The sequence below is a fragment of the Gorilla gorilla genome, chromosome 12 (assembly GCF_029281585.2).
Source record: "Gorilla gorilla gorilla isolate KB3781 chromosome 12, NHGRI_mGorGor1-v2.1_pri, whole genome shotgun sequence".
Classification (NCBI taxonomy): domain Eukaryota; kingdom Metazoa; phylum Chordata; class Mammalia; order Primates; family Hominidae; genus Gorilla; species Gorilla gorilla.
This window is the reverse complement of record NC_073236.2, coordinates 34198177-34342355: the sequence shown is the minus strand read 5'-3', so window position 1 is coordinate 34342355 and position 144179 is coordinate 34198177. Positions and strand designations below refer to the sequence as shown.

The window sequence follows — 144179 nt, the reverse complement described above, 5'->3', positions numbered from 1 at the left end:
TGCTTTCTGTTTGTTAGTTTTTCTTCTAACAGTAAGGCCCCTCTTCTGCAGGTCTGCTGCAGTTTGCTGGAGATCCACTCCAGACCCTATTTGCCTGGTATCACCAGTGGAGGCTGCAGAACAGCAAAGATTGCTGCCTGCTTTTTCCTCTGGAAGCTTCATCCCAGAGGGACACTGGCCTGATGCCATCTGGAGCTCTGCAGTATGAGGTGTCTGACAACCCCTGTTGGGAGGTCTCTCCCAGTCAGGAGGCATGGGTATCAGGGGCCCACTTGAGAAGGCAGTCTGTCCCTTAGCAGAACTTGAGCACTGTGCTGGGAGAGCCCACCTTGTCAGGATCTGCTACTCTCTTCAGAGCAAGAAGGCAGGAATGTTTAAGTCTGCCAAAGCTGCACCCACTGCCACCCCTTCCCCCAGGTGTTCTGTCCCAGTGAGATGGGAGTTTTATCTATAAGCCCCTGACTGGCACTGCTGCCTTTCTTTCAGAGACGCTCTGTCCAGTGAAGAGGAATCTAGAGAGGCAACCTGGCCACAGCTGCTTTGCTGCACTGGGTTGAGTTCCGCCCAATCTGAACTCCAGGCCTCCTTAGTGCTGACAGGGGAAAACCGCCTACTCAAGCCTCTGTAATGGCAGATGCCCCTCCCCCCACCAAGCTCAACGGTCCCAGGTTGAGTTCAGACTGCTGGGCTGGCAGTGAGAATTTCAAGCCAGTGGTTCTTAGCTTGCTGGGCTCCATGGGAGGGGGACCTGCTGAGTGAGACCACTTGGCTCCCTGGCTTCAGCCCCTTTTCCAGGGGATTGAACAGTTCTGTCTTGCTGGGGTTACAGGTGCCACTGGGTTTGAAAGAAAAAACTCCTGCAACTAGCTCGGTGTCTGCTGAACAGCTGCCCAGTTTTTGTGCTTGAAACCAAGGGCCCTGGTGGTGCAGGCACAAGGGGGAATCTCCTGGTCTGTGGATTGCAAAAGTGTAGTATCTAGGCTGGATAGCACAGTCCCTCACGGCTTCCCTTGGCTGGGAAAGGGAAACCCCTGGCTCTTTGCACTTCCTGGGTGAGGCGAAGCCCCACCCTGCTTCAGCTCACCCTTCATGGGCTGCACCCACTGCCTATCCAATCCCAATGACATGAACACAGTACCTCAGTTGGAAATGCAGAAATCACCCACCTTCTGCGATGGTCTCGCTGGGAGCTGCAGACCAGCGCTGTTCTTATTTGGCCATCTTGCCAGGTCCCCCAAAATACATGTCTTAAGTAAACTTCATTCAGGCATGATTTATAGTATTGTTGGCTATTGAGTTCAATGTTAGTACATCAACAATACATAGTAAATAAGGTGTGTTTCAACAGAAATGCACATAAAACAAGATTTTGTGTTGATAAGTTGACAAAAATGTGACCAGAGGCTTGCAGGAACCTACCTCTGAATTTTTCCTAGGAGTGATGGCTCTGTATTTGTTAATTCAGTGGTTGAGGTGATTTTATAAAACTGAACTATGGCTAGTAATGAGGCATGACTGTAATTTATTGGTACAAAACACCTTCTGCTAGTATCTCCTTCAGAGGCTGTAAAGCATTGTATTAGCCTCAAGCCTGGGCAGGACTGTCCTGTCCCAGGGGAACTGGTGCCTCCCATTTTCATTACCTCCAAGCTCCCCAGGTGGCAGAGGCTGTCAGTGGCAGAGGTGGGAGTGCTGCTGAGCAGTGTGCTGGGACCACTGGATCACCAAGACTGCCATTTTGCAGAGAGGCAAGCCCCCGAATCATCATGTCATGAGGGATAGAGACGGGAAATAAATATTCCTACCAAATCTACTATTCTGTATTGTCCTCACTGTCCTAGAGGGTTTCCAGTCTACCTCCTTGTGGTCGCCACCTCTCATCTCTCCCACATGCAGGACTTTTCTGGGAACATGGGCTCGCAGTGAGGTAGACTCAGAGGCCAGAGTCCCATATCCACCAGTGGAGTCCCTAGAAGTTTGGTGTTGGTCTGATCTCAGCATCCACTGTGATAACAATAATAAACATTCATCAGTCACCTACTGTGTGACAGGAACTGTGCTAAGCACTTCATAAAGATAAACTCAATCCTTTCAACAAGCCCCACTCACAGAAGAGTCTGCTGAGGTGCAGGAAGAAGCAGTAACTTGCCCGCCCAGGTTACTATTTACCTAGCTGGCAGTCACACAGTTATTCAGCCCTGCTCCTAATGTTTGTGGGGCCCAGGCCCACACACCCTAGGTCTAAGCATTGAAGTGTTCTATCTAGCTAACAAGTTATTGAAATATGTTCCTGTCCTACCACCTTGACAAATATGCCATCATCTGGCCTGGAAGGCCAAGTCAAATCTTGGAATTCTTGGACTCCTTGGATTTCCTTGCAGGAACCTAGTGGGGTGGGACAAGCTGGCTCCAGCCCTCAGCCATGGCCTACACCAGTCTACACCATGTCCTATACCACAAAGGGCCTCACAAGCAAATGTCTGACCACCCCAGCCCATTCATCAACACAGCAGACACCCTGCAAAAAGTGGCCCCAGGCGCAGGGACATGTCCACCCACAGCACAGTCACTGTCGGAGGACGGATGCTGAGTAGAGGTCTACAAGTGCCTAGAAGTGGTGGCAGGGGTGTCTGAGCATGAGCTTTCAGCGTTGGGGGGAGTATTAGTTTGTTTTCATACTATTATAAGCATCTGCCAGAGACTGGGTAATTTACAAAGGAAAGAGGTTTAATTGACTTACAGATCTGCATGGCTGGGGAGGCCTCAGGAAACTTACAATTGCAGCGGAAGGCACCTCTTTACAGGGCGGCAGGAGAGAGAATGAGAACCAAGCAAAAGGGGGAAGACCCTTATAAAACCATCAGATCTCAGAAGCCCCTTATAAAACTCACTCACTATCACGGGAACAGTATGGGAGAAACTGCCCCCATAATTCTGCTATCTCCACCCGGTCCCTCCCACAACATGTGGGGATTATGGGAACTACATACAATTCAAGATGAGATTTGGATGAGGACACAGCCAAACCACATCAGGAAGGCCAGCCCACAACCCCCACCCTCAGACGTGTCTCCTTGTCCCCGCAAAGTGGCTAACAGACGGGGCCTCTGAAGCTTGGGTGAGTGGTCTGAGGTGGTGATGCTGCTCCTGCACGGACTGAGTGCCCTTCCAGGCCACTGGGCTCCAAGCACATGTGCTCCCAACCCATTAATAGTTTGGGCTAATGAGTAATTGTTAATGGGTAATTGACATTAACAATCTCGGATCTGTTAACGGGTAATGGACAGGTCATGCCACAGCTGCTGGTGAAGTCAAGACAGATCCTAGAGGAGTTTGAAGAGCGAGAAGTGTAGGCCACTGGGTAAGTGGGAACTATGCCATGGCATTTTTCTTTCTTTCCACTGGGTCCCCTCCCTGCCCTGCCCTTACTCCAGGGTCAAGCTCCTTGCATATCTGGCACTGCTCAGCAACCTCCTCCTAGAACACGACAGCCCACGGCCAGAGTCCTAGCAATTAATGACTCCTACCAGAGGCTTAAGGAAGCCTATGCTCTCTATGATCCAATTTCATTCCAATCCCTTCAGCATACGCTTCTTTAGTGCCTACTGGGTGCACAGCGTGGTGGCCAGAGAAGCACACGGTGTCCACTCTCAGGCTATGCTGTCACAGCGTGGTGGCCAGAGAAGCACACGATGCCCACTGTCAGGCTATGCTGTCACAGCGTGGTGGCCAGAGAAGCACACGGTGCCCACTCTCAGGCTATGCTGTCACAGCATGGTGTCCAGAGAAGCACACCGTGTCCACTCTAAGGCTATGCTGTCACAGCGTGGTGTCCAGAGAAGCGCATGGTGCCCACTCTCAGGCTATGCTGTCACAGCATGGTGTTCAGAGAAGCGCATGGTGCCCACTCTCAGGCTGTGCTGTCACAGCATGGTGTCCAGAGAAGCGCATGGTGCCCACTGTCAGGCTATGCTGTCACAGCGTGGTGGTCAGAGAAGCACACAGTGTCCACTCTCAGGCTATGCTGTCACAGCATGGTTTTCAGAGAAGCGCACGGTGCCCGCTCTCAGGCTATGCTGTCACAGCGTGGTGTCCAGAGAAGCGCATGGTGCCCACTCTCAGGCTATGCTGTCACAGCCTGGTGTCCAGAGAAGCACATGGTGCCCACTCTCAGGCTATGCTGTCAAGTGCTCTGGCTGCAGAGGTCGGGGCCCTCAGGGAGGTGGGGTCTCAGGGAAGTGGGTGTCTCAGAGTGCATGAGGGTTGAACTGTCCTCAGTGGTGGGAGGGCTTGACTTCTCTGTACACATGTTCCCAATTACTCATTCAATGAAGCTGTTATTAAGGCTACCATGGCATGCTGGGAGCTGGACGGCAAGGATGCCTGAGACTGGAACTCTGCCGGAGGGAGGTTAAGCAGGGAACAGATACAAAGAGGTGGAAGCCCTGGGAGGCAGCTTTTCCAGAAGGTGAGGCCAAGGTTGTCAGGCCCAGGAGCAGTGGACTGAGGTGATGGGGAGTAGCACACGCTGGGCTCTGGGCTGAGGCTGGGAGGGTGAGCTCTTAGGAGCATGAGGGTGAGGAGGGAGTGAAAGGGTGCAAACCGAAGGTGATCTTTAGAGCCCGGTGGAAGGTGCCCAGAGAAAAATGACCTTCCCAGGCTGCAAGTCTCAGTAGGACTCCTTGACACAGATAGTCCAAAAGTCCCCTGCTCTAACAGTCTACCTAATGGACTTGATCTTGCAGCCACATGCAGTAATGATATAACTAGTATTTACTGAGCACCAACTATGAGTTAAGCACTGAATTAACCTTGTCCTCACAACCCTATGACATGCACACCTTGTTGCAGCTAAGGGCACATAGCTAGGAAATGGCAGATCTGGGGTTGCTAGCCGTGTAACCTCCATCATGTTACTTAGCCCCTCTGAGGCTCAGTGTTCTCAGTGGAAAATAAATACATAACAGTACCTGCATCTTGAGGATATTGTGAGAGTTCATGAGTGATATAGTTTGGATATTTGTCCCTGCAGCTCTCATGTTGAAATGTGATCTCCAATGCTGGAGGTGGGGCCTGGTGGGAGATGTTGGGTCATGGGGGCGGATCCCTCAAGAATGGCTTGGTGCCATCCTCTTGGTGATGAGTAGGTTCTCTATTAGTTCACGTGAGGGCTGATGGTTTAAGGGAGCTTAGCACCTCCTTTCTCTTTTTTGCTCTCTCTCTTGCCATGTGACACTCCTGCTCACCTTCACTTTCCACTATGAGTAAAAGCTTCCTGAAGCCACACCAGAAGCCAAGCAGATGCTGATGCCATGCTTGTACAGCCTGCAGAACCATCTGCCAAATAAACCTCTTTTCTTTACAAATCACCAAGTCTCAGGCATTCCTTTATAGCAACACAAAACAGACTAAAACAATGAGCTAATACATGTGAACATTCTAAGACCAGGCATAGAATCAAGCCAAACTAGTGGTAGCTGTGGCTGGCTACTCAGTAGATTCATTTCTGAGTTTGGAACACTGACATCACTGAGACCTTGAAATTGAACTTCAAGGGGGCAGTGGCTGGAGAGTAAGCAGAAGGAAGCCCTCTTGGAGGCAGTGTTTTCCAGCACAGGGGGCCTCCATGACCGATAGGACTACTCATTTGTACTTGGAATCATTTTCTAGCAAATTTAGTTGGCTTGGTTAACATCAACCAGTGGAGACTTATGCTTCCAAAATGGAATAACAGGGACTAGATTACCCTCCCTCCAGAAACAATGTAAACAAACAAACAAACAAACAAAAAACAGACAAAATATTCAAAATATTGCAGAACTGAACGGGCTCCATTTGCTCATTTGCAATGGAAAGCCCAGTACCAAAGCATCAGATTTTTTAGAGAGAAAGGTTTGTTGGAAGGCAGCTGAGCAAGGAGATAGTAGATGGGCTCAAGTTGGTCTCCCCAGTTTGTGGTTTGGGGCAGCTTCCATGGACTAGGGAGGACAGGTTGGTATGCAGAAGCACTGGCAGGGCAGGTTTTGACTGGAAAGACTTCAAACAAGACTATTTATGGGAAGGCGTGAGGAGAGGTCTCATCACCAGACATTCCTGGGCTCTGATGGACCTCTCGCTTTTCAAAGCTTTCCATGTTGGGGTTCCAGCTATGTCCTGATCTATGGTTTCCGGGGAGTGTGGCCAGGCTTTAGTTCTGGGCGTTGAGGTTGAAGTCTCCTTTTCTGCCTGCACTCTGGCTGCATGATGTGCACTTTCTTGACTCTGTGCTTGTAAAGTAACTTGACATCCTGTTATCAACATAATAGGGCTAGCTAGAAATGTCCCTGCAGTTGGGAGGCCACATAGGGCATTAGAACTGGTCCTGTGGTTACAAAAATACAGATAACAAAGGCTTGGAAGATGTTGGACATCAGACAACAAAGACGGTCATCCCTGAAAGATAAAAAATAAAAGATATGAGCCCTGTGATTGACCTGCTAACTGCCCGGAGTTTCCAGGCCTCATGCAGGAAGGAGGAAGCCAGATAGGATCCAAGGCTCCTAGAATTGAGAGGACTGAGCTGGGAATCTGAGCAGATTGGAATCACAGGACAGAGTAGGAAGGGAGAAAGACATAGAGCTCTGGAGGTCTGAGCACTGGTCAGTGCGTGCATGTAAGAAATTTACATGTGTAATTGTAATTTCATGTGTAGCTTTCTTCCCTCCAAAAGTGTTAGAAAGAACCACCAGAAAGGATTACAGGAAACAGTCCTGGGATAATATAGTCAGAAAGAGTTTCAGTTCCCACCAGCAAGAATATAAAACTTCATAATTCATGAGGGATTGGGTAAATTATTCAGAAGGTCTTTAACTGAGTGGGGCAAAATTAGACCTAGACTAAAAGCTGCTGGCCACACCTAATCAAGCATAAAAGGAAAAAAATAACTGTTGCCATGTTACTTGTGTGCATCCCAAAACACAATGGGAGAATATTTAAAGGAATGTGTTATAATATAGGGCTAGAGATTTTATTTTATTTATTTATTATTTTTTGAGATGGAGTCTGGCTGCATGCCCAGGCTGGAGTGCAGTGGTGCAGTCTCAGCTCACCGCAACCTCAGTCTCCCTGGTTCAAGTGATTCTTCTGCCTCAGCCTCCCAAGGAGCTGGGACCACAGGCGTGCGCCACCACACCCAGCTAACTTTTGTATTTTTAGTAGAGACAGGGTTTCACCATTTTGGCCAGCATGGTTTCAATCTCTTGACCTCGTGATCTGCCCACCTCGGCCTCCCAAAGTGCTGGGATTACAGGCATGAGCCACCACGCTCAACCAGGGCTAGAGATTTTAAAACATAACAATTTAAAAATAAAATAAAGGAATATGAACAAATCCAGCCACTAGCAACGTGAGATTCAAAATGTCTATCATCCAATCACAATTTATCAGGCACGAAAAGAAACAATAAAAATATGACTTCTGTCGATCTTAAATAATGAGATTCACAGAATCTAATTAAGTGCAGAGTTTATTCAAGAGCAAAGCTTGAGGATATCCACCCAGGAAAGCACCAACTCCACACAAAAGGAGTCAGTGTTTCCAAAGTGGAAGAGTTACGGTTTTGCTTAAGTGGACCGAGACAGAAAATCTCCAGCAGGATTACAGTTTCCATACGAGACCAGGTACAGATGCCACAGTGATTTGATTGGTGCAGATTGCTACATTCCAAGGAAGATTCTTCATTACTCCATGACGGGGAGGAGTGATGTGACGGGGTCTGATTTCTGGTGCCGTTTGGTCTTAATTACTTACAGAGGGAAAAAAAGGCAGGAGTTGCAGCTGCATACTGCCTCACTGAGGCTGCATAGCCAAAGGCCTGCAAGGCTCAGGATAATTTAAAGTTCCAATAGCTTTAAGTTTGAATTATTTTAAGCTTGAGTTACTTAATGTTATACTCCTAATCAACAGAAAAATTGCTCAATCAAAACTAATCAAGAAATGACACAGATGATGCAACTAGTAGAAAGCAACGTTAAAAACTATAATTATCACTGTATTCCACAGGTACAAAAAGGAAGAGGGAAGACTGATCCTGTTAAGTGGAAATATGGAAGGCACAGAAAGGATGTAAACTGTACATCTATAGATGAAAATTACAAGGTCTGATATAAAAAATACACTATGTATGATTTTTTTCTTTTTGAGAGGGAGTCTCGCTGTGTCACCCAGGCTGGAGTGCAGTGGTGAGATCTCGGCTCACTGCAACCTCCACCTCCCGGGTTCAAGTGATTCTCCTGTCTCAGCCTCCTGAGTAGCTGGGATTACAGGCATGCACCACCACACATGGCGAAGTTTTGTATTTTTAGTAGAGATGGGGTTTCACTATGTTCGTCAGGCTGGTCTCGAACTCCTGACTTCATGATCCGCTCTCCTTGGCCTCCCAAAGTGCTACAATTACAGGCATGACAGGCATGAGCCACCAAGCCCAGCTGAGCTTTTTTTGTTGTTTTTTTTTTTTTGCTTTTTTAGACAGAGTCTCATTCTGTCACTCAGGTTAGAGTGCAGTGGTGCAATCTTGGCTCACTGCAACCTGTGCCTCCCAGGTTCAAGTTATCATCCTGCCTCAGCCTCCTGAGTAGCTGGAGTTACAGATACGTGCCACCACATTCAGTTAATTTTTGTAGTTTTAGTACAGAAGGGATTTCGCCATGTTAGCCAAGCTGTTCTCAAACTCTTGACTCCTGCAATTGGAGTCTTCAAAGTGGAGGACAGAAAAAATATTTTTAAAAAATTATAATGAAAAAATTCCAAATTTGATGAAAACTCTAAGCCTACAGGTCCAATAAACAAAATTAATATCAAGTCAAAAACATAAAGAAAACTACTCCAAGGCACATCATAAACCAATTTTTTTTATTAGTATACTTTAAATTCTAGGGTACATGTGCACATTGTGCAGGTTTCTTACATATGTATACATGTGCCATGTTGGTGTGGTGCACCCATTAACTCGTCATTTACATTAGGTATGTCTCCTAATGCTATCCCTCCTCCCTTCCCCCACCCCACAACAGGCCCTGGTGTGTGATGTTCCCCACCCTGTGTCCAAGTGTTCTCATTGTTCAATTCCCACCTATGAGTGAGAACATGCGGTGTTTGGTTTTCTGTCAGTGCAATAGTTTGCTCAGAATGATGGTTTCCAGCTTCATCTGTGTCCCTACAAAGGACATGAACTCATCCTTTTTTATGGCTGCATAGTATTTCACAGTGTATATGTGCCACATTTTCTTTTTCTTTTTTTTCTTTTTTATTATTTTTTATTATTATACTTTAAGTTTTAGCGTACATATGCACAATGTGCAGGTCAGTTACATATGTATACGTGTGCCATGCTGGTGCGCTGCACCCACTAACTCATCATCTAGCATTAGGTATATCTCCCAGTGCTATCCCTCCCCGCTCCCCCCACCCCACAACAGGCCCCAGAGTGTGATGTTCCCCTTCCTGTGTCCATGTGTTCTCATTGTTCAATTCCCACCTATGAGTGAGAATATGCGGTGTTTGATTTTTTGTTCTTGCAATAGTTTACTGAGAATGATGATTTCCAATTTCATCCATGTCCCTACAAAGGACATGAACTCATCATTTTTTATGGCTGCATAGTATTCCATGGTGTATATGTGCCACATTTTCTTAATCCAGTCTATCGTTGTTGGACATTTGGGTTGGTTCCAAGTCTTTGCTATTGTGAATAATGCCGCAATAAACATACGTGTGCATGTGTCTTTATAGCAGCATGATTTATAGTCCTTTGGGTATATACCCAGTAATGGGATGGCTGGGTCAAATGGTATTTCTAGTTCTAGATCCCTGAGGAATTGCCACACTGACTTCCACAATGGTTGAACTAGTTTACAGTCCCACCAACAGTGTAAAAGTGTTCCTATTTCTCCACATCCTCTCCAGCACCTGTTGTTTCCTGACTTTTTAATGATTGCCATCCTAACTGGTGTGAGATGGTATCTCATTGTGGTTTTGATTTGCATTTCTCTGATGGCCAGTGATGGTGAGCATTTTTTCATGTGTTTTTTGGCTGCATAAATGTCTTCTTTTGAGAAGTGTCTGTTCATGTCCTTCGCCCACTTTTTGATGGGGTTGTTTGTTTTTTTCTTGTAAATTCGTTTGAGTTCATTGTAGATTCTGGATATTAGCCCTTTGTCAGATGAGTAGGTTGTGAAAATTTTCTCCCCTTTTGTAGGTTGCCTATTCACTCTGATGGTAGTTTCTTTTGCTGTGTAGAACTCTTTAATTTAATTAGATCCCATTTGTCAATTTTGGCTTTTGTTGCCATTGCTTTTGGTGTTTTAGACATGAAGTCCTTGCCCATGCCTATGTCCTGAATGGCAAAGCCTAGGTTTTCTTCTAGGGTTTTTATGGTTTTAGGTCTAACATTTAAGTCTTTCATCCATCTTGAATTAATTTTTGTATAAGGTGTAAGGAAGGGATCCAGTTTCAGCTTTCTACCTATGGCTAGCCAGTTTTCCCAGCACCATTTATTAAATAGGGAATCCTTTCCCCATTGCTTGTTTTTCTCAGGTTTGTCAAAGATGAGATAGTTGTAGATATGCGGCGTTATTTCTGAGGGCTCTGTTCTGTTCCATTGATCTATATCTTTGTTTTGGTACCAGTACCATGCTGTTTTGGTTACTGTAGCCTTGTAGTATAGTTTGAAGTCAGGTAGTGTGATGCCTCCAGCTTTGTTCTTTTGGCTTAGGATTGACTTGGCGATGCGGGCTCTTTTTTGGTTCCATATGAACTTTAAAGTAGTTTTTTCCAATTCTGTGAAGAAAGTCATTGGTAGCTTGATGGGGATGGCATCAAATGTGTAAATTACCTTGGGCAGTATGGCCATTTTCACGATATTGATTCTTCCTATCCATGAGCATGGAATGTTCTTCCATTTGTTTGTATCCTCTTTTATTTCCTTGAGCAGTGGTTTGTAGTTCTCCTTGACAAGGTCCTTCACATCCCTTGTAAGTTGGATTCCTAGGTATTTTATTCTCTTTGAAGCAATTGTGAATGGGAATTCACTCACGATTTGGCTCTCTGTTTGTCTGTTGTTGGTGTATAAGAATGCTTGTGATTTTTGTACATTGATTTTGTATCCTGAGACTGCTGAAGTTGCTGATCAGCTTAAGGAGATTTTGGGCTGAGACAATGGGGTTTTCTAGATATACAATCATGTCATCTGCAAACAGGGACAATTTTACTTCCTCTTTTCCTAATTGAACACCCTTTATTTCCTTCTCCTGCCTAATTGCCCTGGCCAGAACTTCCAACACTATGTTGAATAGGAGTGGTGAGAGAGGGCATCCCTGTCTTGTGCCAGTTTTCAAAGGGAATGCTTCCAGTTTTTGCCCATTCAGTATGATATTGGCTGTGGGTTTGTCATAGATAGCTCTTATAATTTTGAAATACGTCCCATCAATACCTAATTTATTGAGAGTTTTTAGCATGAAGGGTTGTTGAATTTTGTCAAAGGCCTTTTCTGCATCTATTGAGATAATCATGTGGTTTTTGTCTTTGGTTCTGTTTATATGCTGGATTACATTTATTGATTTGCATATATTGAACCCACCTTGCATCCCAGGGATGAAGCCCACTTGATCATGGTGGATAAGCTTTTTGATGTGCTGCTGGATTTGGTTTGCTGGTATTTTATTGAGGATTTTTGCATCAATATTCATCAAGGATATTGGTCTAAAAGTCTCTTTTTTGGTTGTGTCTCTGCCCGGCTTTGGTATCAGAATGATGCTGGCCTCACAAAATGAGTTAGGGAGGATTCCCTCTTTTTCTATTGATTGGAATAGTTTCAGAAGGAATGGTACCAGTTCCTCCTTGTACCTCTGGTAGAATTCGGCTGTGAATCCATCTGGTCCTGGACTCTTTTTGGTTGGTAAGCTATTGATTATTGCCACAATTTCAGAGCCTGTTATTGGTCTATTCAGAGATTCAACTTCTTCCTGGTTTAGTCTTGGGAGGGTGTATGTGTTGAGGAATTTATCCATTTCTTCTAGATTTTCTAGTTTATTTGCATAGAGGTGTTTGTAGTATTCTCTGATGGTAGTTTGTATTTCTGTGGGATCGGTGGTGATATCCCCTTTATCATTTTTTATTGTGTGTATTTGATTCTTCTCTCTTTTCTTCTTTATTAGTCTTGCTAGCGGTCTATCAATTTTGTTGATCCTTTCAAAAAACCAGCTCCTGGATTCATTAATTTTTTGAAGGGTTTTTTGTGTCTCTATTTCCTTCAGTTCTGCTCTGATTTTAGTTATTTCTTGCCTTCTGCTAGCTTTTGAATGTGTTTGCTCTTGCTTTTCTAGTTCTTTTAATTGTGATGTTAGGGTGTCAATTTTGGATCTTTCCTGCTTTCTCTTGTGGACATTTAGTGCTATAAATTTCCCTCTACACACTGCTTTGAATGTGTCCCAGAGATTCTGGTATGTTGTGTCTTTGTTCTCGTTGGTTTCAAAGAACATCTTTATTTCTGCCTTCATTTCATTACGTACCCAGTAGTCATTCAGGAGCAGGTTGGTTCAGTTTCCATGTAATTGAGCAGTTTTGAGTGAGTTTCTTAATCCTGAGTTCTAGTTTGATTGCGCTGTGGTCTGACAGAGAGTTTGTTATAATTTCTGTTCTCTTATATTTGCTGAGGAGAGCTTTACTTCCAAGTATGTGGTCAATTTTGGAATAGGTGTGGTGTGGTGCTGAAAAAAATGTATATTCTGTTGATTTGGGGTGGAGAGTTCTGTAGATGTCTATTAGGTCCACTTGGTGCAGAGCTGAGTTCAATTCCTGGGTATCCTTGTTGACTTTCTGTCTCGTTGATCTGTCTAATGTTGACAGTGGGGTGTTGAAGTCTCCCATTATTAATGTGTTGGAGTCTAAGTCTCTTTGTAGGTCACTCAGGACTTGCTTTATGAATCTGGATGCTCCTGTATTGGGTGCATATATATTTAGGATAGTTAGCTCTTCTTGTTGAATTGATCCCTTTACCATTATGTAATGGCCTTCTTTGTCTCTTTTGATCTTTGTTGGTTTAAAGTCTGTTTTATCAGAGACTAGGATTGCAACCCCTGCCTTTTTTTGTTTTCCATTTGCTTGGTGGATCTTCCTCCATCCTTTTATTTTGAGCCTATGTGTGTCGCTGCACCTGAGATGGGTTTCCTGAATACAGCACACTGGTGGGTCTTGACTCTATCCAATTTGCCAGTCTGTATCTTTTAATTGGAGCATTTAGTCCATTTACATTTAAAGTTAATATTGTTATGTGTGAATTTGATCCTGGCATTATGATGTTAGCTGGTTATTTTGCTCATTAGTTGATGCAGTTTCTTCCTAGTCTCGATGGTCTTTACATTTTGGCATGATTTTGCAGCGGCTGGTACCGGTTGTTCCTTTCCATGTTTAGCGCTTCCTTCAGGAGCTCTTTTAGGGCAGGCCTGGTGGTGACAAAATCTCTCATCATTTGCTTGTCTGTAAAGTATTTTATTTCTCCTTCACTTATGAAGCTTAGTTTGGCAGGATATGAAATTCTGGGCTGAAAATTCTTTTCTTTAAGAGTGTTGAATATTGGCCCCCACTCTTTCTGGCTTGTAGAGTTTCTGCCGAGAGATCCGCTGTTAGTCTAATGGGCTTCCCTTTGAGGGTAACCTGACCTTTCTCTCTGGCTGCTCTTAACATTTTTTCCTTCATTTCAACTTTGGTGAATCTGACAATTATGTGTCTTGGAGTTGCTCTTCTCGAGGAGTATCTTTGTGGCGTTCTCTGTATTTCCTGAATCTGAATGTTGGCCTGCCTTGCTAGATTGGGGAAGTTCTCCTGGATAATATCCTGCAGTGTTTTCCAACTTGGTTCCATTCTCCCCGTCACTTTCAGGTACACCAATCAGACGTAGATTTGGTCTTTTCACATAGTCCCATATTTCTTGGAGGCTTTGCTCATTTCTTTTTATTCTTTTTTCTCTAAACTTCCCTTCTTGCTTCATTTCATTCATTTCATCTTCCATCGCTGATACCCTTTCTTCCAGTTGATCGCATTGGCTCCTGAGGCTTCTGCATTCTTCACATAGTTCTCGAGCCTTGGTTTTCAGCTCCATCAGGTCCTTTAAGCACTTCTCTGTATTGGTTATTCTAGTTATACATTCTTCTAAATTTTTTTCAAAGTTTTCAACTTCTTTGCCTTTGGTTTGAATGTCCTCCCGTAGCTCGGAGTAATTTGATCGTCTGAAGCCTTCTTCTCTCAACTCGTCAAAGTCATTCTCCGTCCAGCTTTGTTCCGTTGCTGGTGAGGAACTGCATTCCTTTGGAGGAGGAGAGGCACTCTGCTTTTTAGAGTTTCCAGTTTTTCTGCTGTTTTTTCCCCATCTTTGTGTTTTTGTCTACTTTTGGTCTTTGATGATGGTGATGTACAGATGGCTTTTTGGTGTGGATGTCCTTTCTGTTTGTTAGTTTTCCTTCTAACAGACAGGACCCTCAGCTGCAGGTCTGTTGGAGTACCCGGCCGTGTGAGGTGTCAGTCTGCCCCTGCTGGGAGGTGCCTCCCAGTTAGGCTGCTCCGGGGTCAGGGGTCAGGGACCCACTTGAGGAGGCAGTCTGCCCGTTCTCAGATCTCCAGCTGTGTGCTGGGAGAACCACTGCTCTCTTCAAAGCTTAGATGGAAATGCAGAAATCGGCTGTCTTTTCTGCGTCACTCACGCTGGGAGCTGTAAACCGGAGCTGTTCCTATTTGGCCATCTTGGCTCCTCCCCACCGTGTCACATTTTCTTAATCCAGTCTATCATTGATGGACATTTGGGTTGGTTCCAAGTCTTTGCTATTGTGAATAGTGCCGCAATAAACATACGTGTGCATGTGTCTTTATAGCAGCATGATTTATAATCCTTTGTGTATATACCCAGTAATGGGATGGCTGGGTCAAATGGTATTTCTAGTTCGAGATTCAAGGATCAGAATTTTTGAGTATAATTTGGTGGGAAGAGGGGGGTGGGGCAGTGAGTTGGGAGTGCTGATTGGTTGGGTCAGAAATGAAATCATAGGAAATTGAAGCTGTCTTCTTGCGCCGAGTCAGTTCGTGGTTGGGGGCCACAAGATCAGATGAGCCAGTTTATTGATGTGGGTGTTTCCAGCTGATCCAGCGAATGCAGGGTCTGCAAATTATCTCAAGCACTGATCTTAGGTTTTACAATAATGATGTTATCACCACGAGCAATTTGGGGAGGGTCAGAATCTTGTAGCCTCCAGCTGCATGACACCTAAACCATAATTTCTAATGTTGTGGCTAATTTGTTGGTCCTACAAAGGCAGTCTAGTCCCCAGGCAAGAAGGAGGTTTGTTTTAGGAAAAAGCTATTATCTACTTTGTTTTAAACTATGAACTATAAACTAAGTTCTTCCCAAAGTTAGTTCAGCCTATGCCCAGGAATGAACATGGACAACTTGGAGGTTAGAAGGAAGATGGAATTGGTTGGGTCAGATCTCTTTTGCTGTCTCAGTTATAATTTTGCAATGGTGGTTTCAAAAACATGTATGTATAAAAACAAGCAATTCAAAATCAAAGATATTGGAACTTTAAATTATTCTGAGCTTTAAAGGAATGTGATTTGGGGACCTGGGCCACGTAACAGACAGCTGTAACATGGGCTGTTGTAACCTAGGCAGCTGTAATCTTTGTTCCTCTGATTATAAACTTTTCTCTACCTACATTATTCTGTAAAATGTTGTTAAAGACTAAAGGATACCAGAGAAGCCTGCCTTCCCTCTTCACTGTCTGTATTGGTCTGTTTTCACAGTGCTATAAAGAAATATCCAAGACTGGGTAATTTATAAAGGAAAGTGGCTTAATTGACTCACTGTTCTGCATAGCCAGGGAGGCCTCAGGAAACTTATAATCATGGCAGAAGGGGAAGCAGGCACCTTCTTCACAGGGTGGCAGAAGAGAGTGTGAGTGTGTGAAGGAGGAACAGTCAAACACTCATAAAACCATCAGATCTAGTGAGAGCTCACTCACTATCATGAGAACAGCATGGGGGAAACCGTCCCCATGATCCAGTCATCTCCCTCCCTTGACACATGGGGATTACAGGTCCCTCCTTTCACACGTGGGGATTACAATTCTAGATGAGTTGGGGGGGTGGGGATACAGAGCCCAAATTATATCATTCTACACCTGGCCCCTCCCAAATATCATGTCTTTTCACAGTTCAAAACCAATCATGCTTTTCCAACACTCCCCCACCGTATTAACTCATTCCAGAATTAACCCAAAAGTCTACATCCAAAGTCTCATCTGTGACAAGGCAAGTCCCTTCTGCCCAGGAGCCTTTAAAATCAAAAGACAGTTAGTTACTTCCAAGATACAATGGTGGTACAGGCATTGGATAAATGCCTCCATTCCAAATGGGAGAAATTGGCCAAAACAAAGAGGCTACAGGACCCATGCAAGTCCAAAATCTAGCAGGGCAGTCATTAAATCTTTAAGCTCCAAAATTATTTCCTTTGATTCCCTGTCTCACATCCAGGTCATGTTGATGCAAGAGATGGGATCCCATGGTCTTGGGCAGCTCCACCCTTGTGGCTTTGCAGGGTACAGCCTCCCTCCCAGCTGCTTTCACAGGCTGGTATTGAGTGTCTGTGGCTTTTCCATGGGCATGGTTCAAGCTTTCAGTGGATCTACCATTCTTGGTTCTGGAGGAAGGTGGCCCTCTTCTCACAGCTCCACTAGTCAGTACTCCACTGGGGACTCTGTGAGGGGGCTCCAACCCCACATTTCCCTTCTACACTGCCCTAGCAGAGGCTCTCCATGAGGGCTCCACCTGTGCAGCATAATTCTATCTGGACACCCAGGCATTTTCATACATCCTCCAAAATCTAGGCAGAGGTTCCCAAACCTCAATTCTTGACTTCTGTGCACCTGTAGGCCCCAAAACACTTGGAAGCTGCTGAAGTTTGGGGCTTGTGCCATCTGAAGCAACACCCTGAGCTGTACCTTGGCCCCTATTTGCCACAACTGAAGCTGCAGTGGCTGGGATGCAAGGCATCATGTCCCAAGGTGGCACAGAGCAGTGGGAGTCCTGGGCCTAGCCCATGAAACCATTTTTCCTCCTAGGCCTCCAGACCTGTGATGGGAGGGGCTGCCATAAAGACCCCTGACATGCCCTGGAGACATTTTCCCCATTGTTTTGGTGATTAACATTTGGCTCCTTGTTACTCATGGAAGTGGTGTGGATTCTTAGTGTGTTCTGATAGCCATGTGTCACTCTGCACTTGTTCTTTGTGTCTTCTCATCATATCCTATTGCATTTTAAAGCATTTTCATAGTATGTGGTTTTGCCTAATAAAGCATTCTCATAGTTTAAAAAAGTTTCAATTTCTGCAGCTGACTTGAATTTCTCCCCAGAAAATGAATTTTTCTTTTCTATTGCATCGTGAGGCTGCAAATTTTCCAAACTTTTATGCTCTGCTTCCCTTTTAAGCCTAAGTTCCAATTTCAAACCATCTCTTTGAGAATGCATAATACTGAATGCTTTCAGAATAATCCAGGTGATATCTTGAATGCTCTGCTGCTTAGAAATTTCTTCCACCAGATACCCTAAATCATCTCTCTCAAGTTCAAATTTCCACAGATCTCTAGGGCAGGGGCAAAATGCCACCAGTCTCTTTGCTAAAGCATGGCAAGAGTGACCTTTGCTCTAGTTCCCAAGAAGTTCCTCATTTCCATCTGAGACCGCCTCAGCCTGGACTTCATTGTCCACATCATTATCAGCATTTTGGTCAAAACCATTCAATGAGTCTCTAGAAAGTTCCAAACTTTCCCACATCTTCCTGTCTCCTTCTGAGCCCTCCAAACTGTTCCAACCTCTGCCTCTTACCCAATTCCAAAGACACTTCCACATTTTCAAATATCTTTACAGCAGTACCCTACTCTCTGTGTTACCAATTTATTGTATTAGCCTGTTTTCTCACTGCTTTAAAGAAATACCTGAGACTGGGTAATTTATAAAGGAATGAGATTTAACTGACTCACAGTTCTGCATGGCCAGGGAGGCCTCAGGAAGCTTACCATTATGGCAGAAGGGGAAGTAGACACCTTCTTTACAAGACAGCAGGAGTGAGCATGTGAAGGAGGAACTGTCAAACACTTATTGAACCATCAGATCTCGTGAGAACTCACTCACTATAATGAGAACAGCATGGGGGAAACCACCCCCATGACTCAATCACCTCCCTCCCTTGATGTGTGGGGATTATAATTCAAGATATTTGGGTTGGGACACAGAGCCAAACCATATCACTGTCCGTCTTCATAATAGACTAACTTTCCCCTTACTTCTCTTACACAAAGACCTCATGACTATCACATCATCTAAGATGGAATGTCATCTAAGATGGAATGTCAAATATAACCTTTTAAATTGGAAAAGGAAAAGAAAACAGCTGTAATTAGTCAAATTGCGGTAACTCATAAACCAACCTTTTATGGAACATGTTATAATCTGTAAAATTTATTTTTTGCCTATATAAGCAAGACCTTAACTTTTCAGCTTCTGAACACTGACCCCATTTCTTTGGAGTCTGTATTACCAGGATGGCTATTCTCAGCTTTGCACTTGAATAAACTCTTTTAAACTGGATTGTGATCCTTTCAATTGCTTAAGGTTGACATATGTAATGGGTTCTTTAAGGGCCCAACAGATTCATTTTGCCTGCTGCTTATATAGAGCCGATTTATCATGACAATGGAATTGCAATAGAAAGTTTAATTCATGCAGAGCCAGCTGAGTGGGAGACCAGAGTGCTACTACTCAAATCAGTCTCACCACAAATTTCAGAGACCAGGCTTTTTCAAGGATAGTTTGGTGGGTAGGGGGCCCGAGAGTGGGGAATGTTGATTGATTGGGTCAAAGATGAAATCATAGGGAGTCAAAGCTAGGTCAGTTCCTGAGTGGGGACCACAAGACTGGTTGGTGGGTCCAGGTGGAGCTATTGGCCATCAGAAATGCAGAAACCTGAAAAGATATTTCAAAAGGCCAATCTTAGGTTCTCCAAGGGTGATGTTAACTGCAGGAGTAATTGAGGCAGTTGCAAATCTGGTGACTTTCAGAATAATGGCTGCTAATCACTTAAGTCTATACCTTAGCAGAATTCAGGTTCCTTTCACCCTCTTAACATGGTGGATGCTCATTAGCTTTACAAACGTGATTTACTTTGGGGGACAGGCCATTATCATTTAAACTATAAACTAAGTGTCTTGCAAAGTTAGCTCGGTCCAGGCCCAGGAATGAATACGGGCTTAAACTATAAACTAAATGTCTCACAAAGTTAGCTTGGCCCAGGCCCAGGAATGAATAAGGGCAGTTTGGAGGTTAAAGGCAAGGTTGGGGGGCTGGGCGTGGTGGCTTTTGCCTGTAATCCCAGCACTTTGGGAGGCTGAGGCAAGTGGATCACCTGACATCAGGAGTTCGAGACCAGCCTGGCCAACATGGTGAAACCCCATCTCTACTAAAAGTACAAAATTAGCTGGGCATGGTGGCGCATGCCTGTAATCCCAGCTACTCATGAGGCTGAGGCAGGATAATTGCTTAGACCCAGGAGGCAGAGGCTGCAGTGAACTGAGATCGTGCCATTGCACTCTAGCTGGGCAACAAGAGTGAAACTCCATCTCTAACTAAATAAATAAATGCAAGGTGGGGGTTGATTAGATCAGCTCTCTTTCACTGTCATAATTTTCTCACTGTTACAATTTTTGCAAAGGTGGTTTCAATCAAATCTGTTTGGCTATTGCAGGGGAGGAAAAATAATTTTCTCTCCACCCTTACCGGAACTCCCTGTAACAAAAGACAGATTAACAAGAGAAAAACAAATAGAAGTTTCTTAACATGTAGACATCCTATACACATGGGAGAAAACCAGAGAAATCAGTAAATATCCAGAGTAAAGAGCTGGAGCCTTGGGCTTAAATACCATTATTTGTCAAAACAAATAAAAAAGGGTGTGGAGAAAGGCCCATTTAAGATGAGGTGCCAGGATAAGCACCTTAAACAAAGGTGAGGTTTGTCCTGAAGATTCATGTGGTGCCTTCTTCACTGATAAGCCTCTGATGATTTATCCTCTTTCTCTTCCTGGTACAGAGAGGGAGACATCCTTACAAATGAAGATTTCCTCTGCAGGTGTAAATTTCCCTTTCAAAATGGGCCAGGCGCAGTGGCTCACGCCTGTAATCCCAGCACTTTGGGAAGCCGAGGCGGGCGGATCATGAGGTCAAGAGATCGAGACCATCCTGGCTAACATGGTGAAACCCCGTCTCTACTAAAAATACAAAAAATTAGCCGGGTGTGCTGGCACGTGCCTGTAGTCCAGCTGCTCAGGAGGTTGAGGCAGGAGAATTGCTTGAACCCAGGAGGCAGAGGTTGCAGTGAGCCAAGATCATGCCACTGCACTCCAGCCTGGGCGACAGAGCAAGACTCAGTCTCAAAAAAAAAAAAAAAAAAAAAAAAAACAGAAGAAGAAAAAGAAAAACTCATTTCGACCCCCTGTGTATCTCTGACACAACCAATCAGCACTCCCAACTCACTGACCCTCTACTCACCAAATTTTTCTTAAAAACTTTGATCTCCGAATCCTCAGGAAGATGAATTTGTGTAATAATAAAACTCTGTTCTCCTGCACAGCTGGCTCTGTGTGAATTACTCTTTCTCTATTATAATTCCCCTGTCTTGAGAAATTGGCTCTGTCTAGGCAGTGGGCAAGGTGAACCTGCTGGATGGTTACATTGTCATGAGCCCCAGCACCATCTAAGGGGGTAGAGTTGCTTTCTGTCTTTGTAATCTCTTAGTAGATTGCCTTGGATATGCATCACATTCTGGTTTAATGCTTACTCAATAAGAAAACTGTTTTCTTTCTCTACTATCATTGTGGAGAAGTTTTCTGGGTCAGGAGAAAAAATTATATGTAATTACTGTTAAAGAAAAAATTATTTATGACACTCATTAAGAGGTAAGGCAGGCTTTACTCAGGACTATTGTGATAGGTGTGGGGCCTACTGCAATAGTGTTTTGCAGTTGGGGAGAGAGACTGGGTTCAACTCCAAAGGCAAGAAGGAAAAGTGGGAATTTATAGTCAAGGAGCAGGGTCAGTGCTCAGTGAATGGGAAATTACTAAGAGGGAACATCAAGGGTAAGGGGGCTTTTGGCTAAACCAACCTAACAGGATTATTGCTAAAGACAGGCCAGGATGACCAGACATCAACTGGATGGATTAGATGGTGGAGTATGAGGGACCCAATCATATATTGAGGATATCCAGATAATGTAAGAAATACATGGTTGGGTGTGGTGTTGCATGCCTGTAATCCCAGCACTTTGGGGGGACAAGGCCGTGGGTCACTTGAAGCCAGAAGTTCAAGAGCAGCTTTGCCAACATGGCAAAACCCCATCTCTACAAAAAATATAAAAATTAGCTGGCAGGGTGGTGTACACCTGTAATCCCAGCTACTTGGGTGGCTGAGGCATGAGAAGCTTGAACCTGGGAGGCAGAGGTTGCAGTGAGCCAAGATCGCACCACGGCACTCCAGCCTGAGTGACAGAGCAAGACTCTGTCAAAAAAAAAAAAAAAAAAAGACAAAAAGAACAGGAAAGAAAAGAAAAATGAAAAAGAACAGAAGAAAAATACAAAGATGAATAGTTGAAAACTGTTTCTGAGTCCAGACAGATTTCTAGACTTAAGATCAAAGCACCTTTAGATGGTGAGGTGGAAATGGCAGTCATAATCTGATGAATTTTTTTGTTTGCAGTTTAGATCTCTTTGGCAACAGCATTGGGTGTTTCAGCGAACTTTCTGAGTGGCCCACATGGCAGCAGGCACAAAGGTGATTTTTTTTTTTTTTTTTTTTGACGTCTGTATCAAGTCATCCAGCTTCAGTCTGTGGGGCTTGGGAAAAAGGGAAGTTTGATTTCTCAGGAATTCCAAGTTAGGATGGTGGAAGAAAAGTGGAAAACATTGGTTTGGAGAGTTGTAGGCAGACATTGGAGGAAATAGAAGGATTGGGAATTTACTAAGCACTGGCAAAATTTGCAAGAAGGAATCTACTAGGGTACTCTAGAATTTTCCATTAAAACATAAAAATTCCCTCCACTATCACCTACATTCTGATTCTTGTTTACAAAATGTCTGGTCTCATTAAATTCAGCCTGATTATTTATATAAGTGTAGCCAAAGTGGTAATTGACCACATGGGCCTTTTGAGTTTGCTTTGCTGGAACTTTTCACAAGAAATCTCACATGAGACCTTGACAGCCTCTCAAGGATAAGAAGCCAAGCCAAGAACTCACCACCAGATTTCTCCTGCAATACGTACAGATTTGGGTAAATTTCTCTCTTCCTGGATTTCCCAAAATATCCTAAGTTTCCTGAGCCTGCCAGGAAGTGCCCTTCCTTATATCTGCAGTACTGGGAGCCCTGTAAGCCAGGTACCAGGCAGATTTTTCCAAGGGGTTTTGTAAGCATTGGCTCGATAAGATCAATTGTAGTTTCTTAAAACTGTCTGGTCGTTTCTGACGCTATCATCATTCTCAACTATGACACTCCAGTCAAAGCCTTGGTAATATAACCAATGCTTTCAATTTTGTCCTTTTATGAGAACAGATTCTTACTGAAATTGTGCAAATAATTATATTATCTGTGAAAACAAGAATACTCAATAAAGCCAGGTGCAGTGGTCATGCCTGTAATCCCAGCATTTTGGGAAGCCGAGGTGAGCAGATTACTTGAGGTTAGGTGTTTGAGACCAGCCTGGTCAATATAGTGAAACCCCATCTCTGCTAAAAATACAAAAAATAGCCAGGTGTGTTGGCACACATCTGTAATCCCAGCTACTTGGGAGGCTGAGACATGAGAAATGCCTGCACCCTGGAGGCAGAGATTGCAGTGAGCTGAGATTGCACCACTGCACTTCAGCCTTGGAAACAGCAAGACTCTTTCTCAAAAAACATAAATAAATAAAATAAAATAAAGAATACTCAATTCGAGTTTCCAAGCTCAAGAGGGATAAGAAATGGAGAAAAAAATTTTGATTTCTTGTTTATAAAGGTACAACCTATTTTTTTTTGAGACAGGTTCTCACTCTGTCTCCCAGGCTGGAATGCAGTGGTGTGATCATAGCTCACTGCAGCGTGGACTTCCCCAAGCCAGGTGATCCTCCCACCTCAGCCTCCTGAGTAGCTGGAACTACAGGTGTGCACCACCATACCCAGCTAATTTTTTTTTTTTTTTGGTAGAGATAGGGTTTTACCATGTTGCCTAGGCTGGTCTCAAACTCCTAGACTCAAGGGATTCACCTGCCTCAGCCTCCCAAAGTGCTGGGATTACAGGTGTGAGTCACCATGCCCAGCCAGTATAATCTCTTATATAGTTGTAAGTTACAGATAACTTAGAAGAAAATGGATAAAGTGTTCTTCATATCTGGAAAAAAGGAACCTTAAAAACCTAGCGATGTTCCAAACAAAGATATGTTCATCCTCTCTATCAGTTCATTTAGTAATTCTCAAGTAATTAATTGTTCTGCTTGATCTTGAGTTAGCAGTTTTATGAACCTGTGAGCTTTTAAAGATATGACGGGAGTTTATTTGACAAGTTAACGAAAAAGCAAAGAAAAACCTCTTGCAGTGTGACTGTTTTTCCTTATTGGAAGCCCATTTGGATAACCTGGAAGTTAAACTCTATGAAAAAGTGTTTGAATGTAAATAGACACAGGGTGTGTTCAGGGTTATGAGTACAGCAGGGCAATACATGAATTTTAGAAACAGCATAAAAAGTTTTTATTAAATTGCAAATTTTGACATGTTAAGAAAAGCCAAGAGTACAAGATTAAGTTATATTAGAGGAGAATATTGCTTAATTTTGACCTTTAAGATGAAACTTCTTAGCATTAGGCCATTATAACAGTGAGAACTGAAAGAAAAAGTTACAGGACCTGACAAATACTGAAGGAGTTATTATCTTAAGACTTCTCCAGAGGAGAAAAAGCTGAAAGCAGCAAGATATAGCAAAAGTTGAACTTCTGAAATATAATTTTGAGAAGTTTTAAAAAGACATTTATAAAATTTATACTTTTAATTTATAGAATTAAAACTAAAATTTCTTGCAATTTTATTAAGAGTAGATTAATGTTATGGGATCTTTGGGGTGTTGCTTTTTCTGGCCAGAAACCTCTGTGGCTGGTGGCACCTTTGCCTGAGTTTTGTTTGGGCCTGTTGGGCTTGTTCCAGTCACTCGGCCTGGCAGGCTGCACTCGGCTCATGTTACTGGCCTGGGTCCCACGCCTGCCAAGGGCAAGTCAGGCATGGAACAGCAAGGGGTGTGTGAGTGAGAATGGGGTCCAGCCACTGCGCACAGTCAGACATGCCAGCTACTGCAACAGGATGGACAGTTCCAGGTGCCAGCATGGGCGCCAGCTCTCCGCGAGGCTACAGCTGGACCAGGTGTACTGCAGGCAACTTCCATGGTGGGCATCAGGGTACATGGTGGCACTCAGAAGCTTGGAGACACCAGGAACCATAGGGGCCCAAAGAGGGAGTCAAAGCCCTGGCTCAGGGAGCTCCCAAGTCTGGGCTCCTCAAAGGGCCACAGCTCTTCTCTCCTTCTCTTTCCCCGTGATGTGGTGAGCAAGGGACATGTCTCAGGTCTGTTTGTGTTAATGCTCTTTTAGCCCCACCATTCAACAGGTCCCAAGTTCTTATCCTGTGACCAGGAAGAATGAGGTACACAGACAGGTGGAGGGTGAGCAAAACAAAGAGGAGCTTTATTGAGTGATAGAACAGCTCAGTCTCCCACATGAGCAGGGGGCAGCTCCTTTCTGCAACCAGGCTGCCCCACAAGTGTTCAGCTCCTGGCAGAGAGGGGACCCTGGAATAGGAAGTTCCTCTCTGCAGGTAGGTCATCCCATTGTCTCTGCAGCTCTCAGCAGAGAGGAGGCCCTGGAGTGGGTTGCTCCTCTCTGCAGGCAGATCATCCCGTCATCTCCCCAGCTCTCAGCAGAGAGGAGGCCCTGGAGTGGGTAGCTCCTCTCTGCAGCTGGTCATACTGACATCTGCCCAAGTTTGGCTGAGCCTGGGGATTTTATGGGCCTGCAGGGGAGGAAGTGCACAGCAGTTGGTCCATGGGTGGCCATGGGCAGGCCTGGAAAAGGCACTGTAAGTTCCCACTCCAGTCCGTGGGACTGGCAGCCTGGCCTCCAGCCTTCAGGCCCTCCCTGGACTGAAGGTGGGGCCTCATTGGGACTTGCCCCCTTCTGCCCTGAAGCCTGTCTGCCTCCTGCTGTGGTTCATGGTGCCAAGGCTGTTCATACCAAGGGCTGCCTGCAGGCCAGCACTGCTGAGCTGGCCTCAGTCCTGCCTTGGCTTCCCTTCCATGCTCATCCGCACCCAAAATCTGGAGGGGTCTGAGGTAACAGAGGCCCGGTGTGTCAGCACTGCCCCAAGTGTGTGCACACCCAGCCAGGCTGCAACAATGCCCAGGCTCAGCCCCAAATTTGCTCCAAGATTGGAGCAGGCACTGACAGCAGGGAGAAGCCAGGCAGTGGGAGCAGGCACTTCCAAGCCTGCAAGGGCAGTGGGGGCCTTCTTGGGCCCCCAAGAGTGCAGGGATGCTTAGGTCCACAGGTGTAGTTTGGGCAGCTGCAGCTGTATCCCAGGGTCAGGGCTCTTGCTTGCTCCATGGAGTGGGAGCACAGGGATGTCTGGAACTGTAACTGTGTCTTGGGTGGCTGCAGCTGCATCCAAGGAGCTCCTGCTTCAACTCAGAAGGGGTAGGGCTCCTGCTTGTCCCCCACTTTACTGGCTTCATTGAGCATGAAGCCCCAGCCATGCCTCCCTGCTGCAGCTTGTGTGATGGCAGTGTCAACTCCAGATGGCCCACTGCTGCCATCATTAATACCTTAAGAAAATTTTATTTCAACATAGGGAACCAATGTTAGAACAACTATAACTTTTAAATAGCTTTTGGATTAGACAACAATTATTTTTCTTTTGTTAAGAAGTTAAGGTTTGTACTGCACATTGCTGTGTGAGTTCTGTGAAGGGGGAGCAAATGAGGAGGTGATCTACACACTGTAGAAGTTAGACCCCCTTAGAGATTGCTTGGTTAGATTTCTTGCTAGGGTTTGCCTGAATAAGTGTGGGCTATTTTTAACCCTGGAGGTAAGACTATCTAGGTGAAGGTTATTGGTTAAAGATTTAGCTGGCATTCCTGGGAGAAATAGGGCTATTAGAGGGAAAGATGAATTCAGAAGTTGGGTAAATATTAAGCAGGCACCCATTTTGGAAAGTATATTTTTGTCCCAAAGGGGTTTGGGGTATTTAGATACTATAGGGACTGTTGGGAGAAAGGTCGTTGGTTCCTTAAGTAATATAAAGGGGTGTGAATTTTTTGGGGGAGGGAGCAGGTGCTGCTTGCCCTCATTACCTGACAGAATTTGGAGGAGAGTTGTTCAGGGAAGATTAGTACAGAGTAAGTAGCTTTTGAACTTAAAAGGGAAATTTATAATTTTACTTGCCACCTTCAGAGTTGCCCTTGGTTTTGTTGTGTTGATGGTGGTGTCTGATTTGGAAGCCAGCTGGAGCAGAGAGCCCCTTCAGTTCAAGGCCACCAAGGGTTGGAATTCGATCTTGGAGGCACTTCAGCCCTCAAGGCAGCTTCATTTCCAGTGGCAGAGCCATGTGGAACTTTTTCCCATTTATCCCATTGGGGTAGTTTGCCTTCCAGTGGCCTGGCAGCTACCTGGAGAAGTTTCCTTAGAGCCATGGGGAGGGGCTGGGGCTTGTACAGCAGCCAACAGTTGAGCTTGCCTTTTGTCCCTGTATTTTTCTTTCTCCTTAGCCCTGTCCTCCTTATTCTGCTCTTGGTTACAAAAGACTGAGGAGACTAATTTGAGGATTTTCTGCAGAGGGGCCATGCTGTATTTCACAAGAAAATTAGACCTTCCTTTTTGAGGGTTTGGGGGTTGAATTTGTCCCAGTGCTTTGGAATGCAGCCTAGAAGTGAGTTTGAAGGAATAGATGGGTCCCATGGTGGGACTGGAAAATGAGCCACTCAGGGCTAACATCTCCTGGGGACATGAACCACGCATTCTCCTGGGGCATCCCACTGAGGAAAAGGGTTTCACTCATGTCTGCTTAGGGACTTGGGTGCACTTTCTTTTTTTTTTTTTTTGAGATGGAGTCTCGCCTTGTCACCCAGGCTGGAGTGCAATGTGGGGATCTCAGCTCACTGCAACCTCTGCTTCCTGGGTTCAAGTGATTCTCCTGCCTCAGCCTCCCCAGTAGCTAGAGTTACAGGCATACGCCACCGCGCTCAGCTAATTTTTTGTATCTTTAGTAGAGATGGGGTTTCACCATGTTGGCCAGGCTGGACTCGAACTCCTGACCTCATGATTGGCTTGCCTCGGCCTCCCAAAGTGCTGAGATTACAGGTGTGAGCCACCTCGCCTGGCCTCAGGTGCACTTTCTAAAAGGGTGTCCCACCCGTTAGAAAAGACCTCTTCATGCTGGTGCCTTATGCCGGATGGCCAGTCCAGGTATGCAGTTATGCTGGGTGATTAACCCAGGTATGAGGAAAAAGGGTAAAGGGAGAACTTGGCTTGGTGCCAGTCCAAGAGAGGGGGTGGGTAAAGAAAGATGTACCATTCTGAGGCTGTCTGGGATCACCTGATTTAGCAACATCCAGAGCAAGATGACTGGGTGACTCCACAGGAGAATTTAGAGTGAGAAAAAGAGGATATGAGTCACCCAAAATGTGTGTGAAATCACTCTGAATGAGCTACCGCTGCCAGTCATGTCATACATAGGGATTAGGGACCTTTGGCCAGAAAAGAGAGAAGAGGGAATTTTCCTCCATCACAGGCAGGGCAGCCAACCCTGTTCACCCTTTGGCCTTTAGGCAACACTGAGTAGCAGCCCCAGCTGGTTGCTGTTAGTTGCTAGAGGGATACTAGCAGCCAGCTGCTGGAAGACTGAAAAGAGAAAATAAACTTAGGTCCCTCACCTGATGGGTGGTGGCAGTTAGACACTTTCATATGGACACCTTTCAGTCCCACCAGAGTGTAACTTCGGCCAGAGACCTTCAGTTGTCTCCAGGCTTAGATGCTGTCCACCGAGGGCCCTGGGTTGGGAAAGAGAGAGGGGAGAGGGTTTCCTGTAAGAAGAGAGAGTCTTCATATGGGCCACCCAAATGTCATGGATAGCAACTAGCTGGGGCTGGTGGTGTGGTGGTAAAAGAATTTACCAAGACAATTGTCGGTACAGAAAGGCAAATTTTTAGCAAAAATAGGAAAATACATTGCAAGAAAGCAACAGGCAGATCAGCAAGAGAGGAGCTGACTGCTGGGGATTTAATAGGATGGTGCTTGTAATGGAGAGGGCTGCGTGCAATACTGATAATACCAAGGTTGCAGTGAGCTAGCTTGCATTTTTCTGTCAGGCAAGGGTCTGGTGATAGCTGGGCACAGGCAGATTGTGAGTTATTTGTACAGGAGGACTGTGTGTCCTGGACCATGAAGACAGACAGATGCATGGCTTATCTGCCTTTTCTTTTTGCTTTCCCCTGCTCCCAACAGCCTGATTCTTTTTCCCTTATTAGGACCCCACAGCTTATTCATGCCCCTAAATATAACACAGGAAAGGATAAGCATCCCTTCTTATGTGACAACATCTTTTCATGCATTAAACATATCAAATACACCATTTATTTTTATATTTTCTCTTTTTACAAGATTAAAGAACCAATCCTTGTAGATTTTCGAGAAGCCCTCTGGGAAATCTCAAAGTCAGTTTGAGAACAAGATTTCATTTAGGATTTGATTTTGGGAAGGCAAAATTGTCATACACACACAAAAAAAACTTCAGCTCCTTTAAAAGTGACAAGTGTTGGTACACTTAAATAATCAAGGACATGACAAAGATTAACATAAAGCACAGGAGATTCTTCTGAGAATATGTAAAATCTTACTTTCCTAGACAGATTATTTAAAAGGTAAAGAAAAACCTTTTACAATGTCTTTCTAAGAAAACTTTGTTGTTTTAACAGAGAGAAAAACCAAATTTTAGTTTTGCACCAACGTACTTCTGATATTAGGGCTTAAAAAAACATAAATAAATCCATTCAAATCTTAGCCAGCTTGACCATACATAAAATTCCTTTTCCAAGATTCCTTTTCCACAAAGCTTCTACATCCATTCAGGTCCCCTCACCTCCTGCCCCACATTTTCCTTTCTCATTCTGGAACAACTAGATGTTCTATTAATACATTAAAATAAAATTACCCTTTTTCTCTTAACAAAAAAACATACCTTCATCTTACTTTCTTTGCATACATACACATCCGATTTTCCTTGCATACTTTTCACATGCGGTTGTTTTCCTACAGCTTTATTATTTTTAATAGTTTTAATTACATATATTTATTATAATTTTAACTATTAGTAACCTTTCTTTTACAGAGAAAACTAGGAAGCATACAATTGTGAACTGTCATCACATACCAGTATTCTATAGCAGATTAGCAAAATACTATACAAATACTAGCAAGTGTTTTATGAATATACTATCTGACAATTTCTAGAGACATATGCTGTTTCTTTGTAGTAAAATTTTTCAATATGACAAAAAGAATGTTTACTAACAGATCCACATGTATTTTATCTACCTATACCATATAAAAAGAAAAACTCCAAAGTATATAAATTTAAACTTAATCTTAATGATATGATTTGGCTCTGTGTCCCCACCCAAATCTCATCTCAAATAGTAATCCCCACGTGTCGAGGGAGGGAGGTGATAGGATCATGGGGGTGATTTCCCCCATGCTGTTCTCATGATACTGAGTGAGTTATCATGAGATCTGATGGTTTTATAAGTGTTTGGAAGTTCCTCTTTCCCTCTTCTCTCTCCTGCCGCCTTGTGAAGAAGGTGCCTGCTTCCTTTTCCACCATGATTTTAAGTTTCTTGAAGCTTCCTCAGCCATGTAGAACTCTGAGTCAATTAAACTTCTTTCCTTTATAAATTACCTAGTCTCAAGGAAGTTCTTTATAGCAGTGTGAAAATGGACTAATACACTTAGCCATGAATGTTTTGGTAGTTTATCATACTTAGAAACAATGTAGACATTTAATGGATTTCTGTTACTTAATTTAACTTAGCATAACTCCAAGGTTGCAAGTTACCAAAAAGATTTTGAAAATTGTTTTCAGGTATTAAACAAAGCTAGCACCAAGAGTAGTGGTTCATGCCTATAATCCCAGCACTTTAGGAGGCTGAGGCAGCAGGATTGCCTGAGGCCAGGAGTTTGAGGCTGCAGTGGCCTGTGATCACGCCATTGCACTCCAGCCTGGGCAACAGAGCAAGATCCTATCAAAAAAAAAAAAAAAAAAGAAAGAAAGAAAAGAAAAGAAAGAAAGCTAGCCATCATCTCAAATTCTTCCTCTGTTAACTATTTTTACAGCACATGCATGTTAAACAAACATCATAAAAATAAAAACCTAAATTATTAAATACATAGAGCTTTTGCTTTACTATTGTGTTTGCTTTACTGTTGTGTTTGCTTTATTATTGTGTTTGCTTTACTATTGTGTTTGATATAAGTGAAATAACGGACTTCAAGCAATTCACTTTTACTGCATCTTTACTCATACGTTTGTTCTCATATTATATTAACAATTTTCATATTCTTAAACATCCAGTAGATAAAATATTAGGTTATTTAACTAGTAAACCCAAGTTGAATAGAAATGTATGCTCATATTACATTTAATGCTGGAACTCAGAAGACACAACTGTTTTTATTAAGCCAATAATATTAAACTAATCTTACATATCAAAGATTTACACAAGTCATATAAACTTGAAGAGCAATATAGTTCCTTTATTTCTGAGAGTTTTAGGAATATTTAAATTATATAAGCACTTATTTTTATTTTTATTTTTTTGACAGAGTCTTGCTCTGTCGCCCGGGCTGGAGTGCAATGGCATGATCTCGGCTCACTGCAACCTCTGCCTCATAGGTTCAAGTGATTCTCCTGCCTCAGGCTCCTGAGTAGCTGGGAATACAGGTGCCCGCCACCACACCCAGCTAATTTTTTGTATTTTTAGTAGAGACTGGACAGAACTCTTTTATTAATTAATTTTGGCAACACCATGTGGAGATAGAAAACTATCACGTGTACATCACATACATACATGGACAAATGCAAATAGAGATCTTACAGCTTTCCATTCCTTTTTTTTTTTTTTTTTTTTTGAGATAATCTCGCTCTGTTGCCCAGGCTGGAGTGCAGGCCTGATCTTGGCTCAAGTGATTCTCATGCCTCAGCCTCCTGAATAGCTGGGATTACAGCCATGCACCACCACACTTTGCTACTTTTTGTATTTTTAGTAGAAACTGGGTCTCACTTTGTTGGTCAGGCTGGTCTCAAACTCCTGGCCTCAAGTGATCTGCTTATCTCGGCTTCCCAAAGTGCTGGGATTACAGGCATGAGCCACTGCACAAGGCCCATTCTAAAATTTTAATACACTCTTATCTTTGATATTTGTATCTGAATTGTGTGTTGCTTTTGTGTGTGTGTATGTGTTTGTGGGGGAGATTTTTAAGATTTCCTTCTGCCCTGATATGTAATCCCTTGGAGCCTGTGGATCACATTTCAAGCATGTTACTAAGGAGATGCTTGGGGCTGCCTGAATGTCCTCACAGCCCACGTGAGTGGATAAAAATTTTGTCTAATTCCAATTAGCTTTTTTCTTTTGAGCTTCAGGAAGTTGATTTTGGGGTAACATGAGTCCCCTGAGAGCCCCTGATTGGGGCAGGGGGACTGAAATGGCTGAGGGAGCCAAGGGCTGGGAAAGAGAAATGTCTGGTGGGGGTGGACAGAGGCAGGAGGGTGAGGAGTTTAAAGGGGACACATCAAAGGATTCAAGGGAGCTGAAGGGAAGATCAAAGGTGGTCGGAGGAGGAAGGAGGAGGAAAGAATGGGAAGACAGAGGTCTTAGAGGGGCCGTTTTGGGGAGGTCTTAAGTTTCCCAGAAAGACCAATCAAGTTCTAAATTATCCTCAGCCAGCTCATGCACTAAGAAGATGGACAGAGCTGGTGGAGCATATAGTAGGCCAGGGTTCAAGAAGGAAGTTTCAGTGGACTGAAAGTTTCCCGTGGGAGGAGCAGGGCCAAATAGAGAACAGAGAGGCTTCATGAAGAGCCAGGGAAGAATCTTCCAGCCCAGGATTTGGGGAGGGGATCCCCACTTGAAACAAAGCGAGGAAGAATTTACCAGCCCAGAGCCAGGCCTAGGAGTCAGAGAATGAATGAATCATCTCCACTGCAAACAAAGAGCGGGACTTCCAGTACAGCAGGCAGCTTCCAATCAAAGATGCTTGGGCCTAGCACTGTGACTCATGTCTGTAATCCTAGCACTTCCAGAGGCTGAGGCAGGAGGATTGCTTAAGCCCAGGAGTTTGAGACCAGCCTGGGCCAATCCTATCTCTAAAAAATAAGATAAAGTTAGGTGTGTGTGGTGGCACGCACCTTGACATGGCTTGTCCCCACCCAAATCTCACCTTGAACTGTAATAATCCCCAAGTGTCAGGAACAGGGCCAGGTGGAGATAACTGACTCATAGGGCTGGTTCCCCCATACTGTCCTCATGGTAGTGAATAAGTCTCACAAGATCTGATGGTTTTATAAATGGGAGTTCCCTTGCACAAGCTTTCTTGCCTGCTGCCATGTAAGACGTCCCTTTGCTCTTCCTTCATCTTCCACCATGATTGTGAGGCTTCCCCAGCCATGTGGAACTGTGAGTCCATTAAAAATATTTCCTTTATAAATTACTTAGTCTCGGGTATGTCTTTATTAGCCACATGAGAACAGACTAATACACAGCTGTAGTCCCAGCTACTCAGGAGGCTGAAGTGAGAGGATCACTTGAGGCCAGGAAGTCAGGGCCACAGTGAGCTATGATTGCTCACTCCAGCCTAGGTGATAGAGCAAAAACCTGGTCTCTAAAAACAAAACAAAACAAACTTGACTGTAACCCAGCTTCTTACAGAGAGAGAATCTTGAGACTCTAATTCAGCTTTTAGCTTATACTCAGTCTTAAGAATAGAAATCTGTGCTCACACTAGACCGCCTCTCTAGATTCTTCTTCACTGGGCAGGGCATCTCTGAAAGAAAAGCAGCAGCCCCAGTCAGGGGCTTATAGATAAAACTCCCATCTCATTGGGACAGAGCCACTGGGGGAAGGCATGGCTGTGGGCACAGCTTCAGCAGAATAAAACGTTCCTGCCTGCTGACTCTGAAGACAGCAGTGGATCCTGACAATAAGGGTTCTACCAGCACAGCACTTGAGCTCTGCTAAGGGACAGACTGCCTCCATAAGTGGGTCCCTGACCCCCGTGCCTCCTGACTGAGAGAGACCTCCCAACAGGGGTTGACAAACACCTCATACAGGAGAGTTCCAGACGGCATCAGGCCAGTGCCCCTCTGGGACAGAGCTTCCAGAGGAAGGAGCAGGCAGCAATCTTTGCTGTTCTGCAGCCTCTGCTGGTGATACCCAGGCAAATAGGGTTTGGAGTGGACCTCTAGCAAACTGCAGCAGACCCACAGAAGAGGGACCTGACTGTTAGAAGAAAAACTAACAAAAAGAAAGCAATAACATCAACATCAACAAAAAGAAGCCCCACACAGAAACCCCATCCAAAGGTCATTAGCCACAATTATCAAAGGTAGATGAATCCCCAAAGATGAGGAAAACCAGTGCAAAAATGCTGAAAATTCCAGAAACCAGAATGCCCCTTCTCCTTCAAATGATTTCAAGTCCTCTCCAGCAAGAACACAAAACTGGACAGAGAATGAGTTTGACAAATTGACAGAGGTAGACTGTGGGTAATAACAAACTCCTCTGAGCTAAAGGAGCATGTTGTAACTCAATGCAATGAAGCTAAGAACCTTGACAAAAGGTTACAGAAACTGCTAATTAGAATAACCAGTTTAGAAAAGAACATAAGTGACCTGATGGAGCTGAAAAACATAGCACGAGAACTTCATGAAGCATACATAACTATCAATAGCCAAATAGATCAAGTGGAAGAAAGGATATCAGAGGTTGAATATCAACTTACTGAAATAAGGCATGAAGATGAGATTAGAGAAAAAAGATTGAAAAAGAATGAACAAAGCTTCCAAAAATATGGAACTATTGTGAAAAGACCAAACCTACAGTTGATTGGGGTCCCTGAAAGTGACGGGGACAATGGAACCAAGGTGGAAAACACACTTCAGGATATTATGCAGGAGAAGGTCCCAAACCTAGCAAGACAGACCTACATTCAAATTCAGAAAATACGGAGAAGACTACTAAGATGCTCCTCGAGAAGAGCAACCTCAAGACAACCAAGGTTGAAGCAAAGGAAAAAATGTTAAGAGCAGCCAGAGAGAAAGGTCGGGTTACCTACAAAGGGAAGTCATCAGACTAACAGCAGATCTCTTTGCAGAAACTCTATAAGCTAGAAGAGAGTGGGGGCCAATACTCAACATTCTTAAAGAAAAGAATTTTCAACCCAGAATTTCATATCCAGCCAAACTGTTTCATAAGCAAAGGAAAAATAAAACCCTTTACAGACAAGCAAATGCTGAGGGATTTTGTCACCACCAGGCCTGCCTTACAAGAGCTTCTGAAGGAAGCACTAAATATGGAAAGGAACAACCAGTACCAGCCACTGCAAAAACACACCAACATGTAAAGACCAATGACACTTGGAGAAACTGCATCAACTAGTGTACAGAATAACCAGCCAGCATTATGATGACAGGGTCAAATTCACACATAACAATATGAACCTTAAATGTATATGGGCTAAATGCCCCAATTAAAAGACACAGACTAGCAAATTGGATAAAGAGTCAAGACCTATCAGTGTGCTGTATTCAGGAGACCCATCTCACATGCAAAGACACACATAGGCTCAAAATAAAGGGATGGAGAAATATTTACCAAGCAAATGGAAAGCAAAAAAAAAAAAAGTAGGAGTTGCAATTCTAGTCTCTGATAAATCAGACTTTAACCAGCATAGATCAAAAGACAAAGAAGCACATTACATAATGGTAAAGGAATCAATGCAACAAGAAGAGCTAACTTATCGCAAGAACAAAAAACCAAACACCACATATTCTCACTCATAGGTGGGAATTGAACAATGAGAACACATGGACACAGGAAGGGGAACATCACACTCTGGGGCCTGTTGTGGGGTGGGGGGAGGCGGGAGGGATAGCATTGGGAGATATACCTAATGCTAGATGACGAGTTAGTGGGTGCAGCGCACCAGCATGGCACATGTATACATATGTAACTAACCTGCACAATGTGCACATGTACCCTAAAACTTAACGTATAATAAAAAAAAAAGAAGAGCTAACTATCCTAGATATATATGCACCCAATACAGGATCACCCAGATTCATAAAACAAGTTCTTAGAGACTACAAAGAGACTTAGACTCTCACCCAATAATAGTGAGAGACTTTGACACCCCACTCTCAATGTTAGACAGATCAACAAGACAGAAAATTAACAAGGATATTCAGGACTTGAACTCAGCTCTGGACCAAGTGGACCTAATAGATATCTACAGAACTCTTCACCCCAAATCAACAGAATATACATTCTTCTCAGCACCATATAGTACTTATTCCAAAATTAACCACATAAATGGAAGTAAAACACTCCTCAACAAATGCAAAAGAATGGAAATCTTAACAAACAGCCTCTCAGACCACAGTGCAATCAAATTGGAACTCAGGATTTAGGAACTGCCTCAAAATTGCAAAACTACATGGAAGCTGAACAACCTGCTTATGAATGACTGCTGGGTAAATAAATTAAGGCAGAAATAACAAAATTCTTTGAAACCAAGGAGAACAAAAAGACAATGTACAAGAATCTGGGACACAGCTAAAGAAGTGTTTAGAGGGAAATTTATAGCACTAAATGCCCACATAAGAAAGTGGAAAGATCTAAAATCGACCCTGTAACATCACAATTAAAAGAACTAGAGAAGCAAGAGCAAACAAATTCAAAAGCTAGCAGAAGACAAAAAATAACTAAGATCAGAGCAGAACTGAGAGAGATAGAGACATGAAAAATCCTTCAAAAAAATCGATGAATCCAGGAGCTGATTTTTGAAAAGATTAACAAAATAGATAGACGGCTTGCCAGACTAATAAAGAAGAAAAGAGAAGAATCAAATAGACACAAGAAAAAATGATAAGGGAGAGCTCACTACTGATCCCACAGAAATGCAGACTACCATCAGAGAATACTATAAACACCTCTACAAAAATAAACTAGAAAATCTAGAAGAAATGGATAAATCCCTGGACATATATACCCTCTAAGACTAAACCAGGAAGAAGTTGAATCCCTGAACAGACCGATAAGAAGTTCTGAAATTGAGACAGTAATTAATGCTTACCAACCAAAAAAAAGCCTGGGACCAGATGGATTCACAGCCAAATTCTACCAGAGGTACAAAGGGAAGCTGGTACCATTCCCTCTGAAACTACTCCAAACAACAGAAAAAAAGGGACTCTTCCCTAAGTCATTTTTGGAGGTCAGCATCATCCTGATTCCAAAACCTGGCAGAGAAACAACAAAAAAAAAGAAAATTTCAGGCCAGTATTCCTGATGAACATCCATGCAAAAATTCTCAATAAAATACTGGCAAACTGAATCCAGCAGCACATCAAAAAGCACATCCACCATGATCAAGTTTGCTTCATCCCTGGGATGCAAGGCTGGTTCAACACATGAAAATCAATTAGCATAATCCATCAAATAAACAGAACCAATGACAAAAACCACATGATTATCTCAATAGATGCAGAAAAGGCCTTTGATGAAATTCAACATGCTAAACATTCTCAATAAACTAGGTATTATTGGAACATATCTCAAAAAAAAGAACTATTTATGACAAATCCATAGCCAATATCATACTAAATGGGCAAAAGCTGGAAGCATTCCCTCTGAAAACTGGCACAAGACAAGGAAGCCTCTCTAACCACTTGTATTCAACATAGTATTGGAAGTTCTGGCCAGAGCAATCAGGCAAGAGAAAGAAGTAAAGGGTATTTAAATAGGAAGAGAGGAAGTCAAATTGTCTCTGTTTGCAGATGACATAATTGTATATTTAGAAAACCCCATTGTCTTAGCTCAAAAGCTCCTTAAGCTGATAAACAACTTCAGCAAAGTCTCAGAATACAAAATCAATGTGTAAAAATCACAAGCATTTCTATATATCAGTAATAGACAAGCAGAGAGCCAAGTCATGAGTGAACTCCCATTCACAACTGCTACAAAGGAAATAAAATACCTAGGAATACAACTTACAAGGGACGTGAAGGACCTCTTCAAGGAGAACTATAAATCACTGCTAAGGAAATAGGAGAATACACAAACAAATGGAAAAACATTCCATGCTCATGAATAGGAAGAATTAATATTGTCAAAGGTGGCTATACTTCCCAAAGTAATTTATAGATTCAATGCTATTCCCATCAAGCTACCATTGACTTTCTTCACAGAACTAGAAAAAACTACTTTAAATTGCATATGGAACCAAAAAAGAGCCTGTATAGCCAAGACAATACTAAGCAAAAAGGAAGAACAAAGCTGGAGGCATCATGCTACCTGACCTCAAACTATATTACAAGGCTACAGTAACCAAACAGCACAGCACTGTTACCAAAACAGATATATACACAAATGGAGCAGAACAGAGGCCTCAGAAATAACACCACACATCTACAACCACCTGATCTTCCACAAACCTGACAAAAACAAGCAATCAGGAAAGGATTCTCTATTTAATAAATGGTGCTGGGAAAACTGACTAGCCATATGCAGAAAACAGAAACTAGACTCCTTCCTTACACCTTGTACAAAAAATTAACTCAAGATGGATTAAAAACTTAAACGTAAAACCTAAAACCATAAAAACCCTAGAAGAAAACCTAGACCATAACATGCAGGACATAGTCATGGGCAAAGACTTCGTGAATAAAACACAAAAACCAATTGCAAGAAAAGCCAAAATTGACAAATGGGACCTAATTAAACAAAAGAGCTTCTGCTCAGCAAAAGAAACTATCATCAGAGTGAACAGGCAACCTACAGAATGGGAGAAAATTTTTGCAATCTATCCATCTGACAAAGGTCTAATATCCAGAATCTATAAGGAACTTAAACAAATTTATAAGAAAAAAACAAACAATCCCATCAAAAAGTGGACAAAGTATATGAACAGACACTTCTCAAAAGAAGACATTCATGTGGCCAACAAACATATGAAAAAAGCTCATCATCACTGGTCATTAGAGAAATGCAAATCAAAACCACAATGAGATACCCTCTCACACCAGTTAGAATGGCGATTATTAAGTCTGGAAACAACAGATGCTGGTGAGGATGCAGAGAAGTAGGAATGCTTTTACACTGTTGATAGGAGTGTAAATTAGTTCAACCATTGTGGAAGACAGTGTGGTGATTCCTCAAGGATCTGGAACCAGAAATACCATTTGACCCAGCAATCCCTTTACTGGGTATATACCCAAAGGGTAATAAATCATTCTACTATAAAGACACATGCACATGTATGTTTATTGTAGCACTATTTACAATAGCAAAGACTTGGAACCAACCCAAATGGCCATCAATGATAGATAGACTGGATAAAGAAAATGCGGCACATACGCACCATGGAATACTCTGCAGCCATAAAAAAGAATGAGTTCATGTCCTTTGCAGGGACATGGATGAAGCTGGAAACCATCATCCTCAGCAAACTAACACAGGAACAGAAAACCAAACACTGCATGTTCTCACTCATAAGTGGGAGTTGAACAATGAGAGCACACGGACACAGGGAGGGGAATATCACTCACCGGGGCCTGTTGTGGGGTGGGGACAAGGGGAGGGAGAGCATTAGGACAAATACCTAATGCACGCAGGGCTTAAAATCTAGATGATGGGTTGATAGGTGCAGAAAACCACCATGGCACATGTATACCTATGTAACAAACCTGCATGTTCAGTACGTATATCCCAGAACTTAAAGAAGAAAAAAAAGATTAAACAAACAAACAAAAAAAACAGAAAAAAAAGGAATCTGTGCTCACCAACTTCGACAGTCATTTGACTGGAGCAATGGTTCAGGAGTCTGACTCACCAATGGATCCCAAATCAATCAGAAGTGAAGACTAAAGGCTTCAGTGATGCACACTTAGGATGCTGGATGAGAAGCCTGGGAGTCCAATGACGAATCTGATTGATACGGTTTGGCTGTGTCCCCACCCAAATCTCATCTTCAATTGTAGTTCCCGTAATCCCCTGGCGTGATGGGAGGGACCCGTTGGGAGGTAATTGAATCATGGGGGTGGTTACTCCCATGCTGCTGTTCTGATGATAGTAAGTGAGTTCTCATGAAATCTGATGGTTTTAAAAGGGGCTTTCCCCCAGTTTTGCTCTGCACTTCTCCTTGCTGCTGTCATGTGAAGAAGGACATGCGTTTTCTTACCCTTCCACCATGATTGTAAATTTCCTAAGACCTCCCCAGCCCTGTGGAACCGTGAATCAATTAAACCTTTTTCCTTTATAAATTATCCAGTCTTGGGCAGTTCTTTATAGCAGTGTGAGAACTGATCCTATCTGAATCACAGCACCTTAATTGTTAAAAATTAATAAATGGTGCTTGTTCAAGGCAGGAAGGTAGACTTTATTCAAGACCTGTTTCTTTTATTCAGGGTATAGGTGTAGGCACTACTGCAATGGGCCTCTGCAGCAGGGATGAGAGAGTGGGCCCAATTCCAAACATAACAAGGAAAAGGGAAATGTACAGCCTCCCAGGGTGGATGGGGTTCAGTGGCTGGAAAACTACTAAGAGGAAGCCTCGGGGGTCAGAGGGCTTCTGGCTAAACCCACCTCACAGGCCAGCGTGATGGGACATCGCCTTGGGGTTGGGGAGGATGAGGAACCTGATCTGACATCAAGGGTGATCAGATAATGAGGGAGGGGGTTCTGGCTAAACCAACTTAGCAGGGCTCTTGCTAAAATTGGACAATGCAGAGATGAACGCAGAGACCTAAAAGTCAAGGCCTAGTTGAGAAGATGGTTCTGGAGAAAATAAATTTCTGTTTTTGTTTGTTTGTTTGTTTGTTTGAGACAGTCTCGCTCTGTCGCCCAGACTGGGGTGCAGTGGCGCCATCTCAGCTTACTGCAACCTCCACCCCCTGGGTTCAAGCAATTCTCCTGTCTCAGCCTCCCAAGTAGCTGGGACTACAGGCACCTGCCACCATACCTGGCTAATTTTTGTATTTTTAGTAGAGACGGGGTTTCACCATATTGGTCAGGCTGGTCTCAAACTCCTGACCTCAGGTGATCCACCCTCCTCAGCCTCCCAAAGTGCTGGGATTACAGGCGTGAGCCACTGCGCCCACCCAAATTTCTGTTGTTTAAGCCACCCAATCTGTGGTATTTATTATGGCAGCCTGAGAAGATTAACACATTTTCCTAGATTCAGGCACTAGCTTGATTCTAATTTCTCTTTACAAAGAGTACATTTGTGAAAAGAATTCTTTCCTTTTGTGTTATTTCCCTGAGTATATTAGTGGTGATGATATTTTCTCAGACTCTAGAATAGTAACTACTGGGGAGAAGACAATTTTCCTTCTACTCTCTGAAGATTCGATATTTGAGTCTCTGAGAAAAATAAAAACACCTGACAGTAGACAGGTTAATGGGAGGAAAAGCATACAAATTTATTACATGCATACACATGGGAATCTCACAAAATATAGGACTCAAAGAAAGGCCAGAAGATTGAAGTTTGTTTGTTTGAGACGGAGTTTCTCTCTTGTTGCCCAGCTGGAGTGCAACGGTGCGATCTCGGCTCACTGCAACCTCCACCTCCCGGGTTCAAGCAATTCTCCTGTCTCAGCTTCCCAAGTAGCTGGGATTACAGGCACCCGCCGCCACGCCCAGCTAATTTTTGTATTTTTAGTAAAGATGGTGTTTCACCATGTTGGCCAGGCTGGTCTCGAACTGCTGATCTCAGGTGATCCACCCGCCTCAGCCTCCCAAAGTGTTGGGATTACAGGCATGAGCCACCACACCTGGCCTGAAGTTTTTATAGCATTGGAATAGGGTTTTGAACTTCTGGCTGCAGTGAGTTATGACACCAGATGGTGGCAGATGGTGAAGATGGTGACAAGCTATGAGAGGGTTGGGGAAGCAATGCACAGTGAATAAAATGTCTTATGGGTGCGGTGGCTCAGGCCTGTAGTCCCAACATTTTGGGAGGCCAAGGCAGGAGGATCGCTTGAGTCCAGGAATTCAAGACCAGCCTGGGCAACACAGTGAGAACCCAATCTCTAAAATTCTTTTGTAATTAGCCAGGCATGATGGTGCATGCTGCTAGTTCCAGCTACTCAAGTGGCTGAGGTAGGAGGATCAATTGCCTGAACTCAGGAGTTCAGGAGTTCAAGGCTGCAGTGAGCTATGATCATGCCACTGCACTCCAGTCTGGGTGACAGAGCAAGCTCCTGTCTCAAAAAAAAAAAAAAAAAAAAAAAAAGTCTTATTATGCAGCTAAATTCTCAGGTAATCTCGAACTGCCCACAGAATAGTGACAGCCTGTGACAGTCTCTGTCTGGGCAAGTGCCTAGTCTCTTTCTGTGATATGATCCTTCCTAGCTCTGACTCTAGACAGGTAAGGGGCACTTAGAGAAAGCTTCTGCTTTCATCCGCTGTTGATTAACGTAGATTTCCTTTATAGATGTAAACTTATTTTACAAAAGGACAGCTTTTCAGAGCTATCCCTGCGCCTGCAGGCTCTCTGAATAGCCATCTTGAAATATGTCAAAGAAGTATATTTTGGGATGGCATATCTTAGTCTCCCATCTAATACACATGTTATAACCACTATACAAATTGTTATGGGGCCACAGGAAGATAATGCTAAGATTGGGCTTCTCTGGCCAATCCTAGGGGAACAATCAACAGGACTACAGTTGCAGCAGTGGAATGCCCTGCCTGGCCCCCAGCCCTGGACATTGCCCCATTCACCTGTCCCCTCGCTTCTCTAAACCTCCCTGTAACTCTGTCTTCTGGACCCATGTGTCTGCTGGGTGTACAGCACCCAGCACTTGGAGCCAGTGAGTATCATATGTTAAGGAAAAATTGTTGGGCTTGGACCAATCACCCACCCCATTCCAGCCAGAGCCTGTCTCTTGTTTGTTCACCGACTACACACCCTATCCAAACCAAGCCTCTGGCTGTTGTCCTCTAAGTGGCACTGTTAATGCGGAAACACAAAAAGGAATAAAGGAGCGTATTCTTTTTTCCTTCTTATTTATTTATTTAGAGACACGGTCTTGCTTCATCACCCAGGCTTGAGTGCAGTTGTTACAGGAAAGGGGTCCTGATCCAGACCCCAAGAGAGGGTTCTTGGATCTCGTGCAAGAAAGAATTTAGGACGAGTCTTCAGTGCAAAGTGAAAGCAAGTTTATTACGAAAGTAAAGGAATAAAAGAATGTCTACTCCATAGACAGGGCAGCCCCAAGGGCTCCTGGTTGCCCATTTTTATGGTTATTTCTTGATGATATGCTAGACAAGGGGTGGATTATTCATGCCTCTCCTTTTTAGATCATATCAGGTAATTTCCCGATGTTGCCATGGCATCTGTAAACTGTCATGGCGCTGGCGGGAGTGTAGCAGTGAGGACGACCAGAGGTCACTCTTGTGGCTATCTTGGTTTTGGTGGGATTTAGCCGCTTCTTTTCTGCAAACTGTTTTATCGGCAAGGTCTTCATGACCTGTATCTTGTGCTGACCGCCTATCTCATCCTGTGACTTAGAATGCCTTAACTGCCTGGGAATGCAGCCCAGTAGGGTTCTGCCTCATTTTACCCAGCTCTTAGTCAAGATGGAGTTGCTCTGGTTAACACGCCTCTGACACAGTGGTGCGATCTCAGCTCACTGCAGCCTCTGCCTCCCGGGTTCAAGCGATATTCGTGCCTCAGACTCTTGACTAGCTGGGGTTACAGGTGCATGCCACCACACCCAGCTAATTTTTGTACTTTTTAGTAGAGACGAAGTTTCAGCATGGTGCCCAGGCTTGTCTTAAACTCCTGAACTCAAGCGATCCTCCTCCCTTGGCCTCCCAAAGTGTTGGAATAAAGACGTGAACCACCGTGCCCAGCCGTGGTGTCTCTTCTTACAAGGTCACTAATCCTGCAGAACAGGGTCCCACCCTTGACCTCACCTCGTTTAACCCTGATTGCTTCCTTATAGGCCCTATCTCCCAATGTAGTCACATTGGTGGTGAGGGCATCAACATAGGAATTTGGAGGTGAAGGGGAGAAAAAAATGTATAATTTCTTTTCTCAACCCTCATAAGTTCCTAGCTGGGACACCTCTGTAACAAAAGACAGATCAACAGGAAAAAACGGTTGGGCTCAGTGGCTCACGCCTGTAATCCCAGCACTTTGGGAGGCCAAGGAGGGAGGATCACTTGAGGTCAGGAGTTCAAGACCAGTCTGGCCAACATGGTGAAACCCCATCTTTACTATAAATACAAAAATTAGCTGGGCGTGTAATCTTAGCTACTAGGGAGTCTGAGGCAGGAGAATCACTTGAACCGGGGAGACAGAGGTTGCAGTGAGCCGAGCCGAGATTGCGCCACTGCACTCCAGCCTGGGTGACAGAGCAAGACTCCATCTAAAAAAAAAAAAAAAAAACAGGAAAAAAAGGAATATAATTTTTTTGGTGTGAATGTACAAATTTATTGACATGCATATGAACAGAAGAGACACATACAAAATATAAGACTCAAAGGAGGGGCCAGGCCACTGAAGTTTTTACATCATCCTGAGGTTATAGAGGGACACAGGTTATGGGAAAGTGTGTCTAACAAAGGCTGTCTTGTGGTGCAGATGAAAATATCCCTCAGCCGGACATTGTGGCTAATGCCTGTAATCCCAGCACTTTGGGAGACTGAGGCAGGAGAATTGCTTGAGCCCAGGAGTTTGAGATCAGCCCTAGCAACATAGCGAGATACCATCTCTGAAAATAATTTTAAAAATTAGCTGAGCATGGTGGTGTGCACCTGTAGTCCCAGCTACTCAGGAGGCTAAGGTGGGAGGATCCTTAGAGCCTGGGAGTTTGAGGCTGCAGTGAGCTCTCATTGCACTACTGCCCTCCAGCCTGAGCAACACAGCAAGACCCTGTCTCAAAAAAGAGGAAACAAACAAACAAACAAACAAAAACAAAGAAAATATCCCAGGTAAACTCAGAGCTGCCCTCAGAAAGAATAGATGGTGGCCTTTGGTAAAAGATTCTCTCTGAGACCTTTAAAAGTGTCAGACTTCAGTGTTTATTTTCCTGAGTTAATCTTTCCTAGATTCAGATAAGGGAGGCATTACCCCCAAAACCGGGTTTGTTTGCCTGGTGAGTAATAAATGACTCTCCATGAGGATGCAGGTTTTGATCAATAAAAGTTTTATTACCTGGCCCAAGTAGGGAGAACCCTGGGAGTATTCTCCAAGGCAGTGTCCCCTGAGGGAAAGTGACAGGAGGGTTTCATGGGGCGACGGAGGGGGAGAGGATGCGTCTTCGCATGTGGAGGAGGGGTCCCAGAGGTGCAGACGCAGTGATCCTCATGCCAGCACATAGGTCCCATGTGATGGGGATGGAGCTGAGATGTAGCCCTTCCTGGGGTGGAGACTTTAGCATGGTAACAAGAAAGGTCACTTGGGTTCATCTGTAAGTTGCTAGGGTCTGTTGGGAGCTGGTTTGAACCAAGTGGGTGACTGCATTCTAAACAGGGCTTGGAAGAAACAGGCTGCAGGGCAGGAGGCTGTAAAACAGGCTGATAGGCTGGGCGCGGTGGTTCAAGCCTGTAATCTAGCACTTTGGGAGGCCAAGGTGGGTGGATCACCTGAGGTCAGGAGTTCAAGACCAGGCTGGTCAACATGGCGAAACCCTGTCTCTACTAAAAATACAAAAATTAGCTGGGCGTGGTAGCACGAGCCTATAGTCCCAGCTACTCGGGAGGCTGAGGCAGGAGAATTCCTTGAACCAGGGAGGTGGAGTTCGCAGTGAACCGAGATCACACTCCAGCCTGGCACTCCAGCCTGAGTGAAAGAGTGAGACTCTGTCTCAAAAAAAACAAAAAACAAAACAAAACAAAAAAACCCAAAACAGGCTGATTGCTTAAGTTGATTAAATTCCTATAATCCTTTGAGATCCCCCAACCCCCTCACCCCTGCACCCCACTTGCTTACAGGGTCCTCAGGGAAAGCCTGGGCATTGATTTCACTAACATAGATTTTCTCTCCAGGTGCAACTCTCCCTCACGAAAGGCAGCTTTTCAAAGTCCTTCTGTTTGCAGCCTCTCTGAATAGCCATCTCAAAATAAGCCAAAGAGGTATATTTTGGGGTGAAATATTCTCGTTTCCTTTGGGGGAACACAAACATTCAACCCATAACAGAGACAGTCCCTGTCAATGTCATGTGTTAACAATCAGGAGCAAGCCAGGCGGTGGGAGGCAGCCCAGGGTGGAGCGGCAGGCTGGAGACCCGGGATTGCTGGGCTGAGATCCGGCTGCGGCATCCCTGAGAGCAGGAGGCGGCTGGACCGCGGGAGGTCAGTGCCTGCCTGGCGGGGAGCCCCAAGGGCACCTGTCTGGGCTAGCCAAGCGGAGAGCATCCGCCCCGGGAGGAGTGCAGGCAGGACTCCCGCTGACAGGGCCTGCTTGGTAGGTGCTGGGCAAGTAATTAGAGAAGGGACGATTACCCACCACAGGTTGTTACGATTACCCACCACAGGTTGTTGGCTCTCGATGTAAAAGAAATTGACATGAGGCCAAAAGAGTTTTCCCAGACGAGGCTTCATTAGAGCTTATGCCTGGACATAAGGGAGGCAGCACTAGAGAGAAGAGAGAGAGAGAGTGACAGAGAGAGAGTGACAGAGAGACAGAGAGTGAGAGACAGAGAGAGACAGAGACAAAGACAGACAGAGAAAGAGACAGAAGGACAGAGACAGAAACAGAAAGACAGTGAGAGAAAGGCAGAGAGAGCGACAGAAAGAGAGAGAGACAAAGAGAGAGAGAGAGAGAGAGAGAGAGAATTTCCTGACTGACTCTCCAAAAAGAGCTGGTAGAGATTTTTTTATTAGACAAAGCATAGGAACTGATATCAGGGGTAGGGCGAGCAGGCTGAGCCGGGCAGACCTCATAAGGGGTAGGGTGTGCAGGTCAGCATATTTGATTGCCATGGTTTTCATGGTCAGGATAACCATGACCCATTAATAATAATGGGCCACCTGGTGGTCTGGCTGGTAGCAATAAAGCTTTAAATCAATTGTTCAGAATTCCTTCCTGGGATGCGACACTGTGCAACCTTGGTTATCTCCTCAGGCCAGTTCCTGGATTTTTTTTTTTCTTTTTTTTGAGACAGGGTCTTGCTGTGTTGCCAGGCTGGAGTACAATGGCACCATCATGACTCACTGCAGACTTGACCTCCCTGGGCCCAAGTGATCCTCCCACCTCAGACTCCTGAGTAGCTGGGACTACATGTGTTTGTCACTATGCTCAGCTAATTTTTGTATTTTTTTGGAGAGACAGGGTTTTGTCATGTTGCCCATGCAGGTCTAAAATTTACGGACTCAAGCCATCTGCCTGCCTTGGCCTCCCAAAATGCTAGGATTACACACGTGAGCCACTGCGCCTGGCCAGAGTTCTTTAAGTAAGCGGCATGGTTAAACATTATGGCATCGTGGGGTAGTGGTGTGGGTTTTGTGATCCGTGGGAATGCTGTAGTGGGGTTGAGCTGAAGCCAAGTCTTATCTCTACTGTCTCAGTACTCTCACTCCAGCTATTACCGAGCAAATGGGCTTGCTGCCTGACTGCACAGAAGCCAACACTGCTGCTCTAGCTTTGAGAAAAGAAAAGCTTCATTGTGAGGCAGACCAGCAAGGAGACAGGAGGCACAGCTCAAACTTCTCTCTCCAATTTGGGGTGTGGGGCACGTTTTAAGGGGTCAGAGGGCAAGGGAAAGGATTTAGGAATGTTGGCTTGGCAGGGTCTGATTGGAGGGCTTCAAATTTAACCATTTATGGTAAGATATGTTGAGGCAGATTTTAGCCCCAGATCTTCCAGGCCCATAGACTCCTTCCTTTTGAAAGGGTTCCAGTGTTCAGGTTCTGGTCATGTCCCAGTCCTGTTGGCTCTGCAGGAAGAAATCATTGGTTCCGGTGTTGTTAGAGGTCAAAGCTTTTTCTATTGTGCCTGGACTACATGACTCGCAGTTTTGGCTTGGTTATACCTACAAGGTAACTTGACATTCTCTTATCAACAGAGTAGGCTCAGTTTGGTCTGGTTCTGTGATTACGCCACTCCTTGTATCCTTTCAAATAACCATTTCGGGCCAGGCACAGTGGCTCACATCTGTAATCCCAGCACTTTGGGAGGCCGAGGCAGGAGGATCACTTGAGGTCAGGAGTTTGAGACCAGCCTGGCTAACATACAAAAACTAGCCAGTCAAGGTTGCAGGAGCCTGTAATCCCAGCTACTCAGGAGGCTCAGGCAAGATAATCGTTTGAACCCGAAAGGCAGAGGTTGCAGTGAGCCGAGGTCGCGCCATTGCACTCCAGCCTGGACAATGGAGCAAGACTCTGTCTCAAACAAACAAAAATAAAACAAAACAAAAAAAACCCCACCCATTTTGTTACAGTTTGAGAGAGTCTGAGAGGCTGAAAGGACTAGATCCTTTCTGTGTGGGTGTTGATGTCACAGATTTGACATCATTGTCCCCGGGCCACTCTGGGGGAGCTGGCCCCTGCAGTCCCTGAGGCTGAGTCTGGGCGTGAAAGGCTTGCTTTTGGCTGGCACACTGGGACCATTGTTTTCAGCCAACAGATGAAACTCAGCTAGTTGGAAGAGGCCCATTCAACCCCAATGTTTACACATGAGGAGCTGGGGGCCAGGGCGACAGGAAGTGACTTGCCCATGTCAGTGGAGCTGGTAGCAGAGCATCCGCTTGGCAGAGGATGGCAGCCCACAGCCCCAGGCGGTGGAGGCACCCCATTTCCAGTGTGGCTGCTTCGTGCTTGCTGTTGACTTGCAGTTTGGAACCTTGTACTGCGTGCTTCATTCGCAGGACAGAAGCTAAATCTGCGCCCTCTGCCGTCCTCTCAGAGGAAGTGCCTGTATTTGGTGAGAACGGGGGTGAGAGAGGCTCCAAGATGCCCCTTGGCAGAAATTTCCAGTAATTGGCTGGGAGGAGGCTCACCCCACCTGAGCAGGAGCAAGCGGCGGTAGGGAACACAGCGCGCACGAAATAGCAAATTTCACTGATTATTGAGAAGAAAGGAGAGGGGGTGGATTTGGTGAGCTGGAGGTGGTGTCCTCACACATCTGTTAGGATGTTGCAGCCATGAGCAGCAGGAAACCTAATTCCAATGACCTAAACAAGGAGGCTTTGTCATCCCACATCACAGGCAGCCCCAAGGCAGGGCAACTCCGGGTCGGCTACTTTAGTAGCTCAACTTGGTACCATCAAGAATCATAAATCATGGATGGGCACAGAGGCTCGTGCCTGTAATCCCAGCACTCTGGGAGGCCGAAGCGGGAGGATCACTTGAAGCCAGAAGTTGGAGGCCAGCCTGGGCAATATAGTAAGACCCTATCTCTACAAAAAAATGTGTAGAGATGTGGTGGCACATGCCTATACTCCCCCCTACTTGAGAGGCGAGGCAAGAGGATCGCTTAAGGCCAGGAGTTTGAGGCTGCAGTGAGCTATGATTATGGCACTGAAATCCAGCCTGGGTAACCGAACAAGACCCCCACTCTCTAAAAAAAGAATCATGAATCATAACATCGCTTTGTACGCCAACAATTTATACAATTATAAAATATTGATGTACAACTTTAAAAAAACAGGAGCGAAAAAAGAGTCCTTCCCCCTCAGCCATCCTCAGCATACAGCCTGGCCCCACCTCCCATGCCTGCCAGATGGCAGCTGCAGGCCCACGCAGACTCCCAGCTCTGCGGGGAAGATTCGCTGTGAGTTTTTTTAAGAAACTATCCCCCATCGGCCAGGCGCGGTGGCTCATGCCTGTAATCCCAGCACTTTGGGAGGCCTAGGCGGGCAGATCAGGAGGTCAGGAGATCGAGACCATCCTGGCTAACACGGTGAAACCTCATCTCTACTAAAAACATAAAAAATTAGCCGGGCGTGGTGGCGGGCACCTGTAGTCCCAGCTACTCGGGAGGCTGAGGCAGGAGAATGGCGTGAACCCGGGAGGCAGAGCTTGCAGTGAGCCGAGATCGCGCCACTGCACTCCAGCCTAGGGGACAGAGCGAGACTCCGTCTAAAAAAACAAAAAAGAAAAGAAAAGAAAAAAAAAAAAAAGAAACTAAGAAACTATCCCCCAGCAGATGTTCCTGTACATCTCATTGGCCAGAGCTGCATCACATGCCCATTTGTAAACCAACAATGGACAAGGGGAATGGGGCCACTGTGACTGGTTCAGCCAATCAGATTGGGCTGAGCTGGAGATGGGACTCTGGTCACCTTCCCTGAGCCTGTGGGCCAGATGGGCAAAGAAGGAAGACGAGGCTGACTGTGGAGAGCCAGCAGTGTTACAACGCCTCCCCACCTGTTTTAGAACCTGCCAAAGTCAGGGTTGGACAAAAGGGTTTCACACCCTGTTTTATTCCCTGTCAAAGCCCACACAGTATCCAGATGCTCCCCTTGTTGAAATGGGGTCTTTGGCAGTCCAGCCTCCTGGGTCTCGGTGGGCAGGGTGTCGGGAAGACACGGCCTCTGCTGGGGTGTCTGGTGACTGTTCCAGCAGGAGGGGATGGATGGGCACCCTAACTCTATTTCAGAGCCCTTCTAGGCCTGAGATTGTGGCCCGGATGGCCTCTTACAAAAGGAAACCTGCCTTCAACTCCTTCCAGCAAAATCCCCAGGAATTTAAACAGAGGGAGGGTCTTAAGCTACAGGCAGAATTCCTCCCTGGATGGAGAAGGAGGCACATCCTCCAAAGCAGGATTCCTATCAGAGGCACTGCAGGCACAGAATTCGCATTGTTAACCACAACAGTGGCCAGAGCAACACTGACACCTTTTATTCTGGCAAAAAATAAAAATGAAAAGAGGGTGAGAAATTGCTATGTGGACTCAGTTTTCCTGCTGTGGTTGTGAGGGATGAGATGGGGATTAAATTAGATGAAGAATCTTTTGTTTGTTTTAAAAATGTATCTTAACATTTTCTTTTTAATTATACAAATAAGAAATTCTTATTAAGCTCTTCTCCCATCTTATTAAACCCATCCAGGTCCCCCTCAAAGGGATCCAGTCTTCCAGACTTTTGCTATATATTTCCTTCTTTTTTTAAGACCAGGTCTCACTTTGTTACCCAGGCTGGAGTATAGTCGTGCGATCTCAGCTCACTGCAGCCTCCTGGGCTCACACAATCCTCCCATTGGATCGGCTGCTGCCAAGATGCCAGCTACAGAGGGGAGGTGTGGCCAGGGCTACACACTCCATGGAGCCAGCTGGAACCAGGGACAAGCGGGAGCCCCACCCCTTCCGAGTTAGCAGAGTGGAGGCTCCCTGGCTACAATGGCAGCTGCCTAAGTCTCAGCTGTGGACCTGGGCCTCCCTGTGCTCCAGGGGGCTGGGAGCAGGCAGGAGTCCCACCCTCCTGGGTGCAGGTGCAGCTGCCCAAGCTGTGGTTGTAGACCTGGGCATCTCTGCACTCTTGGGGGCCCAGGAAACCCTCACTGTTCCTGCAGGCTCACAGGTGTCTGCTCCCACTGCCTGGCCTCTCCCTGCTCCCAGTGCCTGCTCTGATCTCAGAACAAGGTTGGGGTCAAGCTTGGGTGCTATCGCAGCCTGGCCAGGTGTGCGCATGCTTGGGGCAGTGCTGAAACACCTCCCCCCTGCTGCCTTAGCCCCCTCTGGACTTTGAGTGCTGATGAGCAGGGGAGGGAGGCTGAGGGGGCACTGAGGGCAGCTTGGTGCTGGCCTGTAGGTGCCCCTTGGCACAAACAGCATGGGCGCCATAGAAAGCAATAGGAGGCAGACAGACTCTGGGGCAGAAAGGGGTGGGTCCCCAGTGAAGCCTCACCTTTAGGCTGGGGAAGGCCTGAAGCCTGAGGGCCAGGCTGCCAGTCGCAAGGACAGGAGGGGGAACTGGTGGCACCTTTTCCTGGGCCTGCCCATGCCGCCCATGGACCAATCAGCATGCACTTCCTCCCCTCTGAGGCTCACAAAAACCTCTGGACTCAGCCATATTTTGGGAGATGACAGGACAACCTGCCTGTAGAGAAGAGTTACCCACTCCAAATCCTCCTCTCTATTGAGAGCTGCAGAGAAGATGAAACAACCTCCCTGCAGAGGGGAGCTACCCAACCTAGGGTCTCCTCTCTGCTGAGAGCTGAACACTTGACAGGACAACCTGCCTGTGGAGAGGAGCTACCCACTTCCCTGCTACCCATTCTATTGCTCAATAAAGCTCCTCTTTGCCTTGTTCACCCTCCACTTGTCTGTGTACCTCATTCTTCCTGGGCACAGGACAAAAACTTGGGACCTGCTGAATGGTGGGGCTGAAAGAGCTGTAACACAAATGGGACTGAAACACACCCCTCGCTTACCACATTGCGAGAGAAGAGGAGAGAAGAGTTGCGGCCCTTCAGGGAGCCCAGACCTGGGAGCTCCCTGAGCCAAGTCTGTGACTCCCTCTTTGGATCCCTGCAGTTTCTGGAGTCTGCAAGCTTCTGAGCATCACCACATTGCCTGGTGCTAACCACGGAATCTGCTTGCAGTGCACCTGGGCCAGCCATGGCCTTGCAGTGAGCTGGTCCCCATGCTGGCACCTAGAGCTGCCCATCCCACTGCAGCAGCCAGTGTGCCTGACAGTGTGCAGTGGCTGGATCCCATGCTCACTCACTCACACACCCATTGCCAGTCCATGTCTGGCTTGCCTTTGGAGGCATGGGATCCAAGTCAGTAACGTGAGCTGAGTGCAGCCTGCCAGGCCAAGTGGGTGGAACAAGCTCAGCAAGGCTGAGCAAAACTCAGGCACAGGCCACAGAGGTTTCTGGCCAGAAAAGCAACACCCCAAGTATCCTGTGACACCATCTCAGCCCCCCAAGTAGCTGGGACTACAGGCACGTGCCACCATGCCTGTCTATCATTTTTTGATTTTGTATTTTTTGTAGAGGTGGAGTTCAACCTTGTTGCCCAGGCTGGTCTCAAACTCCTGAGCTAAAGATTTGTTGGCCGAGCACGGTGGCTCATGCCTGTAATCCCAGCACTTTGGGAGGCCGAAGTGGCCAGATCACAAGGTCAGGAGATTGAGACCATCCTGGCTAACACAGTGAAACCCCATCTCTACTAAAAATACAAAAAAATTAGCCGGACGTGGTGGTGGGCACCTGTAGTCCCTGCTACTCGGGAGGCTGAGGCAGGAGAATGGCGTGAACCCTGGATGCGGAGCTTGCAGTGAGCCGAGATGGTGCCACTGCACTTCAGCCTGGGTGACAGAGCAAGACTCTGTCCCCCCCACCAAAAAAAAAAAAAAAAAAGATTTGTTATCAGAGACACTGCAGGCAAGGCACTATTATGGCAGCCCAAACAAACGGACACACTCTGTATAGAAATATATAGGGCCGGGAGCGGTGGCTCATGCCTGGAGTAGGCCGCCTATGTATTTCTATACAAATTGTGTTCATTTGCTTGGGCTGCTGTAACAAGGACCACAGTCTGTGGACTTAAACAACAGAAATGCATTCTCTCACCGTTCATCGTCTCACAGTTTGGGAGGCTGAAGTCCAAGGTCAAGGGGGCAGCAGGGTTAGTTCCTTCTGAGGCCTCTGAGCAAAGGATCTGTTCCAGCCAGGCATGGTGGCTCACACCTGTAATCTCAACACTTTGGGAGGCTGAAGTGGGTGGATCATGGCTCACACCTGTAATCCCAACACTTCGGGATGCTGAGGCGGGCGGATTATTTGAGGTCAGGAGTTTGAGAGCAGGCTGGCCAACATGGTGAAACCTCATCTCTACTAAAAATACAAAAACTACCCGGTGTGGTGGTGGACGCCTGTAGTCCCAGGTACTCGGGAGGCTGAGACAGGGGAATTGCTTGAACCCGGGAGGCAGAGGTTGCAGTGAGCTGAGATTGTGCCATTACACTCCAGCATGTGTGACACAGCGAGACGCCATCTCAAAAAAAAAAAAAAAAAAAAAAAAAAAAGGATCTGTTCCAGGCCTCCCTCCAGCCTCTGTAAGCCTCTGGCCTTTCTTGAGTGTGGATGGTGTTCTCCCTGTGTCTTCACATCATCTTCCATCTGTGTGTGTCTCTGTGTCCAAATTTCCCGTTTTAAAATGTATTATGTTTAATTGTGATATTTACCATCTTAACTATTTTTAAGTATACAGTTTAGTGGCATTTAGTACATTCACATTGTGTGCAACCCTCACCACCAGCCGTCTGCAGAACTCTTTTCATCTTGCAAAATGGAAATTTTATACCCATGAGACACTAATTCCCCATTCTCCCCTTTCCTGCAGCCTCTGGCAACCACATTCTTCTGTCTCTGTGAATTTAACTATTTTAGATATCTCATATAAGTGGAATCATACAGAATTTGTCTTTTGTGACTGGCTCATCTCACTAAGCATGTCTTGAAGAGTCATCCGTGTTTTAGCGTATGTCAATATTTCCTTGCTTTTTGAGGCTGAGTGATATTTTATTATATGGCTAGACCGCATTTTGTTCATTCATCCATCGATGGTGCTTAGGTTGCTTCCACATTTTGGCTTTTGTGAATAATGTTACAGTGAACACAGGTGTGCAAATATTTCTTCAAGACCTTGTTTTCCATTATTTCCGTACATACTCAGAGGTGGAATTGCTGGGTCATATGGTAGTTTTATTTTTAATTTTTTGAAGAACTTCCATCCTGTTTTCCTTAGCGGTTGTACCATTTTATGCTCTCCACAACATTGCACAGGGGTTTCCGTTTCTCTACATTCTCACCAACCTTGCTGTTTTCTGATTTTTTGACAGTAGCCATCCTAATTGGTGGACACCAATTATACTGGATTAAAGCTCACCCTAATAACCTTATGAGTATATGTGTTATGGGCTGAATCATGTTCCCAAAACCATGTTAATGTCCTAACCCCAGTTCCTGTGAATGTGACCTTATTTGGAAATAGGTGCAGATGATCAAGTTAAAATAAGGTTATACAAAAGTATATAGTATGCATATTCTGTTTTTCTTACATAAATGGTATGCTTTTCTACAGCTTTTTTTTTTTTTTTTTTTTTTTTTCACTTAAAGGGTGAAAAATAGGCCGGGCATGGTGGCTCATGCCTGTAATCCCTTTGGGGATTACACGCCTGTAAGCACTTTGGGAGGCCGAGGCAGGTGGATCACCTGAGGTCAGAAGTTTGAGACCAGCCTGCCCAGCATAGTGAAACCCCATCTCTACTACAAATACAAAAAAATTAGCTGGGTGTGGTGGTAGGCACCTGTAATCCCAGCTACTCAGGAGGCTGAGACAGGAGAATCGCTTGAACCCAGGAGGCGGAGGTTGCAGTGAGCCGAGATCGCGCCTCTGCATGCCAGCCTGGGCAACAAGAGCGAAACTCTGTCCAAAAAAAAAAGTGAAAAATAGTGTGTTTTGGGGCTCCTTCCACCTCAGGAGCTTGTTTTTGCTGTATATTAGTACATGGTGTGGCTGTTCAACAATTCCTTAACAGTAAGCATTCAGCTACTTTGAGTATTTCAAACAAGGCTGCCAAGAACATTCTAAGAGCTGTTCTAACCCCAAAGAAATATAGAATGTTCTTCACAGCATTGTCTGAAATACTCAAAATCAAGTGTTCCTCCCACCTAGGCCTCCCAAAGTGCTGGGATTACAGGCATGAGCCATGTACCCTGCCAAGAACATTCTTTACAAGCCTCTCTGTGCGTCTGGATGAGTGTGTCTCTAAAATGAAGACCTAGAAACGTAATTGTTGGGTTGGAGGGAGTGTGCATTTATATTGTAAATATTGCCAACATTGTCCACCAGCATTGGTGGGGGGCAAGTACCAGTCTCCCCACCTCCTTGCCAATCCCTGATGTCATCTGTCTCCCCAACAGCCTTCTCCCTTTGCTGCATGGCCTCCTACCTGGGCAGCAGCCCTTTCTCCTTCCCCCGGGGATTAACTACCTGTTTGCATCTGTGTCAGGAAGGATTAAACCAGCTGCATGTAACAGAAAGGATGAAGTTACATTTGTTTGATCACATATGTGTTTGTCTTGTTTTGTTTATATGAAAGAATCCTGTCATAGGCAGTGGAAGGCTGGCCCTGTGGCTCATGGGCATTAGGGACCCAGACTCTCTGTCTTTCTGTATCTTCTGTGTCTGTAGCACATGGCTTCCTTTCTCAAGGTCGCCTTGCAGTCATGAGGGCTGGCTGCTGGAGATCCACCTGGAACCCGCATCCTGGACCGTGGGGAGGACGCAGTCCTTGCGGGGAAGGATGAGCTCTTTCAAATCACTTTTCTCAGTCCTGCTGACATGTCACTGGGACAAGTCAGAACGGAGTCACCTGGCCACACCTAATTGCAAGGTTGCCTGGGTGGTGCAGTCTTCAGCTGTGCACATTGCCAGGGTTCTGTTGCTGAAGAGGGAAGAGGGGTGGTAATGAGTGAGTGGTAGCAGCCTCTGCCTCAGCATCCTTCCCTGTGCTTCAGAGTATGGCATTTCAGGAGTGTCAGGAGCAGGGCCTCGTGGGCAGTGGTAGGTGACAGGGAAGGGGGAGGCATCCTTGTGACCTGTCTCAGGGACAGAGTTCCCTCCATCAGCAGCAGATGTTAGTAGGGGGCTGGCTCCTCAGCCTTGAGCAGGGCCTGCCCAGTGGAGGATGGAGGCAGCAGGAGAGCAGGCCCCTGGGAAAGCTCGGCACCCTGAGGCAAGAGCTGCACCTGCTGGGAGTGGCTAAGTAGTCTCAGAACCCACCCAGACACCAGGGTGGAGGCAGGCTTAGGCTAGAGTGGAGGCAGAAGGAGGATGCAGGAGGGATAGTGTGTGTGTGTGTGTGTCTGTGTGTGTGAGTGAGGGTGTGAGAGTGTGCATGAGTGTGCGTGAGGGTGGGTGAGTGTGAGGGTGTGAGTGTGTGAGTGTGCGTGTGTTAGTGTGAGTGTTTGGTACCAGAGAAGTGGGGTGTTGCCATAACAAATACCCAAAAATGTGGACACAGCTTTAGAACCACATAGTGAGTAGAGGCTGGAATCATTTTGAAGTGAATGCTGGGAGAAGCCTGTACTGCCATGAATAGAGTGTTGACGGCAATTCTGGTGAGGGCTCAGAAGTGGAGAAGAGCTGTAGGGAAAGTCTGAAACTTTTTAGAGATTGTTTAAGTGTTTGTGATCAGAATGTTGGGAGAAATATGGATGGTAAAGGCAATTCCGATGAGGCATCAGACGAAATGAAAACAAGGTGTTGGAAATTGGAGTAAAGGCCATTCTTGTTATAAGGTGACAAAGAACTTGGCTGGATTGTGTCCATGCCTGAGGCCATTATGGAAGGCAGAATTTAAGAATGATGAACTCGGCTGGGCATGAGGGCTCATGCTTGTAATCCCAGCACTTTGGGAGGCCAAGGCAGGACTACTTGAGCCCAGGAGTTCGAGACCAGCCTGGGCAACACAGTGAGACCCCATTTCTACAAAAAAAAAAATTTTGTTTTAACTAGCCGGGTGTGGTGGCATGTGCCTGCAGTCCCAATACTCGAGTCTGAGCCCGGGAGGTAGAGACCGCACTAAGCTGTGATCACGCCACTCACTGCACTCCAGCCTGGGCAACAGAGCAAGACTCTGTCTCAAAAAAAAAAAAATGGCAAGTCATGGTGGCTCACACCTGTAATCCCAGCACTTTGGGAGGCTGAGGCAGGCAAATCACTTGAGGTCAGGAGTTTGAGACTAGCCTGACCAACATAGTGAAACCCCACATCTACCAAAAAATACAAAAGTTAGCCGGGCATGGTGGTGCACGCCTGTAGTCCCAGCTACTCGGGAGGCTGAAGAGGGAGAATTGCTTGAACCTGGGAGGCAGAGGTTGCAGTGAACCAAGATCGTGCCACTGCACTCCAGCCTGGGCGACAGAATGAGACTCCATCACAAAAAAGAAAAAAGAAAAAAGAGAAGGGAAGGGAAGGGAAAGGGAACTAGGGTATCTGGCAGAAGAAATATCTAAGCAGCAAAGCATTCAAGTGCCGTGTGGCTTCTTTTAACTGCATGAAGTAAAATGCAAGAAAAGAGAAGTGATTTAAAGGCAGAATTTAGAGTTAAAAGGGAAGCAGAACAGAAAGATGTGCAAAATTCACAACGTGGTCATTTAAAGATTAAAGAAGTACATTCAAGGGAGAATAGCAGGGATATGGCCAAGTGACAAGGAGATTAATATGTGCTATAGCCAATGCTGCTCACCGACACTGGGAGAATGACCCCAAAGGCACTTCAGAGATCTTCAAGGCTGTCCCTCCATCACAGACTCAGAATGTGAGGGTCTTGAGGGCAGAAAGGGCTTGCTGCCCAGGGCTGCCTCAAGTCTCTGCTCTACGCACTCCAACACAGCACTCCTTGGCCACCCCAGCTGTGTGTTTCAAGCAGGCCCAGGTGTGGCTCATGCTGCTGCTCCAGACGGCACAAGCCTGTAAGTCTGGGCAGCATGTGCGTGGTGCAGGAGCGCAGAGGGCACAGGCTGTGGGGCCACAGCATCTCCCACCTAGATTGCAAAGGATGCCTCCGGGAGCCTCAGAGTCCACGCAGAGAACTGCTGCTGGGGTGGAGCCACCACAGAGAGCCCCCACTAAGCCTAGAAGAGACACGGGGTGGGGCTACCCCCAAGACCCCGGAACTGTAGAGCTGGGAGACCAGCGTGCCACACCAGCATGGGAGAGCTGCAGGCCTGAGACTTCAACCCGTGAGAGCTACTGCATGGGCTGAGCCCAGGAAAGCCATGGAGGTAGGGCTGACTGAGACCTTGGAGGTCCAACCCCTAACCTCATCGTGTGTAGGAGATGGGACAGATAGTCAAGAAACACTGCTGAACCTTAAGATTTGATGTTGTTCACTCTGTTGGGTTGTGGATGTTCTCCGGGCCAGTTAGCCCTTTTTCCTTGCCTGTTTATCCCTTTTGGGATGGAAATGCCTGTCCCATGTCTGTCTCATGTAATTTGGAAGTGGGTAAGTTGTTTAATTTCGCAGGCTCACAGCTGCAAGGAAATTTGCCTAGGGATGAATCACACATTGAGTCTCAGCCATACCTGATTTAGACGATATTCTGCCTTTTGAATTGTTGTTAGAATGAGTTAAGACTTTGGGGATATCGTAATGGAATATGTATTTTGCATGTGAGAAGGACATGAATTTTGGGGGCCAGGAGCAATGCTATGGTTTGAATGTGTCTCCCTAAAAGCATGTGTTGGAAATGTAATTGCCATTGTAACAGTTTGTTTGTTTGTTTTTAGACAGGGTCTTGCTCTGTCGCCCAGGCTGGAGTGCAGTGGTGCAATCTCAGCTCACTGCAACCTCCACCTCCCGGGCTCAGGTGATTCTTTTGCCTCAGCACCCCCGAGTAGCTGGGACTACAAGTGTGCCCCACCTTGCCGGGTAATTTTTGTATTTTTAGCAGAGATGGGTTTCATCATGTTGGCCAGCCTGGCATTGTAACAGTCTTAAGAGGTGGAATGGTGAAGAGGTGATTAGGCCATGAGGCCTCCACTCTCATGAATGGAGTAATGCTGTCATCCTGGGTCATTCAAAGAGGGCAAGTGTGCCACACCCCTTTGACTCTTCTGCGTGTGAAGATAAGTGTTCCTCCCCTCTGGAGAATGCAGCATTCAAGACATCATCGTGGAAGCACAGACCAGACCCTCACCAGATACCAAACCTGCTTGGACTTACCTGCCTCCAGAACTGTGAGAAATACATTTCCATTTATTATAAATGACTCAGCCTCAGGTATGCCGTTATAGCAGCACAAATGAACTAAGACAGTAGGTAAATAAATATAAGTAAATGCTGTTTCAAAAACGGTAAAAAGCAGGAAAAGTCCTAGAAGCCCAGAGCGGGGGGACAGCCTTAGAGATGGGACCTCCCTGGTGCCAGCTATTAAGTCACTGTCTCTCAGCTCCAAACCCACCTACTCTTCTCCACTGGGAGATGCTGGGTCTGGCTCTGCAAACTATACTTCTGCTTTGCCGGACACTCCCTGTTAGGCTATCCCAAGAGGCATTTGAGGGAGACTGTGGGGCAGGAGGAAAAGGGACTTGACCCTTTCTGTCTGCTTCCCACCCCGAGAGCGCGCCCTTGCAACACTTCCTCACCCTGGCATTGCCAGCTCCTTCCCGCCGCAGCCATTTGCAGATTTCCCAACACTCGCAGAACCCCCCTCATTGTGCTCCTTGAAAACACTAGCACCAGCTGAGCAGAAGGGTCAGAGTTTTAGCTCTATGGAGTTTTAGCTCTTCAAAGTCTCCAAATCTTTCTCTTTCTTTGAGTTTCCCAGCCCTAGAGGTGGTGGTTTCTTCCAGTCACCGCTACTTCCCTGATTCCTTAGACTTCTTGCTTTGTCCTTTCGGTGGTCAAAAACTCTATGCCTGTAAACAACTCTTTATAGTTAATTCTCTGTTCAAATCACAGGTTCCGGTCTCCTGGCTAGACTCACAGCATACAGCACCCATCCCTGTTTTTGATAGGAGATGACTGAGACCAGAGGGAATCTTTAAGGCAATGCCATTAATTCAGTACTTTCATTTATCTGTAAGAACAGGGAGATAGATGATTCCCCTAACTGGGCTTCCATTTTGACAGAAAGTAGCAGTTCTCACGTGTTTTCCAGTGACACCCACTGGGTAGCTGAGTGTCTCAGTCTCAGCAGATTCGATTCCTCTTCCACAGTGGCTGCATTTCCTCTGGGTGCCATGAGATTCTTACCCTCTTTCCTCCTGATTGCTCCTTCAGCTAGAAGAGGGAGGTCAGCTCTGTTCTTCACCTTTCTCTTCTAGGACAGTCTGTTTTCTGGTTCTGCTTTTTTTTTTTTTTTTTTTTTTTTTTGGAGGCAGAGTCTCGCTCTGTCACCCAGGCTGGAGTGCAGTGGTGCAATCTCATCTCATTGCAACCTCCACCTCCCAGGTTCAAGTGATTCTCCTGCCTCAGCCTCCCAGGTAGCTGGAATTATAGGCACCTGCCACCATGCCCGACTAATTTTTGTATTTTTAATAGAGACAGGGTTTCACCATGTTGGTCAGGCTGGCCTTGAACTCCTGATCTCAGATGATCCGCCGGCCACCTTGGCCTCCCAAAGTGCTGGGATTACAGGCGTGAGCCACTGCTCCTGGCCCTGCAATATTTTTATTTCTGAGGAAGTGTCATTAGATCTCACTTGAGGAGCCCAGTTGTAAATGAATCCTGCTCATCCTTATCCAGGGAAAACCATCTCTGACGGTAGCAAAAAGATTTTGGCTGGGCACAGTGGCTCACAACTGTAACCCCAGCACTTCAGGAGGCCGAGGCGGGTGGATCGCTTGAGCCCAGGAGTTGGAGACCAGCCTGGGCAACATGGCAAAACAAAGCCCCATCTCTACAAAAAATTAAAATATTAGCCGGGTGTGATGGCACATACCTGTAGTCCTAGCTACTTGGGAGGCTGAGGTGGGAGGACTGCTTGAGCCCAGGAGGTTGAGGCTGTAGTGCGCAATGATTATGCCACTGCACTCCAGCCTGGGTGACAGGGCAAGACCCTGCCTCAAAAAAATAAATAAATAAATAAATTCTGTTTGGAAAAGCTACTTTGAACTTGGGGTCAGAACACCTGGAGCAGCTTGCCCCCAGGCCTTCTGAAAAGCAGGGAAATTTGGGCGACTGTTCTATTTCCTTCCTGCGGAAATAAAATAAGCTTGTTTAGCAGTGCCTCTGAAGGAAACTTTCCAGCCACCATCCGTACGGAACAAAGGACGTTTATGTTCATTGGAAATGCGACCATCACTGCCCACTGCCGCTCCGCACAAAGTCTGAATTGTCACAGCAGAGATGTGGCGGGGACGTCATAAATGAGAAGAGACGTTGAGTCTAGAATGAACAGAGTGTTGAGATATCAACCCATTGACAGAGTCACTGCCTGGCAGTTCCACTAGAGAGACACAAATACGATATTGTTCCATTTAATCTGACAAAGGTTTTTCCCCACTGATTTGAGGATTTACTCGTGTGAGAAATCTTACAAAGATATACAAATGAAATCACAACCTTTTATTTCATAAGTCATTTTTATGGAAAATATAAAATTCGATGAACTCAGGACTGTTAGGAGAATCCGCGGAGAAGAGTCTGGGGACAATCCATCCCAGAAGGGAGCACTTTGTGTCTGGTCAGACGTCCACAGTGCACCCAGCACACATGACATGCAGCCGAGCAGACAGTCTCTGCTTTGCTTAATCAACAGAATCATTGCTGAGACACAGGACTCTGATGCTGAATCAGAGGGTCTTGGATCCTGGGGTCTTGGTCTTACAGAAAAACAAATGTGTAGCAAACTCTAGTAGGAAGCAATGAACTTCCAATTTGCTTCAGCAGGGGATTAAGAAAAAGCATAATACATCTACAGAATTATGGGAGCAGCTCTTCTAGAAGACATTCTTTGATACCCGTACAGTTTCAACTTTCTCCAAAGCACTCCGGTCCACATTAGGCCTGTGAAGCAAGCAAGGCAGGGATGATTATGCCTGTCTGGTGATGAGGATGCTGAGGTGTACAGAGGCTAGGGGTCTGGTCCAGCACTGCACTGTTAGGCAATTTTAAGAGTACGTAGCCCGCACCTCCAACCCTATGTCCTGTGGTTGCTCGCTGATTAATTGTCAGTTTGTCTTTTGTTTTAAAAGGGATCTGGCCAGGTGCGGTGGCTCACGTCTGTAATCCTAGCACTTTGGGAGGCTGAGGTGGGTGGATTGTCTGAGCTCAGGAGTTCAAGACCAGCCTGGGTAACACGGTGAAACCCCGTCTCTACTAAAATACAAAAAAAATTAGCCGGGTGTGGCAGCATGCACCTGTATTCCCAGCTACTTGGGAGGCTAAGGCAGGAGAATCGCTTGAACCCTGGAGGTGGAGGTTGCAGTGAGATGAGATCACGCCATTGTTCTCCAGCCTGGGTGACAGAGCGAGACTCCGTCAAAAAAAAAAAAAAAAAAAAAGGATCACTTACTCATTCGGTACATGTTTATTGAGTACCTACTATATATTGCTTTAGAGGCTGGAGATCCGGTCGGTACGGAAGGCAAGGTCCCTCCCCTAGGGAGCTGCCATTCTGGAGTTAACAACTGAGATCATTTTCAATAGCAATAAGGCCATGGAGACAATAAAAGAGGCTGAGGTGAGAGGGACGTGGGGGATATGTTGGGAGGTCAGGAAAGGACACACCAGGAAGTAACATGGAAGCTGAATCTTTAATATCCCTCTTTCTTGGAGTGGCCTTTTCTCGCAGAGTCAACACATGGAAACCTGGGAACACAGCATTCCGTGCAGAGGGAACAGCAAGCGGAAATGGGCATGGTTTGCTCCAGGGACAGATATAAAAGGTCAGTGTGCAGGGGAAGGATGAAGAGCTGGGAGGCTCAGTGGACAGGAGGGGAGAGGGCTGGCGGAGGCCACCTGATGGTGTGGGGTCAACAATACATGCTTGGATGCTGAGTGCAGTGGGAAACACACACATACAATCACACACTGATACAGTTTCAATACATGACGCCACCTAATCTCATGTTGAATTGTAATCCTCAATATTGAAGATGGGGCCTGATGAAAGGTGATTGGAACATGGTGTAGAATTCTCATGAATGGTTTAGCGCCATCTTCTTGGTGCTGTCATTGCAATAGTGACTGAGTTCACATGAGATCTGGTCACTTAAAAGTGTGTGGCATCTCCCCCACTGCACTCTCTTTCTCTCTCTTTTTTTTTTTTTAAAAAGACAGGATCTCGCTCTGTCACCCAGGCTGTGGTGCAGTGGCACAGCCTTGACTCACTGCAACCCCCACCTTCCGGGTTCAAGTGATTCTCGTGCCTCGGCCTCCTGAATAGCTGGGATCACAGGTGCGCACCACCACGCCCAGCTAATTTTTGTATTTTTTGTAGTGACGTGGTTTAACCATGTTGGCCAGGCTGGTCTCAAACTCCTGACCTCAAGTGATCTGCCCACCTTGGCCTCCCAAAGTGCTGGGATTCCAGGTGTGAGCCACTGCACCTGGCCCCCTACTGTCTTTCTCTTGCTCCTGCTCTGCTATGTGAGATGTCTGCTCCTGCTTCATCTTCCACTGTGAGTAAAAGCTCCCTGAGGTCTCCCCAGAAGCTGAGCCAATGCCTGTGTCATGCTTCCTATAGGCTGCAGAACCATGAGCCAATTAAACCTCTTTATAAATTACCCAGTCTCAGGTATTACTTTTCAGCAATGCAAGATAATACACACACATGCAAGGGCTAATACACACACACAAACACACACACACACACGCAACTGGTGGAGAGTGACCATTTGGTAGAGGCAGGAGTTAAGTGAGCACGCCAACCCCCAAACCAACAGTGATAAGTGTCATGGGAATGACACAGCGAAGGTTGCTGCCTAGGCATTAGAAGCAGAACAACACACCCAAATGGTTCAAGCAGGTGAGCAGAGGTAAGAACTTAGAAGCAGCTCTCTCACCTAGCAGCTCCCCACTTTTCCTGCTGCTTCTGTTTAATGGCCCATTCAGGCATTTGTGCATGAACTTAAGGTGACCCACATCCTATTTCCTTATCTATACTCCTGGGCTCTGGTGAGCCTCCTTATACCTACTGTCAGTTGCTGCCTCTCTCTCTCTGTCTCTCCCTTTCTTTCTCTCTCTCTCTCTCTTTCTGCCTGACCCTTTGTTCCTGCTTCGTGTGAGCCAGGGACAGGAGACATTCTCCTGACTCACTGTGCCTTCCCTGCCCAGGATCTGAAAGTAATAAATCTTTGAGCTTGTTTCTGATTATGGTGTACTGCGCCCTCCATCTGAAGAACCAGGGGCTACCCCAGGCGGAGTTTTCCCTGGGATGCCAGGGAGAACACAAGGTCAGGATCCTAGCATCAGAGCAATGGGCAGGCAGGACATGGGTCAGACAAGGGCCACAAGGGCGTCTGCCAGTATAAACAAGTTTCCCAGTGAGGGACACCTGGTCATGGATCAGACAACTAAGCAGCAGGCTGTCCACAGTTAGAAGTAACGAAAGGCACAGTGTAAACACTCACATCCTGCTCCTGTTTATTTCGTGTTAGGACGGTGTTGCTAGGCGCTGTGGTACCGGACCCCTAATTCAGCTGGGGGCTTTCAAAACAGTAAAATACTGGATTTAAAAAAAATACTTAAAGGCCAGGTATGGTGGCTCACACCTGTAATCCTAACACTTTAGGAGGCCAAGGCAGAAGGATTCCTTGATGCTGGGAATTCAAGACCAGTCTTGGCAACATAGAGAGACTCCATCTCTACAAAACTTTCTTTTTTTTTTTTTTTAATAAGTTGGGCATAGTGGCATATGCCTGTTGTCCTAGCTACTCCAGAGGCTGAGGCAGGAAGATCGCTTGAGCCCAGAGGTTCAAGATTACAATGAGCTATAATGATGCCACTGCACTCCAGCCTGGGCAACAGAGCGAGACTCTGTGTTTAAAAAAAAAAAAATCAAAACAAAACAAAGCAAAAACCCCAAACTTAAAGATACTGGAAATCAGACAGAAACCAGAAGAGTTTTATTTATTTTTTATTTTTTTCGAGACAGGATCTTGCTCTGTAGCCCCAGGCTGGAATGAATTGGTGCAAACACGGCTCATTGCAGCTTCGACCTCCTGGGCTTAGGTGATCCTCTCACCTCAGCCTCCTGAGTAGCTGGGACTACAGGCCCATGCCACCATGCCTGGCTAATTTTTGTATTTTTTGTAGAGATGAGGTCTCGCCACAATGCCCAGGCTGGTCTTGAACTTTTGGGCTCAAGTGATCCTCTGGCCTCAAAGTGATCCTCTGGCCTCAAGCTCCCAAAGTGCTGGGATTACAGGCATAAGCCACTGCACTCAGCCATAGTTGTTTTTTGTTTTTTGAGACAGGGTCTGGCTTTGTTGCCCGGGCTGAAGTGCAGTGGCACAATTGCAACTCACTGTAGCCTTGACCTCCTGGGCTCAAGCCATCCTTCCACCTCAGCCTCCCAAGTAGCTATGACCACAGGTGTATGACACCACGCCTGGCAAATTTATTTATTTATTTATTTGTTTGTTTTCAGAGACAGGGTCTCACTGTTGCCTAGGCTGGTCTCAAATTCTTGGGCTTAAGTGATCCTACTGCCTCGGCCTCCCAAAGTGCTGGGATTACAGGCCTGAGCCACCACACCCTGCCTCAGAAGAGTTTTAAGCTAAAACTAAAATCAAAACAAGCAAACAACAAGACAGTTCTGGGCATGAGCTGCTTTGCTCCACTGACAGTTCAGCTGTGCGTACGTGAAGCAAACCCCTCAGGGCCTGGTGAAAGAGTCTTCTCTTGAAAGACAGCTATGCAGAACAAGGGCTGTGGGTCTGATGCTCCTTGCCTCAAACACATGCATCTTGGGTTTCAAAAAGCGGAAGTTAAGGACAGAGCACACAGCAGGCAGAGCGGCTGGAAATTAGGGGAATCCCTGGAAGCAAGGAAGTCACAGCCACGATGAACCCCATGTCTGCCCAAATACTTGGCTAGCCACCAAATCTGGCAGGCAGAGGAAAGACCTGTGGGATCAGGCTTAAAGCAATAGCGGGTCACAAAAAGAACAGATATCAGTAACTACACTGTGAGGGATGTGAAGTTTGCAGATTGAATCCAGACAATTAACTGCTTACTGGAATAAAAATCCAAGCATCTTTAGAAGAACATGACAGAATCCAAAGTCACTATAACATTGTATCTACAATATCCAATGTTCAACCAAAAGTTACTAAACATGCAAAGAAACAGGAATATGTGATCTCTATTCAGGAAAAGGGGCAAATAGAAATTGATGCTATGCGGGCCCAGATGTTTGATTTAGCAAAGACTTCCGAGTAGCTATTATAAATATGTTTAAATAATTGAAGGAAAATATACAATCAATGAAGAAATTGGAGAATCTCAAAATAAAAATAAAAACAATAAAAAAAAGGCCGGGCACGGTGGCTCATGCTTGTAGTCCCAGCACTTTGGGAGGCCGAGGCGGGCGGATGATGAGGTCAGGAGATCGAGACCACGGTGAAACCCTGTCTCTACTAAAAATACAAAAAAAAATTAGCCGGGCGTGGTGGTGGGCGCCTGTAGTCCCAGCTACTCAGAGAGGCTGAGGCAGGAGAATGGCGTGAACCCGGGAGGCGGAGCTTGCAGTGAGCCGAGATCGCACCACTGCACTCCAGCCTGGGCGACAGAGACTCTGTCTCAAAAAAAAAAAAAAAAAAAAGAATAAATAAATAAATAAAATAAAAAATAAATAAAAATGTAATCCCAGCACTTTGGGAGGCTGAGGTGAGCAGATCATCTGAGGTTGGGAGTTTGAGACCAGCCTGGCCAACATGGCAAAACCCCATCTCTACTAAAAATACAAAAATTAGCCAGGTGTGGTGCACACCCATAATCCCAGCTTCTTAGAAGGCTAAGGCAGGAGAATTGCCTGAACCTGGGAGGCAGAGGTTGCAGTGAGTCAAGATCATGCCACTGCACTCTGGCCTGGGTGACAGAACCAGAATCTGTCTCAGAAAAATAAATACATAAATAAAAATAAAAATAGAAATCCTAGGCTGGGCATGGTGGCTCATGCCTGTAATTCCAGAGCTTTGGGAGGCCAAGGCAGGAGGATCCCTTGAGCCTAGGAGTTCAAGACCAGCCTGGGCAACATACTGAAACCCTGTTTCTACAAAAAAAATTTAGCCAGGTGTGGTGGCACATGCCTGTAATCCTACTTCCTGTAGCTCCTAGGGAGACTGAGGCAGGAGTATTGCTTGGGCCCAGGAGTTTGATGAGCTATGGTCACACCATTGCACTCCAACCTAGCTAACAGAGCGAGACCCTGTCTCTACATTAAAAAAAAAAAAAAAAGGCTGGACGAGGTGGCTCATGCCTGTAATCCCAGCACTTTGTGAGGCCGGGGCGGGCAGATCACTTGAGGTCAGGAGTTTGAGACCAGCCTGGCCAACATGGCGAAACCTCGTCTCTACTAAAAATACAAAAATTAGCTGGGCATGATGGTGCGTGCCTGTAATCCCAGCTACTTCGGAGGCTGAGGCAGGAGAATCACTTGAAACCAGGAGGTGGAGGTTGCAGTGAGCTGAGATTGCACCACTGCACTACAACCTGGGCAACAGAGCAAGACTGTCTAAAAAAAAAAAAAAGGAAATCCTATAGCTGAAAACTATGTAATTGAAATAAAAATTGTGCTATATAGGCTTGTCTCATTCTGTTTGGGTTGCTGTAACCAAATTCTGTAGACTGGGTAAGCTTCTAAAGAACAGACATGTATTGCAGTAGAATGTATTGCAGTTCTAGAGGCTGGGAAGTCTGAGAGCAAGGCACCAGCAGATTGGGTGTCTGGTGAGGGCCCACTCTCTGCTTCATAGATTGTTCCTTCTTGCTGCAACCTCACATGGTGGAAGGGGCAAACAAGCTCCCTCAGGTCTCTTTTATAAGGGCCTTGAATCCATTCATGAGGGCTCCACCCTTATGACCTAAATACTGCCTAAAGTCCCCACCTCTTTTTTTTTTTTTTCTTTTTTTGAGACAGAGTCTCGCTTTGTCGCCCAGGCTGGAGTGCAGTGGTGCAATCTCGGCTCACTGCATGCTCTGCCTCCAGGTTCACACCATTCTCCTGCCTCAGCCTCCCGAGTAGCTGGGACTACAGGTGCCCGCCACCATGCCTGGCTAATTTTTTTTTTTTTTGTATTTTTAGTAGAGACGGGGTTTCACTGTATTAGCCAGGATGATCTTGATCTCCTGACCTCGTGATCCGCCCACCTCAGCCTCCCAAAGTGCTGGGATTATAGGTGTGAGCCACTGCACCTGGCCAAGTCCCCACCTCTTAATGCTATTGCACTGGGGATTAGGTTTGAACATATGAATTTTGCTGGGGACACAAACATTCAAACAATATCAGAGCTCAAGAGCAGATTGAAGATGGCAGAGAAAGGAATTGGTGAACTTGAAGAGAAATTGATGGAAATTATCTAATCTGAACAACAGAAAGAAAAAGATTAAAGAAAAATGAGAATATATTAGTCTTCAGGGAAATGCATATCAAAACCATAATGAGATGACACTTCACACCCACTAGGATGGCCATAATAAAAAAAAATGTGGACAGTAGCAAGTATTGGCAAGGATGTGGAGAAATGGGAACTTCTGGTAGGAATGTAAAATGGGGCAGCTGCTTTCAAAAATAGCTAGCAATTCTTCAGAAGATTAAACTTAGTTACCATATGACCCGAACATTCCATTCCTAATTATGTATACAAACGAATTGAAAAAAAACCCACATAATTTGTGCATTAATTTTATACCACATTATTTGCAATAGCCAAAAAGTAGAAACAACTCAAGTTCAGCAACTAATGAACAGATAAACAAAATGTGGTCTATCCATATATCTCAGTCATTTGTGTTGCTATAAAGGAACACCTGAGGCTGGGTAACTTATAAAGGAAAGAGCTTTACTTGGCCCACATTTCTGCCAGCTGTAAAGAAAGCATGGCGCCAGCATCTGCTGCTGGCGAGGCCTCAGGCTGCTTCCACTCATGCCAGAAGGTGAAGGGGAGCTGGTGAGTGCAGAGATCACATGGCGAGAGGACAGAAGCAAGAGAGAGAGAGAGGAGGGAGGTACCAGGCTTTTTTAACAACCAGCTCTCATGGGAACTAACTCACTCATTACTGCAATGATGGCACCAAGCCATTCATGAGGAATCTGACCCCATGATCCAAACACCTCCCACCAGGCCCCACCTCCAACACCAGGGATCAAATTTCAACATGGGACACAGTGGGGCCAAACAGTCTCTATCCAAACTACAGCACCACAAGATGTACTATTTGGTCATAAAAAGGAATGCAGTACCAAAACGTGCTACAACATGGATGAATCTTGAAAACGTTATGCTAAGTGAAAGAAGCCAGCCACAAAATATCACATATTGTATTACGATTCCATTTAATGAAATGTCCAGATGAGGCAAATCTCTAGAGACAGAAAGTAGGTTAATGGTTGCCTATGTATGATGAGAAGGGGGCCAGGGGATACAGAGTTTCTTGTAGGGGGTGATGAACATGTTCTAAAATTGATTTGGGGCCAGGCGCAGTGGCTCACACCTGTAATCCCGGCACTTTGGGAGGCTGAGGCGGGTGGATCACGAGCTCAAGAGATCAAGACCATCCTGGCCAACATGGTGAAACCCCGTCTCTACTAAAAATACAAAAATCAGCTGGGTGTGGTGGCACACGCCTGTAGTCCCAACTACTTGGGAGGCTGAGACAGGAGGATCGCTTGAACCCGGGAGGCGGAGGTTACAGTGAGCCGAAACTGCGCCACTGCACTCCAGCCTGGCAACAGAGCAAGACTGAGTCTCAAAAAAAAAAAAAAAGAAAAAAATTGATTTGGGGGCCAGGCACAGTGGCTCCCATCTGGAGTCCCCACATTTCAAGAGGCTGAAAGCACGAGGATTGAGACCAGCCTGGGCAACATAGGGAGACCCCCCCTCCATAACAAAGATAAATTTAAAAAAAATAATTTTGGTGATAGTTGGTGATAGTTGCATAACCCTGTGAATATACTAAAAACCACAGAATCATATACTTTAAATGGGTGAATTGTATATGAATAATATCTCAATAAATTTGTCACATACATGCAAAAATAGAAATTCCAAGATCTGTGGGGTAATATGAAGTAGTCCAGGCTGGGAGCAGTGGCTCAAGCCTGTAATCCCAGAACTTTGGGAGGCCGAGGTGGGTAGATCACTTGAGGTCAGGAGTTCGAGACCAGCCTGACCAATATGGTGAAACCCCATCTGTACTAAAAATACAAAAATTAGCTGGGCATGGTAGAGCATACCTGTAATCCCAGCTACTCTGGAGGCTGAGGCGGGAGAGTCGCTTGAACCCGGGAGGTGGAGGTTGCAATGAGCTGAGATCACACCACTGCACTCCAGCCTGGGGTGACAGAGTGAGACTCTGTCTTAAAATAAAATAAAATAAAATAAAATAAAATAAAATAAAATTTTAAAAAATGAAGTTGTCCAGTACACATGTAACTGAACAGCAGGAGAGGGTAGAAAGAGGAAGAAAAAAATACTAATAATGGCTGAAATCTTCCAAAATTTGGTGGAAAATAGTTGACCCTTGTTATTCATGGGTTCCATATTTGCAAATTCACCTATTTGCTAAAATTTGTAACCCCCAAATCAATTCAGAGCTATTTCAGATTTTTTTTTATTATTATTATACTTTAAGTTTTAGGGTACATGTGCACAATGTGCAGGTTAGTTACATATATATACATGTGCCATGCTGGTGTGCTGCACCCATTAACTTGTCATTTAGCATTAGGTATATCTCCTAATGCTATCCCTCCCCGCTTCCCCCACCCCACAACAGTCCCCAGAGTGTGATGTTCCCCTTCCTGTGTCCATGTGTTCTCATTGTTCAATTCGCACCTATGAGTGAGAATATGCGGCGTTTGGTTTTTTGTTCTTGCGATAGTTTACTGAGAATGATGATTTCCAATTTCATCCATGTCCCTACAAAGGACATGAACTCATCATTTTTTATGGCTGCATAGTATTCTATGGTGCATATGTGCCACATTTTCTTAATCCAGTCTATCATTGATGGACATTTGGGTTGGTTCCAAGTCTTTGCTATTGTGAATAGTGCCACAATAAACATACGTGTACATGTGTCTTTATAGCAGCATGATTTATAGTCCTTTGGGTATATACCCAGGAATGGGATGGCTGGGTCAAATGGTATTTCTAGTTCTAGATCCCTGAGGAATCGCCACACTGACTTCCACAATGGTTGAACTAGTTTACAGTCCCACCAACAGTGTAAAAGTGTTGCTATTTCTCCACATCCTCTCCAGCACCTGTTGTTTCCTGACTTTTTAATGATTGCCATCCTAACTGGTGTGAGATGGTATCTCATTGTGGTTTTGATTTGCATTTCTCTGATGGCCAGTGATGATGAGCATTTTTTCATGTGTTTTTTGGCTGCATAAATGTCTTCTTTTGAGAAGTGTCTGTTCATATCCTTTGCCCACTTTTTGATGGGGTTGTTTGTTTTTTTCTTGTAAATTCGTTTGAGTTCATTGTAGATTCTGGATATTAGCCCTTTGTCAGATGAGTAGGGTGCGAAAATTTTCTCCCATTTTGTAGCTTGCCTATTCACTCTGATGGTAGTTTCTTTTGCTGTGCAGAAGCTCTTTAGTTTAATTAGATCCCATTTGTCAATTTTGTCTTCTGTTGCCATTGCTTTTGGTGTTTTAGACATGAAGTCCTTGCCCATGCCTATGTCCTGAATGGTAATGCCTAGGTTTTCTTCTAGGGTTTTTATGGTTTTAGGTCTAACATGTAAGTCTTTAATCCATCTTGAATTAATTTTTGTATAAGGTGTAAGGAAGGGATCCAGTTTCAGCTTTCTACATATGGCTAGCCAGTTTTCCCAGCACCATTTATTAAATAGGGAATCCTTTCCCCATTGCTTGTTTTTCTCAGGTTTGTCAAAGATCAGATAGTTGTAGATATGCGGCATTATTTCTGAGGGCTCTGTTCTGTTCCATTGATCTATGTCTCTGTTTTGGTACCAGTACCATGCTGTTTTGGTTACTGTAGCCTTGTAGTATAGTTTGAAGTCAGGTAGCGTGATGCCTCCAGCTTTGTTCTTTTGGCTTAGGATTGACTTGGCGATGTGGGCTCTTTTTTGGTTCCATATGAACTTTAAAGTAGTTTTTTCCAATTCTGTGAAGAAAGTCATTGGTAGCTTGATGGGGATGGCATTGAATCTATAAATTACCTTGGGCAGTATGGCCATTTTCACGATATTGATTCTTCCTACTCATGAGCATGGAATGTTCTTCCATTTCTTTGTATCCTCTTTTATTTCCTTGAGCAGTGGTTTGTAGTTCTCCTTGAAGAGGTCCTTCACGTCCCTTGTAAGTTGGATTCCTAGGTATTTTATTCTCTTTGAAGCAATTATGAATGGGAGTTCACTCATGATTTGGCTCTGTTTGTCTGTTATTGGTGTATAAGAATGCTTGTGATTTTTGTACATTGATTTTGTATCCTGAGACTTTGCTGAAGTTGCTGATCAGCTTAAGGAGATTTTGGGCTGAGACAATGGGGTTTTCTAGATATACAATCATGTCATCTGCAAACAGGGACAATTTGACTTCCTCTTTTCCTAATTGAACATCCTTTATTTCCTTCTCCTGCCTAATTGCCCTGGCCAGAACTTCCAACACTATGTTGAATAGGAGTGGTGAGAGAGGGCATCCCTGTCTTGTGCCAGTTTTCAAAGGGAATGCTTCCAGTTTTTGCCCTTTCAGTATGATATTGGCTGTGGGTTTGTCATAGATAGCTCTTATTATTTTGAGATACGTCCCATCAATACCTAATTTATTGAGAGTTTTTAGCATGAAGGGTTGTTGAATTTTGTCAAAGGCCTTTTCTGCATCTATTGAGATAATCATGTGGTTTTTGTCTTTGGTTCTGTTTATATGCTGGATTACATTTATTGATTTGCGTATATCGAACCAGCCTTGCATCCTAGGGATGAAGCCCTCTTGATCATGGTGGATAAGCTTCTTGATGTGCTGCTGGATTTGGTTTGCTGGTATTTTATTGAGGATTTTTGCATCAATGTTCATCAAGGATATTGGTCTAAAAGTCTCTTTTTTGGTTGTGTCTCTGCCTGGCTTTGGTATCAGGATGATGCTGGCCTCATAAAATGAGTTAGGGAGGACTCCCTGTTTTTCTATTGATTGGAATAGTTTCAGATGGAAGCGTACCAGTTCCTCCTTGTACCTCTGGTAGAATTCGGCTGTGAATCCATCTGGTCCTGGACTCTTTTTGGTTGGTAAGCTATTGATTATTGCCACAATTTCAGAGCCTGTTATTGGTCTATTCAGAAATTCAACTTCTTCCTGGTTTAGTCTTGGGAGGGTGTATGTGTCAAGGAATTTATCCATTTCTTCTAGATTTTCTAGTTTATTTGCGTAGAGGTGTTTGTAGTATTCTCTGATGGTAGTTTGTATTTCTGTGGGATCGGTGGTGACATCCCCTTTATCATTTTTTATCGTGTCTGTTTGATTCTTCTCTCTTTTCTTCTTTATTAGTCTTGCTAGCGGTCTATCAATTTTGTTGATCCTTTCAAAAAACCAGCTCCTGGATTCATTAATTTTTTGAAGGGTTTTTTGTGTCTCTATTTCCTTCAGTTCTGCTCTGATTTTAGTTATTTCTTGCCTTCTGCTAGCTTTTGAATGTGTTTGCTCTTGCTTTTCTAGTTCTTTCAACTGTGATGTTAGGGTGTCAATTTTGGATCTTTCCTGCTTTCTCTTGTGGGCATTTAGTGCCATAAATTTCCCTCTACACACTGCTTTGAATGTGTCCTGGAGATTCTGGTATGTTGTGTCTTTGTTCTCGTTGGTTTCAAAGAATATCTTTATTTCTGCCTTCATTTCGTTATGTACCCAGTAGTCATTCAGGAGCAGGTTGTTCAGTTTCCATGTAGTTGAGTGGTTTTGAGTGAGTTTCTTAATCCTGAGTTCTAGTTTGATTGTACTGTGGTCTGACAGACAGTTTGTTATAATTTCTGTTCTCTTATATTTGCTGAGAGCTTTACTTCCAAGTATGTGGTCAATTTTGGAATAGGTGTGGTGTGGTGCTGAAAAAAAGTATATTCTGTTGATTTGGGGTGGAGAGTTCTGTAGATGTCTATTAGGTCCACTTGGTGCAGAGCTGAGTTCAATTCCTGGGTATCCTTGTTGACTTTCTGTCTCGTTGATCTGTCTAATGTTGACAGTGGGGTGTTAAAGTCTCCCCTTATTATTGTGTGGGAATCTAAGTCTCTTTGTAGGTCACTCAGGACTTGCTTTATGAATCTGGGTGCTCCTGTATTGGGTGCATATATATTTAGGATAGTTAGCTCTTCTTGTTGAATTGATCCCTTTACCATTATGTAATGGCCTTCTTTGTCTCTTTTGATCTTTGTTGGTTTAAAGTCTGTTTTATCAGAGACTAGGATTGCAACCCCTGCCTTTTTTTGTTTTCCATTTGCTTGGTGGATCTTCCTCCATCCTTTTATTTTGAGCCTATGTGTGTCTCTGCACCTGAGATGGGTTTCCTGAATACAGCACACTGATGGGTCTTGACTCTTTATCCAATTTGCCAGTCTGTGTCTTTTGATTGGAGCATTTAGTCCATTTACATTTAAAGTTAATATTGCTGTGTGTAAATTTGATCCTGGCATTATCATGTTAGCTGGTGATTTTGCTCGTTAGTTGATGCAGTTTCTTCCTAGCTTTGATGGTCTTTACAATTTGGCATGATTTTGCAGTGGCTGGTACCGGTTGTTCCTTTCCATGTTTAGCGCTTCCTTCAGGAGCTCTTTTAGGGCAGGCCTGGTGGTGACAAAATCTCTCAGCATTTGCTTATCTGTAAAGTATTTTATTTCTCCTTCACTTATGAAGCTTAGTTTGGCGGGATATGAAATTCTGGGCTGAAAATTCTTTTCTTTAAGAATGTTGAATATTGGCCCCCACTCTCTTCTGGCTTGTAGAGTTTCTGTCGAGAGATCTGCTATTAGTCTGATGGGCCTCCCTTTGTGGGTAACCCGGCCTTTCTCTCTGGCTGCCCTTAACATTTTTTCCTTCATTTCAACTTTGGTGAATCTGACAATTACGTGTCTTGGAGTTGCTCTTCTCGAGGAGTATCTTTGTGGCGTTCTCTGTATTTGCTGAATCTGAATGTTGGCCTGCCTTGCTAGATTGGGGAAGTTCTCCTGGATAATATCCTGCAGAGTGTTTTCCAACTTGGTTCCATTCTCCCCGTCACTTTCAGGTACACCAATCAGACTTAGATTTGGTCTTTTCACATAGTCCCATATTTCTTGGAGGCATTGTTCTTTTCTTTTTATTCTTTTTTCTCTAAACTTCCCTTCTCGCTTCATTTCATTCATTTGATCTTCCATCACTGATACCCTTTCTTCCAGTTGATCGCATTGGCTCCTGAGGCTTCTGCATTCTTCACGTAGTTCTCGAGCCTTGGCTTTCAGCTCCATCAGCTCCTTTAAGCACTTCTCTGTAGTGGTTATTCTAGTTATACATTCATCTAAATTTTTTTCAAAGTTTTTAACTTCTTCGCCTTTGGTTTGAATTTCCTCCTGAGTAGGTTGATCGTCTGAAGCCTTCTTCTCTCAACTCGTCAAAGTCATTCTCCATCCAGCTTTGTTCTGTTGCTGGTGAGGAACTGCGTTCCTTTGGAGGAGGAGAGGCACTCTGCTTTTTAGAGTTTCCAGTTTTTCTGCTCTGTTTTTTCCCCATCTTTGTGTTTTTATCTACTTTTGGTCTTTGATGATGGTGATGTACAGATGGGTTTTTGGTGTGAATGTCCTTTCTGCTTGTTAGTTTTCCTTCTAACAGACAGGACCCTCAGCTGCAGGTCTGTTGGAGTTTGCTAGAGGTCCACTCCAGACCCTGTTTGCCTGGGTATCAGCAGCGGTGGCTGCAGAACAGCGGATTTTCATGAACCGCGAAAGCTGCTGTGTGATCGTTCTTCTGGAATTTTTGTCTCAGAGGAGTACCCAGCTGTGTGAGATGTCAGTCTGCCCCTACTAGGGGGTGCTTCCCGGTTAGGCTGCTCGGGGGTCAGGGGTCAGGGACCCACTTGAGGAGGCAGTCTGCCCTTTCTCAGATCTCCAGCTGCGTGCTGGGAGAACCACTGCTCTCTTCAAAGCTGTCAGACAGGGACATTTAAGTCTGCAGAGGTTACTGCTGTCTCTTTGTTTGTCTGTGCCCTGCCCCCAGAGGTGGAGCCTACAGAGGCAGGCAAGCCTCCTTGAGCTGTGGTGGGCTCCACCCTGTTCGAGCTTCCCGGCTGCTTTGTTTACCTAAGCAAGCCTGGGCAATGGTGGGCGCCCCTCCCTCAGCCTTGCTGCCACCTTGCAGTTTGATCTCAGACTGCTGTGCTAGCAATCAGGGGGACTCCGTGGGCATAGGACCCTCCAAGCCAGGTGCGGGATATAATCTCCTGGTGTGCCGTTTTTTAAGCCCATCGGAAAAGCGCAGTATTAGGGTGGGAGTGACCCGATTTTCCAGGTGCTGTCTGTCACCCCTTTCTTTGACTAGGAAAGGGAACTCCCTGACCCCTTGCACTTCCCGAGTGAGGCAATGCCTCGCCCTGCTTCGTCTTGCGCACGGTGCGCTGCACCCACTGTCCTGCACCCACTCTCTGGCACTCCCTAGTGAGATGAACCTGGTACCTCACATGGAAATACAGAAATCACCCATCTTCTGCGTCGCTCATGCTGGGAGCTGTAGACCAGAGCTGTTCCTATTCGGCCATCTTGGCTGGCAATCCCAGATATTTGTGAATGTATGTAGAGTGGCAAGAACTTTGAGTTGCCCAACGCACATATTCCCATCTGAGGCTGAACAAGGTGACACTCTGTCTTCTTCTTTCAGCTTTCATACTGTAAACAAGTGGCCTTTTGGGGTCTCTTTAGTGCCATATTTTTCACATTTTGGTGTTTGTTTTTTGTGATGAGGTCTGTCGCTATGTCACCCAGGCTGGAGTGTAGTGGTGCGACCATGGCTCACTGCAGCCTTGACCTCCTGGGCTCAAATGATTCTCCCACCTCAGCCCTGTGAGTAGCTGGGACCACAGGCACACCACCACCACACTCAGCAAATTTTTGTATTTTTTTGTAGAGACAGGGTTTTGCCATGTTGCCCAGGCTGGTCTTGAACTCCTGGGATCAAGCGATCCGCCCACCTCAGCCTCCAAAAGTGTTGGGATTACAGGCGTGAGTCACCACGCCCAGCCATTTTGGTTCTTTTTGCTGGTGATTTTGCTGATTAAAATGGCTCCTAAGTGTACTGCTGAAGTGCTGGCTTTAAATGGGTGAATTGTATGATATATGAATAATATCTCAATAAAGTTGTCACATATATGCAAAAATAGAAACTCCAAGATCTGTGGGGTAATATGAAGTAGTCCAGGCTGGGAGCAGTGGCTCACGCCTGTAATCCCAGCACTTTGGGAGGCCGAGGTGGATAGATCACCCATTTAAGTACTGCTAAGTGCAAGAAGGTTGTGATGAAAGGTGTGTTACATAGGCTTCATTCAGGCATGATTCAAAGTGCTGTTAGCTATGAGTTCAATGTTAATGAACCAACAGTACAGTACAAAGGAGGAAATTCGCCAATCTATACTACATGAAGCCATTCTAGAAAATGCTAAAGTATTATGACATCTACAGTGTATGATATAGCTATGGGATGGAATGAAAAAGCAGCTAAATTTGTGGATTCATGAGATGATTTTTTTTTTTAAGTGGACAGTACTCTTGTGAGGATAGAAGCCAAATAAATTTACAGTCGTGTTACCCATGGCCAAGAAAATGTTAAATCCTTCTTGGCTAGTGTTTTATTTTAATAAATACTGCCTCTAATTTGTAAGATATATTAAATGTCTTTAAATAGGAGCAGACATAAAACAAGGTTATGTGTTAACCAGTTGATGAAAATGTTTTGACCAGAGGCTCACAGGAAGCTAACCCTGTATCTCACCTAGGAGCAATGGTTCAGCATTTGCTAATTCTGTGCTTGCGGAGACTTTATAGAACATGGCTACCAAGGGAACTCACTGTATTAATTTTCTGATCTAAGAAGCCCAAGAAATCCTAAGTAAATAAACACCAAGAGAATTACCCCTAGATATGTGATAGTTAAACTGATGAAAGCCAAAGATATAGAAAAGATCTTGAAAGCAGTCAGAGAAAAAAAAAACAGCAATTACATACAAAGGAATAGTGATGAGTATATGCCTTTCTTCAGAAACTATGGAAGCCAGAAGACATTGGAAGACAGTCAAATGCCAAAGGGAAAACCTATCAACCAAGCATTCTACATCCAGTAAAGCTGTCCTTCAAAAATGAAGGCAGCCTGTAATCCCAGCACTTTGGGAGGCCAAGGCGGGCAGATCATGAGGTCAGGAGATCGAGACCATCCTGGCTAACATGGTGAAACCCTGTCTCTACTAAAAATACAAAAAAAATTAGCTGGGCATGGTGGCAGGCGCCTGTAGTCCCAGCTACTCGGGAGGCTGAGGCAGGAAAATGGCATGAACCTGGGAGGCAGAGCTTGCAGTGAGCCGAGACTGCACCACTGCACTCCAGCCTGGGCGACACAGTGAGACTCCGTCTCAAAAAAAAAAAAAAAAAGGCAAAATAAAGATAATTTTTAAAAATTTTATTATTTTTTAAATTGTTGTGGGTACATAGTAGGTGCATATATTTATGGGGTACATGAGATATTTTGATACAGGCATGCAATGTGAAATAAGCACATCACAGAGAATGGGGTATCCATCCCCTCAGGCATTTACTCTTTTCAATTACATTCTTTATTTTAAAATATACAATTGTTATTATTGACTATAGTCACCCTATTGTGCTATCAAATAGTAGATCTTATTCATTTTTTTTCTTTTGGTACCCATAAATGATCCCCACTTCCCCCAAAAAACATTTTTAAATGAACCAAAACTGAGAATTCTACTCGAAGACCTAGATCATGGCTTGCTGCCTCAGTGCTGAGCAGCTTGGCTTCAGCCACCGTGAATGGTTCCTTTCCTTGCTCCAGGACACCAAACTCGTTGCCGCAGATGCTGCAAATCCTTGTGGTGTTGAAATGACCCAGTATCCTGTGCTGGATATCCAACGCCCCACTCTGCCTGTGATCCACTATAGTTGCACCACAGCAGAATTTCTAGGGCACCAAAGTATTACCTGCAGCCTTTTGCTCCCCAGGGGGATCATACACTGTAGGGTGGTCTGGCCAGGGAAGTGCACCTAGCTGTACCATACTTTACTGGGAACTACAAGCCCCCTTCAGATATCTGTCCTTGTTCAATTCAATTTGTAATGCCTGGTTCCCTCTTCCTTTGGATGTATTCTCTCTCAGGGCCCCAAAATTCTCTCTTGCAAATTGCCCTCTCTTGCAAATTGCCCTCTCTTGCAAATTGCCCCTCTCTTGCAAATTGCCACTCTCTTGCAAATTGCAATTCCCTCTTGCAAATTGCAAATTCTATCTTGCAAATTCTCCTGCCCTTAAATTCTGGTTCTGTTTGGCAGAGAATGTTAAAACTTCAGTTATGGACATGGTATATGCTCTTATCTCAGGAGGCTTCTCAGCATCTGAGGCAGATACTGCTGGCTACCTCAAATTTTCTTTTAACCTTAACAGAACCCAAATTTTTAGCTGGACACATTACCACTTGTATGTTTGTTTTCTGTTACCTATAACAGAATACCTGAAACTGGGTAACTGACAAAGGAATTTATTACAGTTATGGAGGCTGAAAAGTCCCAGGTTGAGTCCACATCTGGTGGGAGCCTTCTTGCTGGTGGGGACCTTTGTGGCACCCTGAGGTGGCAAATATTCATATCAACCCCCAGGAAACCGATTTAACAGGGAGCAGCAGTTCTCTTTTCCCCCAGTCCTTCGTCCTGCTGCTTAGACTATGGATGTGATGGCTGGATTCCAGCAGCCACACTGAAACAGAAGGATGAGCTGGAAGGATCCCCGGTCTCTCATAATTTCATGGAACTGTCACACCAGTCCTAGAACACCTACTTCCCAAAGTATTTTATATAAAATAAACTTATCATCTTGCATACCCACTGTCTTAGTCAATTTGGGCTGCTATAATAAAATGACTTAGACTGCTTAATTTATAAACAATAGATTTATTGTTCACAGTTCTAGAGGCTGAGAAGTCCAAGATCAAGACGCCGGCAGATTTGGCGTCTGGTGAGGGGCTCCTTGCTCACAGATGGTGCCTTCTCATTGCATCCTTACATGGCAGAAGGGCAAGAGGAACGAACAAGATTCCTCAGGCCTCTTTTATAAGAGCACTAATCCCATTCACGAGGGATCTGCCCTCATAACCTAATCACCTCCCAAAGGCCCCATCTCTTAATACCAACATGTGAATTTTAGACACAAACATTCAGACCACAGCACACATAGCCCACAGCAACCATGTAATGAGGGAAACTTAGGAGAGGCAGGGTTGTGGGGGGAAGGGGATTTCATTGTAGAAGTTGGTATTGAACTCGTCAGTTTTTTTTTTGTTTAAGAGATAGGATCTCACTCTGTTGTCCTGGCTGGAATGCAGTAGTGTGATCACAGCTCACTGCAGCCTCAAACTCCTGGGCTCAAGTGATTATCCCACCTCAGCCTTCTGAGTAGCTGGGATTACAGGCACACACCTCCGTGCCTGGCTAATTTTTAAACTTTTTTTTAAAGATGGGGGTCTATTTTGCCCAGGCTGGTCTTGAACTCCTGACTCCAAGCAATCCTCCTGCCTCTTCCTTTCAAAGCGCTAGGATTTACAGGTGTGGGCCACTGCACTTGGTCCCAATCTTTCTAGTTTTACTGGTAATTCAGCCCCCCACCCCCAGAACCCACTATAGAGAAGTGGGGCTGACTGAGGGAAGGAATGGGCTTAGCCAGTTCTACTCTCAGGAATAGAAGGAAAGCAAGAAGCCCAGCACTAACCTGGCCTGGGAAAGTGATGAAGGCTTCAGCTCCAGCAAGACAGAGTGTGGAGTCTCACCTGTGGCACCACTGCTTTTTCTAAGCATGCTCTTAAGTCTCTAACCTTCTCAATATAACAGAGCAGGTAATGTTTTGGACACAATTTGGAAAGCATATTCCTGTGGGGAGGGGATTATTTTTGTTTTGTGTGGTTTTTGGCTAAGAAGCAAGTTATTATCAGGAGCAGTTTCCAATTATATACTTCACTGCTTCTGGCCTATATCCAAGATCTCTATTTAGCCAGTCAATGATGACGGGTGTTCTGGCAGAGATCCAGGACCAGCCAGTAACAGTACTTGGATCAACATCTATAATATTGTTCCAAATTGCAAGCAAAGTTAATTCCCCTATTCCTCTGAGGTTAGGGGAAGAACTTGTACATTTGTGTGTGTGCTGCATTCTGTGGAGATGGACAAATCTGAGCACTGCTCTCCACCCACTGCTGAGCCTGTATGACCCATCCAGGTAGCACATAGCACAATGGCCGAGAGCAGACTCTGGAGGCAGATTGCCAGGCTCAGGCCACCCCTGACAGTTTGCCGGCTGCCCTTTTGCAAGTTCCTCTACCTTGGGTGTCCGTTTCCTCCTCCAACATGAGAGTCACAATAGTAAGTTTCTCCTAGGGATGCTGAGAAAGCTACACAAAGCAATGTACAGAAGGGACAAGTATCACTATCAGCTCCCTCCAGCAGAATCCTGGGATTTAAGCAGGACCCAGTCTTGCATCTGAATGTCCAGTCAGCAATCTCTCTCTTCCATTCTCCTCCGAGGCAAACCATCTTGGCCCTTAGGCATCTTCTGCCTTATACTGACATGTGTGTATCCTGGATAACAACCAGGACTGCATCCCCCTAAGGGTAAGGACTAGGTCTGATACTCATCTAGTGGACACTCAAATATTTTGCCAGTTATATTATTAAGAATTTTATTTTTGAGCATTCTATATACATTTATAAGTGTACATATGATGTATTTTATGTACATGGATTAGGAAGTTCTTCAAGGGCAACATTAAGTGCCCACTGGAAAATTTTCTACAAGAGAATAGTTTGGAAAATAACATTAATTTAGGAGACTAAAACTATACATTGATATAAAGAATGGATATAGGTTTTCTCAATTCAGAATAGTACCCTCACCCCCCTGCCCTCCCCTCTCCTAGATGGTCACCATAGGGCAGTAAAGTTTAATCAGTTGAGCACAGAGCTTCAGGGCGCTGGCACCCAGACTATGATGGAGAGAAGGAAAGAGCAACAAACAAACAGGCACGTTGGTAGTTGGCTACAGCCTGGATATAAGCCCACGGCATCTTCTTCCCCCGAGACTGGGGATGTCCCGGCAACTGAGTAAGTGATGGGCCTCCTGCTGCTGACTTCTCCATAGTGAACTCAATCTCCTTGCCTCACAAGAACATCAGAGAGGTCCTCTGTTCCTTCCAGTTTTAGATTCTGAGGGAAGACCAAAACATGCATGGACTTTGGTATACTGAGAATAAAAGAATCATAAATTCCAATCACAGTCACAAGGTAGTGACTACAAAGAAGAAAGTTTGTCCCATGATTATAAGAAAAACTGTTTCATAGCAAGTATAATTTGCATGAAAAACCTGATTCCCAATCCTTGTTATAACAAAATGACTTAGATAAAAAAGCAAAAAGCAAGCCTTCTCTGGCTCTGATTCCTGCAACCCACCCCCTATAAAGGGCCTAAGAGCTGAGCCGTCTGCCCTGAAGATGCTAATGGAGGCAGATGGGAGGTCATCAGGAGCCACAACACATACATATAGTCAGTCGTCCCCCCTTATCCTCGAGGGGTGTTCCAAGGCCCCCGGTGGATGCCTGAACTCATATAGTACCAAATCAAATACACATATATGATTTTTATATATATGTATACACAAATATACCTTGTTTTTTCCTATACATACATACTTATGATCAAGTTTAATTTACAAATTAGGCACAGTAAGAGATTAACAATAACTAATAATAAAATAGAAAAATTAAGTCAAATAAGAGGGAATGGAACACAAGCACTGCAGTACCACAACAGTCGACCTGGGAACTGAGATGGCTACCAAGTGACTAATGGGAGAGCCACGTCTGCAGTGTGGATCTGGTGGACACAGGGACGGTTCAGATCCGGGGCAGGATGGAGCGGGACATGGTGACATTTCATCACACTACTCAGAAGAGTTGCAACTTAAAACTTATGAACTGTTTATTTCTGGATTTCCACTTAGTATTTTCAGACCATGGGTGACTGTGGGTAACTGAAACCATGGAAAGTGAAATTGTGGAAACAGGGGGCTACTATATTAACCCCAACCATGCATGCCTCCTCCAGGCACCCCCAACTGCCCCATTGCCCCATCCATGGAAACGGGGACTACTGTATTAACCCCGTCCACGCACACCTCCTCCAGGCACCCCTCAATTACCACACTGCCCCATCTCTCCATTAGTTCCTGACAGCAGTGCCCTCCTGCCAGTCTCTGCACAGGCCTTTCCCTACCTACCTCCCAGCTCTTCCCCAACCCCAGGCAGTGTTTCCCTCAGGACTAAGCAGCTATGAGACACCTTTCCTGACGAACTTCACCACAACCAGCCTGCTCTGGCTCTGCACTGGAGGCAGATGGGATGTGCCAGGGCTCAACATCCACTCGCACCTTTCCTTGCCACTAAAGACAGAGCGCTCAAGTCACACCTCGCGGATTTTCTGCAGCTCAGGTTCTGGTAGTCGCACACTGCTAACATGCAGAGACATGAAGGCAGAGGGCCTCACGTCCACCACTGGCTCCTAAGCCCCACACACTGCCTGGCTATGTGAGGGGAGACTGTGATCACAGTGGTGGAGGAACAGACTCCAGACGGGAGTGAAAGATGGAGAGAAAGAAGTCCAAGAGGAGGTCAAGTTCTGCTGTGAAGCGTTGAGAATATTTCTCTTGGTGGCTCTAAGTGTTGAGTTATCACAGATCCCTGTAGATTATCACAGTAACTGTTGTGGCTAATGTTACAAGCCCAGTTTTCTCAAACAGCCCAAACCCAGGCCCCAGTAATGGCCTTGGTGCTCAGCCCAACAAGTCATGGGCTGTAGCCACCCCCCATTCTTCAAACACCAAGAGCTCTGGGACCCTTAAAAAGAGACTGGATCACAGCAAAATGAACATGGCTGCACTGCCACTGAGAGCAGGGGTGCAGAGCTGGAGTCGGAGCAGCACGACCTCAGTGAAGCCGCAGAGTCACTAATATTTCTTAGCAGTGTTGGCCTGGCCTGACTCCTTAAGAAACAAGTGAGGGCCATGAAGCTGCTCTCTCAAGTCAGGTTTCTGTGGAGACACACCACCCAGAGAAGCACTCTGACCTTCAGGCTGGGGCTGATGAGCGAAAGCAGTAACACTCTTAAATTGGACTCAGAAGGGTTTCTGAGCTTTGGAGGCCAGCCTAGGAGCCTGGTGTGCTAGGAGACCAGCACCCATGTTGGAGAGTCACCAGCACCTATTTCCACCAGGATGGTGTGCGAATGAGATTCCAGGCCTCCCCCGACACTTCTCAAGTCAGAGAGATGGATGGCCTGCACACCACCCACCTCAGATGGTATATCCTCAGCAGAGCCACTTGTAGATTTCTTGTCAGAACAAAGATAATAATATATTTTATTTTTTATTTTCTTAGTCATTCTTCATATAGTTTGCATGTGATATCAGATGCTTTAGGATGTGTCAGGTATAGGAACTACCACCTCCCATAACCACGGGCATGTCTGCCTTCACAGGCTTGTGAACAGGGCATGTCCTCTCTCCGCAGTCACCGGTCACCGCCTTACTGCCCCCCAATAGCAGCCATGCAAGTTCAGCATTCCTGGGTTAAAACCATTCCCAAGGGCTCTGATGCACAATCGTTCCTTCTTAGGAACTACACTGGGCTCTTCAACTTAGGCCTCAGGTTTGAACACCCAGACTGGTGGTTACAAGCCCAATGGTCAGCACAGTAGTTGGAGACATACAGCACTTGGTCCTGGCCCAGTGGCTCTTCTACACCTGTTCCCCACCCAGAATCAAAACTAGCTTCTGCTAACTGGACAGTTTCTTCTTCTTCATGAGGTTGTCAGCTAAGCAAGGTATTGACAAGAGAAAAATTGGTCTCTGACTTCCAGTGGTAGGTCACTGGGATTGGCTGATGGCTGTGCCACACAGGCCAGGGCAACTTCTCTCCAAAGCAGAGTCAGACCTGGAAAATGGAGCCAATCCTCACTGTTCCTGATTTCATTAGGAGGCCAGAGGTCACATGTTGGCATGTAGGAAATCCTGGATGCTTCCACCAGCACCCCATTTTTGCTACCATTCCATTCCCATAATCACGCTCCAAAACCACACTTTGGCGTTCAGATAGTAACTGCACTCCAGTGCCCACTCCCTCCTCCTGGGGAGTTGACAGTGTTGGTGCACACCATGGCCATGGTGCCCCAGCCCCAGGGTGGTGCTTGCCGCACACGGCATGGCCCAGCCCATAGCCCTCTACTGCACGTGCCAAAGGCTGGGCTGCGCATCAGCTGGCTGGGGACCCTAATGGATACCAAGTGTTCAGCGATGCTCAAATGTGTGGGCTTGCTGCTGGCTGCCCTCTCTGTGGTATCTCTGGGTAGTACCACTCGGCTCCTGAGAAAATGGGTGCCCTCCTCTGCTCTTTCCACAGCTGTCCCATGGCTATGCAGCTGTTGGCTGGCCTGGCACAGGAGTCTGCCACGCTGACCCAGCTGGCACTTCAGGATTCTCCTTCCTTGTGACACACAGCTTGACTTTTCTGACTGTTACCTCCATATTTTAGTATTCTTCTCTTTCTGCAACTGTTTTCTTTTCATCCTCATTTCTCTCCTCTTCTCTCTGCCATGTCTCCCATATGTCTTGACTTTGGTACTACTAGGCTTTGGCCTTTAAAGTCTTTGACACCCAGTGAAGTAAAAGCACATCGTGTTCTTAGGCTGGGGAACTTACCGATCACAATTCCATCATCTAAAATCTTACTATTTGGGTCCTCTGTGCTATTTTCATTGCTAATCAAACCTGATGGCTTTTTCCTAAGTTACTTCTAGATGCCTGGCTAATCATTTGGGTTGAAGGTGCTACATAAGTCACTGTATTTAAGAAATCCTATGTTAGCCCATGAAACATCAAATACAAAGCTAAATGAGTTGACATAAACAGGGAATACTCTAATACTCCCATGCTTACCTTAATTACCTACCTTTTCATTGGCTAAATGTAGGAGACAGGCAAAAGCCAGAGGTATGGAGAGGTTCTGAGCCATGACGGGGGGCAGGCTGGAAAGAAAGGGGCAAGTATTTAGGTCACTGCCAACTGTTAGAACAAAAGCTCATTCATCAAGTATGAATAATACACACATGCAATGACTAAACTAATGAGAAACAAATCTTTCAGATGCATTTTATAAGCAGATTTTTCTAGTTTCTTATTTGAGATAAAATATCTCCTGTTACACTCTGATCACTGACACAGAAAAACGCCTTTTTAAAAGTTGGTCTGTATTATCTATCAACACAGAGAGAAGACAGAACAGCCACTATAAGTGTCATAGGAAACAGGTTGTGTGTGGAAGGCCTGCCACGCGGACAGCGCAGAGAGGTGAGCCCCAACAAAGCCCCCATGCCTGCCAGCCCGCACCTCCTCTTCAGGTCCTTCGTGAGCCCGCTAAGCATCTTCTCGTCAGCCACTTCTGCCAGGGCCGCTTCTTTTCCAGCTTCCCTGTGGTTTGCCTAACAGAAGCACATTTATACATCGGACAGTTACGGCTAGTGCACTTTTGAAAGGGCAACAAAAATAAAGTTGTGTCACCAAAAAGTCTATACCTAAACAAAATGAAAACAAATTTCTTAGTTATTTTGAAGAAAAAGGATCTACAAAGGGAACCAGTGCCTCAGCTCTGCTCTAATGACATTGTGGTAAACATGGATGTCAACAGCCAGCATCACCCTGGTAAAGGACACTCTGCAAAGAGTGTCCTAGGGTGCCCTGAAAACAAACAAGAAAAAAAAGCAGTAATAAAAAGCCATGTTTTTTGTTTTTTTTTTTTTTTTTTTTGAGACGGAGTCTCGCTCTGTCGCCAAGCTGGAGTGCAGTGGCACAATCTTGGCTCACTGCAAGCTCCACCTCCCGGGTTCAGGCAATTCTCCTGCCTCAGCCTCCCGAGTAGCTGGGATTACAGGCGCCCGCCACCACGCCCAGCTAATTTTTTGTATTTTTTAGTAGAGATGGGGTTTCACGATGTTGGCCAGGCTTGTCTTGAACACCTGACCTCATGATCCACCCACCTCGGCCTCCCAAAGTGCTGGGATTACAGACATGAGCCACTGTGCCCAGCCAAAGCCATGATTATTTATAGCTCCAACTGGACTACACTGCTAAGGGCAGCACAAAATTCATATTTAAAAGTAAACTCAAACTTTCCAGTTAAGACAAAGACACACACTTGCATCCCATTCTGTTCTAGTTGATAAAACTTTATAAATATGACTGAAGAGCTTTCTCTGATACCCAGCTCAGGGCCCTCAATCAACTTACGAGTTTTCATTTCTCAGCTACAGAAGGTCTAAACTCAGAATATTACCTGAGCAGAAGAAGTCAGAAAGAGAGAAGGATTCTAATTAACTGAGACTTCCTTTCATTGAGGTGGACCAAGTTAATCAAGGTTTCAGCTTGTTCTGAAGAAGTAGAATCTGACAGTATAATAATTACTTTTCCACTATCTTCCTACTGAGAATACATTCCTGAAATCAGAATTATTAGATCAAAAGGTTTAAACATTTCATAGCATATAGCAACTTAAATTGCTACCAGCAGTGAATAAGTACTCCAAATTTTCCTCCTCAGTAATGGAAAACAGTTTAATTACTAAAACTGCTGCTGTTTTAAAGTAGCATCAAGATTGTTTCATTTGTCTTTTTTGATTACCAGCAAGGCTGAATCACGCCTTACACACTAGTTTGCTATTTGTATCACAGTCTGTGTGACCTGCCTACTTGTATACTTGGTTCATTTCTCTCTTAGAAGCATGAAGTCTTCCTTTTATTTTTGTTTTCTTTTTCAAGATACAGGATCTCTCTCTGTTGCCCAGACTGGAGTGTAGTGGTACGATCATATAACCTCAAACTGTAACCTCAAACTCCTGGGCTCAAGTGATCCTCCCACTTCAGCCTCCCAAAATGCTGGGATTACACGTGTGAGCCACCATGCCCAGCTCCTTGTATTTTTGAACGAACATTTCTGTATTGGAGGCATTGCCCAAATCGAGGTGTCTTCAGCTGTAGACATCAACCACTCCCCTCCCGCATGCTGGGCACCTAGAGAATAGGCAAGAGCATCTGACCTCTGCATCTGCCTCCTTTCCGGAGAGCGCTGTCAGCAGACTCCACATGCTCTGCTTCAGCTTCTTCATGTCCATCTTTTTGGCAGTCTTGGCATAGTGAATTTCAATTTTATTTACCTGAAATAGGTATATGACAAAGTAAAACTAAGCAGAATAAAGAAACTTTTACCATAATTCACTGTAAAAACAAAGGTCTGGAGTTCAACTAAAGAAGGAATCCAGTTTCAACCAAGGAGCTACAGAGCTCTCTTGTTTTTTTTTTGTTTGTTTGTTTTGAGACAGAGTTTCACTCTTGTCACCCAGGCTGGATTGCAATGGTGCAATCTCAGCTCACTGCAACCTCCGCCTCCTGGGTTCAAGCGATTCTCCAGCCTCAGCCTCCCAAGGAGCTGGGATTACAGGCACCTGGCTAATTTTTGTATTTTTAGTAGAGATGGTATTTCACCATTTTGGCCATGCTGGTCTCAAACTCTTTTTTTTTTTTTTTTTTTTTTTGAGACGGAGTCTCGACCTGTTGCCCAGGCTGAAGTGCAATAGCACGATCTCAGCTTACTGCAACCTCTGCCTCCTGGGTTCAAATGACTCTCCTGCCTCAGCCTCTAGAATAGCTGGGATTACAGGCACCTGCCACCATGCCCAGCTAATTTTTGTATTTTTATTAAAGACGGGGTTTCACCATGTTGGCCGGGCTGGTCTCGAACTCCTGACATTGTGATCTGCCCGCCTTGGCCTCCCAAAGTGCTGGGATTACAGGCGTGAGCCACCATGCCCAGCCCAGAGCTCTCTCTGGACACTAAAATAGAGTCCCTCATATCAAATCTAATTTCTTTTCAATCCAGTGCAATCTACATTAAGGCTAACTGGAATTCCAGTGTAAAAGAGATAAATGAATCAAATATAAAGGCAAGCATAAAGCCTGCCACCTGGTATGGAAGAGATAAATGTTTAATACATGATAATTTAATACAAACTGAATTTGGCCAAGATTTTTCAGAGCCACACAGCTAGCTAGCTAGCCTTGCTGAATTAGCATATAAATTTATATTCTCTGCCTGCAGCCTTCATTCATATGCCTTATTTGGGTGACCAGTTCCTCCCTAGTTACATGTCTTATCAAGGTCTTTGGAGAGATGGTCAGTTCCACACAAACCTAATTAGCATCAGCTCACTCCCACAACCCTATTTAAAACTTGGAGAGCAACAGGTTAAAATTGAGAAGAAAAGAAATCAAGCTCAGATTGCGTGACTCTCATATAAGAGACAATTAAATAGATTTCAGGCAAACAATGTAATTCTCAGCTGTTTCATCCGTACCTTCTGAGGCTCAGCTACCAAGTTTGACTCCCCATATGTTGTGATGTCTAATCCTTGGGCTTCCGGAGTGTCACCATTCTGTTGTGCTGTCTTAGGTGGATGGCAAGGATAAGGTGAGAGGTCAGAGTTCCCAACAGGTCCCACAAATAAGTCATCCAAATCTTCATCATCACTGTCAGCAGCCTGGGCAAGAAACAGCTCTTCGAGTTTGGTGGAAGCTGCAGTGGAGCTCAGAAACACCCTTGAAATAGACTCCATGTTTACAAAGCAAGAAGAGACCATCTGATGGTTCACTCAGTGAGTTACACTACGATCAACTTCTAGGTGCCTCTAGTTATCATCCTGTTTCGCGTAAACCCTATTAGAGAGGTGTCTGTTATCAACCTAAGACCTTTTGAGCGGGAGTTAAAAGGAATTCGATAACCATAATTGCCACTATGTCCCCCCTTCAGCTTCTAACGAATTTAGGATTTCATTTTACAGAAACATTCCTCAAATACCAGAGATATGACCTGAACATATCACCCAAGGAAAGCACAGGAGATTCCTGGGGCCATCTGGTCAGTAGCAGGCATACCACCCAGAAGCAGGTGAGAAAGTCATTTTTGCGATCACATCCAGAGTGAATGTATCAGTATCTTCGGGCAGGGGGTGGGGTGGGGGGACACAGGTCAGGAATCAGTCCTTAAATAGGCTCCCTGGGTGATTTGTATATAAGTTAAAGTTTGAGAAGCACTAGTCAAGAGGTCAGTCTGGATTTTCACTAAAATATAACAGCCTAACTCTCTTCCTAAGTAAGAAAATAAGGTGAATACATTTTTTTTCCAGTTCTTTCCCCCCTTTCCACATACAGGGACACAGATGAAGCCTATTTTTCCAGTTTCTGTTACCTGTATTAGCCATCTCATCAGTAGACTCAGAGAAGGGATATGGAAATTATTTAGTCTAAACCGTGATCTAAAGATGGGGGGTGGCTTGTACAAGTTCACAGCAAGCTTGCAATATGACAACTACATTCACAGCTAGAAACCTGGTCATCTGAGATATACCCCGAAGACTTATTTTTTGCCACACCAGATCACATATGGTGTGATCTGGTTGTCTACCTGGCCAAAACATTAGCTCATAAGAGGACAAAGTGTTTATATTCCTTTGAAATCCCACAACAGCCAAGATTAGTACTTTGTAGCAGAGGCTAAACACCCATCCACATGTCGACGCATTCACTTGAGTATGGCCATTTGCTTCCTGCATGTAGGATGTGAGGTAAGGCAGGCCAAGGTGAGGCTGTTTCCTTGACTCTGCTCAGCTCCCTGCACTGGGTGGAAGGCAGACCCTTTACCCAGAAAACCTCCACTGGATACAAAATTGCCAACAGTCTCCTGCCATATAAAATGGGGACATGAGAAGCAGAGAAAAATGACTCCCTGGCTTAGAAGACAGGACAGAGCCCCTTTCCCCCCTTTACCTGTAATCCAGGGCAAAAGTTGGAGGTGTCGTTAGGGTTGTTGTAATCATAGTCTTCAATTTCTTCATAATGCTCAGTCTCTGCCCTATGGCCCTGGGCCATCTTAAGTAACTAAAGGAAAGAATAAATGCAGAAAGCTATTTTGTTAAAAGCTACTGAACTAGGTTAGAGAAGTAAATCTTAATTCCTATGCCCAATCTCCTCCTAGAATTATACAATTTTAGAGTCAGAAGGGCCCTCACAAGTCATCTAAGTCTAACAGACTTTTCCACTACACAGTGCAAACCTGGAGTAGCAGGGCTCAGCGTCTCTACCAATCCCAAATAAACCAGAGCAGCTCTATTTCTGTGTGACTGGCAATTAGGCCTTCTGCACAGTTTTACCTGAAAAAGGGTTCCTTCACTAAAAACAAAAGTTGGAAAATCTACCCTCCAACTTTCTGAAAGTCACCTTGTTGCACTTGAACAATTTTGACAGAAAACCCATTACCAGCCAGGCATGGTGACTCACACCTGTAATCCCAGCATTTTGAGAGGCTGAGGTGGGAGAACTGCTTGAGCCTAGGAATTTTGAGACTAGCGTTGGGCAACACAGTGAGACCCCATCTCTACAAAAAAAGATGGCATGGTGCTGTGTGCCTGTGGTCTCAGCTACTCAGGAGGCTGAGGCAGGAGGATCATTTGAGCCCAGGGGTTGAGGCTGCACTGAGCCATACTCATACCACTGCACTCCAGCCTGAGACCCTGTCTTTAAAAAAAAAAAAAGGAAAACCCATTACCTTAATTAACAGCCTGTCTCATTCCTGAGTGGAAACCACTGTTCCCTACATGGCAACAAGGAGAGACATCCAGCTCTTCCCTCTAATTACACCCATCATCCTCGTTCTATATTCCAGAGCCTCGTGGAATGAGGCTCCTCTTTTAGGAGGGCCTATGGACCACAGTCTTTCAAATATTTGCAGGTCCTTCCTTAGACCAGTGATTTCTACTTGATATATAAATCTCTGAAGTAGGAGAAATGTGACTGGAGATGTGCACAGTTTACAAGAGCACACTGAATATTTTAATATAATTCTGTGCTTCAAAAACAACTCAAATAAACCCACAATATGCTTGTAACAAATCCAAAACTACTACTAAACAATAAATACTTGAGTTAAGAAACGCCCCATTTTCTTCCACTGTTCTTCATATGACACAACTTCTAACTGCCTCTTCATTTAGAATACTCTCTTCTGGGCACACTCTCAGGTGTCCCTAGCCAAATGTCCAGTGTTTAATACAGGCACTTCCAGTCACACAAATTTAAGTTATGCTTATACTATGCTGGAGTCTATTAAGTGTGCAACAGTATATGTCTAAAAAACAATTTACATACCTTAATTAAAAATATTTCATTGCTAAAAAATTATAATGATCATATCAACCTTCAGTGAGTTGTAATATTTTTGCTGTTAAAGGGTCTTGCCTCAATGTTGATGGCTACTGACTGTCAGGGTGGGTGGTGGTTGCTGAAGGATGGGGTGGCTGCGACAATTTCTTAAAATAAGACAACAGTGAAGTTTGCTGCATCAATCAACTCTTCCTGTCACTAAAGATTTCTCTGAAGCATACAATGCTGTTTGATAGCATTTTACCCATAGCGGAGCTTCTTTCAAATTCAAAGTCAATCTTTTCAAACCCTGCCACTGCTATATCAACTAAGACTATGTAACATTCTAAATCTTTTTTTTTGTCATTTCAACAATGTTCACAGCATCTTCACCAGGAGTAAATTCCATCTCAAGAAAATGTTCTTTGCTCATCCATAGGAAACAACTTCTCATCCATTCAAGTTTTATCAGGATATTGTACCAATGTAGTCACATCATCAGGCTCCATTTCTCATTCTGGTTCTCTTGCTATTTCCACCACATCTGCATACCACATCTGCAATGACTTCCTCCACTGAAGTCTTTCTGAGACAGAGTCTTGCTCTGTCACCCAGGCTGGAGTGCAGTGGTGTAATCTCAGTTCACTGCAACCTCCACCTCTTGGGTTCCAGTGATTCTCGTGCCTCACCCTCCTGAGTAGCCAGGACTACAGGCCTGCACTACCATGCCTGGCTAATTTTTGTATTTTTAGTAGAGATGGGGTTTCGCCATGTTGCTCAGGCTGGTCTCAAACTCCTAGCCTCAAGCGATCCACCCGCCTTGGCCTCCCAAAGTGCAGGATTACAGGCGTGAGCCATCGTGACTGGCCTCCACTGAAGTCTTGAACCCCTCAAAATCATCCATAAGAGTCAGAATCAACTTCTTCCAAACTCCTGTTAATGTTGATATTTTGACCCCCTCTCATGAATCACAAATTTTTTTTTGTTTTGCTTTTCTGAGATGAGGCCTCACTTTGTCCCCCAGGCTGGAGTGCACTGGCATGATCATAGCTTACTATAGCCTCAGGCCCCCAAGTAGCTAGGACTAAAAAAAAAAGAGTATTTCTATTGAAGTAAACAATATTGATCAGAAAGAAAAACATATCTTGGTTAGTTTATAAAAACAGAATGTGAGGCCAGGTGTAACGGCTCACGCCTGTAATCCCTGTACTTTGGGAGGCTGAGGCAGGAGGACTGCTTGAATCCAGGAGTTCAAAGTTACAATGAGCTCCAATTACACCACTGGACTATGGCCTGGGCAACAGAGCAAGACCCTGTCTCTAAAAAAAATACAAAAAACAAATAGAATGTGTAATATCAGTCAATTCAGGGAAAAAAATAATATATATATATATATATATATCTCTCATTAAAATCTTGTTGAAAAACAGGCAAAATAAAGAGGAAAGTATAAAGTCTTAATACACTCCATGAGAGTAGGAGAACCAGTAATGCAAGTAAGCAGAGGATGTGAATGGAATGGTTTACACGAACCACTGCTTACCCTGTCAGCGCGGACATGTGAGAAGAGCCCCAGGCAAATGAAGGAGGCAGTAATCAGGGTGCAACACCAGGTAATTCAGAAGGCTCCATGTGACAATCTCAGAAGGAGCCCCAGCAGCCTGTAGAGCCCTAGGAGACTTCCTGAGGATGTGAGCCCATGTGTCACCTTGGGCTCGCTTCGACTTGGATCATTAGTAAGGCAACCTCACTGTATAAAGCAATTGGTGAGTAAATCCACAACTTCAATGAGAAAGCCAAGGAATCAGCTGGGCACAGTGGCTCACACCTATAATCCTGGCACTTTGGGAGGCTGAGGTGGGTGGATCGCCTGAGGTCAGGAGTTCGAGACTAGCCTGGCCAACATAGTGAAACCCTGTCCCTGTTAAAAATACAAAAAATTCACTGGGTATGGTGGCAGGCACCTGTAATCCCAGTTACTTGGGAGGCTGAGGCAGGAGAATTGCTTGAACCCAGGAGGGAGAGGTTGCAGTGAGCCAAGATTGCACCATTGCACTCCAGCCTGGGGCAACAAGAGCGAAACTGTCAAAAAAAGAAAAAAAAAAAGGAGAAAGCAAAGGAATCAAGAAATAACTTAAAAACTGTTGAAACTTCACCAAAAGACTACACTCACTGCCCCCCTGAATTTCAGCATGGAGGCTTCAGTATCCAGCATTCTTGCCAGGTAAGGTATTTCCAAGTGTTTACCGTGTGTCCATCATATAAGCCTTTCCTTTTAGCTTTCTTTGCCTTATCTATTTGATTTCCTGGCAACACGCTTTGGCTAACACATACAGCTCCTCACATTCTCCCCTTTCCTCAAAGGCACTGCCTAACTGTCACACTATCAGCCACTTGATACCTTGTGTGCTTAAAGGAACCAAGAAATAGGCTTACCCTGGTGCCTGGTTTGAGGTGAAGCTGGACCAGAGCGTCAACATCGTAGTTGAAATCTGTAGGAAGGGTGGTAGCTCTCCAATTCTGGTTCTCCAAAGTGGACTTGGTCAGAATAGTAGCAGCCTATTAATTTTTTTAAAAAAAGTGTTTTAGGCATTTTAACAATGGGCAAAACATCTTACTTTTTTTTAAAGCAGTTTGGGCAGCATGAGTTTACCATCAGTCTCACAGTTCTATGTAAAAAAGTGATTTTGCTAGCATTATTCTTTTTATTCTAAATTTGATTCTTTCTGCCACTGAGTTTAGGACTATTTCTTAATAGTGCGTTTAAGGAACAAGGAAGAATGAAACCATCTGTTTGCTCTAACAGTTAAATTTATATGGAATTTTTAAAAATCACATCTGAAAGGGAAAAACGAGTAAGCACAATCCTAATAAATTCAGTACAAACCTTTGTTTTTCTAAAATATACATCAAAGTCAATATCATCTTCAAAGTCAATTTCAAAATCTTTCTTTGTACTCTTCTTTTTGTTTTCTGATTGGGAAGGAGCATCTTCTGCAGAGTGAACACAGACGTCAGCACTTCACTTCTGTGGCCTAAACTATTTACTCATTTCACAAGATCTGCTGACAGCCTTATCAAGGCTTATCAAAACCACAAGGCAGCATTGTGTCTGAGCATCACAACAGTAGGAGTGCTCAATCACACACCCTCTTTTCATCCCAAACTTATAATTTGTGTTTTGGCTAAGAAACCACATCAGAAACATATGCTTGGCCAGGTGCAGTGGCTCATGCCTGTAATCCCAACACTTTGGGAGGCTAAGGCAGGAGGATCACTTGAGGCCAGGAGTCGAGACCAGCCTAGGCAACAAAGCGGGATCCCATCACTATGGAAAATTTAAAAATTAACTGAGCATGCTGGCATGCCCTTGCAGTCCCAGCTATTCAGAAGGCTGAGGTGGGAGGACGCTTAAGCCCAGGAGGTCAGGGCTGCAGTAAGCCACGATTCACCACTGCACTTCAGCCTGGCTGACAGTGTGAGACCCTGTCTCAAAAGCAAAACAAAACATAAAACAACAGATGCTTAATCCCTTTCTTTCAAAGAGACAATGCAAAACACATAAGGTCAGCACAGCCCTTTGGAGTTCTACAGAATGCCAACATGTGCAGTAGCTCCTGTGTGCCCTCTAGTGCCCAGGGGTCATGCCCACCCGTGGCCACTGAGTGAAGTCATGTGGATACTAGGGAGCAGTGTGAGGCTGGGAGTCCAGTTCTCCTGACTCCAGTACTCACTCTCCTCACTCAGAGGCTTCCATTTTCACTGTCCCTTCATCCCAGGCCAGGCAAACTGACCAACCAGGAGGCTGGCTCATCTGTATGCTTCCTCGGCTTATTAAGAGACACAACAGGGCTGTGACTGGCATTTCTCTTCCTTGGCTAACTGCTGACTGGCTGGTCATCTACACTACTTCTTTTCTTAAAATTCCACCTAGAATTACATACGTTTGCGTCGAGGCCTAAAGCGCCAGTGATCCGGGCCAGCCCACATCGACATGGTCCGAGGACTGAAATAAGAATATTCTCCAGGTTTCATAGACAGAAGGGGGCACATGGTCCTGATGTCTCCATCCCCAAGGGAAATCATTTCTTCCCTGTAACACACATATTTGTACATGTACAATACATATACTATAATGCTGCATTTATATATGAAGCATATGTCCACAAATGAGCTGCATTTCTGTGAGTCCAATACAAATAACTTCATTATTAATAATTCCTTTTACTTCTCAAGTACTTTTCCTTCCCTTAATTTTATAACAATATAATCATATCTATACAAGTACTCTGGAAGTTTCAAAGTGCACCATAAAATGCTACTCTACCTAATTTGAGAGACAAGATGACAAAAGTAAAGAGAATTCTTTTGGCTGGGCGCGGTGGCTCACGCTTGTAATCCCAGCACTTTGGGAGGCCAAGGCGGGCGGATCACAAGGTCAGGAGATCGAGACCACCCTGGCTAACACAGTGAAACCCCGTCTCTACTAAAAATACAAAAAAATTAGCTGGGCATGGTGGCGGGCGCCTGTAGTCCCAGCTACTCGGGAGGCTGAGGCAGGAGAATGGCGTGAACCCAGGAGGTGGAGCTTGCAGTGAGCCGAGATCGCGCCACTGCACTCCAGCCTGGGTGACAGAGTGAGACTCCGTCTCAAAAAAAAAAGAGAATTCCTTTGGGTAAGAATCCACAGCTAGTAAAATGCCGGAGCTGGGAGCTGGACACAAGTCCCTTAATCCCAGCCTCGGGGTCTTTCCACACACATGCTTCTTGCCACACAAGATGACAAATCCCTCATTCGTCACCATCCTTCTGTAAATGAGGGCTCCAAAAGATACCGCTATAGTTCCTACTAAAAGTGAAAAAACATGTTTGTCTAATTATTTAGTTCCTCTAACGCTTTGGGGGCTCCCCTTATAATCTGTTAGGTCATCCAGCTTTATTCTTTGCCGTGTGTAAAGTATCTAAGTGGTCAGTGCAGCATGGCAGTTTCGGTTTGGTTTTTCACTCTTTCTACATTTTTAAAAAATAGAGATGGGGTCTCACTATGTTGGTCAGGTTGGTCTTGAACTCCTAGCCTCAAGCAATCCTCCTGCCTCAGCCTCCCAAAGTGCTAGGATTACAGGCGTGTCAGGATTATACCATGCCCAGCCATTTTTCACTCTTTCCACAAGGTACAAGCTTTCTCCTAAAGGGCTCCAACATGTCAGAAAGGACGCTGGTGCTGCTGTACTGCCCTCTGAAGGTAAGGTAACAAAGAAGTTTCAGAAGAGTGGCCTTGTATTTGTATTGAGCATACATATAGTTCCCGTTTATATAAGCCATATGGAATAAGCTAAAAAGGCTTTTAAAAGGGGATTTTGTCTTTACATACAGAATTTTAAAAAACAAAAACAGGAGACTACATTTGTGCATTTATTGTGTAATTAAAACCTAATTTAAAAAAATAAAATACACAATAAAAAAATCACATTTCTAGTCTGTATGGCCTAGTGCTGTAACAGAATCTGATACCTAGCATGTTATTAAGTAACAAATGCACTGTGCTGTGAACTCCAGAGGTAGAAGGAAGAAGTTTCAACAGCATCCCCACTCCATTCTGATGGATATTCTTCCATTAGGAAGAGTGGCTCCCATTCCCAATTCTGGTGATGGAGCTGGACAGAGGCTCTGCAGGATTTTTGAACTGTAGTAATTCAATAATTCTTTCAACATACAATGCTATGTCGCAGGCATCCTACCAGTCCCAATTTCACCACTCAACAACTAAATGAATCCACCTATAGTCCAAAATAGTCTATCCATTTTTCAAGGCTGCCCACTTCAAACATCTCCAGTCCCTCCAGGAAAACTCTGTATTTCTTCTATCCCCTCCCCATAATGTCACAGGGTCCCTCCTTCAATTTAGCCGTGGTTCAATCCACTGTCCTAACACTGGCAAGATAAGGTCTCCTCCCAGCTGGCTCAGCACATCAGGCAGCATGCAGCCGAATGTTTCATTCTCACATGCGTGAAGTAGGCTGTGTTCTGGGCTTTGACCTCCAACTAGGTCATTAACCACAGTAACTGCCTTATGTAAGCACGCTGGTACTACAGAAGGGTCGGCCAGAGAACACTTGGCTCCAAGTGTTCTTGGGCTGCTGTTGCTGCTGCACAAAGAGAGGGAGCTCACTCTTAGACATCAAGCACTTTTGCAGACCAGTCCTTACCAATGCATGTGCACAAAGAGCTCCACCTTTTACGCCTGCAGTTGTCAGTGTGCTGCCATGCAGAGACCAATAATGTGAGACATCTACACAACACTGGTATTTATCACTCAGCATTGCCCCACCCCACCTTCATCCAGAGGCCTCCGAAGACCTCTCAGTAGAGTACAATGGTTTTCAACCCTGGGTGCAGAACACAATCACCCGGGGATGGTAACGTGATGTCTGGCCCCCTCTACCCACTGAGATGCTCAGGTGGTGTGGACTGGAGCTTGCCATCCAAAAGCTCACTATATGTGGCCAGGACTGGTCAAAGGTGCTGGGTGGCAACCAGCTCCACCCCATTAAACTCTCTGAGCCTGTTCCTCATCTGTAAAATGGGGATAATAGGACCTAATTATAGGGTTGCTGCAATAAAATAATTAATTTTAGATATTATGTAAATTATGTGAAATAACACACATAAGGCACCTGGCGCAGCATCTTGCACAAAGAATAAGGAGCTCAATAAATATCAGATAGTTATTATCAACTGGTCCCAACCTTGCATTTTATGGATGAGAAAATAAAGACCACAAAAGGTGATAACACTGCCCCACATCTCAGGGCTAGTAACGGCAAGATCAGATCTACTCCAGATCAAACACTCACTGAATTCCCAGGAAAGGCCAGCGATGTGGCAAGGGGAGGGGATTTAAGGATGGGTAAAACCTGAGACTAGAACCGCAGCCTCCCATCCCTAATGTACTAGGTAGGATAGAGTCTAAGATTTTGTGCTGTTTGGAATAGGGGAGAGAAGTAGAGACATTTGTTCAAAATAACCAGCAGAAAACATCTTCCAGAAACCAAATAAAAGTCATGGAAGCCCTTTGTTATTGTCAGTCCCTCAGATGTCACCTCACTGTTTAAGGAAAGTGATAGCTTTTCTCTGACATTTGAAAATGATGTTTTTAAGAGTTCATCCCATCAACCTATCATTTCTCCCTTCTTAGAAGACAGGATGGCCAGGCGCAGTGGCTCACGCCTGTAATCCCAGCACTTTGGGAGGCCGAGGTGGGCGGATCACGAGGTCAGGAGATTGAGACCATCCTGGCTAACATGGTGAAACCCTGTCTCTAATAAAAAAAATTAGCCAGGCGTGGTGGCGGGCGCCTGTAGTCCCAGCTACTCGGGAGGCTAAGGCAGGAGAATGGTGTGAACCCGGGAGGCAGAGCTTGCAGTGAGCAGAGATCGCGCTGCTGCACTCCAGCCTGGGCGACAGAGCGAGACTCTGTCTCAAAAAAAAAAAACAAAAAAAAAACAAAAAACAAAAAAGACAGGATGAGAATGGGGCAAAATTGCAGCCATGTGAACAGTACAATTCCGGAGAGCAGGGTGCTACTGAGCCTGGATGGGCAGTGGCGCCTCGATAATGTCTTTAAAAGACATTATCAGCCTAATCGTTTCCCACAAGGGCAGACAAAATGAGCTTAGGAAAGACATCCGAGCAGGGCTCTTGAAGAGATTTTTGTCATAGCGGGAAATTATACTAAGCAACTTCTAAGGTTTTACTCAAAACCAGCTTGGCTGTTCCCAATCCCAGTTCTGCAAAGCTCTGTTACAGACATAGGAGTTAACAGAGGGACTGTTCACTCTAATCTCATGAAATCTCCTACCCCCAGACCCATTCAAGACCTTTACAGGACCATGACATTAAAGTGTTGTGAGACCCTGCTTCCAAATCATACTTAGAATTAAAACAATACTAACCTATTAAGTACATAAAGGCCAACCAAGTTCTGATTATTTTTATGATGTTTACTAGGGTAATCAAAAATTTAATTACTAAACTAATTCTTCTTCTCCTCCAAATATTCTCAATTTATTGGTTGGTTTTGTTTTCCCTGCCTTGCTCGTCCCCAGTCTGCCCATCTGGTAACCCAACACTGCCTAACCCCCACTTGCTTACCTTTCAGGTGGTAAATTGGTGGCTTAGAGTCACCAACAGCCACACTATAAGCAATGTGTACAAAGGGAGCATGCTCTCTGCTACCAAAATGCACGTGGTAACAACAGCCACATTGACGTAATTACTAGATCCCAGGTGCTTTGTTCCAAACGCTTTACATTGTTCTAATCCTTACAAACTCTTGCAATGTCAGTTTTATAACCAAAGTGGCTAAGCCGACATTCAAAGCCAGGTGTGATTCCTCTGAGTCAGAAAGGCTCAGCTGAAAAGCTCAGCTGATGTGTATGACACAGCACACCAGCCCAGCCAATCAGACACCAAATTCAATCACCCCAGCAGGAAATCTGTTAAGAACTGATAGTGCCCAGGCATGGTGGCTCACACCTGAAATCCTGGCACCTTGGGAGGCCAAAGCAGGAGGATTGCTTGAGCCCCAAGAGTTCAAGACCAGCCTGGGCAATGCAGTGAGATGCCCATCTCTATTTTTTGGGGGGAAAAAAAAAGAAAGAAAAATTTTTTAATTAGAAAAAAAGAAAAAGAAAAAAGAACCAATGGAAAACTCCTATAGAAACACTTTCTGACTCTGAGAGCCTTACTGGCAGCTCTGAACCTGGCAGGGCTCCTTCCAGCTCCTGAACTCTTCATGATCCCCAACTGCGGTGTGGTCAGGTTCATCGCTGGCATCAAAGTCATCCCCCAGGGACCCATCAGGGACGTCTCCACAGTCACTCTCGTCAACTTCAGCATTGATGTCAAATACCTGGTCATTCTTCTTAAACTTGTCTACCAGGGCCGACACAGACTGGAGGGACAAAAGAGGGTTCTGTAATTTTCATTCCTATAACCACCCCAAATCACCACTGGAGGGACAGCCTTCTCACCCTTAAATTTCAGTTTCCAGCCTCCTCCTTCCCCTGAGCCACCCTTCCCTTCCCCATCCCCTGCCTGCCTGGGCCAGGACTCTCACGATAGTACAGTGAGGGGGAAGTTTATATTGTGCAGCACAGGAGGAAGCTGCATTGTTGTCAGGCACATTTTGTAAAACATGAAACAGGATTCTGTACCCATTAACTACATGTTTGCAGAAAACAGTTTTCCATGGAGACCATTTATTTTGGAAATTGTAGTAAGTAGGCTAAAGGGGGCCATGCTAAAAATACACAGAGGAAAGCTCTACACATGACAATTTCTCAGGAAACTCTGTGCCAAGGGATTCAACCCCAAAGAGCAGGAAATTCCTCAAGCTTGACAGCAGCCTAAGAGATTCGAGGCCACTGGGATAACCACATTCAAGAGTAAATCTAATTATAAATGTTCACCGATTAATGCGAGGGCCGCCTTACCCTAGGATAGCAGAAGAGAGGACATAAAGCTGATCCTGGAACTCACTTACCTCTAGAATAGTCCTGCTGGGGTTCACAACCCTACCCCTCCTCCCTCAGGGTTTTTGTCCCTACAGAAGTGCCAAAGGAAATATTTTCTGTACTCCTGGCTAAATAAAGATGATGCCACAGTTTTGGTTCCCATTGGGCAGGACCACTCTTGAGCCAACTAACTGAAACCATGAGCCACTAAAAGTTGACCACACCTCATTATGTGTTTCACTGTCCCACTGAGTAAACTGGAAGCCGGCCAGGGAAGGGCAGATCTGGCGATCTTCTGCACACTGCTGCAAGGGCGCTGGAGAGGATAGCAAGATCACAAAGAGAGATTAGAAGTGGGTCAAGTGCATTCCTTACTCCCTTCAGAATGATACTGAGTGGGACGAGAGATGAGAGGCACAGTTACCTCATTGTCCTCCAGCAAAGGCTCAAGTATCATCAGTGGCTGGCTGGCTGCCAGTCTGTGTCCCTGCCTCTTCTGGGGGCGAGCAGATGCGTCGGCCACACCCACGCTGGAGTGAGGCTATGCACTGTCATCGCACAAATTAGCAAAATACTAGAGGAGAAACCTAAAGCACAGACATTCGATTCTGAAATGAATTCTGTGACCTATGCTATAGCTGGGAAATCAAACGCTTCGTCTTAAAAATACACCGAGTACATAGGCAATCATGTAATGGTACTTTAACTTATTTTTAGTCCCAAACTAGAGAAGACTTACTTCAGGGGATTAGAGCCCCAAATGAGAGCACAAACTTGGAAAACAGATCGTTAGCACAAAAACTATACTAAACAAAATTGAGGCAAGAATAGAAATGACAAGAATGGGAGCTGTAACAACTGCCCAGCCTGGAGGGGAAGTATTAATTTCATTCAACACATAAAAATGACCGCACTTGAGATGAAGATCAGCGAGAGTACGAACACTGCATTGGAAATGTGCAGGAGGGGGCAGCTCTTCTGGGACCCCAAGTGTAGCTACTGCACTGCACGCACCTGGCCTCCCTACCTGCTGGCACCTCATTACAACATCCCGAGGAGAACCCCCAACTCAGGCGTGGAGGCGTAAATGGGAGGGATGCTAAAATCTCTGTCAAGCCAGTATAGGGGACTGATAATAGGAGAGATCAGTTCTTAGACTGCTGCAGAGGAGTCTCAAAACAATTCACAATGCTCTCTTCTCCTCAGGGCCCCCTGGATGGGGAGCAAATAAAAACAAAGCCTCTCTGGCTAGGCAAAGGTCTCTCTAAGTCCCCTTCCCAAGAACAAACTGACACTCCAGGAGGAACCCAGGTCTCCAAAATGTGACTTGGAGAGCTGACTGCAAACAGTGGGCACCTAAGGTACCGGGCACATCAGGACCAAGAGGCAATGGTTTACTGTTTTAGACTCCACGCCGCAGAGAAGACAAAAGTTAGTGGGTTGCAAGGCACTCCCAAAAGGATACACAATTTGGCATTCCAGAGGAAACTTCTGGGTAATTTAAGCAACATAAGAGCATGATGGGCTTATTGTACCCCATGGTTATGTAAAAAAATTCCCCAATGACTGAAATGCTCTGGTGAAAGGCATCACTTGTACTTACCTTTTAAATCTGTCATTTCTACACAACCTAACTCTGGCAACTCGAGAGGTTCTCCCGTGGAGAGAGTCTGGACATCAGAGGGAAACAGCAGTTCACTTCTGTAGTCCTGGCAGTGGAGAGTGGACAGAAACACCCCTGCTGTGCTGCACTCATCAAATGAGGCTGCTGTCTTCTGAAACATGGGATCAATCTGAACACAGAGAGAGAAGAAACTGAAGATTTACGGCATGTAGCCAAGGGAAAGATAAATTCTCATGCATTTGGCCCCGCTCATTAGCAGGTATATACACTGGACTGAAATATCTCCACTCATGGTCAAAAGTGGTTTTTTGTTTTTTTTTTTTTGAGATGGAGTCTTGCTCTGCCGCCCAGGCTGGAGTGCAGTGGCATGATCTTGGCTCACTGCAACCTCTGCCTCCCAGGCTCAAGCGATTCTTGGGCCTCAGCCTCCAGAGTAGCTGGGACTACAGGTACACACCACTACATCCGGCTAATTTTTGTATTTTTAGTAGAGACGGGGTTTCACCATATTGGCCAGGCTGGTCTTGAACTCCTGACCTTAAGTGATCCACCCACCTTGGCCTCCCAAAGTACTGGGACTACAGTTGTGAACCACCGCACCCAACAAAAGTGGCTTTCTAATCGAGCAGATAAAATCCCGGTTCAAAAGAAAGGCTGGTTATAGTCAGAGGATAAACATATACTGCTCCAGAAGACAGTATGTGGTGGCAAGTGTACACTGTGTCAAATGGCTTTTTTATAATACATCTGGACGTGTATCCTTGCTGCTGGTCTCCTACTATAAGTCACTAACAAATTCCATTGGCTTAAAAAGCCTGTATGATAGGGCTAGTCACAGGGCTCTATTGTTCCTCTGAACAGAAATATCTTCTAAAGTTTGGAAGAACATACCCAAGATATCCAGGCAAAGGACAGAGTCAGTAGGGCTAGCTGGCTGGGTGAAACCTGAGAGAGGTTTTAAGAAGGTCCCTAAGGCTGGGTCAGGAGCAGGAGTGGCATGGCCATATGACACCAAGCCCAAAGGCAAAAACAGGCACTGGGCATAAGAACAGGGACAGGGTGAATCACACACATGTGCAGCAAGAGGCTAGAAGCCCCCTGGGACTCTGCAGGTAACCTTGAGACAGGAGATACGGTTGGGTATGGGGTTCACAGGTCTTCCTGATGCCTCAGAACGTGGCTACTATGGAGAGAGAGGGGCTTGGATAGGACAACACAGATGTGCCTCCCTGGCTCTTCCCTGGTCCCCTTAGCTCGGAGTCCAAGCTCATCAGAACTGAGGTTCAGCTCCTGCCGTACCATAAACCCATCTCACCGTTCTTTGTCCCAGAACAGCACATTCGTCATCTCCACATTCTCCCATCCCTTTAGCCCTCAGGCAGCCACACGTCCAAGTCGGTTTCCTCCCAGTGCATCTTTCCATCCCCAGAGCCAGCAATATGACCCTTATCTCTGGCCTCTCCCAATTCCCATCCTAAAAATACCTATTTTTTTTTCCCATCCTAAAAATACCTAAAAATAGGTTACTCCTATTCCCTTCTCAAATGCTATCCAGAGTAATGGTTTCCCACCTGGAGCCCTGCACCCCTAAAAGTCTTGGGTAGGTAGTTAACGGAACTATACTCAGCACTTCAGAGCCAACATGGAAATTGTACACTGACCCACATTAAAGCTGAAAGCACTATGATAATATTCCTCACTTGTATCTAGAATTATATCATGTGTGACAACAGAGGGATTTATATCCCCAAGCAATTCAATGGGACAATGAATTATGGCTGACTGTGTAGTTTGAGTAGATGAAACCTTCTGAAACAAGGGTCCACAGTAAGGAAGGACCACAATAAAAGGCCTTACAATAGACTGAATGATAAAGTTCAAGATCTCTTTAGGTGATTTCTAAAAGCAAATCCTTGGCGCTAGCCAAACTCGTATACTCTCCAGCTTCCTAATCAGAACCTTCCTGTGCTATGGCTTTTGCTTTTACACCTCTGCTTAGAATCACCTCCCTGGCAATGCCTACCTGACAGACACCTAGCCTTCCTTCATGGCCCAGTTCAAGTCTTGCTTCTTCCATAAACCCTGAGCCCTACCAACTCTGGTTTCCTATAGCATATGCCTTGACCTTCCTTGCATTCATCTACCTGTATTCTCCTGGTATAAAGAACTGAAGCATAATCATGTTTGAATCCTCTATGACAGCAAATGTTCTGCACATACCAAAGAGCTGTGTCCAAAAGAGATCGGCTCATATATAAAGAAGTGCTCTCAACTGGTCTAGACACACCCACACATTTGCTTTCTGATCTCCAAGAAAATGAGAGTTTACACCTGTAATCCCAAGTGTACTGGGAGGCCGAAGCAGGCAGATCACTTGAGGTCAGGAATTTGAGACCAGCATGGCCAACATGGCAAAACCCCATCTCTACTAAAAATAAAAAAATTAGCCAGGCATGGTGGTGCACGTCTGTAATCCCAGCTACTTGGGTGGCTGAAGCAGGAGAATTGCTTGAACCCAGGAGGTGGAGGTTGCAGTGAGCCAAGACTGAACCATTGCAATCCAGCCTGGGCAACAGAGTGAGACTCCATCTTAAAAAAAAAAAAAAGAAAAGAAAATGAGAGTTTAATAAACAGTTGAAGCTTTAAATTCTGTTTGTGACAATCCATCCCTCTTTTTTATCTTCCATACTCTTGATGATTACAAGTTTACAGCAACTTACAGAGCAAAAAAAGCTTTCCAGGATTGGAGTATCTGGCATTTCTTCATGACAGTATTCATTTCACTTAGCATAAACATACCACAGCCTGTCAATATCAGGCTTAGCGAAATCAGCCCTACTTGCTGCTCTCTCCTTTTCTCTTTATAATCATGGGAAAAGCTAATGCAGGCCTGGGAAATAGTCCGTTTTCCTCAGGCTCCCAGAATTGAGATTACCTGGTAAGAAAGAAGATGACTACAAAACAGAATTTCCAAACATCCTGTACTTAATAATCCCTGATTGATTTGAACATTTCACTATAGAATCAAAAGCAAGAATGACAGTAAGGGCCAGGAGCGGTGGCTCACGTCTGTAATCCCAGCACTTTGGGAGCCCCAGTGGGCAGATCACTTGAGATCAGGAGTTCGAGACTAGCCTGGTCACCATGGTGAAACCCCATCTCTACTAAAAATACAAAAAAAATTAGCTGGGCGTGGTGGTGCGTCCCAGCTACATGGGAGGCTGAGGCACGAGAATCGTTTGCAGTGAGCCAACATCGTGCCACTGTACTCCAGCCTGGGCCACAGATTGAGACCCTGTCTCAAAAAAAAATAATAATAATAATGACAGTAAGATAAATTCCAGATTATCTGGGAAGGGGAAAAAACAAGGAGAATTGGGGGAGGGAAGGGAACGTAGAAAGGGCTTCCTGGATCTCTATGACTAATAAATAATACCGCTTCAGATGTGTGTAGCATATCACCATGTTTAAAGACCTTGACATAGGCCAGGTGCGGTGACTCACACCTGTAATCCCAGCACTTTGGGAGGCCGAGGCGGGCGGCGGATCACAAGGTCAGAAGATCAAGACCATCCTGGCTAACACGGTGAAACCCCGTCTCTCCTAAAAATACAAAAAATTAGCCGGGCATGGTGGCGGGTGCCTGTAGTCCCAGCTACTCTGGAGGCTGAGGCAGGAGAATGGCGTGAACCTGGGAGGTGGAGCTTGCAGTGAGCTGAGATAGCGCCACTGCACTCCAGCCTGGGCGATGGAGCAAGACTCCATCTCAAAAAAAAAAAAAAAAAGAGAGAGACCTTGGCATAAATGGATCCACTAATATAAAACCGAGATGTGGGTGGGACCAGCGTTCCCCATTTTTTATAGTATATGACAGTGAGATTCACACCTCTTCCCAGGTCACACAGCTAAGCACCGCACCCGGCCTATGTCAAGGTCTTTAAACATGGTGATATGCTACACACATCACCCACGGTTAATGCTGACACACACGTAAGGAAAAAATACAACTCCCTCTCCCCACAAGAGCCAGCTGCTCTCGCCTCTCCCCTCCCTCTTAGGCCTCATTCTCAGTGACTCTCCTTCCTCTGGCCCCTCCCTGCCCGTGCACAGCAATGCCCTGCTCACCTCACCACTCAGAGTGGGCATGGCAAGGCCCCACCTCCCTAGCCCCTTGCACACTCAGTCTTACCACTACCATCTGCTATAAGAACACTGGCATTCATCTCACTGTTGCCCTTTATCTGGCTTATTTATTAATTACACAAAAAGACCCAAGACACCCACAATTCTACATTTCTTGGACTCCAAGATCTATAGAACTCTGATGCCACCTCCCACCCCACCACAGCCCCCATCTCCCACTCCTCCTCAAAAACTGGTATTTCCTCAGGACCCTCTAGACTCAGTCATCAGCAAAATCCTCTCTATCACCCACTTAGTTCCTGAGGATTATCTCCTACTTGTTCTAATTTATGTATTCTCAATGGTGTTCTCATTTCACTCTCAAGGGGTGAAAACTGTTTCCTAGAGGCAAGGTGGAAAAAATCTTAGATATTACAATAATGTTTGCCTATCCAAACCTCTACCCTATCTGACAAAATCTTATTCCTTAGTATTTCATTTCAAGGGGAAGGAGTAGGCACAAAATGTCTAAATGGGTCTGAAGGGGCAAAAGTGATAAAAAAAAAAAAAAACAGGCTGAGGGGCACTGCTCCAATTGAGACATGGTGCCAGCCTGAGGACAGGCTTCCCCTGCGGGCCTCTGCAGTGGCTGCTTTCTCTTCACAGCCGTCAAACCAGTGGCTTGCAGGTGGGCCAGGTGATTGCAGCATCCAACTATCCCCCCTCCCAATTTCTAATGCCCCAGCTCTGAGTACAACATCAGCTTTTGCCACTGTCTGCCCATCTGTGTTGCAGTCATCTTCCAATCCCCAGGTCACAACCTGTCCTTCTTCTCAGAAGATCTTAGTATTAGTTTATGGCTCATTACTAGTCTCCAAATTTATTCCTGGTGTAGCTCTTATTGATTTCAATATCCATATGTTGATCCATCCAGTACACTGTCTCTTGGTTGATATCCTCTCCTTCAATGGTCTCCATCCTAAAAAACCCAGGACTCCAAGACAGCCAAGTAAGACACCAAGACAGCCTAGTAAGACCCCTACCCCGCCTCCGCCATTTGCTCCCTTGCCTGCTCTGAGTTGAGTCATTAACCATGACTGCAACCTCTCTATATCCTCAATTCTAAGGGCCCCTCTCTGGCAACCACCTCCTACGTTTCCAGCTCACCCCTTCTTGTCCCCAACACCACGAAGTCTTTAACCCCACCAGGCCTACAATCTACTGATTATATTACTTTCCACTGCCCTCATTCCCCTCTCTTCCGAGGTAAAATTCCCTAAGCAGTGAATGCAACCACACTTTTACACATGCACTCACCTCCTCCAGTGTCCCTTTCCAGCTGTGTCCATTCACTCAGCTCAACAGGATCCCATATTAAACCCAACTTTCTGCCTACTCCATGATTGTACCCACACAGCTATTAACGGCTGGACAAAGACACAAAATCATGCTGACTGACCTCACTTTATATCCATCTGCCACCACCCTCAAGTAGACCCTAAGTTGTCTAACAGTCACACCATATCTCCCTAGTTCATGTACTCGCCCACCTCCTAGAGGACTCTTTCCTACCCTTTCCCTTCCTCACGCCCCCAGTGCCTTCCTTCCCTATCCTCGCTGTAAGCTGATGACCTGGCTTCCTGTTTTAAGACAGTATCCAGAAGGCTCCCCCATGAGTGCACCCAAACAACACAGGTCAGCCGAGCCCAACCTGTGCTGTCCATTCCCTTCCTCTCACCTGCGCAAGGACATCAGCCTGGCAATTCTCCTTTCTGCTGCATCATCAATAATCCCTTCTCCAAACTAGACTGCTGTCATCAACAAAATATGCTGTCATTTCTCCCATTCAAAAACAAAATCAAAACTCTTGGCCTTACTTTTCCCTCCATTTGCTATCCCAGTACTCTGATCCAAATTATAGCAAAACTCTTCAAAACAACTACCTATATTCAAGTGTTTTCAGTCCTTTCCTCCCATTTATCATAAAAAAAATTTCAGATCCACAAGAATGTTGAAACAGTAATACGAATCTCTGTAAAGCTTCTACTCAGATTCCCCAATGGGTAGCATTTTGCATATCTGTTTTCATTTACTCTCTCTATATATATATCTCTCTCCCCACCCCAGAGTCTTTTGTCAGTAATCCTCATGACACTTCACCATGTCCCAGTTACTAAGCTACTGCCTCTCAGCTCTAAGCCTACCCTCTCTCCTTGGCTGTGATGCGGGATCTGGGACATTCAGCTTTGCCGGCAGCTCCCTGTTAGGGTCTACCAAGTAGGGGCACTAGAGGGAGACTACAGACTCCAAGGGAGAGAAGGCACTGCTCCTTTCTGCAGGTTGCACGTTAGGAGAGCGTCACCCAGCAGTGTTCCACCCCGGCTGCAGCAGAGCCCACCTGTAGCAGCAGCTGAACCCCACTGGCAGATTTTCACACTCACAGAACCAGCCTTATTGAGACACCAGCACCAGCCAGCATGCCCCCATTCCAGGGTCTGGGTCCTGGGCACACAATCCCCTCCCTCAAACTCAGGGACACTAGCACCAGCCAAGCACTTCCCTGGAGGTCTGAGCTTGAGTTCCAGAGGGGCCCCCACTCCAAGCTCATTAGTGGCCTCAGGTTGCCACATTTGGCATGGTTGATCATTCCCCACTCTCTGAAATATTTTCTCATTTGGATACCATGCTCTTCTGGTTTTCCTCCTACCTACTGGATGTTTTTTCAGCTCTCTGAACTCCTAAGATTGGGGAAAAGGAACTCCCAGTCTTTTTCCCACATACATTCATTTCCTTGGTGACCAATTCTAGTTTTGTGACCTTAATTACCATTTATGAATGTTGTGGAGGTAAGAGAGAGAAGTAATCTAGTCTACTGCTAGTGGAAGAATAAATTAGTACCTTTTTTTGAGGGCAACTTAAAATCCATGTCTCAGAATTTTCTTACAGATATTCTCCCATACGAGTGCAAAGATAATATGTATTAGAATGTTCACTGAAACAATGTTTTTAATGGCAGAATTAAAAAATTAAATTGTAGTAACACCTGTTTGCTTTAAATTAACTGTACTAATTATAGATGAGGCCTCCAGTACCATTTGTTTAAGCCGATTCCTTAGGATTTGCTAGATAGATGATTTAAAGCTAGGATTCTGGAGTTAGACCACTTAGCTTCAACTTCTAGCTCACTTACTAGATGTGTCGTTTCGGGCAAGTCATTGTGCCTCAGTTACCTCTTCCTAAAATGATACAAGAATGTTGTGAGGATTAAATGAGTTAATACAGGTTACAGGTTTAAGGAAGCACATGGTGCTCATTATGTGTACATTAAATGTTAGCTAACGTAACCACTGCTACATTTACTAGGAAATAAAATTATTTTTTTATCAATTAGATTTCTCAGCAATTTGCAGTCTCTTCCTTTTGAATCATTCTGAAACACTGAGGGACTTACTTTTAGTCTTTACTGTCAAGCTAAAAGATGATAATGCAGAGATATCAGTTGAATATTTTACTCCCTTGAGGCTTAAACAGGCACATACCAGCAAGGCAGCCTTAGCCCCGCCAAGTCTCAGCCCCTAAGGTTCTGAATTAGTCAGAAACCACACTGCGCATACAGTTCCTCACCTCACACTTCCGATCTGCTTCGGAGACATTGAGGTTGTTTATGTTCTGCTCAATAGTTCTGTGTAAGTGCTTCTTCTTTGGCTTTGCAGCCTTTTTGGTTGTTCCCACTTCAGTAGCACTTCCATCTAAAAGGAGAAATACAATTGCGTACTGCAAGGGCTGCTTTGAAGCATGTGATGAACTTACTAACTCAAGTTCTTCAAAACCTGTCGTAATTTAAACATGTGAGGCCAGGTGTGGTGGCTCATGCCTGTAATCCTAGCGCTTTGGGAGGCTGAGGCAGACGGATCACTTGAGCTCAGGAGTTCAAGACCAGCCTGGCCAACAAGACAAAACCCCGTCTCTACAAAACAGTACAAAAATTAGCCAGACATGGAGATGCACACCTGTAGTCCCAGCTACTTGGGGTGGTGAGGCAGGAGGATCACTTGAACTTGGGAGCCAGAGGCTGCCGTGAGCCCAGATCACACCACTGCACACCAGCCTGGGTGACAAAGTGAGCCTCGTTTCAAAAAAAAAAAAAAAAACAAAACTCCAACCCCAACCAAACAAAAAACATGCAGTTCTCTCAAAACATCAGGCATATTTAATCTGCAACTTATGGAGAAACCAAACTATTAGATTTGGCTTCTCACGCAAGTCCATTTCCAAAGACTCCCAGATCAGAAGTTCCTTAGTTGGTGATGTTTACACAACCTGGCCTAAATAAAATATAAACGCTTTTATAAGGCCCTTCTCTTTTTCAAGGAAATATAATTTTAGTGTTTGAGTATCTTCTCACGTAAGACCATATATGGTTCTAAAAATGCCCTGTCTTCAATAAAATGAGATCACTTATTTCTTGTGACCTTCTTCTAGTATATTACTCAAGTAACTACCTGGTATGCCCTAAGAAGAGCCACTTAAATCCAGATCCCTACCCACCTACCAGCAACATGGCCTTCTACTTCTTCCAAAGACGGTGCATCTTTGCCCAGCCCCCCAAGGACTCTGTATACATCGGCATGGACGGCATCCACGCGCACAGCATAGATCTTGGTGCTGGCATCCAGAGTACCCGCAGCCACCTAGTCAAACAATCAGAGCTGCCCTCACAAAGATGCACAAAAAACAACTTCTGAACAGGTAAAACACAGCAAGCTTCACAAAATATTTACTTGCCCCAAGGAAGCAATGACAAAGATCCCTCTATGACTGATAGGGAATAAACAGAATATATATTCTCTCTGTATTTCATCAGTTTAGGAAAAGAAAGTAAATTAACTAACATAACATCTAAACGAGAAGTCTCTCATATATTTGCAGAATTCAACTGTGTTATGCCAAGTAGTAGAAATCATCATCATTTAATTCAGATGCAGGAGAAAGTGGACATCCTTCTTACTTTAAAGTTGGTTGGTTCGGTGTCTTTCTGTTTAAGAATCTCTGACATAAAATCAATCAAGTGCAAACCAAAAGCATTCTTGGTAGTGATTTTCTGAAAACAGAAAATTGCAGAAAGGATTGTTATTTATAGCCTAGGCTCATGTAAATAATGCTGCTTTTAACAGAGGAAGCTAAGTCTTTACATAGGAATACCCACATATTGTCACTGATCTCTCTTCCCAAAAACACTTGTCAAGAGCCAAATCCTCACAGGCATGTCCTCATGTTCAAGGCTAGGGAATGACGGCACAAAATTCCTGAATGCTCAGTGTGTGCAGGCCCTGCTCTAAGCACTGCACACAAAGGGACTCACCCTCCAAACAACTTCATGAGGCAGGCACTACCCCCATTCTCCAGAGGACATGGAAGCAAAATGGTTGGGTGGCTCACACACAGCTTAGAAGCATGTAGCCTCCAACTCAGGCTAGCTCCAGAACTCTACTATTAACTCATGCGCCATGCTGCCTTTCTAGATACACAGCAGATAGCTGGCAGCCTCTCAGGAGGTGCACCACGGGTCCAGAGGAAACAGTAAAACCACCAGCATTACTGGTGGAAACCACCAGCACTAAGATGACTCACCAGAGAATTATCATCATTGATTGTGCATTATCTACAGAAACAAGATAGCTGGATTTCCCCTGTGATCAAGGGATTACGTCTTCAATAATAAACCAGCAAATACTCACATTTTCAGTGGACAGTTTGATACAGGTGGAGTAATGTTCCGTAATCTGCGTGTTTGTAAACTTGTGGATAGTAGCTGAAATGTCAATACTCCTAAATGGAAAACAAAAACAAACAACTCTGGCAAGAATCCATGATAGTTTAAATTTTCAAAACCTAGACCCATGAAGTTTTGTGGAGATGCCTGGACCTACGCAGCCCATATCAAGGCGGCCGCCTCAAGGAGAAACAGCCCAGGAGCCCCTCACCTGCTGGAGGGGGAGGCCAATAAGCGAGGTGAGTCAGTGCTGAACTGCAGATCAAAGACCCTCGAGCGCCTCCGCTGCAGCCGCTCCTTCTCATCGTCATTCTGAGGAAAGTCTTCGAGGACTGGGGTGCCAGGAATATTGAGAGGCGCCTTCCTGGGCAGGGTCATCGGGAACACCCGCTCTGAAGGAGAGGAGGCACTGTGGGGGTGTCCTCGCGTCTCTGAAGAAGAGTTATTCATTGTGGCTGGCAGTGCTGGAACAAAATTCTTGCTCAAGAAACCTTCAAGAGAACATTTCCTATATCCAAAGAAGACTTGAGCCTGTCACAGGGGTGGAGGTTCACCACACACTGTCCACTGAGATCTTCTCCAACTCTAATACTTAATGGCTAGAACCTCTAGAGTTTGGGTTTCTTGGAGGTGCAGGGGGGAGGCCATAGGTTTCTGATGCTTCTTTGTTAATCTGGGACAAATATCCACTCTGCAGCTATGTGAATTTAAGTACTGCACGGATATAAAAATGGATGATATAATATTGCTGCCTCTGATAGGCTCACAAACTGGACAACAGACATATATAACCCATCACGCCAGGTAAGACAAGGAAGAGACAGATGCTGAGACAAGGGTGAGGTACGGGCTATAGAGTTAGACAGGCTGGGCTCTAATTCCAGCTCCTCCATATCTTGGCAAACAGACAGAGGAAAAACAACATAAACATGTAAAACAAATAGAATGTTCCAAAGAATCATCCAGATTATTTGCTAACTACAAAAGGAAAAATGTCTTTTACAATAAAAACTCTACCAGTCACCACATTAACCAGTCAAATGTAGCCTCACTAAAAATCAATCTGAAAGTTACTCATCTCTTCATGTGACACAATGTGAAATTCATAGCATCACCCAGGAAATATTTCCACCAAACATGTTTAACCTAAATTTAACCAAAGAACTTTAGATCTTTAACTTCTGGTTTATAAGAAATACAAGGGGTTGAGGAACAAGTTAAATGATATCACAAGGAAACACTCTAGAATGCAGGACAGTTTTCAAGAAAACTAGCTTAGTCTCTTAACTTAAAAGATAACAACCAAAAAAAAAAAAAAAAGGCTGGACATGGTAGCTCATCCCTGCAATCCTACCCTTTGGGTGGCTGAGGTGGGAGGATCCCTTGAGGCCAGGAGTTAAGAAACAGCCTGGGCTACCGGGCATGGTGGCTCATGCCTGTAATCCCAACACTTTGGGAGGCCGAGGTGGGTGGATCACCTGAGGTCAGGAGTTAGAGACCAGCTGGCCAATATGGTGAAACCCCGTCTCCACTAAAAATACAAAAGTTAGCTGGACGTGGGGGCGGGCGCCTGTAATTCCAGCTACTCAGGAGGCTGAGGCAAGATAATCGCTTGAACCCGGGAGACAGAGGTTGCACTGAGCCAAGATTGTGCCATTGCACTCCAACCCAGGCAACAAGAGTGAAACTCCATCTCAAAAAAAAAAAAAAAAAAAAAAAAAAGATGCTTATTAGTATTAGTCATCCGACTGGGTTAGATAGGTGGGTATCTAATCCCAGAATTTAGGGAAAGTTCCAGATGAGATACACACGCTGGGAAGTCATCAGCATGTAGAGGGTATTCAGAGCCATAATACTGGATGAGATCACCAAATAACTGAGTAGAGGAACACTTTAAAGGTTTAAAGAGCAGGAAAGCACTTTGGGAGGCTGAGGCAGGCGGATCACATGAGGTCAGGAGTTCGAGACCAGCCCGGCCAACGTGGTGAAACCCTGTCTCTGCTAAAAATACAAAAATTAGCTGAGCGTGGTGGTGGGCGCCTGTAATGTCAGCTACTTGGGAGGCTGAGGCAGGAAAATCGCTTGAACCCGGGAGGCGGAGGCTGTAGTGAGCCGAGATGGCGCCACTACACTCTAGCCGGGGCAACAGAGTGAGACTCTGTCACAAAAAATAAATAAATAAGTAAAAATAAAGAAGGAGAAACCAGCAAAAGAGCTGGGAAATGTGCAACTAGTGAGGTGGGAGAAAATCAGGAGAATGTGGCATTCTAAAAGCCAGGTGAAGAAAGTATTTTTAGGGGAGGAGGATGTGATAAACTATGTAGATGAGGACTGAGAACTGATCATTGGATTTAGAACCTAGGGTTACTAGTGATCTTGACAAAAACAGTTTTCCTAGAGTAGTAAGGGAGAAAGCTGAACTGGAGTGGTTCAAGGAAGATGGGAGAAGAGAAACAGGAGACAGCAAACGATGACAAGGTGTTCAAGGACTTCTCTTTTTTTTTTTTTTTTTTTTGAGACAGAGTCTTGCTTTGTTGCCCAGGCTGGAGGGCAGTGACGGGATCTCAGCTCATTGCAACTCCGCCTCCCAGGTTCAAGCGATTCTCCTGCCTCAGCCTCCTGAGTAGCTGGGACTACAGGCGCCCGCCACCACGCCCAGCTACTTTTTTGTATTTTTAGTAGAGACTGGGTTTCACAGTGTTAGCCAGGCTGGTCTCAAACTCCTGACCTCGTGATCTGCCTGTCTTGGCTTCCCAGAGTGCTGGGATTACAGGCGTGAGCCACCACGCCCTGCCCAAGGACTTCTATTGTGAAAGGGTGGAGAGAAATGAGAGGGTGAGAGTTGAAAGGGAAGTGAGGAATTTTTAAGACAAAAAAACAAAACAAACAAACAAAAACCTCAGCATGGTAGAAAGAATGAAGCAAAGAGACTGTATTAGTTTTCTATGGCTGCTGTCACAAATGACCACAAACCTAGCGGTTTAAACACACATGTGGCTGGGCGCGGTGGTTCACACCTGTAATCCCAGCACTTTGGGAGGCCGAGGCGAGCAGATCATGAGGTCAGAAGATTGAGACCATCCTGGCCAACACGGTGAAACCCCATCTCTACTAAAAATACAAAAAATGAGCCGGGCGCAGTGGCGGGTGCCTGTAGTCCCAGCTACTCGGGAGGCTGAGACAGAAGAATGGCATGAACCCAAGAGGTGGAGCTTGCTGTGAGTCCAGATCGCGCCACTGCACTCCAGCCTGGGTGACAAAGTGAGACTCCGTCTCAAAAAACAAAAACAAAAACAAAAAAACCCCCACACGTTTATGTGTTCTCTTGCAGTTGTGGAGGGTTACATTCATTCTGGAGGCTTTGAGGGGAGGATCTGTTCCTTGCCTTTTGCAGCTTCAGAGCTGCCTACATTCCTTGGCTCACTGTCCCCCCATCACTCTAACCTCTTGTTCTGTCATCACATCTGCTCTCACTCTACCCCGACGACCTTCCTCTTACAAGGACCACTGTGATTAAACTGGGCCCACCCAGATGATCCATGATAGTCTTCTCAACAGCCTTAACTTAATCACATGTGCAAAGTCTCTTTCACGACGTTAAGATAACATATTCACAGGTTCTGGACACCTTTAGGGCAAGTGTTATTCAGCCTATCACAGTGACCATCCAAAATAAAAGGTAAAATTTGCTGAACAATGTACTCAAGCAGGCAAAGGGGTTGCCTTTGTAGAGAGCACAGAAAGCCCATCCTCAGCAACAGGAGAAAAGACAGAGGCACTGGCACAGATGCAGGCAGGGAGCAGGTGCAATGGCAGACTTGGGGATGTTCCTTTTTGTTTGCTTTTTTTTTTTTTTTTTTTTTTTTCAGTAAAATAGGAAGTAAAAACAAGGCTGGGCGCAGTGGCTCATGCCTGTAATCCTAGCACTTTGGAGGCCAAGGTGGGAGGATCACTTGAGGTCAGGAGTTCGAGACCAGCCTGGCCAACAAGGCAAAACCCCGTCTCTACTAAAAATACAAAAATTAGCAAGGTGTAGTGGCGCATGTCTGTAATCCCAGCTACTCGGTAGGCTGAGGCAGGAGAATTGCTTGAGCCTAGGAGACAGAAGTTGCAGTGAGCCAAGATCAAGCCACTGCACTCCAGCCTGGGGGACAGAGCAAGACTCTGTCTCCGAAAGAAAAAAAAAGGGTTGTTGGAGTCAGGGAACCAGAGAGTGAATTAGAAAGATATAGGTGGTATTGAGAAGTGGGGTACTTTGCCAGGCATCTGTGGTTCCAGCTACTCAGGAGGCTGAGCCTGCTTGCGCTCAGCAAGGCTGCCGTGAGCTAGGACAGCACCTGTCAATAGCCACGCACTCCAGCCTGGGCAACACAGCAAGACCCTGTCTCTAAAAAATAACAGGCCGGGCACGGTGGCTCATGCCTGTAATCCCAGCACTTTGGGAGGCTGAGGCGGGCAAATCACGAGGTCAGGAGATCGAGACCACCCTGACTAACACGGTGAAACCCCGTTCCTACTAAAATACAAAAAATTAGCTGGGCGTGGTGGCAGGAGCCTGTAGTCCCAGCTACTCGGAAGGCTGAGGCAGGAGAATAGCGTGAACCCAGGAGGCGGAGCTTGCAGTGGGCCGAGATTGCACCACTGCACTCCAGCCTGGGCGATAGAGCGAGACTCCGTCTCAAAAAAAAAAAAAAAAAAAAAAAAGTAAAAATAGGAAGGGAGGAGGCAAGAGACATTTTTAGAAACTGAATCAAGAGGACTTATGAGGACAGTATTTGCATGTGAGCACAGTAAGCTACAGGCTAAGGAAGGAACCTGGACCTTTGCAGAGGATACCTTAACAGAAATAGGAAGCACTGAAGGAGAACCTTGTCTAAGAGAGAAACTAAACTTGGAATTAGAGGCATGCTTTAATTCTCCGAATCTTCTTTCCGTGGTTTCTCTCCTTGCCTTTGATATTATGCATCCATTCATTCAACCGATGGTTACTGAGCTCAAAGACACTTCCTATGTCTACTTCCTCATTTCCCACTCATTTTTCAACCCACTCTGGTCTGGTTCCTATTCCAACTTCATGAGAACTATCTTTTCGTGATCATCTATAACTTCCATGTTGCCTAAACCCTATGGTCATTTTCTGGCCTTTCTCTTGGAATCCAGCAGCATTTGAAACAGCTGACAGTCCCTTCCTTGTTGAAACACTCTTGGCTTCTTCCTATACCACTGTCTTTTGAGTTTTTCCAGCTCATCCTTCTCTATCCAGCTTCTAAATGTTGGTCCTAGATGTGCAGGGCCTTCCTAGTGTTCTCACCTGTTCCCATGGTTTTATGGTCTAATGGTCTATATGATAATGGTATCCAAATTTATTTCTCAATCCATGGGTCACTTCCCTGAGTGGTCCATATAACTCCCCTGAGAGCCAAATTCTCACCTAAGTGATTATAGATCCCTTCACCTGAGTCTCTCCCGTAAGTCACACATACCATGTCCAAAATGTAACTCAATTTCCAAATCTCTTACCCAAGGCCTCCAGACCCTGCCTACGTGTCAGGCCTCACTAAGCTTGGTCACAATGTTCTGGTCAGGTCCTAGGCCAGGCCAGGCTCTTCCCTGCCTCATTTTTGTACTTGCTCCTTCTGCATGAAACACGTTCCCTAGTATCTGCCTAAAGATCTTCCCTGAACCCCTGGCGGAGCCACCCCCACTCTGCTATACTCAATCACAGCACTCAGCCTCATGTGTAATTATTTCTTTTGTTTACTGTCTCCCCAACTCCAACAGTATAGAGATATTATCAATTTTGTTCGCCCAACGGGAGAGCTCAGTACTTTTGAATAGATGCAAAAATAAATGCATGCATGCTAAGCATACAACGGTAACCACATCGCTTCCAAAGCCCTGAAAATAACGTCTATTCCAGGAAAACCACCATTTTAATGGAGAGACACCGAACACGCTTTAGGAGCCCAGGGAGGAGGCCGCCCCACAGCCCGCCCGGGAACTGAGGAGTGTGAGGCAGGGCCCCCGCGCGCTCCGACACCGGCCGAAGCCGCTTTCTGATTGGCTGAGCGCACAAGGTCCGCCCGCCCCGCGCCGGCCCTCCCCTCCCCCCGCACCGGCCTCTGCTGTCGGCCGCAGGGCCAAGACCCGAGCTGAGCATATCCTCTCTCCCCGCCCAGGCCAGCCCGCCGGCCCTGCCCGCCCGAAGTACTGCTTCGCTAGGGGCCCTTCCCGCCGCGCCTCCCGACCGCCCAGCTCACCTGGGCCGGGAGGTCCCATCTTGCCTTGGCGTCTCCTGAGCTGGTTTTAAATCGCGCGCGTCGAGGCGCCAGAGCGTCGTAACGGCCGCGTGACGTCGCCGGCGGGCCGGGCCAGCAGCGCGCCTGCGCAGACCACCTCGGGCCTCCGCGGGCGGCGTCAGAGTGAGTTCTGGGTTGAGGATCCCGTCTGATTGGGCTTCTTGGGGTCGGTGGACCCCCTGAAATAGTATGAAAACCCCCTCCTTCGAGGACTAGGTGCAGGACTGGGCTTGGGAACCCAGCGTCGAGCAGGGTGAGCAAGGCCCGTCTTTCGTGGAATTTACTTACTTTTTTTTTTTTTTTTTTTGGGACGAAGTCTAGCTCTTGTCCCCCAGGCTGGAGTGCAGTGGCGCGATCTTGGCTCACTGCAATCTCCGCCTCCTGGGTTAAAGCGATTCTCCTGCCTCAGCCTCCCGAGTAGCTGGGATTACAGGCGCCTGCCACCACGCCCGGCCAATTTTTGTGTTTTTAGTAGAGACGGGGTTTCACCATGTTGGCCAGGCTGGTCTCGAACTCCTGACCTCAGGTGATCCGCCCACCTCGGCCTCCCGAAGTGCTGGGATTACAGGCGTGAGCCACCGCGCTCAGCCCGTGTAATTTACTTTATAATGGGGAGGCAGATGATCGAGAAAACGAGGTTTATTTCCCTTAGATATCTGTGCTGTGTGGGCAGCAAAACGCTGAAAACCTCCGGGAAGAGGGACGGAGGGGAGCGGGAGCCTACGTGGGAATGAGGAGCGGTCCAGGTGGGGAAGAACTGATGCAGAAATGCTATATATACATTTAATATAGTACAAAATGTACATTTAATATAGTATAAGATGAAGGCCATCGTTTTATTCAGATTCTTGTGAATAGCTTCCTGTGAACACCCCCCACCCTTCAAAAAATAAATAAATAAAGGTCGAAAAAGTGAAATAAGCATAAAATGCCATCTGTCCCCTCAGTTTCATCTAACCCTAAGGATTGAATTATGGGAGTAAAGGCCAAGGTGATTCCCTGGAATATCCCCAGCACATCCTAGAATTTCTTGTAACTCTCATATCTGGCATCTTTTATAGTGTTTCTCTTCAAGGGCACTGTTGGCATTCAGGGTGAAACAATTCTTGGCATGATAGGATGTTTGCCCTCCTTGTGGGCTCTTAAGCCCGTAACACCATTTGCCCACTAAATGCCATCAGTGCTGTCGCTCATTTTGGCAATCAAAAAGTGCCACCCTTTGCTGAAAACCACTTTTTTTTTTTTTTTTTTTGAGACAGAGTCTTGCTTTGTTGCCCAGGCTGGAGTGCAATGGCATGATCTCAGCTCACTGCAACCTCCACCTCCCAAGTTCAAGCAATTCTCCTGCCTCAGCCTCCTGAATAGCTGGGATTACAGGCGCCCGCCACCATACCCAGCTAATTTTTGTATTTTTAGTAGAGATGGGGTTTCACCATGTTGGTCAGGCTGGTCTCGAACTCCTGACCTCAGGTGATCCACCCGCCTTGGCCTCTCAAAGTGTTAGGATTATAGGCATGAGCCACTGCGCCTGGCTGAAAACCACTTTTTAAGCCTATCTGTTGTTCGTATAAACTTGTTCTTCTAGTGACCACCTTCAAATCTTCAGCGTAAGGCTGTGTGGGTTAGAGAAAACAGGTTGACACTGTTTATCTCAGCAAATGATACCATCAGCCACCCAAGAACCCAAATCAGCACCCAGGAGTCATCCTGGGGGATTCCCTCCCTTTCTCTCCCCACACAATCCATCATCAAGCAAGCTATTTTCACCTCCTAAAAATCGCCAATCCTGCCTTTCTCCTTCCATCCACATTACCTTCTCACTGGCCTGCTCTGGCCCCCCCTCAGGCCCTGAGTAGTGTATGCGGAGTCCAAATCTGAGCTGTCACTCCCACTTGTCCCCCACCACTTCCTCCCGGAAGTATAACACTTCAGGGGTTCCACCACCCTGGGAACTTCTAAGCGTCCTACAAGGCCCTGGAAGGGTCTTCCTGCCTGCCTCCCCACCCCTGCAGCCTCTCCAGCCTCCTCAGGGACCTTGCTTCCCTTCCTCCCTGCCCTCCAGCTGCCCTGGCCTTTTTTCAGATTCCTCTCATCACACCTGCTCCTACCCCCAGGCCTCTGCACACACACACTCCTCTAGCTAGGATCCTCTTCATCCCCATCTTCACCCCCGTAGCTCCAGTTAGGTTTCTACTCCCCTCAGGTTCCTCAAGGAGACCTTCCCTGATACACACAACTCTCCATACTGGAGGCTTCAGGAGAACTTGTCACAGCTGCAATTTTCCATGCACTAGGTTGACTATTTCATGTCTGTCTGCTACATAGACCGTCAGCTCCATGAGGATGAAGCCATATCTGTTCTCTATGGTTTTCCCATGGCCTGGTGCTGGCCCTGGACATAGCAAGTACTTAAATATGTATTCAATGAGTACATCTGGAAGACAATTTTAAATCCTGGGCTGGGCACGTTAACCTCTCTGGGCCCCATTTTCTTCCCCGTCTATAAAATGGGGAAGGCACTATCCCTGCACTGGACTTGCTCAGTATATGCTAGGGTCCTTGTCATCTCCCTCACTTGTTCTCTCTGCTGAATGCATCTGAGGGAGGACACTGGGACAAGTGTGATCCTCTGGATTCCATGTGTACATAAGAGCAGCAAGGGTTAGGAGGTGATACACTGAATCAGGAGGCTCTGAAGAACAGCTTGGAAGCCCTGGGGGAGGAAAGCTACTAAGTGACCCACTAGGTGAGCCTTGAGGCTGTTCTGTGGGAATAATGGAGCCACCTGAGCTGCTTCCAGCTTCACATGCAGGAAGGCAAAGCCAGCTCCATGCCCAGTGTCTCTCTGGGCCAGGGCTGCCTTATGTGGGCAGGTCTTTCACCTCCTGCTCTGAATGCCATCTTTGTTTTGTTTTTAGGACTATGAAGGGTGCCAAAAGAGTGAATGATTTGGCCGGGCGCGGTGGCTCAAGCCTGTAATCCCAGCACTTTGGGAGGTCGAGGCGGGCAGATCACAAGGTCAGGAGATCGAGACCATCCTGGCTAACACAGTGAAACCCTGTCTCTACTAAAAATAAAAAAAAATAAAAAAAAAATTTGCCTGGCGTGGTGGCGGGTGCTTGTAGTCCCAGCTACTCGAGAGGCTGAGGCAGGAGAATGGCATGAACCCGGGAGGCGGAGCTTGCAGTGAGCCGAGATTGTGCTACTGCACTCCAGCCTGGGCAACAGAGCAAGACTCCATCTCAAAAAAATAATAATAATAAATAAATAAAGAAGAGTGAATGATTTATCACTGATATCAGTGGTGTACAAAGCTCAATACCTCTGTTTGTGCAAAAGTAAAGTAGTTAAGGTTCCTCCACTAATCCTAGGCTGCCAGAAAAGCAGAGCTGGTGTCATCTCCCTTCCCCACCCCATTTTACTCTTCATGGAGATTCTACTTCCCCCAAATAAATGGGAAACTGCCTTAGTTTAGGTGAGAAACAATAGTGTTATCCATTGGCTACCTGAACAAGCAATCTTTTGGCTTCAAATTTGCCCTGACTTTCCAGCCTGCAGCTGGCTTATATAATGATGTAGTCTGTGATAGAAACCATCAAGTCACTGGGACTTAGTAGGCATATAGTTGAAATGGCTTTGTGTTCGTTTTGGCCTCCAAGCAAATGTCTTTTTTTTCTTTTTTCTTTTTTTTTGAGATGGAGTTTTACTCTTGTTACCCAGGTTGGAGTGTAATGGCGCCATCTCGGCTCACCACAGCCTCTGCCTCCTGGGTTCAAGTGATTCTCCTGCCTCAGCCTCCCAAGTAGCTCGGATTACAGGCATGCACCATCATGCCCAGCTAATTTTGTATTTTTAGTAGAGACAAGCCTTCTCCATGTTGGTCAGGCTAGTCTCGAACTTCCAACCTCAGGTGATCTGCCCACCTCAGCCTCCCAAAGTGTTGAGATTACAGGCGTGAGCCACTGCGCCCGGCGCAAATGCCTTTAATGTTTGCATGTGATATGAAATTCCTGACCTCCTTAAGACTGGGCTAAGAACCAACAATTTCTGTCTTCTAGAATTTCTAAACAGTAACATGCCATCTTTTAAAATATAGTGCTTTTTGCTTCTCAAAGCCCTTTAACCCTTACATCTTGTTTTATTTCCAAGACCAAGCTGAAACGTTGCAATGGCAGATAGTTTCTTCCAGGCTCTGCCACTAGCTACATGACCTTGGGGAAGTTGCATACCCTTTCTGCACCTCAGTTTCCTCACATGTAAAATGGAGGGAATGAAGGGCTCACTTCATGGGGTTATAGTATGAAGATTAAATGAGTTACCAGATGTAAAGCCATCAGAACAGTGTCCTGAACACTGGCAAACTCAGTGAACATTAAGCATTCCCATTACTATAACTGCTGTTGTATCCTGGGGGCTAGCCAGGTTTTGTTTTAGAATAAAGCTTAGTTTCCTATCTGGAGAGGTTTCCTCTTTAATTGTAAAAGTATTCCCAGAGCACTACAGGTCTGTTCTTTCCATTACTACTTGTTTTTTTGTGTGTTTTTTCTTTTTTTTAATACTCTTTCTTGCAACCTCTGCTCCACCCAAGTTTTGCTGACTGCTCCCTTTGTGATCATCTGCCCACTCTCATAACTTTATGTTTTCTTTTTCTTTCTTTTTTTTTTTTTTTTTTTTTGCGACAGAGTCTTGCTCTGTCACCCAGGCTGGAGTGCAGTGGCGCGATCTCGGCTCACTGCAACCTCTGCCTCCCGGGTTCAAGTGATTCTCCTGCCTCAGCCTCCTGAGTAGCTGGGATGACAGGCGTGTGCCACCACACCCAGCAAATTTGTTTAAATTTTTAGTAGAGATGCAGTTCCGCCATGTTGGCCAGGTGATTTCAAACTCTTAACCTCAAGTGATCCGCCCACCTCGGCCTCCCAAAGTGCTGGGATTACAGGCATGAGCCACCATGCCTGGCCTTTATTTTCTTTTTTATCTATTAGACTAGAAACAACCATGCACTCCTAGAAATCATACCACCTTCTTTCTACCCGAGAAGACTTTTAGAGTTTATGCACATTGTTTGCAACCGCTAAGATCTTCTTATTTGGCTGATATTTTGGTTTGGGCACCATGAAAATTAATCACCTAGATGTTGCTTATTCTTTTCTGGCTACTGGCCATGCCACTGGGAAACCACAAGGCAGACTAGTTCCAAGTACATTGAGAAATACCAGGATATACCGAATGGAGCTATCAGGGTAACACGAACTTCTTGGGAACAGGCATGTGAGAATGCTGATCTGCTGAGTGTGTTACTGCATAGATTCCAATGTATACAGAAAATAGCCTCCTTTATTGACTTTAACTTAAAACATCAGCAAATAATTTTCTAAACAAAAAGTATATGAATGTTGCTAAAACACCAAAATCCCATCAGCAGGGAAGCAACCATGATTGCATCTTGCATTGAAAGCAGTACCTGACAGATGCGGGCAACATAGGAACACAGTAGCTATTGTGCACTGGGAGCCCCAACGATTGACTGGCATCAGCTTCTGGGAACCTTTTTTTTTTTTTTGAGACGCGGTCTCACTTTTTTGCCCAGGGTCGCTGGAGCACAGTGACACTATCATAGCTCACTACAGCCCTGACCTCCTGGGCTCAAGCAGTCTTTCCGCCTCAACCTCCAGAGTAGCAGGGATCACAGGTGTACGCCACCATGCCCAGCTAATTTTTTGTAGAGACGGGATTGCGACATGTTGCCCAGGCTGGTCTTGAACTCCTGGGCTCAAGTGATCTGCCCACCTCAGCCTCCCAGAGTGCTGGGATTACAGGTGTGAGCCACTGCACCTGGCTTTGGGACATTTTTAATTTATTTTTGCTGGAGGAGGGGTGTGTATTCTATGACTGAAGCCCATAAGGGCCAGCATCTGATCCCTGCTGAGGTCAAGTTCAGTGGGGACAGGTTACCCTCCCCAGCAAATCTTCTTGGCAGTGCAGATAGAACAGCATTGGCGTTTCCAAAACAATCACACCCATAACTGTAGTTGCATTTCTTAACACTCCTCCTCAGCATCCCATGGTTTTGAAAAAAGGGAAAAATACACCAATTATATCTCTAGAATCACAATTTTAGAGTTGGACTGTTTCCCAATCCTTTCCTATACAAACCTGGCAGTGAGCCTGGATTGTGATGACCTGTCTTTCAAAACCACAAACACAGTTCAAGTAATCCGTTTGTCATTTTTGAAAAAAAAAAAAAAAAAAATACAAAGGAGGCATGACCAGACAGAAAAAGCACAGCTAAACATGGCAGCTAAACCTTCTTTACACTTAACAAGTGGCTCCCCACAAGCAACAAAGTATTCATCTCAGAGCCCCCAAAAAGATTGTCCTTGTGAAGGCCTTTATAATGTTGCCTCCAGGCACTAAAAAGGTCATCAGATGTTAACCATCTCATTATTATGGTAAATACATTATCTCAATTATGAGACAGGTTACTATTGACTTAATATTTGTGAATCAATGCGAATAAATTAGGTAGTTTTTTCAGATGCATAAAAACAACTCTATTGTCATATGAAAATAGGGCTAAGTTAAGACAATGGAATGTAAACATCTTGGTTATATATATATATATAATTTTTTTTTTTTTTTTTTGAGACAGATTCTCACTCTGTAGTCCAAGCTGAAGTGTAGTGGTGCAATCTCGGCTCACTGCAACCTCCACCACTGGGGCTTAAGTGATTCTCGTGCCTCAGCCTCCCAGGTAGCTGGGACTACAGGTGCGCGCCACCATGCCTGGCTAATTTTTTGTATTTTAGCAGAGACGGGGGTTTCACCATGTTGCCCGGGGTGGTCTTGAACTCCTGAACTCAGGCGATACACCCACCTCGGCCCCCCAAAGTGCTGGGATTAACAGGCGTGAGCCACCGCAACCGGCCTTGGTTATATTTTCAAAATAGTGAAGGTTTGAAAAATTAGATCCTAAATTATGAGAAGTTGCCCATCACAGTATTTGGGATAAAATGGAGTGCCACCAGCTCGGATGAGAATTAAGCTAACAGTTCAACAAGGAAACCAATTCACAAGGAACATACTGGAAGTCAATCACAAAAAGGAATAAGCTGGAATGAAGGTATTCTCTGGTTCTCTCACTTCCAGTGTTGATACAAAAACACAACTTCACAGTGACCCTCTGGATCTCACCTCCTTAGCAGCAAGATCCTCCCATAACATCCGTTTCCCTGGACCTTCTTTGGGTCATGATGAAAGTTAGCAGAAGAAAACCTCAGATGACCCATCCTTGACTAGGCCCTGCAGGGTCATTAGGTCCATCCTCATGACCACCTCACACACTCCTTAAGGTGTCTCATCATAGCCCCCACTGGCAAGGTGAAGGTCACATATACCACTGATATATCTGAAAAGTAAACACTTTTGTAGCGCAAGGAATTAGAAATACCTTCCTCTGTTTTTTTTTAAATGGTCTTTACATCAAGGTGCTGCAGCCAGTGGGGCATGAGGCAGAGTTTTCACCTGGGTCAGAAGGTTTTGGAACTCTTCCACTGCCTGTGAATGTGCCTTGGGGTTGAGCACCAGGTGTTGGAAGAGATTGACAGGCTCAGCATTCCTAAATGTCTTAGGGATCGGGATGGTCAGGGGCAGAAAAGTGTTACCAATGAGGAAATGATGGAGGGACCTTTGCTGGAGGCCATGGCCCAAGAACCAGAGAATGTCCTGGAGCCGCTGAGAGAGCATGTTGTGGGCCCAGTCCGTGAGGGGCAGCCGTAGCAAGAGGTGCATGAGAGCTGTTTTAAAATGGTAAGAAGTGAGGATGGGGCGGGCTGCTCCGTGGGGTAAGCTCTGATGCTGCCGGAGACTTAAAATGATCTGGAGGCACTTGAGGTGACAGGTGTTCTCGGGGGCAAAGCGCCCCACCAGCTTCAGGAACAGGTGCTCACAGGCCACAAAGGACTCAGGCCAGTCCACACTGGTGAGCTGCTCCTGGTCAGGAGCCTGACTCACCAGGTAGACCAAGGTGTCTTCTCGTTGCACCCCCAGGACCAAGTGGATTGAAAGAAAGCGGCCTGAGCGATAGTCCAGCCGGAGCTTGCAGGAGGTGGTAGACGGTGGGAGACTGAGTTTAAAGTCATACTTGTGGGCCACAAGGGCCCAGGCATTTCCCATCATGTTCCGGAACCACTGCACAGTCTTGCACACGTCTAGGTGGAAGCCGGTGCAGAGAGCTGCCTTGATGGAGCTACTACACTTCCCCAAGACTGCCGAGGGGTCCCTGTGGTGGTGCACCAGGCACAGCACGTCCCCTAGGAGTTTCTCACGCTTGCACACACATTCTGACTCCACCAGCACACAGCCACAGCGGCGGCCCAGGGCCGGGTCCCTCATCTCCAGGACAAACATGGTGCCCTGTGGGGGGACAATGGGCACCAGGATATCAAATTTCTGGGTCTCATGGAGGGTTCCCCATTTCTCAAAGGCAGCCCCGATGCCCAGGCAGTCTTCCAATTGTGGGTGAGCCTCTTGGCGGCTGAGCACCCGACAGGCCTCAATGAGATCATCCACAAAACTCTCCACAAACTCACAGGTGCAGGGCAGGTCACGGATGGCATTTTGGACATAGTGTTTGTAAAAGGAGTCCAGGGCCTCCTGGGAGGGGAAGTCAGTAAGCCAGTTGTAAGAGGTGACAGGGACAACACGGACTTCCTCCTCCTCCTCCTCACTGCTGGAATCAAAGGCCGGTTCATGCTGCATGTTCTGTCGCAGGAGCTCAAAGACAAGAAAAAGGCAAAAGAGGCCAGTGTTCCACAGGTTTCCCAGCATCCAGCCCAGAGGCCCTTCCTGGCCATCGGCCTGGAACGGCCACCCCATGTCTTTCTTCCCCAGCACTAACTGGTCACTGGATATGTCTCCTGTCCAGAAGTTCTCTGCCTTCTGCCTCTGCTCAGCGGCTCGCTTTCTCTCTTCAAACTCCATCTCTAGCAGGCGCATCGCCTCACTCATTCGCTTCTCCAGCTGCCGACTCCTGGCTAATGTGTCCAGGTCCATCCGATCACTGACCATCAGAGGGTGGTGAACAACATACATCACTGCCAAGAACAGCAGGCTTATCACAGCCATGGAGGCCTCTGCATCTGGAGAAGTAGGAGAGTAGGAGTCAGTGGTCGTCTTCCAGACTTATCTGCTCTCTAGCTCACATTCCCCAGAGCCCTGGTACCCCAAATTCTGAAAATCAGCTACTCAGGAGGAACAGAAAGCCCACAGAGCTTGGCTTGGACACAGCAAGGGTGGTCGGCCTGGGAGGAGGTTCGAGAGAAAAGAGGGCGAAAGGATGTGCCACTCAGTCTCTCTCCTGCTTTCCTTCCACATGGTGTGGGTGGTATTTAGGCTTCCAGAAAGTGTACATGGGACTGTTTTCATTCCTGTGTAGGATGGGGAGGGGGACCCTTGTGGTAGGGTGGCCTCACCCGACTCATCAGTCAACCATGGGCACCAGATATGCCCTGCTGATCCCAGAGGCTCCCTTTCATAGCCAGAAAGCCCTGAGCCTGCCTGGGTGACACCTTTCCTCTGCCCCGGCAGCCAGTTGTAGCATTCCACTTCCTCTGTGACTTCACAGTCTTCATTCTGCTCACCCAATATGAAGTGAGCCTCATCAGTCAGCCTCTCCCTCTCTGCCCAGGGAGTGCAAGAGAGGCACAGTGCCGCCAGCTGCTTGCTATGGTGCCCTCTCTGCTCCTAAGGGGCTAGTGGATACCCCGTGTGTGGGCAGGCTAGCTTCACTTCTTAGTTCAGAAAACTGTCTGCAGAACCAGGTGCCCAAGGCCTACCTGACAGCCGGCAGTGGTCAGTTCCACTGCCTCCCCACCCACCCATGAAGCCCGAGCTTCTGCCACTCACCCTAATTCACAAGCTACCGCGCTTACCAACATTCATGAAGGACTATGCCGTGTGGACGCTGAAGCCAGCTGGGACTCTCCTCCCTTTGGAACTTGGCCTTGCTTCGTCTCCCCGCCCTCTCCAGGAGCCCTGTTAAAATGTGCAAGGTACCTGGGGGCTTTGGCTCAAATCGGAACCCGACCCTCCCCCCATTCATAACTTCCCCAAATTCCACGCCCAGAGATTTGTACTCTCACCCGCCTATCCGTAGGAGGCCAAGGGCCCATCCCACCTCGGGATGTCTCCCGGGACCCAGGGCCAGGTTACTCACCGTCAGTGTTAGTAGGAACACGATCTTAAAGAGACAGCACGGCCTGACCGCCACTGCCTTTTTCCCGGCAGGGTGGGGGCGTCTGGTTCATCGCTGGGGCCGCCCGCGGGAGTGGCCCTGCTCCTCTTTCCTGGGTTATAGACCATGTTTGTCCGAGCGTCTGAACGTCTGGCTGAGCGCGGTGGGCCCCTACGACCCCCAGCACGCGGCTCCGAGGGCGCCCGCGCGCCGCAGCCGCTCCCGCCGTCCGGGCTCCTCCCCGCCCACCCAGTACAAGCTCCTCCCCGCCCAAACCCCCGTGGCCCAGCGTGCAGGGGCAGCGGCTTCCCCACACCGGGTCTCTGTCCTCACCGAGGCCCCCGTGGGTTTGCTGGGAGAGTGGAGGGGCCGTGGCCACACACTCGCCGCTGCTCGGCCTCCCTGGGGTGGCAAATGGGGCACCGCCGTGCCTGCTGTCAGCTGCACTCAGCTCAGTTCAGTGGAGAACAGACTTACTAGGATTCGGGTGTAAGGATGATGGTGGCAAAACTAGGAATTGACCGAGAAAAGCCATTCTCACTTCGGGCTGGCCCGAGCAAAATGGCACAGGCAATAAGATGCGGTTTCAGCACCCTAAATGTGCTTCCCTCCCAGCCCACGCCCAGACTCAGGCATCTTTCCCCAAGCCCTTTCTCATATCAAAGTGACTCTCATGAAAGAACAGACAGCACCCAAAGACCTTACTTGGGGCCTTGCTTGCTACTCACTGGCCACGTGGGAGTAAGAATCCTACCTACAGGGCAGCTCTGCTGATACATGGGTGTATAAAGGAGAACTTTATACGGTGTGGAGGCTGGACAAGCTTTATCACACCTTAAGAAACACCAACAGAATGGGTTTCCTGAAAGGGATCTTCAGATATCAGAAAGAGCCCTTAGTCTTCCTGTCTTGTGTCAGCTATCCAAGAAGAAAAGGAAGTGATGACCCCTTGATACTAACTCACTAAAATCCCTCTGCTGAAAGACAAGTTTCAGGGTTTTTATTTATTTGTTTGTTTTTGAGAAAGAGTTTCGCTCTGTCACCCAGGCTGGAGTGTAGTGGCACCATCTCGGCTCACTGCAGCCTACCCGCCCCAGGTTCCAGTGATTCTCCTGCCTCAGCCTACTGAGTAGCTGGGACCACAGGTGTATGCCACCATGTCCAGCTAATTTTTGTATTTTTAGTAGAGACGGGGTTTCACCATGTTGGCCAGGCTGTCTCGAACTCCTGACCTCAGGTGATCTGCCCGCCTCGGCCTCCCAAAGTGCTGGGATTATATGTGTAAGCCATCACACACGGCTGGGTTTCAGGTCTTCTTATCCAGTGGCAATGTGTAGGGAGCTCCCAAACAACTTGTATAATACTTCCAAAAATACTGACTTATTTAATTGTGGAGCAGGAAAAACTGTCTGCTAGCTGACAATGACTGAAGTTCCAAAGTTACTTTTTATAAATGTGAATTATGAAAAATAGATCACAGGTTATTGAGCATTCATGCATTTGGAGCAGTAATAATGAAAGTCTCTGTTATCTTTTCACTTATAACATGATCTCAGGATGCAAAATATACGCTTCAGAGTGTGCAAAAACGATAATGTTTAAGACCATGTGTTTTAAAGTTGTATTATTTTAATTAACAAATAATAATTGTACATATTCATAGGATGCACAGTCATGTTTCATACACACAATGTATAATTTCAGATTAGGGTAATTAGCATATCCATCATCTCAAACATTTATCATTTCTTTGTGTTGGGAAGGTTCAATCCTCCCTCTAGCTATTCAAAACTATATATTATTACTATTATTATTTTGTGTGTGTGTGTGACGGAGTCTGTCACCCAGGCTGGAGTGCAGTGGCACCATCTCAGCTCACTGCAACCTCCACCTCCTGGGTCAAGCAGTTCTCCTGCCTCAGCCTCCCAAATAGCTGGGATTACAGGCACACACCACCAAGCCCGGCAATTTTTTTGTATTTTAGTAGAGTGGGGGTTTCACCATGTTCTCGAGCTCCTGAGCTCAAGCAATCTGCCCACCTTGGCCTCCCAAAGTGCTGGGATTACAGGCATGAGCCACCACGCCTGGCCTATTATTGTTAACTGTAGTCAACCTACAGTTGTGTGAAACCCTAGTACTTAGTCCTCCCATCTGGCTATAATCTTGAATCCGTTAACAAATCCCTCCCTATCACCACCTTCCCCTCCCCTTCCCAGCCTCTAGCATCCTCTGTTCTACCTTTTACTTCTATTACATCAACTTTTTCTAGGTTCCACATGTGACTGAGAACATGTGGTGTTTATCTTTCTGTGCCTGGCTTATTTCACTTAATATCCTCCAATTCCATCCAAGTTGCTGCGAATGACAGGATTTCATTTTTTTTTTATGGCCGAATAGCATTCCATTGTGTACATATACCACATTTTCCTTATTCATTCATCTATTGTTGGACACATAGGTCAATTCCATATTGGCTATTCTGAATAGTGCAGCTATAAACATGAGGGTGCAGATGTCTCTTTGATATAATGATTTCCTTTCCTTTGGATAGATTTTAAGTAATGGGATTGCTAGATCATGTGAGTAGTTCTACTTGTAGTTTTCTGAGGAACCTCCATGTTATTCTCCATAGCAGCTGTGCTAGTTTACCCAACAGCATATCAGAGTTCCCTTTTCTCCCCATTTTCACCAGCATCTGTAAAACCATATGCTTAAAAATGTGTGTTCATGGTTAAGGATTTGTTTTAAAAGTGGTTGCTGGATGGGCGCGATGGCTCACGCCTGTAATCCCAGCACTCTGGGAGGCCGAGGCAGGCAGATCACCTGAGGTCAGGAGTTCGAGACCAGCCTGGCCAGCATGGTGAAACCCCGTCTCTACTAAAAATACAAAAAAAAAAATTAGCTGGGTGTGGCGGTGCATGCCTGTGATCCCAGCTACCAGCCTGGCCAGCACGGTGAAACCCGTCTCTACTAAAAATACAAAACAAACAAACAAACAAAAAATTAGCTGGGCGTGGTGGTGCATGCCTGTGATCCCAGCTACTCAGGAGGCTGAGGCAGGAGAATCGCTTGAATCCGGGAGGTGGAGGTTGCAGTGAGCTGAGATCGCACCACTGCACTCCAGCCTGGGCAACAGAATAAAACTCCTTCTCAAAAAAAGAAAAAGAAAAAAAAAAGAACATGCTATGGCTTACTCCCATTATGTGTGTGTGTCTGTGCATCACATGCCTCGGAAAAGTTTCAAAGGGTGGATCCCTAAATGTTTACAGTGATCTTCTGAGGGTGGAGGGATTGATTGCAGGTGTCTAACAATAAGGAGGTATTCTTTTCACAAAAATAAACATGCAATGTCCAGCGTATGAATGGGCTGTGTGCCCAAAGCCCTCCCTCGTGTGCCTCCTGAGCACAAAACACGTTTTCTACAGAAACAGGTGCGCCTAGGACGGCTAGAGACGCTTTGCGCCGGGGCAGTGTCTTCACGGTTCGGAGAGCTGGGAGTGGAGGTGGGGGGAGGTTCCTCATCCTCGCCAGCTTTCTGGGCCCCAGGAGCCGCCTCTTTTCGCCCCCGACCCCGCCTCCGTCCCCCAAGCCGCGGACGCGCCTTTTCCGCGGCCGCCCCCAGGACGCGTTGTTCGCTGCCGGAGTTTGGGGTGGCAAGGAGCGGGCGCACGGCTGAGATGCGCTGCCCTCCAGAGTGCGAGCCTGTGCACGCGCCTGCGGAGGGGCCACACTCCCTGCAGCCTCCGCGGTGCGCTGTTCCCGCTGGCGCTCGGCGGGCGCTCCCCTGGGCACATCGAAGCTCTAGTGACCGCATTATGAATTAGTCCTTTCCTTTTCTCCTCATGTGATTGCAGCGAGCGCTCGTCTTGTTTGTAAATCGTGCTGGCAAGCCCCGTTTTAACCAACTACGAATTTCATTTCGGAATGAAAAAGGAGACGCACTTTCGGACGGGGCAGCGGTTGCCGCCGGTCCTTCCTCTGAGCTACCGGTCCCTAGAAGGAAGACCTGCCTTCGACCGATCTGGAACTGAGTCCCAGCTGCAAGCCCAGGGCGGCGGAAGCCCCATGGGCCGAGCAGAAGAAAGACGAGGCGGGGGACAGGGAGCGTAGTGCCGCGTGCCGGGACCCACAACCCCTTTCCCCTGCGCGCTCTTCCCCGAGCGGACGGGAAAAAGCTCTCCTTTGCCGCTGCCCATCCCCCAGGGCCCAAGCGATGCTTCCTAACCGCGTGCACGCAGCTTGATGGGGGAGAAAGAGCTCTGGGAGCAGGGCTTAGAGCCTCGTCTCGCCTCCTGCCAACTCGGTCCGGCAAGGTTCCGAACCTCCCTGAGCCTCAGCTTCCTCATCTGGCAAACATGATGACAAAAGTCCTTCTCTTTTAAGGTTGGTGCGAAAATTAAATGGCCCTTTACTGTATATTTAGAGCACCTGGCTCACGGATTAGTCACCTCGCTCCTGGGCTCAACAGTATTCACTGGGTCCTTATAGCATCACACTGGGATCCTTAAGGGCAAAGACCAAAATTAGACCTAGCTTAATTCCTGGTGTGCAAGTGCTAAGAGTTATGAAATGAGTGAGTGACAGGATGATCCAGCTATGAGAAATAGGAGAGAGTTTGCGGTGGGATAGAGACTGTACCTTCTTTTTGTATAAGATGTTTGGCAGTTGGGGATAACTTACGGGAAGCAAGCTTAAGATGCACACGAAATCCTGACCAAGAGGATGTAGAAATTAGATATATGGCCAAGAATCAGAGAAGCAAATAAACAGATCTCAAATAAAATGTTTAGTTTTGAGGTTAGAGGTGGGATATCAGGGTAACCAGGCAAAACAACTGATACAATAAATAACTACATGACAAATCACTTCTCTCAACAACACATTTCAAAAAAATCACTTTATTTTATAACTGCAAGATTTTCTTCAAACCAGTGTCTTGCTATTACAAGCTCAAAAACTTATCCTGCTCTGGTGGCAAACATTTTGTGACTCATGCTGTGTAACAAAGACCTGTGTAGACATTGAGTTGTATATTGCTGATGCTTCTGAACATAAAGGAAAAGTAGAAAATTGCCGCCTTTTTCCCAATGATTTGTGGAGGAGAATTATTACTAGACTAGCTGCTACCTGTGCATGAAATGCACCACTATTGCTTAATAAATCTGGACCGGGTGCGGTGGCTCATGCCTGTAATCCCAGCACTATGAGAGGCCGAGGCAGGCGGATTGCCTGAGCTCAGGAGTTCAAGACCAGCCTGGCCAACATGGTGAAACTCCATCTCTACTAAAAATACAAAAATTAGCTGTGTGTAGTGTTGGGCGCCTGTAATCCCAGCTACTGGGGAGGCTGAGGCAGAATAATCACTTGAACCCAGGAGGCGGAGGTTGCAGTGAGCTGAGACTGTGCCACTGCACTCCAGTCTGGGCAAAAGAGCAAGACTTTGTCTCAGAAAAAAAAAAAAAAAAAAAAAGAATAGCACTGGGCACAGTGGCTCACACTGTAATCCCAACACTTAAGGAGGCAGAGGTAGGAAAATAGCTTGAACTCAGGAGTTTGAGACCTGCCTGGGCACCATAGCAAGACCCCGTTCTCCACAAAATGGAAAAAAAAATCTGAATAGCATATCAATGTGTATTATTTGCTTATTGTATATTTCTTTATAGTTTTTCTCTTCTCAATGTAGCACTTGTACTGTTGGGAGGATAAAACATAGGTGCTCTTGATTAAATAGGGATTTGAAAGATATGAGTAGATTCTGTCTATCATCTGTCCCAATCACTTGTTCATTCCATTCAACAAATATTTATTTATTTATTTATTTGAAAAAGGGTCTGAGTCTGTCACCTATGCTGGAGTACAGTGGTGTGACCTCAGCTCACTGTAACTGCCACTCCCTGGGCTCAAGCCATCCTCCCACCTCAGCCTCCCAGGTAGCTGTGATTAAAGATGCTTACCACCATGCAGCTAATTTTTGTATTTTTGATAGCGACAGGGTTTTGCCATATTGCCCAGGCTGGTCTCAAACTCCTAGGCTCAAGCAATCCTCCTGCCTCAGCCTCTCAAAGTGCTAGGATTACAGGTGTTGGCCACCATGCTCAGTCCCAACAAATATTTATTTGAATGTTTTATAACTGTGAAAGATGTATTTGAACCCGATACAATGAGAGTCTGGAAAGAGTTCTTGGAAATTAAAAACTTGATAATAAATATGAAAAACTCCATACAGAAACTGAAAGTTAAAATTGAGGAAGTCTCCCAAAATTAGAGTAAAAATGTAAAGAGCTGGAAAGAGTCAAGAAAATTGCCAAGGACCAACCCAGTAGGTCTAACATTTGATGATTAGTGGCCCCAGAAGGAACATGGGAAATGGAGAGGAAGAAATCTTGTCAAAGAAATAATAAAGCAAGCATCCTATAAAGGGAAGACATTTCCAGATTGAAACTAAGTGCCCAGCCCATGGATGACAGTAAACTCATACTTAGTCACTTCATTATGAAATGTTAGAGCACTCAGGTCAAACAGGATTCCACAAGTTTCTGGAGACAAAAAAAAACACAGATCACATACACAGGATCAGGACAAATGGTGTCAGATTTCTTTCTCTCTCTCTCTTTTTTTTTTTTGTTTGTTTGAGACAGGGTCTCAAACAGGTCCAGCCTAGGCTGGAGTGCAGTGGCATGATCTTGGCTGACTACAGCCTGCTGGGATTACAGGCGCGCACCACCATGCCGAGCTAATTTTTGTATTTTTAGTAGAGATAGGGTTTCACCATCTTGGCCAGGCTGGTCTTGAACTCCTGAGCTCAAGTGATTCGCCGGCCTTGGCCTCCCAAAGTGGTGGGATTACAGGTGTGAGCCACAGTGCCCTGCCAACCCAGATTTTTAAATACAGCACTAGAATAAGATGAAAGCAAAATGCTTGTAATCCCAGCACTTTGGGAGGCCAAGGCTCGTGGATCACCTGAGGCCAGGAGTTTGAGACCAGGCTGGCCAACATGGTGAAATCCTGTCTCTACTAAAAATTCAAAATTAGCTAGGTGTGGGGATGCATGCTTGTAATCCCAGCTACTTGGGAGGCTGAGGCAGGATACTTGCTTGAACCTGGGAGGCAGAGGTTGCAGTGAGCCGAGATCATACCATGCACTCCAGCCTGGGCAACAAGAGCAAAACAACATCTCAAAAAAAAAAAAAAAAAAAAAAAAGATGAAAGAGAAATGCCTTTACAATTTTGAAGGAAAATGGTATCCAGTCCAGAATTTTATACTCAGCCAAAGTATCAAACACATGTGAGAGTAGAATAAAGACAATTTGGGCCATGCCAGGTTTAAAAACAAATATCTAGCCAGGCACGGTGGCTCATGCCTGTAATCCCCAGCACTTTGGGAGGCCGAGGTGGGCGGATCACCTGAGGTCAGGAGTTCAAGATCAGCCTGGCCAACATGGCGAAACTCTGTCTCTACTAAAAATACGAAAATTAGTTGGGTGTGGTGGTGGGTGCCTGTAATTTGAGCTACTCAGGAGGCTGAGGCAGGAGAATCATTTGAACCTGGAAGGCGGAGGTTTCAGTGAGCCAAGATCACACCACTGCACTCCAGTCTGGGTGACAACAGCCAAACTCGGTCTCAAACAGAAGCAAGTATCTTGCTTGTGCTCCTTCCCAAAAAACTGTCCTGGTCTATACTGCAATGCTGCCAATGCCAGACTGCCTTGACCTTTGTGCTTCCGGGAACTGCTTTGTGGCTTTGCCTTCTCACAGCTGGAGTGACCCCCATAGGCTCTCAGGGATGCTGAGGCCAGCTTCCAGGGCAGAACTCTGTGTCATCTCCTCTCCTGGGCCTCCATCTAATGGGGCCATATAGCCCCACATAGCAAGCACAAAAAATGCTGAGTTTGTGCTTGCTACTGACTTTTTCAAAACTGAGCAATATATTGTTCAGATTTCTTTTTTTCTTTTTTTGAGACAGAGTCTTACTCTGTCACCCAGGGTGGAGTGTAGTGGTGCCATCTCGGCTCACTGCAACCTCTGACTCTGGGTTCAAGCGATTCTTGTGCCTCAGCCTCCCAAGTAGCTGGGATTATAGGCGCGTGCCACCATGCCCAGCTAATTTTTGTGTTTTTTTGGTAGAGCTGGAGTTTCACCATGTTGGCTAGGCTGGTCTGTTGTTCAGATTTCATACATAGATAGCAAAACCATAAAGCATGAGAATGACTAACATAAAAGTTAAGAAAGTGGTTGCCCCTGGTAGAGGGAGATGAGAGAGAGAAGCAATTGGGGAGGGCCCCCAGGAGTTTCATGAGGTCCTTGGGTGGTAGGCACCCTGCTGTTTGCTTTCTTTCCCTATCTCTTTGCTGCATTGATATTGCTTCCTATCTCCTTGGCTTTCCCATGGGATGTTGCCCATCTGTTTATGACGTGGGCTAGGGATGTTCTAGGATGGGGAGACTACATCACAGATCACACCTCAATGAAGGGCAACAACAGCAGTCACCATTGTAGGTGTTTTATGTGTATTAACTAATTTGGTCTTTTCAACATTATCCCTATTTATAGATAAAGTACTGGAGACCCAGATAGTACCAAGCAATTCAGTGTTTTCTGAAGGAAGACAAGTCAGAAGGTTGGCTTGCACCTGCAATCCCATCACTTTGGGATGCTGAGGCGAGAGGATAGTTTGAGCCCAGGAGTTCGAGACCAGCCTGGGCAACATAGCCAGACCCCCCTCCCTGACATCTCTACAAAAATAAAAATTAAAAAATTAACTAGACATGGTGGCGAGTGCCTGTGGTCCTAGCCACTTGGGAGGCTGAGGCAGGAGGCTCACCTGAGCCTGGGAGTTGAAGTTGGAGGTTGCAATGAGCTATGATCGCATCACTGCACTCCAGCTGGGGTTAGAGTGAGACTTTGTCTTAATAATAATAATAATAATAATAATAATAATAATAAAGGCAAATCAAATGTTCAATGCAACTGCATTTTAAGAGCAAGTTTAGAAACCAAAACTTAATCAATAACCCTGTAACTAATAACAATATATATTTTAGTCCCACGTTGAGACAGAGCATGTAGAATGGAGAAAAGACAAAGGAACTAAGTGGGAATGGGAAGGACAAATAGCGGGGAACAAGGGAAGGGCAGTCTTTTCTAGTGCCTACCAGGTTTTCACCTTATCCAGGGGCCAAGAGACCAGCTCTCCAGGTACTAAAACTAGATCCATGAGGACTTGCTTCCACAGAAACCATGTAGAATTTGGGGCCCTGAGTTGTAGAGGGAGTGGAGATCCCTCCATGTGGATGAGGAGTGGGTGGAGGATCTGTGTGTCCATCTATTCACTCTTGAAGGGCTCTGGTTCCTGCTTCTACTGAGGTGGTGACCCCTTTATGTTGCCAGCGTCAGATTTCCTGTTTGTGATGCCCTTTCGTTTCTGGCTGTGTTTGCCTGCCTAGGCTTTGTCCTCAGGCTCATCCAGTAGCTGGGATTTTTCTGGCCACAGCCTCCTCTGATTCTGGCCCTGAGGGACTGACTGCCTTTTATTTCAGGCTGCTCTAAAACCACTCCAGCTGCGCCTAGCACCGCTTCCTGCCACAGGACCGGGGAGGATGGTGACTTGGGTTCCTGTAACAAAGCCCCTTCCGTGAAGTTCCCCAACATACTCAGCTTTTTCCTTAACAAAGCTGAGGTTGGGGAGGGGTCCAAAGAATCAGTCGCACAAAGGGAGAGAGCAGCTCTGTTCCAATAAACAAGATTTTGCACGTTCCAGTGCTTTCGGTCCACTGGAAGCTCTATCTCCTCATTGCTGATGCCATTTGTCTCAGTTTTAGGGACCCAGTGACTCAGCACCCACAATCATGTTGCCTTTTGGCTGTGGCTGCAAGGCTTGCTGCCCCATAGTTATGACAACATTAAATCCTTTCCATCCAAACTGTCAAAAGTCTGGAATTTTACCCTACTTAAAAGATAGTTACTGTTGCTGTTTCATGGATGCTGGCAGAAGACACAAGACTCCTGGGTCAGAGACAGAATAATTTATGACTCATGGCACAACAATCAGCACTAGCATCCTGTTTGTGTCAATTCTCCTTGCTCTCTCAAGTCCCACAGGGGCAACATGGAGAGGCCCAGGTGGATGCTATGCATGGAATGGTTTGCATTGCAGACAAGGAATTCTGATTTCAGGGAAACTACCTATTTCATGGCCATTCTTCTCTTTGTCCTGATGGAAGACATTACCTTATCCCTCAAGGTTGCCCACTACACATACAGCTCTTGGAAAGGGCCTAGGAAAGTGTGGCCAGGGCCTTGCATTCCTGGCACACCCAGCAAGAACATGCAGGCATGCTCTGGACCATGCAGATTGCCTTTCCCAACACTGACCTCAGACGGTGCTGGAGAATAAAATAGGTTAAATGCCTGGCACATAATAAACTCAACCAATGCCAATAATTATATAATCATTCGAGTTGGTCAAAGAAATTAAGGCAGTTCTGACTACATCACACCCCTGAACATGTACAAAAAGTGACATGTATTAGTTGAATAAGAACTTAAACACAGCCGGGCATGGTGGCTCACACCTGTAATCCCAGCACTTTGGGAGGCCAAGGTGGGCAGATCGCTTGAAAGTCAGGAGTTTGAGACGAGCCTGGCCAACATGGTGAAACCTCGTCTCTACTAAAAATACAAAAATCAGCTGGGCATGGTCATGGTGGCCCATGCCTGTAATCCCAGCTACTTGGGAGGCTGAGGCAGGAGAATCACTTGAACCCAGGAGGCAGAGATTGCAGTGAGCCAAGATTGTGCCACTACACTCCAGCCTGGGTACCACAGCCAGACTCTGTCAAAAAAAAAAAAAAAAAGACCTTAAACACTATAAAGGAGAAGGGATCCCTTAAGTTTCTTTTGTCCTGAGACCAAAAAATATATATATATATATATAGAATATCTAATTACATCTTGCCTTTTAGATATTTTCTTCAATGACATTTCCAAATCATTTGTTCATACTCTCATTTTACTCTCCAACCGAATACATTAGGGATTGGCTTAAGTCCAATGAGCCCCAACTAGTGTGGCAAAGGTTTGTTACTTTTGGCCTGCTTATTGACTTCCAACTGTAGTAAGTTATAAAACCTTTGCTTTTTCACTAATATCACCAATTTTCATTTTTAAAAGTACCCATTCAGGCCAGGCATGGTGGCTCAGGCCTGTAATCCCAGTGCTTTGGGAGGCCAAGGTGGGAGGATCGCTTGAAGCCAGCAGTTCAAGACTAGCCTGGGCAGCAAAGCAAGACCCTATCTCTACAAACAAACAAACAAAAACAAACCAACAAATTAACCTGGCATGGTGGCATGTGCCTGTAGTCTCAGCTATAGGCTGTGGAGGCTGAGGTGGGAAGATCACTGGAGCCCAGGAGTTTGAGGTTACAGTGAGCTATGATTGCACTGCTGCACTCCAGCCTGGACAACAGAGCCAGATCCCATCTCAAAAAGAATCCCACCCATTTAATAATCAGGGTGAAATGCAACAAAATATTTATTGCCCCAATGCTGCAGCACTGGCTAAGGCCAGAAGCAATACCACTAGACTGTGCTGCTGTTGGAAGGGCGGGCAACTTGTCATCTGTCTGAAGAGTGCAGATGTCTATTATGAGAGGCAACTGTGGGGTGCCAGGCACAATGCATGGAGAACTGAGGATAACACCATCAGCTCAAAGATTTCCCATCCTGTGTTGGACTCTGGCAGGAATTCGCACTTGAGGCTTTCACTAAACCTGCCCTCAGTTGCCTCTGTCTGCCTCCAAGAAGAGCTTATGCTTGGTGACCCTCTTCACAATAGGCACAGTCACCAGTGCATGGAGGGCACTGTATCCACGTCTGTTGGCTTATTTTTTTAAAACTGTTTTTTAGAGGCAGGGTCTCACTATGTTGCCCAGGCTGGTCTCAAATTTCTGGGCTCAAGCAATCCTCCTGCCTCAGCCTCCCAAAGTTCTGAAATTACAGGAATGAGCCACTATGCCCAGCCTTACTGGCTTATTAAAAAGTTGGTGGTGGCTGGGCGTGGTGGCTCACACCTATAATCCCAGCACTTTGGGAGCCAAGGCAGGTGGATCACTTGAGGCCAGCTGAAAGCATTCTGGGAACAGCCACCCAACCTAGTCATGTTATTGAATATACCCAGTGCTGGCAACCTGTTCTCTCTGCATGAGGCCTGGAGTTTGGGAAACAGTCAGAAGTCATTCAGAACCAAGTTTACTGGGTGGAAGGGCCATCAGGTTGGGTAAGATCATTTGGGATAAGAAAGGATAGATATGACCAAGAATGGGGCAGTTTTCCTTTGTGAGTCATAAAATTGCCTCCAAACACAGAGTGTTTAGAAATGTTTTTAGGAAACAGCGCTGTTGGATAAAACCTTACACTTGCTATTTCCTGGCATAGTTCTAGGTGCCAGACAACCCTATGGCGTAGGTAAAACTATCCCTGTTAGGCCCAGAGTAGCTAAAAATAGGCCTAAGATCACACAGGTAGTAAGGGGTGAAGCTGGGATTTGAACCCAGATGGTCTAGCAGAAGAGTCTATACTTTTAACCACCTCATGAAACTGCCTCTTGGTTAAAAAAGACCATTGCCTCCTAAAGTGAAGACCTGGAAGGGAACAAGCCTGTTTAGAAACACACCAGATAGGCCGGGTGCAGTGGCAGACTCATGGCTTATCTGCTTTCTCTTTTTGCTTTCCTTTGGTCCCACCAGCCTGACTTCTTTTCCTTAATTAGGACTCCACACCCAGCACTGTGAGAATCACCTTCCTGAAGCTCAGCTCTGTGAGGACACCCCTGTGCATAGGGGGTGAAAACAGAAGGCCTGGCTTTGCGGCAGATGAGGCCAGACAAGTCAAATACCTTTTTGGGGCCTTGATTTCTTCATTGGTAAAATGGGGGACATCAATATATTTCACAGGGCTGGATGGGGATTCAATGAGTTAGTGTATGCTAAAGTGGAACTTTACAAATGCTTGTCACATATACACTAAATTTTTGCTTAATCTAAGTGTTCTTCTGTCTAATCAAATACATGCTATGAAGATGTGAAAAACAAATAAAACTCCCCAGACAAGGAACATGCTATGGCTTCCTGTTGTCTCCTAAATAAAGGAAAAACTCTTCACAATGGCATTTTTTTTTAACAGAGAGATTACAGATTCTCTCTCTCTCTCTCTCATCACGTTGTTTCATTCTTTACATTTGCCCTGCAGTCAGCTTAATGGAGCTCTTAACAGTACCCAAGATACACCTCTGTCTTCCCGCCTTCATGCTTCTTCTTTTTCTCTGTCCCTTTGAAATCCCCCACCTCCTGCCTCTACGGAAATCCTTAGCCACCCTTTGCATTACAGCTATAAAGCTGTGCTCACAGGCTCTCCTAAGTCAGAAGTGATTTCCCGCAGAATGCAGATGACTGCATTCTGCTTTTTCTTTTTCTTCTTTTTTTCTTTTTCAGAGATGTAGTTCTTGTTAACGTTGCCCAGGCTGGAGCGCAGTGGCTACTCACAGGCATGATCATACCGCACTATAGCCTGGAACTCCTGGGCTCAAGCAGTCCTCCTGCCTCCGCCTCACAGGTGTGTACCACCATATTTGTAGTTTTACTTCTCCTGTGAGACTTTAACTTCTCAAGGGTCTTATCTATGCCTTGTCTTTCTCTGAGTCTCTAAAAGTGCTCACAGAGCACATACAAATATTTGAGACGTAATTAAATGAAGTGACAGGTCTTCAGATACAGAAATGCAGGACACAGGCAGAAGTCTGGGTAACCTGTGCAGGCCTGGGGCTGGGGAGTAGTGAATTCAGAAGGTCATCTTTGGAGAGAGACAGCACATGGACTAAAACGAAGCTAAAGCCCCTTGCTCTGAGCCCATCTTGGTAACTAATGCCATCCCCGGGGTCTGTAACTGCCAGGGTGCCCCCAGTCCTTTAGCTTCCTGAGGATAATCCTCTATTAAAAATTGTCTAAAAACAGGCCGGGCATGGTGGCTCACACCTGTAATCCAGCAC

At 45.6% G+C, this 144179-nt stretch overlaps 2 protein-coding genes across 8 annotated transcripts; both read right to left on the bottom strand.

The window, feature by feature from the left end:
- Nucleotides 1-81939: 81939 nt before the first annotated feature.
- Nucleotides 81940-120003, bottom strand: NCAPH (non-SMC condensin I complex subunit H). Of its 5 annotated transcripts, none has more exons than XM_019021536.4 (18): nucleotides 119870-120003; nucleotides 113821-114040; nucleotides 113575-113665; nucleotides 112845-112937; nucleotides 112389-112527; nucleotides 111461-111585; nucleotides 103694-103883; nucleotides 102315-102406; nucleotides 101323-101528; nucleotides 96520-96668; nucleotides 95463-95569; nucleotides 95012-95134; nucleotides 91205-91315; nucleotides 89737-89919; nucleotides 88423-88539; nucleotides 86721-86812; nucleotides 86284-86359; nucleotides 81940-82488 (listed from the first exon to the last, which is right to left on the bottom strand). In XM_019021536.4, the coding sequence occupies exons 1-18, from the start codon at nucleotides 119886-119888 to the stop codon at nucleotides 82429-82431; spliced, it is 2193 nt and encodes a 730-aa protein (XP_018877081.3). In that variant the 5' UTR covers nucleotides 119889-120003; the 3' UTR covers nucleotides 81940-82428. The 5 variants fall into 5 exon arrangements, with proteins under 5 accessions (XP_018877081.3, XP_004031473.4, XP_063551619.1 ...); XM_004031425.5 differs by having other exon boundaries at nucleotides 113821-114073; nucleotides 119870-119988; XM_063695549.1 differs by having other exon boundaries at nucleotides 86271-86359; nucleotides 113821-114073; nucleotides 119870-119976.
- Nucleotides 120004-127333: 7330 nt separating this feature from the next.
- On the bottom strand, nucleotides 127334-130390 carry ITPRIPL1 (ITPRIP like 1). Of its 3 annotated transcripts, XM_019020617.4 has the most exons (3): nucleotides 130122-130390; nucleotides 129838-129940; nucleotides 127334-129045 (listed from the first exon to the last, which is right to left on the bottom strand). In XM_019020617.4, exons 2-3 carry the CDS (start codon nucleotides 129845-129847, stop codon nucleotides 127388-127390), a joined length of 1668 nt encoding a protein of 555 aa, XP_018876162.3. In that variant the 5' UTR covers nucleotides 129848-129940; nucleotides 130122-130390; the 3' UTR covers nucleotides 127334-127387. The 3 variants fall into 3 exon arrangements, with proteins under 3 accessions (XP_018876162.3, XP_063551618.1, XP_004031468.3); XM_063695548.1 differs by lacking the exon at nucleotides 129838-129940 and having other exon boundaries at nucleotides 130122-130376; XM_004031420.5 differs by lacking the exons at nucleotides 129838-129940; nucleotides 130122-130390 and adding an exon at nucleotides 129379-129556.
- Nucleotides 130391-144179: the final 13789 nt, after the last annotated feature.

What these genes read in the sequence shown, in the direction of transcription:
- NCAPH (XM_004031425.5), bottom strand. An exon ending in CCGAACCAACCAACTTTAAA is followed by an intron (nt 112,528 to 112,844) that starts GTAAGAAGGATG and finishes TTGTTTGACTAG; the next exon opens with GTGGCTGCGGGTACTCTGGA. An exon ending in AGAAATGACAGATTTAAAAG is followed by an intron (nt 102,407 to 103,693) that starts GTAAGTACAAGT and finishes TATCCTCTCCAG; the next exon opens with CGCCCTTGCAGCAGTGTGCA.